The 144,179-nt window shown below is 33.7% G+C and overlaps 9 protein-coding genes and 2 pseudogenes across 10 annotated transcripts in view; 7 read left to right on the top strand and 4 right to left on the bottom strand.

Moving 5' to 3' along the window:
• Positions 1–3,071, top strand: part of LOC109791980 (amino acid permease 3) — a 5,427-nt gene extending 2,356 nt beyond the window's left edge. The window contains exons 2-7 of one of the 2 annotated variants that reach the window (XM_020351352.3): positions 480–617; positions 916–1,149; positions 1,266–1,359; positions 1,469–1,683; positions 1,928–2,085; positions 2,184–3,071. In XM_020351352.3, the coding sequence (XP_020206941.1) occupies positions 503–617; positions 916–1,149; positions 1,266–1,359; positions 1,469–1,683; positions 1,928–2,085; positions 2,184–2,837 (1,470 nt within the window). In that variant the 5' untranslated portion in view covers positions 480–502 and the 3' untranslated portion in view covers positions 2,838–3,071. Of the gene's footprint in view, positions 1–75; positions 618–915; positions 1,150–1,265; positions 1,360–1,468; positions 1,684–1,927; positions 2,086–2,183 lie in introns of those variants that run through there. The other variant, XM_020351351.3, reaches the window with a different exon arrangement.
• Positions 3,072–37,524: 34,453 nt separating this feature from the next.
• On the top strand, positions 37,525–39,658 carry LOC109788170 (putative receptor-like protein kinase At1g11050). Its single transcript, XM_020346835.3, has one exon. The coding sequence runs from the start codon at positions 37,571–37,573 to the stop codon at positions 39,395–39,397; it is 1,827 nt and encodes a 608-aa protein (XP_020202424.2). The 5' UTR covers positions 37,525–37,570; the 3' UTR covers positions 39,398–39,658.
• A 2,296-nt stretch (positions 39,659–41,954) lies between these two features.
• LOC145952157 (uncharacterized) lies at positions 41,955–47,679 on the top strand (annotated as a pseudogene).
• Positions 47,660–49,560, bottom strand: LOC109788162 (putative receptor-like protein kinase At1g11050 pseudogene; annotated as a pseudogene).
• A 6-nt stretch (positions 49,561–49,566) lies between these two features.
• LOC109788169 (putative receptor-like protein kinase At1g11050) lies at positions 49,567–51,804 on the top strand. Its single transcript, XM_020346834.3, has one exon. It carries the CDS (start codon positions 49,759–49,761, stop codon positions 51,556–51,558), a length of 1,800 nt encoding a protein of 599 aa, XP_020202423.1. The 5' UTR covers positions 49,567–49,758; the 3' UTR covers positions 51,559–51,804.
• Positions 51,805–53,559: 1,755 nt separating this feature from the next.
• On the top strand, positions 53,560–55,644 carry LOC109788163 (putative receptor-like protein kinase At1g11050). Its single transcript, XM_020346827.3, has one exon. It carries the CDS (start codon positions 53,589–53,591, stop codon positions 55,398–55,400), a length of 1,812 nt encoding a protein of 603 aa, XP_020202416.1. The 5' UTR covers positions 53,560–53,588; the 3' UTR covers positions 55,401–55,644.
• A 5,545-nt stretch (positions 55,645–61,189) lies between these two features.
• LOC109788171 (putative receptor-like protein kinase At1g11050) lies at positions 61,190–63,422 on the bottom strand. The gene has a single exon (XM_020346836.3). The coding sequence runs from the start codon at positions 63,405–63,407 to the stop codon at positions 61,509–61,511; it is 1,899 nt and encodes a 632-aa protein (XP_020202425.1). The 5' UTR covers positions 63,408–63,422; the 3' UTR covers positions 61,190–61,508.
• A 19,185-nt stretch (positions 63,423–82,607) lies between these two features.
• On the top strand, positions 82,608–84,402 carry LOC109788164 (uncharacterized). The gene is made up of 2 exons (XM_020346828.3): positions 82,608–83,211; positions 83,458–84,402. Exons 1-2 carry the CDS (start codon positions 82,802–82,804, stop codon positions 84,146–84,148), a joined length of 1,101 nt encoding a protein of 366 aa, XP_020202417.1. The 5' UTR covers positions 82,608–82,801; the 3' UTR covers positions 84,149–84,402.
• Positions 84,403–101,919: 17,517 nt separating this feature from the next.
• On the bottom strand, positions 101,920–111,037 carry LOC109788167 (nucleotide/nucleic acid binding protein). Its single transcript, XM_020346831.3, has 15 exons — positions 110,805–111,037; positions 110,621–110,728; positions 110,387–110,501; positions 109,550–110,277; positions 109,196–109,327; positions 107,992–108,078; positions 107,762–107,885; positions 106,686–107,009; positions 106,051–106,115; positions 104,983–105,154; positions 104,319–104,423; positions 104,122–104,223; positions 103,854–104,027; positions 102,438–102,569; positions 101,920–102,309 (listed from the first exon to the last, which is right to left on the bottom strand). Coding segments are annotated over exons 1-15 (2,526 nt in total). The 5' UTR covers positions 110,807–111,037; the 3' UTR covers positions 101,920–102,153.
• A 1,684-nt stretch (positions 111,038–112,721) lies between these two features.
• Positions 112,722–119,293, bottom strand: LOC109788166 (NAD kinase 2, chloroplastic). Its single transcript, XM_020346830.3, has 8 exons — positions 118,839–119,293; positions 115,957–117,927; positions 114,713–114,834; positions 114,441–114,582; positions 114,119–114,343; positions 113,853–113,927; positions 113,404–113,505; positions 112,722–113,185 (listed from the first exon to the last, which is right to left on the bottom strand). Exons 1-8 carry the CDS (start codon positions 119,064–119,066, stop codon positions 112,982–112,984), a joined length of 3,069 nt encoding a protein of 1,022 aa, XP_020202419.1. The 5' UTR covers positions 119,067–119,293; the 3' UTR covers positions 112,722–112,981.
• Positions 119,294–126,296: 7,003 nt separating this feature from the next.
• Positions 126,297–127,052, top strand: LOC145952156 (uncharacterized). Its single transcript, XM_083064382.1, has one exon. The coding sequence runs from the start codon at positions 126,297–126,299 to the stop codon at positions 127,050–127,052; it is 756 nt and encodes a 251-aa protein (XP_082920508.1).
• Positions 127,053–144,179: the final 17,127 nt, after the last annotated feature.

Below are 144,179 nucleotides of genomic sequence, written 5' to 3'. Positions count from 1 at the left end.
CAACATTATCAATCAATCATCTAATGATCTCATCATGACATGTGGTTGTGGGGCTGCAACTGCACTCACTGTTTGAAATGTTTCTTGCAAGTTCTAACACTACCACTCTTCCTCCCAACACTTTCATATATATACACACACCTCTTGTTTGCTGCACATCACACCACCCTAAACCAATTTCTTCAGAACTTGGAAACATTGTCTGAACTCTGAAGATCCTTATGAGCCAGGGGGGTGTGTGTGTGTGAAACTTTCAACTTGTAAACTTAGCAACACATTAAATTTTAGTTATACTCTCAAAAAGTCACCTCCTCCTAACAACCCTTGAATCCATATTTGAGAGAGACCCTTCTTCCCTTTTTTGCTTTTTTATGTTGATTGATTGATCATAATCATATAGAATTCATATTCAAACTCAAATACTGCATATTAGAATTTGAGTCTCGACTCTGAAGCCCCACTTGGGTTTGTGTCTCTAGTTATCTCTCTCTGTGATAGCAAGATGATTGAGAACGGTGGCAACAAGAATCATCAACAAACCTTTGAAGTCTCCACTGACACGCTTCCACAAGTAGGTTCCAAGTGCTTTGATGATGATGGCCGTCTCAAAAGAACTGGTAATCAATTAAACTTCACTGCAAATTCACTTCATGTCAAGGAATTCTTACTTTACATATACATATATATATATATATATATTTCTTTTCAAAGCATAAAAAAAATTATTTGTGTTGATTACTATTACTAATAATTAGTATGCAGATAATTTTAAGTTTAGTATGCAGATAATTTTAAGTTCAGACTTCAAAATCTTGTTGTCATCAATGTAATTTTTTATAAATAATTTTTTTAAGTAGTTACTCATCATTAGTCATTACTCATTTCTAATGCACACACTTGTGTTTCACAAAACAGGAACGGTTTGGACTGCAAGTGCTCACATAATAACAGCTGTTATTGGTTCTGGGGTGTTATCTTTGGCTTGGGCTATTGCTCAACTTGGTTGGGTTGCTGGTCCTGCTGTGATGATTCTATTCTCAATTGTGACATATTACACCTCAAGGCTTCTAGCTGCTTGTTACCGTACTGGTGATGAACTCACTGGCAAAAGAAACTACACTTACACACATGCTGTTAGATCCTACCTTGGTACGCATGCTACTCAACTCAATTAAACAAAAGAAAATTTTTTTCATCAAAAAGGAATTTTGGGTGCTTAATTTTATTTTTATTTTTAACAAAGATTTCAATCTTGGGTTTTACAGGTGGGTCTATGGTCAAGATTTGTGGGTGGGTTCAGTATGTGAACCTTTTTGGAGTGGCAGTTGGGTACACCATAGCAGCTTCCATTAGCATGATGTGAGTTTTTAAATCATGGGTGGTGTTGAAATGTGCAGTTATTGATGTGTGTGTCTGTGAAGTGTGGGGAAAATGTGCTAATTGGGTGTTTTGGTTGTTGATCAAACAGGGCAGTCAAAAGGTCTAATTGTTATCATAGCAGCGGAGGGAAAAATCCATGCAAAATGAACAGCAATATTTACATGATTTCATTTGGTATTGTGGAAATTATCTTCTCCCAAATTCCAGATTTTCATGAGTTATGGTGGCTCTCTATTGTAGCTGCTGTCATGTCCTTCACATACTCATTTATTGGACTTGGCCTTGGTGTTGGTAAAGTTGTAGGTATGATTCTATTCATGTAATTGTAAGCTTATTATTTTTAGTGTTTTACATCATTCCATCACAAATAAGATTGTTGAATTTTATAATAAATAATTAAACAATAATACAAACAATATTACCTGATTAATTGATAATATAAAATTACTTTATAACATCGGTTCATGATTATTGAACTCTTATTTTTATCAGTTGAGGATTATACAACTACAAGGTAGAAACTTGACTTGAATTACACATGTAACAGGAAATGGAGGAATTAAAGGAAGCCTAACTGGGGTAACTGTTGGCAATGTAATTGCTGGCAGCACTGTGACAGAAGCCAAAAAAGTTTGGAGGAGTTTCCAAGCTCTTGGCAACATAGCATTTGCCTACTCCTACTCTATGATCCTTATAGAAATTCAGGTACAACTAATTTTGCTGAATTTTGTGACACTCACATGATCAACCCCTCATTAATTTTATTTGAAATCTCAACTAAAATGGTGGTTGCTATTAAACAGGACACAATAAAATCCCCTCCAGCAGAGTCAAAGACAATGTCAAAGGCTACATTAGTCAGTGTTTTAGTCACGACCGTTTTCTACATGATGTGCGGTTGCTTTGGCTATGCTGCTTTTGGAGATGCAAGCCCTGGAAACCTTCTCACTGGTTTTGGCTTCTACAACCCTTACTGGCTCCTTGACATAGCCAATGTTGCCATTGTGGTTCATCTTGTTGGTGCATACCAAGTTTACTGCCAACCCCTTTTCTCATTTGTTGAAAAAACTGCGTCAGAAAAGTTTCCAAATAGTGATTTTGTGAACAAAGAAATTTCAGTGCCAATCTTTGGTTGCAAACCCTTCAAGTTGAACATGTTCAGAGTGATTTGGAGGACAATTTTTGTGATCATATCTACCCTGTTGTCCATGCTCCTACCATTCTTCAATGACATTGTGGGGCTTATGGGAGCCGTTGGATTTTGGCCCCTCACAGTGTATTTCCCAGTGGAGATGTATATAACTCAAAAGAACATACCAAAGTGGACCACAAAATGGATATGCTTACAGGTGCTTAGTGCTGCATGCCTTGTAATTACTTTAGTTGCTGCAGCAGGTTCAATTGCTGGGGTCATTGATGATCTTAAAGTTTACAAGCCATTCACCAGCAGCTACTAATGGATTAGGATAGCATATTGATCACCATTGTCAAAGATTTCGTTAGCAATAGAAAAAAAAAAATTCTTACATGAAATCTATAGGAAGGTGGTCTTGTTTATTGCTCATGTAGCCCTCTATCTTCTATTTCTTCCCTCTTTTGTTTTTTTTTTTAGTTTGTAACTTGCTCTGTATTCCTAATTTCCAATGAGAAATGGAGTAAATGAAACAAAAGATTTCAAATTTTCAAAGCAACTCACTCAAGCTATGTAGAAAATTCTAACTAGTATTTTTAGGACAACAGTTTTTTGTTTTTTTTTTGTTTTTTTTTTTTTTAAAATTTTATATATATACCATATATATCTTCTAGCTAAATGGATCATAAACTAATCTCGTTTGTTAGAAACTATTTTCATTTGTAATATTGTTTTTAGGATATTAATTAAATTTTTTTTAGCAAAATCCAAATATTATTTATAGCTATCAAGATGAAAGAAATGTTTTTATTATTATTTTATTTACATCATTTTCCCTGCATAATTAGGCTTAACTCTAGGTCCCCTTACATTAAGCTACAAAAGTTTGTCAATTTTTTTTCCAAATTTAGTGCAAAGTTTATCAATGCAGTATTTATCATGTTATTCATTTATATTTTGAACTAAATTAAATTATTCTCAGAATTTTTTAATCCTTTATGTCTTGAGGATTAAAGAATATATGAAATAAGATTTTATCTACGATTTATTTTGTGGAGTTGAAATTATGTAAAAGAAAGGTTAAAATATACATGTTGTAATAAATTTAATAAGTAACAAATCATTCTCTTAGTTTAATGGTTATAAGATCTGTTTTGAGACATAAAAGTTGGTCTAGTATTTTCATGATTAATTATTATGATTTATCAATTTTAAAATACAACATAATCATGTTCACCTAAAAAAAATAATTATAAAAAAATAATAATAAAGATGACAGGTGATAAATAAACTAAACCGATCAACGACAAATGGGTGGAATAGTCAATGACAAACACTATTATCTGAAGATTATGATGTCAAATTGAAAAGGATTTAAGCTATGGGTAGTTGTACATTTTTTTTCTTCTTCAGCTGAAAAACATGGAGAGCAATTCAATCCTCATTTGATGTTTTCTGTCAAAAGTCAAAACATAACTAATTTGTCTCTATTTTAGAAAAAGAGGATTGAATTCAAAGACTACACAATATAAGAACAAAACCGAGTCTTAAAATTATTAATGAACTGAAGTAGTTTCTTGCTTGAAAAAGAAATGTAAAAACACATTTCAGTATATTGCTAATGGGCACCTCAATTTATGGGTTCTATGTGAGTTTTATATATAATTGATAGAGGCAAAAGATCTTCCTGAAAGGAAGTTGTTTGTTGATGTGGAATTGGGGAGCATACTACACACCATTGAAAGTGGAAAATGATTAATGACAAAACGAAAATCGTGTTGATACTAGACCATCTACATCCACTAGTCACTAAACATTGCTGAACCATTTCCAATATATATATGATCATTGAAACTAGAAATTTGAAAGTGATGGATCATTTGAGGAGTGATAGCTATAGGGTTATGATGATGGGTGATAAGCTATCTATAGCTCGAGACATAACAATAATATGTGCATTTTGTTTGATTAGCAACTTTTCTCACGCAGACAGGACCCTACATGCCATAATTTAAGTAATGTGAAGTGCCTATGAGTAGTGTTGTGCGTCAATTTGAGTGCCATGTTTGGAACATTTCTTTATTAAATCAAAATCCTTCGACCACACATGTTCATGTGCTTAAAAGCATGTGAGACGTGGTGTTACTTATATTATGTAAAAGTATCATGATATATAAAAATGTATAATGAATCTCAACAAGTTGTGGATCAAAATAAAAGTATCATGTTATTTCGAATCTTGTAGATAAAAAATATAATTGAAACTATTCCGGTATGTCTAAAAGTCTCACATCGCTTGGGAGTCGAGACTAAGGGTAGTTTATAAACACCATCCTTCCTTAACTCATCAAGACGCCTTTTAAAGGACAAAAATGTGATAGTTCAATGAGCGCCAAAACGGACAATACCTCGGATGCGGTGACCCTAACGATGACAACGGACTTACGATAGGAACATTTGGCGCTAGAAGGAGGGCCTAGGCCACTCTTACCCCTTAGCATCGACTGGGGGCTTGTTCCGGTATGCCTAAAAGTCTCACATCACTTAGGAGTTGAAGCTAAGGGTGGTTTATAAACATCCTCCCTCCTTAACTCACCGATGTACCTTTTAAAGGACAAAACTGTGACAGCCAAATGAACGCCAAAACGGACAATACCTTGGATGTGATAACCTTAATAATGACAGCGGCCTTACGGTAGGAACAGAAAGAAAATATATTAGTAACACAAAGATTTTCTAATTTGGTAATACTAATGGTAGCATCACAAAGAGAGGTAATATTATTGTTGTGAAGCAAAGAGCAGTAAGGATTGACAAGTAAGAGGCAGTCTTTAATTTTATGATAACAATAAGGGTGGTGGAAAGTTGTTAGTGGGGTGTAGTGGCCCTTAATGTCTCCATGAGATTCTATTTTATGTTTTTTTTTTCTTTTCCTGTTTTACTTTTCCCCAATATTTTTGTTAGGGTCTAAATCTAATTAATGATAGTGGGTTAGTGGATGGTAATAGTAGGAAGTTTCTGACTTCCACACCTTTGGGTTTTGACTAAATGGTGGGAACCCTATAAAGTGTTTTTTCATTTATGATGACGAGTAATAAAATGATTAGTTTAATTGTAATGGAGGATTAAAGAAAACTTCCAAAGACCGAGGAAAACAAAGATTCTGGGTTTAATTTATAGTAGAACCCACTTCAAATCAAAGGATGATTTATATTACAAGAAAGAAATGCCTAGAAAATAAAAAATGATTTAGTGCAGTTTTACTGTCTTAATATTGTGTTGCAAATTGTCAATTTGTGGATCCTAATTCTGAATAATTTTGTCGAATCAATTAGTAATTATTGCAAATAGATCCTCCACATTTTTGGCTGTAGAACGTACTGTTACAATAGGTTTCAAACTAATGAGATTTAAACAAGATCCAACAAAGTAGATACTATTTAACCAAGTGGGATGAGATCTCTTTAGCTATAAAAATATATATTATAAAAGTGGGTAGAGATCTAAAGCATAGGACACTAGGTCACTATTTCATTTACAAAATGATATTAAAGAGGTTTTTATAAATTATTTCTCCAATAGAAAACAAATAAATATGTTTGTACATTTGTTGGAGAAAAAGTCTCATTTCAATAAAATAAGAGGGACATGACTTTATAAGTATACATATTTTATTATGATATCTTATTATTGAAGAATATATGTGTTATATAATTTTTTTTATTTTAATAATATGAAATCTTATTTATATTTTAATGTTCAGTTTAATTTTGAAAACATTATTTAATAGACTCCTATAGTTAAAACAAATTATAGTGAGCCGGTTTAAACTTAAAAAAGTATTTATAAACTTAATTTTTTTAAAAAAAAAATAGATAGGAGTTGTATTTTAAAAAATAAAAAATTACTTAGTTTAAAAAATAGATAAATATATCAAAAAGTAAAAAAAAATAATACTTATTTTATCTAAAAAAATTCTTTTATAAGAAAAAAAAAGTTAAAAAGGTATTTCTTTAAAAAAATGTTTAATATATTTTTTAAAAAATTTAAAACGTGTATAATTTAAAATGTTATACTCTATTCTTTATTTCTTGCTTTGTACTTTTTTTATGATATCATTTATTAATTTCATGACTTATATATTATATATATATATATGAGGGTTTAATAATACCAGTGTAACTTTTACTAAGTATTATACCGTTCAATAATTTTATATTAAATGTGAATTTTGTAAACTCAACCGTTAGATTGAAAATTCTTTACTCTTAGATCATATATACAAAATTTTATATTAATCCAAGATGATTTGATACTTCATTCTTATAAAATAAAATTGATATAATATATTCATTTTAAAATATACTAAAATATGAACATTTTGATTATCTCTAAGTTGTTGTTCAATTTTAATAAAATTTGATATACACATATAAATTGATATGAACTTTCAATCTAACGGTTGAATTTATAAAATTCACATTTAATATAAAGTTATTGAGTGGTGTAATACTTAGTAAAAGTTACACTGGTATAATTATAACCCCATCATATATATATATATATATATATATATATATATATATATATATATATGTATAAGTATAAGTATATATATATATATATATATATATATATATATATGTATAGGAGGGTTCAAACGAAAACGGTGTAACTTTTACTAAGTGTTACACCGCTCAATAACTTTAAATTAAATGTGAATTTTGTAAATCCAACCGTTAATTTAAAGTTCTTTACTCTTAGTTCATATATACAAATTTTTATATTAATCTAAGATGATTTGATACTTCATTCTTATAAAACAAAATTGATATAATATATTTATTTCAAAATATACTAAAATATGAACACTTCGATTACCCTCAAGTTGTTGTTCAATTTTAACAAAATTTGTTATACACATATAAAGTGATATTAATTTTCAATCTAATGGTTAGATTTACAAAATTCACATTTAATTTAAAATTATTGAGCGGTGTAACACTTAGTAAAAGTTACACCGGTGACGTTTGAACCCTCCTTATATATATATATATATGAGACAAATTTAACTAAAAACAATTTAATACATACTCATGATTCGATTTCAAAGTTATTAGTTAAACTTCCCATTCTAGTTGAGTTCTCTACTTGTCCGTACTTTGTTTCTTTTTCTTTATTTTTTTTTCTTTCTTTCGTTTCTCTCTCCTTTTTAGAGCTGGAATGAACATATTACATTTTTAAATGGCCATTGCCACACACACGCGCGTCTTTGAAATATAGTTTATATCCTTCCTTATATATAGAAGTTGGAGATTCCAGAATGAAAGTGGAAGTGGAAGTGGAGATTCCGGGTGGTTTATTACAGATGATGGAGATTCCAGAATGGAAGTGAGATAGTTTCATTATGGATTTCATTGTGAGATTACCTAGGTTGGCTAGGAATAGTGATGCTATTTGGGTGATTGTTGACAGATTGACCAAGTGTGCACATTTCTTGCCTGTCAATATCAAGTGGTCCTTGGAGAAGTTGACGCAGTTGTATGTGAGAGAAATAGTACGGTTGCACGGGTGCCTTCCAGTATTATTTTAGACAAAGATCTGAGAGTCACTTCCAGATTTTGGCAGAGTCTACATCAAGCCTTGGGCACGAAGTTGAGGTTGAGTTCTACTTATCATCCACAAACAGATGGTCATTTAGAGAGGACGATTCAGTCCTTGGAGGATTTGCTGATGGCTTGTGTGTTAGACCACTTAGGAAGTTAGGAGGAAGTCCTACCATTGGTAGAGTTCACGTACAACAATAGCTTTCATGCTAGTATCGAGATGACACCGTTTGAAGCCCTGTATGGTAGGAGGTGTAGGACTCCTCTATGTTGGTACCAGAATGGTGAATCAGTGGTTGTGGGGCCAGAGTTAATCCTACTGTAGCAACCTCGGTCGCGACGGGACGGCGAAAAATAAATTGAAAAAGAGGAGTCGCCACCAATGTTATTTTTCACGGAAAAACATTGGAAAAAACCATAAAGTAAAAAAATAGTCTACGAAAACCAAATTTTTGAGTTCGGGAGTCGATTACGTGTGAGGAAGGTATTAACACCTCACAACGTTCGTCCTAAGACGATTACCTTTAATTAATTAAACTAATTATTTATAATTTATAAAAATATTTATCTCACTAAAATAATCAAATATATTTTATTTAACTAATTTAAATTATGCATTGAAAAAAAGGTTAAAATTATTATTGTTATATAAAAAGGAGGATAATATATTTTTTATTTTTTGACTCGACAAGATTTAATTCTTGCTCCTACGTATCTTCATGTGTAATGAAGAATCAGAATCACGTAGTTCTTTGGTAGAAAATCTTTAATAGTTTTTATTTATTTATTTATTTAAATTTCTCATTTTAGTTTAATTTGGAGCCTTTGAGCTGTCTCAACTCATACGACCTAAAATTGACAAAGGTGTACACCAAAGCCAATTTGTTTAATTATTTAACTTTGATTAATCATGGTTATTATAATTTTTGTGGTAAAACAAAAAAAATTAATTGTTTTGTAATAAATTGTTACAATGTTTTTTTTTAAATATTTAGCGAAAATTCTATAATGATATTTTTAATGGTAAGAATTATACGTTTGAATTAATTTAGAAAAGAGTTATAAGATAACAAGTTGTCACAACTTGTATCTTTGCCTTCTAAGATTAGGAGAATGTCACATTCAAATAATCTTTTTGCCAAATATTACTTGAATTATTTTATTGATAAAATATAAAACTTGATTTTTTAAATTGAACTTATAATTTGTAATGTGCTTCATTTTACAAGATCTCGAGATTATAAACTATAACTATATGTTTTTAGGCAATTTAGGAAACAAAAAGACGTCACGTCTATTTGATCATTTTTCACTAGAAAATTCTTATTGTAGTATTGTTTAGATTTTAAATCATAAATACTTAATTTTAATATTTGAAGTATTTTTTCTAATTTTTAGAACAATCAAGTTGTCACAACTTGTGCTCTAAAATTTTGAGAGGTAAAAAATGTTACATTTAACCAAACTGTTTCTCTTATTTTACTATTAAAAGGAATCATTATTGTTACTAATTGTTTTAACCAAGACACAAAAGTTTGGATTTCATTCTATTATTATTAGATGAGAACTTTGATTCCAAATGATTTCATTGATATTTTTTTATCCTTATTTCAATGCGGAATTACGTGGTTATTATTTGATTCATATTCGGTAAGTCTACGATTCCTTCCTATGCTAATCTAACTTTCATTAGTTTTGCACACAAAAATATAATAAAAAAGGCATGAACATATATTCTATTCAAGCTAAAAAACAAAACCGCATGCACCAGGATTACGTGGCCTATGGAAGTGTGATATACCCAAGAAAGAAAGAAAAGGTCATGGTCTTGGTGACAGGTGATACTGAGCTCGACTTTATGCATGGATGGGGCGAATAATATAACAACACATTAAGTGGAAATACTCACAGTACAAATGAAACGCAAGTGTGAGCAATAAAAGATAGAAGTTGCGGGGCTGAGGCAAAGATGGAAGAAATATGCCTTACCAACTCTTTTGCTTACGCAGCGGTTTCGTGTTTGTGGTGTTGATTAAAAGACAAAATCTGGTTTGGGTGATTTGGTGGCAGACACAAGTACTACTAATGATGGAATGAAGATACAATGCTAGGTAGGAGTGGCTGCTAACTCGAGCTCTGGGACCGCGTGAGCCATGATGGATTCAAGGAAGATCAAAGTTTAATGTATGTATCTAGATCTTCCAGTGAGTATTCTTTGTGTGTGAAAAGTGCCTAGTTTAAAGCGTGAGGTGTGAGTATTGTCTGTGAGAAAAAGCCCCTCCCCTACAATGCGTTCAACCTTATATACTGTGAGAGATCAGTTTTTCCCGCCCCTCCTCTGTAATGTGTAGAATGTTCTTCCATTTAATTATTTTTTATTTCTTCATTTTCCCTTTTTTTATTCGTAGGGGGTATGATCCCTTCGACATAGGTCCGCTAGGTAGACTGAGATTGGTGGCTGATTAGACAGAAATGGGTTGAGAAAGATTTTTTGAAGATTTTATGAAGATTTTCTGTTTATTGGTTTTTCAATATTTATTGTTTTTTTTTACGTTTTCATATATACTAAAACTCAGTATTTTTGAAACACCAAATTCATTTATTATTTTTATTTTTATATTTAACTTAACTTTATTCCTGAGAAAAGAAGAAATAGTATAATGTGAATAAAAAATGAAAAATAATAAAAAATGAAAAATAATAAAAGGAATGAAAAATAAATAAATAAAATAAAATAAATAAATAAAAGGGGGACAAAATTGAGTGTTTACAGTTGTCCCTCTTTACTTAAATTTAATAGAAAATATGAAAATACACTTTTCATATTATCGTATTAAAGTATAAGTAAAGATATAAACTTCAATTTTGTCCCAAGAGTAAGTTTAATTTAGAAAAGACTTTTAAGACATCAAATTGTCACAACTTATGTCTCAAGCCTCCATTACTATGATTAAGACGATGTCGCATCCACTTAATCCTTTATTTATTTATAGGATAAGGTTTTTAGAACGTGTACTTTAAACTTTAGCATGAAGAGGAAGATAATTACTACAGAAGTCAAGAAAAAAATTTGTATGAAACACAAAGACCAAAAACAATTGACGTGAGAACCTAATGGAAACATTGAATGCAAAATCCAAATGTAGAAGATCCCTGACATAAAAATCATGTGCATGAAGACACTAATCGTGAACAAGTATTCATAACTCAAAATGAAACACGCAGTGAGTGTCGTCACCCAATATGAATGAGTGTTGGATCCCAAAAATGTGAAATGTGATGAGTGTTGTAACTCATATTGTAAAATGTGATGGGTGTAGTAACCCAGAATGTAAAATGAAATGGGTGTAGTAACCCGGAATGTAAAATGCAATGGGTGTCATAACTCATAATGTAAAATGTGATGGGTGTAAAATGTGATGGGTGTCGTAACCCAAATTGTAAAATGTGATGGGTGTAGTAACCCAAATTGTAAAATGTGATGGGTGTAGTAACCCAAATTGTAAAGTATGATGGGTGTAGTAACCCAAAATGTAAAATGTGATGGATGGGTGTCGTAACCCAAATTGTAAAGTACGATGGGTGTAGTAACCCGAAATGTAAAATGCAATGCTAATAGTTAGAAAGTAATTATTTATATAATGTAAGTGTTACGTGAGATGTTTGTATGAATTCTTTCTTTATATGTTTGTTTTCCGTGTTTCGACACCCTCGTGGCTATCTGCATCTTAAGACTCAAGGAGAAATCAGAGCAAGTCTGTTAAACGGTTCTGCATCTCTTAAAGTATGCTAACAGTGTCATGAATTAGGGCTATATCATTTACGCTTTGATCAATAATTGGATTTTATCCTTGTCAGGGCTTTTTGTAAGGTTGGAACGGCCCGTTCTAGTTTTGGAACGGCCCGTTCTGGGCTTCTAGAAATTACTAAATTACCCCCCATAAAAATATAAGAAATGAGGTGTTACATTTGCCTTCTATATTTTTGTCTTTTTTATTCTTTCTTGTACATACCTTTTTTGCTATTTTTTAAAACAAAAATTGACATTTCTCGGACGAAATTGGGTTACTACAGTTGCCCCTCTTTACTTAATTTTACTAGATAATATAAACAACTCTTGTTTCCATATTAACATAGTAAAATATAAGTAAAGAAAACACCAATTTCGTCCCTGAGCTTGAAACATTAAGAAACATGAGCGCGAGAGACACGAAACATTAAAAAACATGAGTGCGACAGCTCGAAACATTAAAAGATATGAGCGCGGGGACTCAAAACATTAAAAGAGTGAGCACGAGGGCTCGAAACATTGATAGAGTGAGCATAGAGGCTTGAAAATTAAAATAGTGAGCACGGGGGCTCGAAAGATGATAGAGGCTTGGAAATTAAAAGAGTTAGCATGGGGGCTCGAAAGATTGATAGAGGTTTGAAAATTAAAAACGTGGGAGCGGTGACCCGAAAGATTGATAGAGACTTGAAAATTAAAAACATGGGCGCGGGGACCCGAAAGATTGATAGAGGCTTGAAAATTAAATACATGGGCGCGGGGACCCGATAGATTGATAGAGACTTGAAAATTAAAAACATGGGCGCGAGGACCCGAAAGATTGATAGAGGCTTGAAAATTAAAAACGTGGGCGCGGGGACCCGAAAGATTGATAGAGGCTTGAAAATTAAAAACATGGGCGCGGGGACCCGAAAGACTGATAGAGACTTGAAAATTAAAAACATGGGCGCGGGGACCCGAAAGATTGATAGAGACTTGAAAATTAAAAACATGGGCGCGGGGACCCGAAAGATTGATTAAAAACATGGGCGCGGGGACCCGAAAGATTGATAGAGGCTTGAAAATTAAAAGCATGGGCGCGGGGACCCGAAAGATTGATAGAGGCTTGAAAATTAAAAACATGGGCGCGGGGACCCGAAAGATTGATAGACTGAGCGCGAGGGCTTAAAATATTAAAAGACATGGGCGCGGGGACCCGAAACATGAAAGAGTGAGAATTTTGATAGAAACAATGTTGATGCCAAGTAGATAATAAACTTCAATGAATGTGTTATGCAAGTACATTACTTGATTACATGTGGATGATAAGTACCGAACTTTGGTACAAATGCTGTGGATGTTAAGCATGTATTGAACTTGAATGCATGAGTTAGGGATGGACCAAACTTTTGGTGATGCAAATGACAAGTATGCATTGGACTTGAATGAATGTGTTAAACAAAGTATTAGACATTAATGTGAACAATGTGGATGTTGGACAAGTATTGGATTTGAATGGATGTACCAAACTATGATGAATGTCAAACATGTGCCAAACTCAATTGTAAATGATATAGATGTCAGACAAGTGCGAGACTTTATAAGCAAGTGATGAATTTGAATGCATGTATTAGGAAAGTACCAAACTTTGATGCAAATAAAATGGATGTCAAGTGAGCATTGGACATGAACGAATACTTCAAACATATTAATACAAATGATGTAATGCTTGATTCGGTGTTTGGATGCTTATGAGGTGTCATAGACACATTTCAATTTTTTCAAAGAAAATCATAAAAATGATTATTTTCTTTAGAAAAAGCAAATTCATGCAAAACCCTTTTTGGTGTCTCAATTATTTATTTATTTTTATCTTTTTTCAAACCCATGAAATCTTGTTCTTTTCTTCTCTGTCAATCGTTGAAAAACGATCTCACAATTTATCCTTTCAAACTTATCCCACCTAGAATCAAGTGAGACTCATTTGGCCTAACGTATCAATTGAACAATTATTACCATCTTGTCATTCCCTTTGAAACATCATTTAACCAACCTGCATAACAATGACAAATGATTTTTTTTGGGAAGACTATTCAAAATGGATATTTGAACGTGATTTTATTTTGATGTAGAGAAAATAGAGCAAACTACCCCAAGATATGGCAAAGATTGAGAAACTGATGGGAACAAGAGATTGAGTAATTGCCCCAGTTTGATGTCAGATTGATGGAGTGAAACGTGGAATTTAGACTAACTTGGACTTTGAACAAGTGAGGCAAATGATTTGCATCGCTTTAGACTCGAGTGGATAGAATCAAACAGTGACACATATGGGAAAGATAACCCGTATTTAGAATGACGGAATATGATTGACTTGATTAAACTTGAGACACATGGATTATATGGTTGGAATGAAAATGTGATGATGGTTGAGAACTTGTCCCGGTATAAAAGGAGTTCTTTGAGTTGCCCCAGTTTAACAAGAAATAGGGAACAAAGTTGGATTAGACAATTATTCCAATTGAAAGTGAAGGTAATGAAATGGCAATGAATTCCTTTGCCCCAGTGTGAAGTGGTTGTCCCAATTTAGTCTTGAAAGGCAGGGGTAGAGTAGGAGACAATGATGAATGTGATTGCTTTATTTTCTGACTTAAGGAAATAACATTGATGATGAGTTGATAGAGGAGTGAGACATAAAATGAATGCCTCATTTAATTGGGTAAGGGGGAATCAAAGGAAGGCATGACTTGTAATTTGTTCCCAATCTATCCTTTTGAATGATTCTCATAATTATTGAGCATAGTAATCAATGAATATTGATGAATAGAAGATTTTGCACTAGATGTTTGATTCTCTTCATGGTATAATGGATGTGCAAGTCTTATGAGCATTTGTATTCTTTTTTTTTTTTTTTGGAGCAATCATGTTAACAATGATAGACGAGTTCAATTATTTTGTCTTAAGGCTAAACTTTTAAAAAAAGCAACCAATTTTTGATCTGTATGGACTTTATCGGGTTGTAACATTGGTCGGTGAGATGGGTATGAAAGAAAGGATACAAAGGGCTCAAATGTGTGTTTGAAGGTTATTTGAAACAAGGATCTTTGTTATAGTGTTGCTTCAATGCTTTATTCGATTTCTTTTCCTCGCCCTTTTTTCACCCCAGCTTTTGCCTAGGTTTTTCTTTTGGAGTTTGCAGCCTACCAGGTTGCTCTAACTTTTGCCTAGGCCGCCTTTTTGAGGTTTTCAGCCTAGCGAGCTCTTTTTTTTTTTTTTTTATTTGCTTTCATTTTTCTTTTTAGACCTTAACTTTTGCCTAGACTACTCTTTTCGAGTTTTCAGCCTAGCAGGTCGCTCTAAATTTTGCCTAAGCTGCCCTTTCAGGTTTTCAGCCTAGCGAGCCTTTTATTTTTGTTATTATTTTGCATAGTATTTCTTGACTGCATTAGAGTTTATTGGGTTCAATAGATCTTCCCGTCCACTTCCCTCTATGATCTTTTTGAGGTGGTAAAATCTTCTTCAATACCAAATCTCTTTCTTGAAACTCTTGTGGGCGGACCTTTTTGGCAAAAGCTCTCTTGATCCTTTTTGATTCAACTGATCATAGCGAGCCTGAACCCATTATGCTTCCTCAAGTTTGGTTTCAGCCAATACTCTTAGAGAAGGTACCTCAACTTCAATGGGAATGACTGCTTCCATACCATAAACCAGAGAATACGGAGTTTCCCCAGTAGAGGTGCAAACAAAAATGTGATATCCCTGTAGAGCGAAAAAAGTTTTTCGTGTCAATCCTTATAGGTGACCATCATCTTTTGAATAATCTTTTTAATATTCTTGTTTGCTGTTTCTACTGCCCCATTCATCTTAAGACAACATGGTGAAGAATTATGACGTTGAATCTTGAAATATTCACACAACTCTTTCATCATCTTGTTGTTCAGGTTGGTTCCATTATCAGTAATGATGTGAATTGATAGACCATCATAATGATAAATTAAATCTCTTTTGATGAACTTGACCACCACATTGCTTGTCACACTGGTATAGGAAGCTACCTTAACCAATAACATCAAGGATAAAACAATGCCTTTTTTGATGCCTTTGGTTTATTTCTCTTCTTTTCCTTTTCCATTGTTTAGATGGTATCATAAACAAGTTGAATTAAATGTGAACATTATGTTGCCCCTGTTTTGAGAGTGAGCCTTGTTTGAGGTAATTTTTGAGGTAATTGAAGAAAATTTTCACTTTTTGGCTCAAATTTGGGTGGCAAGTGATATATATTTTTGGAGATAGAGAAACATGGTCATACATCATTTCAAATCTCAATTGCTTATTTTTTAAAGGTTAATCCTAAGACAAAACTTAATGAACTCCATGTTACTCCTTTTCTCTTTTTTATTTTTTATTTTTTTTTCTTTTTATTGTCCTAACTTTTGCTTAGACCGCCCTTTTGGGTTTTCAGTCTAACGGACTTTACATTTTTTCATTTTTTTGTTTTTTTTTTGTGCTCATAGGACTTGTCTCCATTAAATGTGGTAGATGGTTGGACAAATACTCATAAAATGATAAATTTGTCCCAATAAGAAATCTTCAAATTTCTATTGTCAAACTTTCTAATCGAGAATCATCCAACAAATTTGACTTTTTATGAGGACAAACTCTTTGTTTTTGGAAGAATAATGAGAAAACTATGAGATGTAATGGGACAAAGACAATTTATGACAATGAAGATAACAACACAACTTGTTATGCAAGTTAATGAAATAAGTACTTCAAAAGGTTAACAATGATTTTAAAACCATGTCAATTGACAAGTTAATTTGTCAAAGAGCTCATCTTCTTGATTGAGAATAAAATATAAGTGAGACCAATAATTTCATGTTATTCCCCATTTTCTTTGTTTCCCTTTTTTTTGAGACGTTGCATAAATTTGTTGCTTGACATCCTCTTTAAAAGAAAATAATCAAATTAGATGGATTTTTTTTTTTAAAATGACATGAATGAGCAATCAATTAGACCTTTATTTTACTATGAAATGCATGTATAAAAGAAAAATGTTGGAATGAAGAATTTGAAATGAAAAAATGTTTTTTTGTTCGTTTTATTTTTTAGAGAAACAAATACATTTGATTCGTGATGATAAAGTGAGAATGAATGCAATTATGGAGAAGGACAAGAAAAGACGATATGTCTAATGAATATACCTAACATGATTATTTAATTTAAATAATGCTTATGCGTGAATGTCATGAAAAATTATGAAAATATTGAATGTTATGAAATACATTTTAGACTAAATGCTCAAATGGAATAATGATCTTACTTTGAATTATGCAAGAGAGAACTGTATTCATTTTCTTTAAGAAACAAGTGTCAATGATGATGACAATTGCAATCTTTTAGAGTTGTATGAATGATTTCATAAAGTATTATTTTTTTTATGTAAAGATGTAAAATGCATATCATGAATGAATTATGAAATGTAGATGAATGCATGCATGCATGAATAAAAATTTTTTCTTGTGATGAGGGTTATATTGAAGGAGCGTGAGATATGATAAAAGTTAAAAGATAAATGTATGATGTGTATTATGAAATGGAATAAAAGTTTTTTTTTTTTTTGCGTCATTCGAACATAGAGGTAGAATTTGCTCGCGTGATACTTAATAAGGGTATCCTTAAGTTGAAAAACTCTATGGACTACTAATATGTGTTCCTCTCAAAAGGGTGGAACTATAGTTCTAACACAGGTTCCTAGAGCCAATAACCCTTCTTAGGATATTAGTCACAATAATAGGTAAACTATTAGAGGTGATAATACCTTTTAAAGGATCAAACTCTAGGTGAGGCCTTCAAAATAACCAAACAAGATGTACATCAAGAAGGTTATCATTACTCAACCTCTTACTATCCTAAGTTGCACTCGTCCGGGCATAGGACTCCACTCATAAACGTGTGTGAAATTGTGTAAGTGAAGCGTGTGGAAGGAGCAACCCAATATACAAAACACAACACATATGATATAAAAAATAAAATTCTAAAAGTGACGTAAACAATAAATAAGACAAACAATAAATTACAAAACACATTTATAATTCATGCAAATAAGATAAACAATAAATAATGGACATAAACAAATAATAATAAAATAAAATAAAAGTGAGATAAGTATTTTAAAAAAATTATAAATTAGTTTAACTAATTATTATAGGCTTGACTCTCAAAAACATCCCCAGTGGAGTCGCCATCTGTAGCAACCTCGGTCGCGACGGGACGGCAAAAAATAAATTGAAAAAGAGGAGTCGCCACCAATGTTATTTTTCACGGAAAAACATTGGAAAAAACCATAAAGTAAAAAAATAGTCTACGAAAACCAAATTTTTGAGTTCGGGAGTCGATTACGTGTGAGGAAGGTATTAACACCTCACAACGTTCGTCCTAAGACGATTACCTTTAATTAATTAAACTAATTATTTATAATTTATAAAAATATTTATCTCACTAAAATAATCAAATATATTTTATTTAACTAATTTAAATTATGCATTGAAAAAAAGGTTAAAATTATTATTGTTATATAAAAAGGAGGATAATATATTTTTTATTTTTTGACTCGACAAGATTTAATTCTTGCTCCTACGTATCTTCATGTGTAATGAAGAATCAGAATCACGTAGTTCTTTGGTAGAAAATCTATAATAGTTTTTATATATTTATTTATTTAAATTTCTCATTTTAGTTTAATTTGGAGCCTTTGAGCTGTCTCAACTCATACAACCTAAAATTGACAAAGGTGTACACCAAAGCCAATTTATTTAATTATTTAACTTTGATTAATCATGGTTATTATAATTTTTGTGGTAAAACAAAAAAAAATTAATTGTTTTGTAATAAATTGTTACAATGTTTTTTTTTAAATATTTAGCGAAAATTCTATAATGATATTTTTAATGGTAAGAATTATACGTTTGAATTAATTTAGAAAAGAGTTATAAGATAACAAGTTGTCACAACTTGTATCTTTGCCTTCTAAGATTAGGAGAATGTCACATTCAAATAATCTTTTTGCCAAATATTACTTGAATTATTTTATTGATAAAATATAAAACTTGATTTTTTAAATTGAACTTATAATTTGTAATGTGCTTCATTTTACAAGATCTCGAGATTATAAACTATAACTATATGTTTTTAGGCAATTTAGGAAACAAAAAGACGTCACGTCTATTTGATCATTTTTCACTAGAAAATTCTTATTGTAGTATTGTTTAGATTTTAAATCATAAATACTTAATTTTAATATTTGAAGTATTTTTTCTAATTTTTAGAACAATCAAGTTGTCACAACTTGTGCTCTAAAATTTTGAGAGGTAAAAAATGTTACATTTAACCAAACTGTTTCTCTTATTTTACTATTAAAAGGAATCATTATTGTTACTAATTGTTTTAACCAAGACACAAAAGTTTGGATTTCATTCTATTATTATTAGATGAGAACTTTGATTCCAAATGATTTCATTGATATTTTTTTATCCTTATTTCAATGCGGAATTACGTGGTTATTATTTGATTCATATTCGGTAAGTCTACGATTCCTTCCTATGCTAATCTAACTTTCATTAGTTTTGCACACAAAAATATAATAAAAAAGGCATGAACATATATTCTATTCAAGCTAAAAAACAAAACCGCATGCACCAGGATTACGTGGCCTATGGAAGTGTGATATACCCAAGAAAGAAAGAAAAGGTCATGGTCTTGGTGACAGGTGATACTGAGCTCGACTTTATGCATGGATGGGGCGAATAATATAACAACACATTAAGTGGAAATACTCACAGTACAAATGAAACGCAAGTGTGAGCAATAAAAGATAGAAGTTGCGGGGCTGAGGCAAAGATGGAAGAAATATGCCTTACCAACTCTTTTGCTTACGCAGCGGTTTCGTGTTTGTGGTGTTGATTAAAAGACAAAATCTGGTTTGGGTGATTTGGTGGCAGACACAAGTACTACTAATGATGGAATGAAGATACAATGCTAGGTAGGAGTGGCTGCTAACTCGAGCTCTGGGACCGCGTGAGCCATGATGGATTCAAGGAAGATCAAAGTTTAATGTATGTATCTAGATCTTCCAGTGAGTATTCTTTGTGTGTGAAAAGTGCCTAGTTTAAAGCGTGAGGTGTGAGTATTGTCTGTGAGAAAAAGCCCCTCCCCTACAATGCGTTCAACCTTATATACTGTGAGAGATCAGTTTTTCCCGCCCCTCCTCTGTAATGTGTAGAATGTTCTTCCATTTAATTATTTTTTATTTCTTCATTTTCCCTTTTTTTATTCGTAGGGGGTATGATCCCTTCGACATAGGTCCGCTAGGTAGACTGAGATTGGTGGCTGATTAGACAGAAATGGGTTGAGAAAGATTTTTTGAAGATTTTATGAAGATTTTCTGTTTATTGGTTTTTCAATATTTATTGTTTTTTTTTACGTTTTCATATATACTAAAACTCAGTATTTTTGAAACACCAAATTCATTTATTATTTTTATTTTTATATTTAACTTAACTTTATTCCTGAGAAAAGAAGAAATAGTATAATGTGAATAAAAAATGAAAAATAATAAAAAATGAAAAATAATAAAAGGAATGAAAAATAAATAAATAAAATAAAATAAATAAATAAAAGGGGGACAAAATTGAGTGTTTACAGTTGTCCCTCTTTACTTAAATTTAATAGAAAATATGAAAATACACTTTTCATATTATCGTATTAAAGTATAAGTAAAGATATAAACTTCAATTTTGTCCCAAGAGTAAGTTTAATTTAGAAAAGACTTTTAAGACATCAAATTGTCACAACTTATGTCTCAAGCCTCCATTACTATGATTAAGACGATGTCGCATCCACTTAATCCTTTATTTATTTATAGGATAAGGTTTTTAGAACGTGTACTTTAAACTTTAGCATGAAGAGGAAGATAATTACTACAGAAGTCAAGAAAAAAATTTGTATGAAACACAAAGACCAAAAACAATTGACGTGAGAACCTAATGGAAACATTGAATGCAAAATCCAAATGTAGAAGATCCCTGACATAAAAATCATGTGCATGAAGACACTAATCGTGAACAAGTATTCATAACTCAAAATGAAACACGCAGTGAGTGTCGTCACCCAATATGAATGAGTGTTGGATCCCAAAAATGTGAAATGTGATGAGTGTTGTAACTCATATTGTAAAATGTGATGGGTGTAGTAACCCAGAATGTAAAATGAAATGGGTGTAGTAACCCGGAATGTAAAATGCAATGGGTGTCATAACTCATAATGTAAAATGTGATGGGTGTAAAATGTGATGGGTGTCGTAACCCAAATTGTAAAATGTGATGGGTGTAGTAACCCAAATTGTAAAATGTGATGGGTGTAGTAACCCAAATTGTAAAGTATGATGGGTGTAGTAACCCAAAATGTAAAATGTGATGGATGGGTGTCGTAACCCAAATTGTAAAGTACGATGGGTGTAGTAACCCGAAATGTAAAATGCAATGCTAATAGTTAGAAAGTAATTATTTATATAATGTAAGTGTTACGTGAGATGTTTGTATGAATTCTTTCTTTATATGTTTGTTTTCCGTGTTTCGACACCCTCGTGGCTATCTGCATCTTAAGACTCAAGGAGAAATCAGAGCAAGTCTGTTAAACGGTTCTGCATCTCTTAAAGTATGCTAACAGTGTCATGAATTAGGGCTATATCATTTACGCTTTGATCAATAATTGGATTTTATCCTTGTCAGGGCTTTTTGTAAGGTTGGAACGGCCCGTTCTAGTTTTGGAACGGCCCGTTCTGGGCTTCTAGAAATTACTAAATTACCCCCCATAAAAATATAAGAAATGAGGTGTTACATTTGCCTTCTATATTTTTGTCTTTTTTATTCTTTCTTGTACATACCTTTTTTGCTATTTTTTAAAACAAAAATTGACATTTCTCGGACGAAATTGGGTTACTACAGTTGCCCCTCTTTACTTAATTTTACTAGATAATATAAACAACTCTTGTTTCCATATTAACATAGTAAAATATAAGTAAAGAAAACACCAATTTCGTCCCTGAGCTTGAAACATTAAGAAACATGAGCGCGAGAGACACGAAACATTAAAAAACATGAGTGCGACAGCTCGAAACATTAAAAGATATGAGCGCGGGGACTCAAAACATTAAAAGAGTGAGCACGAGGGCTCGAAACATTGATAGAGTGAGCATAGAGGCTTGAAAATTAAAATAGTGAGCACGGGGGCTCGAAAGATGATAGAGGCTTGGAAATTAAAAGAGTTAGCATGGGGGCTCGAAAGATTGATAGAGGTTTGAAAATTAAAAACGTGGGAGCGGTGACCCGAAAGATTGATAGAGACTTGAAAATTAAAAACATGGGCGCGGGGACCCGAAAGATTGATAGAGGCTTGAAAATTAAATACATGGGCGCGGGGACCCGATAGATTGATAGAGACTTGAAAATTAAAAACATGGGCGCGAGGACCCGAAAGATTGATAGAGGCTTGAAAATTAAAAACGTGGGCGCGGGGACCCGAAAGATTGATAGAGGCTTGAAAATTAAAAACATGGGCGCGGGGACCCGAAAGACTGATAGAGACTTGAAAATTAAAAACATGGGCGCGAGGACCCGAAAGATTGATAGAGACTTGAAAATTAAAAACATGGGCGCGGGGACCCGAAAGATTGATTAAAAACATGGGCGCGGGGACCCGAAAGATTGATAGAGGCTTGAAAATTAAAAGCATGGGCGCGGGGACCCGAAAGATTGATAGAGGCTTGAAAATTAAAAACATGGGCGCGGGGACCCGAAAGATTGATAGACTGAGCGCGAGGGCTTAAAATATTAAAAGACATGGGCGCGGGGACCCGAAACATGAAAGAGTGAGAATTTTGATAGAAACAATGTTGATGCCAAGTAGATAATAAACTTCAATGAATGTGTTATGCAAGTACATTACTTGATTACATGTGGATGATAAGTACCGAACTTTGGTACAAATGCTGTGGATGTTAAGCATGTATTGAACTTGAATGCATGAGTTAGGGATGGACCAAACTTTTGGTGATGCAAATGACAAGTATGCATTGGACTTGAATGAATGTGTTAAACAAAGTATTAGACATTAATGTGAACAATGTGGATGTTGGACAAGTATTGGATTTGAATGGATGTACCAAACTATGATGAATGTCAAACATGTGCCAAACTCAATTGTAAATGATATAGATGTCAGACAAGTGCGAGACTTTATAAGCAAGTGATGAATTTGAATGCATGTATTAGGAAAGTACCAAACTTTGATGCAAATAAAATGGATGTCAAGTGAGCATTGGACATGAACGAATACTTCAAACATATTAATACAAATGATGTAATGCTTGATTCGGTGTTTGGATGCTTATGAGGTGTCATAGACACATTTCAATTTTTTCAAAGAAAATCATAAAAATGATTATTTTCTTTAGAAAAAGCAAATTCATGCAAAACCCTTTTTGGTGTCTCAATTATTTATTTATTTTTATCTTTTTTCAAACCCATGAAATCTTGTTCTTTTCTTCTCTGTCAATCGTTGAAAAACGATCTCACAATTTATCCTTTCAAACTTATCCCACCTAGAATCAAGTGAGACTCATTTGGCCTAACTTATCAATTGAACAATTATTACCATCTTGTCATTCCCTTTGAAACATCATTTAACCAACCTGCATAACAATGACAAATGATTTTTTTTGGGAAGACTATTCAAAATGGATATTTGAACGTGATTTTATTTTGATGTAGAGAAAATAGAGCAAACTACCCCAAGATATGGCAAAGATTGAGAAACTGATGGGAACAAGAGATTGAGTAATTGCCCCAGTTTGATGTCAGATTGATGGAGTGAAACGTGGAATTTAGACTAACTTGGACTTTGAACAAGTGAGGCAAATGATTTGCATCGCTTTAGACTCGAGTGGATAGAATCAAACAGTGACACATATGGGAAAGATAACCCGTATTTAGAATGACGGAATATGATTGACTTGATTAAACTTGAGACACATGGATTATATGGTTGGAATGAAAATGTGATGATGGTTGAGAACTTGTCCCGGTATAAAAGGAGTTCTTTGAGTTGCCCCAGTTTAACAAGAAATAGGGAACAAAGTTGGATTAGACAATTATTCCAATTGAAAGTGAAGGTAATGAAATGGCAATGAATTCCTTTGCCCCAGTGTGAAGTGGTTGTCCCAATTTAGTCTTGAAAGGCAGGGGTAGAGTAGGAGACAATGATGAATGTGATTGCTTTATTTTCTGACTTAAGGAAATAACATTGATGATGAGTTGATAGAGGAGTGAGACATAAAATGAATGCCTCATTTAATTGGGTAAGGGGGAATCAAAGGAAGGCATGACTTGTAATTTGTTCCCAATCTATCCTTTTGAATGATTCTCATAATTATTGAGCATAGTAATCAATGAATATTGATGAATAGAAGATTTTGCACTAGATGTTTGATTCTCTTCATGGTATAATGGATGTGCAAGTCTTATGAGCATTTGTATTCTTTTTTTTTTTTTTTTGGAGCAATCATGTTAACAATGATAGACGAGTTCAATTATTTTGTCTTAAGGCTAAACTTTTAAAAAAAGCAACCAATTTTTGATCTGTATGGACTTTATCGGGTTGTAACATTGGTCGGTGAGATGGGTATGAAAGAAAGGATACAAAGGGCTCAAATGTGTGTTTGAAGGTTATTTGAAACAAGGATCTTTGTTATAGTGTTGCTTCAATGCTTTATTCGATTTCTTTTCCTCGCCCTTTTTTCACCCCAGCTTTTGCCTAGGTTTTTCTTTTGGAGTTTGCAGCCTACCAGGTTGCTCTAACTTTTGCCTAGGCCGCCTTTTTGAGGTTTTCAGCCTAGCGAGCTCTTTTTTTTTTTTTTATTTGCTTTCATTTTTCTTTTTAGACCTTAACTTTTGCCTAGACTACTCTTTTCGAGTTTTCAGCCTAGCAGGTCGCTCTAAATTTTGCCTAAGCTGCCCTTTCAGGTTTTCAGCCTAGCGAGCCTTTTATTTTTGTTATTATTTTGCATAGTATTTCTTGACTGCATTAGAGTTTATTGGGTTCAATAGATCTTCCCGTCCACTTCCCTCTATGATCTTTTTGAGGTGGTAAAATCTTCTTCAATACCAAATCTCTTTCTTGAAACTCTTGTGGGCGGACCTTTTTGGCAAAAGCTCTCTTGATCCTTTTTGATTCAACTGATCATAGCGAGCCTGAACCCATTATGCTTCCTCAAGTTTGGTTTCAGCCAATACTCTTAGAGAAGGTACCTCAACTTCAATGGGAATGACTGCTTCCATACCATAAACCAGAGAATACGGAGTTTCCCCAGTAGAGGTGCAAACAAAAATGTGATATCCCTGTAGAGCGAAAAAAGTTTTTCGTGTCAATCCTTATAGGTGACCATCATCTTTTGAATAATCTTTTTAATATTCTTGTTTGCTGTTTCTACTGCCCCATTCATCTTAAGACAACATGGTGAAGAATTATGACGTTGAATCTTGAAATATTCACACAACTCTTTCATCATCTTGTTGTTCAGGTTGGTTCCATTATCAGTAATGATGTGAATTGATAGACCATCATAATGATAAATTAAATCTCTTTTGATGAACTTGACCACCACATTGCTTGTCACACTGGTATAGGAAGCTACCTTAACCAATAACATCAAGGATAAAACAATGCCTTTTTTGATGCCTTTGGTTTATTTCTCTTCTTTTCCTTTTCCATTGTTTAGATGGTATCATAAACAAGTTGAATTAAATGTGAACATTATGTTGCCCCTGTTTTGAGAGTGAGCCTTGTTTGAGGTAATTTTTGAGGTAATTGAAGAAAATTTTCACTTTTTGGCTCAAATTTGGGTGGCAAGTGATATATATTTTTGGAGATAGAGAAACATGGTCATACATCATTTCAAATCTCAATTGCTTATTTTTTAAAGGTTAATCCTAAGACAAAACTTAATGAACTCCATGTTACTCCTTTTCTCTTTTTTATTTTTTATTTTTTTTTCTTTTTATTGTCCTAACTTTTGCTTAGACCGCCCTTTTGGGTTTTCAGTCTAACGGACTTTACATTTTTTCATTTTTTTGTTTTTTTTTTGTGCTCATAGGACTTGTCTCCATTAAATGTGGTAGATGGTTGGACAAATACTCATAAAATGATAAATTTGTCCCAATAAGAAATCTTCAAATTTCTATTGTCAAACTTTCTAATCGAGAATCATCCAACAAATTTGACTTTTTATGAGGACAAACTCTTTGTTTTTGGAAGAATAATGAGAAAACTATGAGATGTAATGGGACAAAGACAATTTATGACAATGAAGATAACAATACAACTTGTTATGCAAGTTAATGAAATAAGTACTTCAAAAGGTTAACAATGATTTTAAAACCATGTCAATTGACAAGTTAATTTGTCAAAGAGCTCATCTTCTTGATTGAGAATAAAATATAAGTGAGACCAATAATTTCATGTTATTCCCCATTTTCTTTGTTTCCCTTTTTTTTCAGACGTTGCATAAATTTGTTGCTTGACATCCTCTTTAAAAGAAAATAATCAAATTAGATGGATTTTTTTTTTTAAAATGACATGAATGAGCAATCAATTAGACCTTTATTTTACTATGAAATGCATGTATAAAAGAAAAATGTTGGAATGAAGAATTTGAAATGAAAAAATGTTTTTTTGTTCGTTTTATTTTTTAGAGAAACAAATACATTTGATTCGTGATGATAAAGTGAGAATGAATGCAATTATGGAGAAGGACAAGAAAAGACGATATGTCTAATGAATATACCTAACATGATTATTTAATTTAAATAATGCTTATGCGTGAATGTCATGAAAAATTATGAAAATATTGAATGTTATGAAATACATTTTAGACTAAATGCTCAAATGGAATAATGATCTTACTTTGAATTATGCAAGAGAGAACTGTATTCATTTTCTTTAAGAAACAAGTGTCAATGATGATGACAATTGCAATCTTTTAGAGTTGTATGAATGATTTCATAAAGTATTATTTTTTTTATGTAAAGATGTAAAATGCATATCATGAATGAATTATGAAATGTAGATGAATGCATGCATGCATGAATAAAATTTTTTTCTTGTGATGAGGGTTATATTGAAGGAGCGTGAGATATGATAAAAGTTAAAAGATAAATGTATGATGTGTATTATGAAATGGAATAAAAGTTTTTTTTTTTTTGCGTCATTCGAACATAGAGGTAGAATTTGCTCGCGTGATACTTAATAAGGGTATCCTTAAGTTGAAAAACTCTATGGACTACTAATATGTGTTCCTCTCAAAAGGGTGGAACTATAGTTCTAACACAGGTTCCTAGAGCCAATAACCCTTCTTAGGATATTAGTCACAATAATAGGTAAACTATTAGAGGTGATATGTGATGAGTGTAGGATCCCAAAAATGTGAAATGTGATGAGTGTTGTAACTCATATTGTAAAATGTGATGGGTGTAGTAACCCAGAATGTAAAATGAAATGGGTGTAGTAACCCGGAATGTAAAATGCAATGGGTGTCATAACTCATAATGTAAAATGTGATGGGTGTAAAATGTGATGGGTGTCGTAACCCAAATTGTAAAATGTGATGGGTGTAGTAACAGAAATTGTAAAATGTGATGGGTGTAGTAACCCAAATTGTAAAGTATGATGGGTGTAGTAACCCAAAATGTAAAATGTGATGGATGGGTGTCGTAACCCAAATTGTAAAGTACGATGGGTGTAGTAACCCGAAATGTAAAATGCAATGCTAATAGTTAGAAAGTAATTATTTATATAATGTAAGTGTTACGTGAGATGTTTGTATGAATTCTTTCTCTATATGTTTGTTTTCCGTTTTTCGACACCCTTGTGGCTATCTGCATCTTAAGACTCAAGGAGAAATCAGAGCAAGTCTGTTAAACGGTTCTGCATCTCTTAAAGTATGCTAACAGTGTCATGAATTAGGGCTATATCATTTACGCTTTGATCAATAATTGGATTTTATCCTTGTCAGGGCTTTTTGTAAGGTTGGAACGGCCCGTTCCAGTTTTGGAACGGCCCGTTCTGGGCTTCTAGAAATTACTAAATTACCCCTCATAAAAATATAAGAAATGAGGTGTTACATTTGCCTTCTATATTTTTGTCTTTTTTATTCTTTCTTGTACATACCTTTTTTGCTATTTTTTAAAACAAAAATTGACATTTCTCGGACGAAATTGGGTTACTACACCTACAGACTACTGAGAAAGTGAAGTTGATTCAGGAGAGAATGAAGACTACTCAGAGTAGGCAGAAATCATATGCTGATAAAAGACAAAAGCCTTTGGAGTTTGCTGAAGGGGAACATGTGTTTCTGAAGGTGACCCCAACCTCTGGTGTGGGAAGGGCGTTAAGGGCTAAGAAGTTAACACCTAGGTTTGTCGGCCCCTATCAAATCATCCATCGCATAGGTCCAATCGCATATCAGTTGGCTTTGCCACCATTTCTTTCCAATCTACATGATGTGTTTCATGTTTCCCAATTGAGGAAGTATGTCCATGACCCCAGTCCTGTAGTTGAGTTGGATGAAGTTCGGGTGTAGGAGAACCTAACTTATGAGAAGTCGCCTGTACCTGTGATTGATTACAAGTTGAAGGAATTGAGAGGCAAGTCTATTGGCTTAGTGAAGGTTCTTTGGGATGCAGCTACCGGTGAGGCTACTTGGGAAGTTGAACAACAGTGTAGAGAGCAGTATCCTTCCTTATTCCCAAGTAAGTCTATTTTCGAGGAAGAAAATTTTTGTTGTTGGGGGGGTTGTGAGACCCGTTCCTCTTTCCCCCCTCCCTCTCAACATTCCCATTCCTTCTCACTTTCTTCTTCCTTTGTTTTATCATTCTCAAACTCCTTGGTGGCTGTAGGTGCTGAATAGAGGGACAAAAGCTAGCTGAGGGCACAGATTTCCTTCTTCCTTGTTCCATTCTCTCCTTCTCTTCCTTTTCCCTAGGAGCTCGAATTCTTCTTCTCCGAGGTAAGGGAAGTTAATTTTCGTGCGGATTGGTTGTAAATGAGTGTAGGAACTCAAATATTGCATAATTTTAGAAGATTGATGGCTGGATTGGAGAGTTCTTCATTTTCGGGGTTTCGGGAAAATTGGGGAAAATGGTGATTTTTATGCGTTTGATGGTTGCATGTTGAAATGGAGCTTGTTTTTGAGTTGTATGATGTAGATGTGGTTCATTTCATGGATTGGATGTGTTTGAGCTGGCTGATTTGCAGGTTTTGTTTGAAATTTTTGAAGTTGTAGGGGTTGTTGTTTGTAATTGCCCCAAGTGTAGTTCTTGGCGTCGGGCGTGTGTCCATCAAAGAACTCCATTTTTCAAGCACGTCGGGCACAAGGTTGGTTGCGCCGAGCGAGGTTGGGAATAGAAGTCCTTGGATGGCTCACACCGGGTGTTGGGAGAACTACACTGGGCATCATATCAGGCAGTGGCTCAAAAAGCTAAGTACTGCTATGGTGCCGGACGTGATTCAATCTCGCCGGGCATCGAGACTTCATGGGGGTCTCTGCTTGGGGTGGCGCTGGGCGTGAGACTTTGATGAGGTTTCTGCCTTACTTACGTCAAGCACGAGTTTGGTATGTCGGGCTTGGGAGACTCTTGAGAGTCTCTGCCTCCTATTGTGCCAGGCACAATTGGTATTGCACCGGGCGCGTAAGAGCTTTAGAGCTCTCGAGTTGGGTCCAGGCCGGGCGCAAATTTTATTACGCCAGCCGCGAAGGTGTTTTATTCTATAACTCTGAAAATGTTGTATGATGTTTATGTTGATTAATGATGTTAAGCTGAGCTGTGTTGAGAATGTTGAATATGCTATTTAAATTGTTGAGTTGTGTTGTTGAATGTGAGTTGTTTAAGATATAATGATGAGTTGTTGATCACTAGGACTAGAGGAGATGTTTTTGAAGTTGCTCATCCCATTGTGTGGATTGAGGAAGCTGTGGTGCTCTTAGAGCCCAATTTATTGAAAACCCTCCTTGGGAAGTTGTCCCTTGGAGTGATCATTGTGTTGTTCTCTTCTAAGTACTTAGTTGGTCCCGTGTGTGGGCAAGGTCGAGGCACACGTGTACAAAGTGACCACGGTATAGTGGCCAGGTCAAGCTATACCGATTACAAGTGGTCAATTGAGTAAAGTACGAAGTCGGGAACTTAGTTCTTAACTGAGTATCGGAAGGCTGTAGTATTTGGAGGATAGTCGGCAGGCTAATTCCATAGGTGGCTTAGTTAAGCTAGTTAATTTCGTGGTAGGCCTAAAACCCAGCTCTTCTATCCTGACATAATACTATACTTCCTTGTTTAAGTGGCAAAGTCTGAGAAATCGTGAAGTTGTGGATTGATATCCAAATTTGTTGTTTAGCTAGCAAACCCAAAAAAGGTTCTTTGTTGTCGTTTCGGTAGGACCTAGCCACTTAAACTGCTCACCCATATTGTAGGAGATCTCCTAGTTGAAATGTGTGACGACGCATAAGCTGTTGTGATGTTGATTTGCTAATTGATATGAGTTGTATATGTGTAACTGTGATGTAACTGTATGCTGTTATGTGTTGTATGTTAAATCTATTGAGATTGATGACGTTCTGTTAAGTTGAAAGCTGTTTATAATTTAATTATATGTTGATTCTTTTCACTAGCTTACCCTTGCCTATTTCCATGTGGGTTGGACTGCAATGATCATACTGTATATGAGAGCAGAGTAGGGATAGGCTAGAGTGTAGTAGCATGGCTACAGGTGATAGCAGCAGCTGAATTTTTGTTTATGGGCTACTTGGTGTAGCTATTTTGTAGTTTTGGATACTAACTTGTTGAATCCCAAGCTAGACTTATGTATATATAATTACTCTTTTATATGCATACTCTATTCTGTGTGGTGAGGTTTGTTGTGCGACGGCTAATCGGATCGTTATAATAATAACTTCATCAGAATTTAAACTTAAAATCCTAAATATAGTACAACAATCCCCCCAATATTTGGCTAACTATGATGTGTTCTTCCTCTATTTGGGCCTCTCAAGGCATTAAGCGCATACCCTATGTATCCAAACTAGATGGGCTGGCCACTAAAGTCAAGTATTCAACTTAAAAAAAAAAAAAAAAAAAACACTTTAGTTTTGCCTTATATGCTTATCCTTTCCTAATTAATAAGCATACTTTTCTATTATTAAATATTCTTTTATATAGAAATAATATAAAACTTCACTTTTACTTAAGAAAGAGATACTTTGTTTCTTGCTTTTTTAAAAAGAAAAATAAAAATAAAAATTTATGAAAAATATGTATCGGTATAGTTAATTAAAAGGTGTAGATAATTTGTAAAATAATTTATTAAATAGTTATAAGAGTAAAATTAGAAAGAAAACGTATACACACACAAAAAAAAGTTTATTTTTATTATAGTTATAGATTTTTTGTCTTTATAATTATTTAAACCCTAATTTTGCATTCCCTATTTTCATTAAATTTTAAATCTTATTTTTGTAGCTTATCTATATGTTATTGTTTAAATTTTATTTTTGCACTCCATCATTATTATTTCTTAACTCTGTTAGATCTATTTTCATCCTTTTTCTATCAAGAATAATATATTCTTTTCCATAATTCGTTGACTTCCCAGTATTAATAAAATTATTGTTAAAATATTTCTATATATATATTTTTTTATCTTTTAGTATATATCCATGAATACTTGCAAAAATTGAAGAAAAAAAAATAATACAAGTATCTATTTAACGAGTATCAATACACGTACGAGAGAAATATTTATCTAATAAAAATAATACTGTCGTCTTGTTGACATTCTTAATTACACTGTTTATTTAGTAGTTTTTTTTTCTTTGTTGTTGATTAAATAGAGGCAAAAAGTCCAACTAAAAATCACGAGGGAAACATTACAGATGGCACTATTAGCCACTAGAGAAAAATGAATAAATGATTTTGGGTTGACATTGTGTTAAAAAATAATTGATTTTTTTTTGTAACGAGGACAAAATAGCAACTAATTAATTTTTTTGGTATGATATCATTATGATTTTGAGAATAATATTGTTTCTCAAGTATTATTTGATTACACTTAATATCAAAATTTCTATCTTTGTCTAACATGGTAAGCAAGTAAGACTCTCAGTCACTTGGTTAGACTCACATAACATATGGTTTCATTTGATAACTCCAAGGTTTATGAAAAATGCAAAATTTGATAGATAAGATCATAAGATGTGACACACCCTTTAATTTGGAGAGAAAAAGTATAGTAATATGAGAATATGAATTAGCGTAAGGCTTTGTTTGGTTCAGGAGAAGAGAGAAAAGGAAATAAAAGAAAAGTTAAAAAAAATAGAAGATGAGATGATTTTTAGATTATTTAATATGAGAGAAAATAAAATAAGATAAAAGTGTATAGAAGATAAAAAGAAAGAACAAATATTTTTAGGGTGTGTTTCAGAAAGGAGAACTAGAGGAAGAAAGGAGAACTAGAGGAAAAGAATGGGAAAGAGAAGAGAAGTGTATAGAAATTAAAAGTGACTGCTTTTTTTTTATATATATAAAGGAGAATTGAGAAAAAGTATGGAGAGATTGATATGAATTTTACACCAAAAAATACTTCCCCTTTAAAATGAGAGAAAGTATGAGAAAATTAGTGATATAAATATGTATTATCTTAAATTATATCTGAGACGAGCTTATTGAGAGGAGTAGGCTTAGAAGGTATGACCAAGTACCCTCAATGAATAACCAACCTAAGAATTGACATACTTAATGGTTTTAGAAATGGATATATGGTAATTTCATCTAGCCTCTTCGTCATATAAGTTTGAGATTGGTAGACTGTAACGAGCATAAGGCTAAGGAGGGGAACCATCCCTCAAAAGCCGGCCCAAGAGGTTGGAGAACCTCCCGCCTTATAAGGACTCCTTGGTGAGGAGACCTCCCCGATGTGGGACTTGTTACATTATCACCCCCTTCGAAAGCCAGCGTCCTCGATGGCTGCACTCCACGGTACTTCACTCACCGGCACTTCACTCGGCCTTCTTGCCGGTCAGAACCCTCCGATGGTCAGAACCCTCCGTGGGTAGCCCTTCTCGATTTGGCTGGCTCTCAACGAAAGCACCATTGTAACGAGCATAAGGCTAAGGAGGGGAACCATCCCTCAAAAGCCGGCCCAAGAGGTTGGAGAACCTCCCGCCTTATAAGGACTCCTTGGTGAGGAGACCTCCCCGATGTGGGACTTGTTACATAGACAAGTATACCATCCTAAATATAATCTGGTATGGGTTTGTCGAGAAGGGTAGGCTGAGAGGATATAATTGAGTACCCTGAACGTTAAGTCAAGTAGGGATAATCGAGATATGGTGACCAATCACCTCACTAGACATATCTCCAATATAATGAATAACTTGACCTCTAAACAAAGTCAAATAAATTCGATTGAGAATTTTATATATGAAATAAATTTTTATCTTTATTAATCAAGATCTCGCTAATGAATAACTATCTTATCAAATCCCGAAAATCTCGACTCATAAGCCCATTGCAATCAAACATAAAAACCTTAATCCTAGAGCAAAGAAAGGTGATTACATTTTTGAATGCTCTAATTTTAATACATTGCCTAGACAAAAACATTCTTTAGACAAAAAAAAAAATAATATATTTATTTATTTATTTTTAAACAATTTTTATAAAAATAATTAATTTTTACTCTATTGCATAATATTATTATTTTTATTTCTTATGTTTGGTTGTAAAGAAGATAAGAGAGAGAAAAAATAAGAATGAAATGACATAAATATCTTTAGTAAAAAATATATTTTTGTAAAAATATGAATAATTTAATAATTTTATTTATAAAGTATGATTTTTATGTTTTGTTTCCTATTTGAGACGAATTTGAAAATTGTGGGCTTCCATTTATGTTCATAGTTTTCTTTCTTTCCTTTTAAATTATGAAACGGTGGAAATAATAGTTTTCGGTTTTATTTGGTTGGGTTCCGTTTTCTTCTTCTCAGTTTCTCCTTCCCATACCAAACTGACGCTAAATAAGTAAATACATTGGAAAGTCTCTGTAACGACAAATAACATTTAAAAAACGTGTTACGAATTACGATCATGACAGCGCCAGCGCGTCTAACTTTTCAGTAAACGTCAACCCTCAACAACTTCAATATTAAACATTCTTTTTTTATAAACTAATTTCTTTCTTATTAAGTTATATAATTGTAAAACAATATTTGAGTCACCGACTCTTTGATACTTGAAAAGTAAGAAGTTTCAAATAAATCTTTAAAATTTCAATTATTTCATTTTTAAAATTAATTAGTCATTATCATTATAATTTTTAAACATATATTTATCATTAAGTTATATAATTTAAAAAAAAAATAGATTAAACTAAGTAATGGTTTGAGAAAAATTACTTCATATTAGTGGAGACCAAAGTGACATCATACACGTCACTTCAATTTAATTTGTTAAAAATTATGATATTATCTAAAAAAATATAAATATAATTCTTCTGTATTTAATTTATAAAAATAATTATAAAAAAAGATACATAAGATAAAAAAAAGGACATGACAAACCATTTTTTTTACTCAATAAATTATGGTATAATTTTTTGTTTCACGTGACAAAAAAAATATTAATTAATTATTATCATTATTGTCATTTAATATTACCGTTATCCCCTATTATAAGACCCGCACGTGCATTCTTCACCTTTTTCTTTTTCTCATCATTTTCATTTTCTCTTCACTCTTTATTCTCTTGTGCCAAAATGCTAAGCTCCCTTGTTGTGTTGTTGTGTTGTTGCTGAAAGTGTTGAGTAGAGGTGTGGGTTGCTAGCTGAAAGCACGGATATTCCTCTTCTTCATCTTTCTTTTCCCCAAGCTCAGACCCAGATTCATCGTTCTCCGAGGTAAGGGAAGCTAGTGAGTTTGCTGAATTCGTGTTGAGTGTAGCATGAGACGAGGATTTGGTGCTGTGTTTGGAGAAATATGGATGAATGGTGTAGTGAGAGTTGAAAAGTTGAGTTTTGTGGAAGAGTTGAAAATGGGATGAAATGGTGTTGTTTGATGTTTACATGTGGTACTTCTGATGATTTATGAGTTTCATGTTGTGTTGTGTGCTGAAAATGTATGATTTTGTGTGTTGGATCTTTTGCATTGATGTGCTTACATGAATTGGGTAAGCTTGCATTTCTAGTTTTGGTGAAAATGGTGAAGAACATGGGTATCCTCTGTCTTAAACAGTTTGAAAGGTTTGAGCCCTTTGGGGGTTGCATGACAGGAGAGCATTCCTGGAGGCAAAGGGTTGGTCCATTGGGAACGGCTGAGCGCTTCTTGAAATGGCTGAGCCTTATGGGGGCCATGTGATAGGAAGGATCCCTGGAGGCAAAGCGCTAAGCGCTTTGGGAGGCGTTGAGAGGTTTGGTGCTTTCTGAATTAGACTTTGTTGTCTTCATAAAAGTTGTAGCCTTGGATGTTAACTTTTCAATGATGCTGGAATCACCCAAAAAAGAGGTCTAGAACTCTAGTTATGATCTTTTTAATGAGAAAAGGTCAAGCTGTCAGGATTTAGGCTATTTGTTGCGGTTTTTACATTTTTTAACAAGGTAGACGATGGAATTAGGACTTGATATCTTCATGTGAGTTGTAGGAAATCTTGTTGTCTTTCATATAAGATACGTATGAGCATGACATGAGTAGTATAACTTCATATATGTTATTTTATGTGAAGGATGTCATTTCACAATAAGTGATTTGGTCAAGTTGAAAGATATTTTAGGTGCTTAGGTTGATTTATGTTATTTATTTGTGTAAGTTGGCATGATAGATGAATTTTAAATATATGGGTTGAGTTGTATTATGTGTTGAATATGTAGTATATTGTTGAAGTTGTTTATGAGTTGTGTGTTGATCTATTATATGTCAAAAATATGATATTGTTGAAACATGTTGAAATTAAGTTGTTAAAGTTGTTATATGTTGTGTGTTGACTATTTATTAAGTGTTACACCGCTTAATAACTTTATATTAAATGTGAATTTTAAAAATCCAACCGTTAGATTGAAAATTCATATCTCTTAGATCATATATGTTAAATTTTGTTAAAATTGAACAATAACTTGAAGGTAATCAAAATGTTTATATTTTAGTATATTTTGAAATGTATATATTACGTCAATTTTGTTTTATGAGAATGAAGTATCAAATCATCTTAGATTAATATAAAATTTGATATATATGATCTAAGAGATATAAACTTTCAATCTAATGGTTGAATTTTTAAAATTCATATTTAATATAAAGTTATTAAGCGGTGTAACACTTAGTAAAAGTTACACTGGTGTTGTTTGAACCTCTTCTATATATATATATATATATTCCAGTAGTGTATTGTGTTATTTCGCAGTATAACGACCATAGGGGATCGTTACACCTATCACTATTTTAATTGACAACTATCGTTGTAAGCGATGGATTTATAATTTTTTTTTATAGTAGAAGTAAGGAAATAGTATTTAATATTATCACAAAAGAAAAAATATTGTTTTTTATTTATTTTACAAAATACACAATTTCAAATTTATGTAACTGTGTCATCGACTTGATTTTAATGTGTTTAATAATGAAAATGAGAATAATTAGTAGAATAAACTCTAAGGTGATAAGCTAGTACCATTTTTCTCCTTTCCTAATTCTTATAATTGTTTTACCTTCATTTAAAAAAATGTTACAAGGTAATACACTTTCATGGGGACAATTTATCCTTTTATTAAACATGATTAAATAAAATATAAAATTCTGTGAATGTTAAACATGCATCTGTCACTGTACAAACAACACCTTACTTCTATCAGCATTGTGATTGCTTAATTACCACTCTCATTTCCATTAAAATAATAAAAGTTAATTATGATAATCAATATTAAAAAGTATTCAAATAAATATTCCATATATATTCTTTCTTAGTCTTCCACTATTCCCCTAATGCATGTAGGAAATAAGAAGTTGATGTAGTAATTGAGTATGTTACGAAGAACAACTAACAGACACAAACGATTAAATTAAATGTCAAAATATATAAAAAAAAAATTTAAAATTACATGAAAGAATATAGTGGTTGGGTGGCAAAAATTCAAAAATGGTGGTGCTCCATGTACCTTAGTCAAACACATTATTTACGAACTCGAACAGTGTTCTACACTATAAACAGCGACAGGTGAATTCTAAGTCAAGCATGTGTTTTCTTTCTCTGTGCATTGAATGCAAAACGCGCCTTTGGACTAATGAAAGTCGAGACTGACTTGTAAAGTTCCAGTATTATTCTTATAATTATACAAATAAGTGAAGTCGAGACACATTTGTCTTTATATTTAATAAAATTATTATTTTATAATTAAAAAATTTAAATTTAAATATTAATTTTTATTATTTAAAAATTCAAAGATAAAATTGTAAAAATATTGTGTACACATTCCTATGTTATATATTACAATGGCTTCAATGGGTACAAGATAAGAAAAGTGTTTTTGTGTCCACCACAAATGCATAACCAAGTAATGCTATTGCTCCTTCTACTTCTTCTTCTTCTTCTTCTTCCTTCACTCATGTCTCTCTTCACCAATGCTTCATCTTCCTCATGCCCCATGGATCTCGCCTACGTTGAAACCATTCCCTGGAACTCTTCACTCTGCAGAAACCCAGTAATTAACAACGACTCATGTTGCTCAACACTGCTCAGCGTCTTCGCCATTGCCCTCGCACAGCGCCTCAAAGAAACCTCCATTTTTTACCTTCCAGACGAAGACACTTCCTCCGCTTGCTTATTTGACTTCAAACTCAGGCTTCAAGCCTTGTCAATACCACAAACCATGGTTAGTCTTTGTTTCCCTGACCCAACACGTTTTGTTTACAACTCTTCAGCTTGTGCTGCTATCAAAACCACGCTAGATTGGAGGCAAAAGGTGGGCACGGTTACCTCATTGGACACATCTTGCAATGGTGATCTCAAAAGCAAAACTCGTTGCAGCGTGTGCTCTCATGCTGCCCACAACGTTACTTCCATGCTCAAGAGTATTGACCCAAAGGCTAATGGCAGAAAGTGTTTCTACTACGTAGTGTTGTATGCTGCTGGTGTTGTTAACCCGTTTGGCACAACGGATGTAAGCACCATGTGTTGCATATTAAGCCTGCCTCAACCGTCTAGTGGAGTGGCAAAAGGGTCATCAAGTAAGAGAGGAAAGGTGATGAAGCTTGTTTTTTTGTTTTTGGGTGTTGGTGTTGGTGTTGTGCTTGCTTTTGTAATGATAGTTGTTTATAGGAAGTGGGGTAAGAGGAGGAGGGAGAGTGTTTATCATAGGGAAGTTGAGAACAAGGTTAGGGCTAGTGTTTTGCCTAACACTGGTGCTAGATGGTTTCATGTGTCGGAGCTAGAGCGTGCTACTAGCAAATTCTCGCGGAGGAATGTGATTGGTCAAGGTGGTGATGGGGTTGTGTACAAAGGGACTCTTTTGGATGGCACTGTGGTTGCAGTTAAGGAGATTTTTGATTTGGAAACTAAAGGGGATGAAGATTTCTGCTATGAGGTGGAGATCATAAGCAAAATAAAGCACAGGAATCTTCTTTCTCTTAGGGGTTGTTGTGTTACAAGTGGTAATTTGAAAGGTAAGAGGAGGTTTCTGGTTTATGATTTCATGCCTAATGGAAGCATCAGTGATCAATTGTCACTTGTTGGGGTTAATAGGTTAACATGGCCACAAAGGAAGAATATAATCCTTGATGTGGCTAAGGGGCTTGCTTATTTGCACTATGAAATCAAACCTCCAATTTATCATCGTGATATCAAAGCTACCAACATACTTTTGGATTCCAAAATGAAAGCTAAATTGGCTGATTTTGGGTTGGCCAAACAAGGTAGTGAGGACCAATCTCATCTCACTACAAGGGTTGCTGGCACGTATGGTTATGTTGCACCCGAGTATGCTCTTTATGGTCAACTAACTGAGAAAAGTGATGTGTACAGTTTCGGCATTGTGATTCTTGAAATCATGAGTGGAAGAAAAGTGATTGATGCTTTGAATTCATCGACGGATTCAATCACGGATTGGGTATGGACACTTGTGGAATGTGGAAGGGTGGGGGAGATTTTTGATGAATCAATAAGAGAAGGGCCAGAAAAAGTTATGGAAAGGTTTGTTCATGTTGGAATGCTTTGTGCTCATGCTGTGGTGGCGTTAAGGCCAACTATTGCTGAGGCACTTAAGATGTTAGAGGGTGGCATTGACATTTCCGAATTACCTGAGAGGCCAGTGCCACTTGGTCATGCGTCCTTTCAATCTTCTCTGTTGCATGGTTTGCAGATAAATGGTTGAAGATCAAAGCCATTTGTTTCATCTTATTTAAGTGTGGCCAAAATATGAATACAAGTTTCGTTTGTTTTAGGTAAACTTATACTAGTAAAGTTCAAAAGAAAATGTTATATTCAAAAAATGTTTGTGTATTAAAAGTAGGAAAACTAATTTTAACAGAGGAAACAAATAGACTGTGAATAGAATAATTATCTTCTGAATATGAGATTCTTCATTAAATTTCCCCCGAAGATGATTAAGTACTGGGCTTAAGTATGCTAGAAAGTTCACAGTGTCTCTTTCTTGTTCTTCTTTTACTTGATGTTGAACCTAAGCCCCCTGTGAAAAATAAAAAATAAAATCACGATAGATAAACTGCAATTCCCACTGCTTCAAAAACTGTTAATGTGTTTGCTTCCGCGTCAATAACTTGATTTTTCACGTCAAATCGGAAACAAATAGTTTTTACTTCTGCGTGTCATAATTTGGTACATAAGAGCATTGATAGCCGAGTAGTTTTTTTCAAATTGTCCATTTGCTGATAATCTTCATATTATGCAAAAGCTGAAGCACCTAATAGTCTAATACTCATTTTTACAATCAAATGAAGGAAAGTGATATGAAGATTATTACTATGTTTTCTTTTTCTTTGGATGAGGTTAGAATTCAGACATAGACAGTATGCAGGGTGGTTATATTTGGGTGGAGATTGTACCCTTCTGAAGAATGGGAAATCAAGTCTAACTGCTCAACTTTAGTACAACCTTCAATATTGTTGCTGTTGCTTGGGCGTGAAAATGCTTACCAGTTACCACTAATGCTATGTTCAATTATGAGGGGAAATGATCAATATAGTGGAAGAATGGAAGATAGATGATTAAGTCAAAGTTTAGGTACCAATCACATTATACAAATAAAATACTGGTTTGAATATATGATTAACGGATATAAAATTTTAATAGCCTCGGGTGAATTTTAAGTAAATAATTGTACTTTAATGCTAAAAACACTGATAAAATTTGAGAAAATGTAATGCATCATTTTCAAAGGCTTAAAAAGTTAATATTAGAGATAAAGAACTGACAAATTTCTAACCTGTAAAAATAAAAAAAGAAGTAAGAATACGCACAAAATTATGATAATTAAATATTATTTTAATGTTATTAAAAATTAATCAAAAAAATACTAAGTTAATCTCTCGTATCTCAAAACAAATATTGCGGTTAACTTGGGGAATATTTTAAAGAGTTGTCAATGTGGCCTAATCAACTTTTTCACTTTTTATGTCACTCACAAGCTCTTATATAAATGAAATCACTCTCAGATATGTTCACACTCTGTTTATCTTGTTACGTACTCTGCAAAACACGTAATGACTTGCTAATTCATTCAATGTTGACAGTTGATCAACACTCGTGCTATTGCACGTGTCGCATTGATTTTTACAAATATTTTAAAATTACTTGTGTATATAATTAAGAACATATATCTCACTTTTTCATCTCTTAAGAGAAATATTATACTTTTTAAACATTTTTTTTTAAGATTTACGAAACAACTTTTAGCTTAAAAAAGCTTTTGGACTAAAAAAAATCCATCAAACTTTTATTTATTGTTTTAAGTTCTTATTTTCAATTTAATGGTAACTTTTAAATACCATCATGTAGTTGATTCAGTAGAACCATTAAGTAAAGTCTTCAAATTCAGTACTATGGATGAAAAAAATAAAATTAAGTGAAAAGATTCTTATTAAAAGTATGTAGATACACTGTTATTAGAATTATACCAATCATTGACTCGATCAAGGTACTATATCACTAGGTTATTGGTTGAATTAGTAAGTCTTTAGTTGAATCACACGAATTGATATATTATTAAATATATAATTTATATTGATAATATAGTATAATTTTTTTTTTGTCATTTAATATTTATAAAGACATATTGGTTTAGTGGTTAAGTTTTGTGCTCTTAACTCAAAAGACATGAGTTATACTCAAAAAACATGTTGATTAGGTGATAAGTTTCTAGGTCAATTAATCAAATCGACTAGTCTGCACTGGGTTTGATAGTGTCAAGTTATAAACATACCTAATATGATAGGAGACTTAAATCTTCTCAGATCAATCAGTTGAACCAATTGGTTTGAATTAATTATGATAATATTGTTTGGACAAACCTTCTGACGAAAATTAGTTATTAACAAAATTAATAAATATTTTACAACTTAAATGAGAAATTGTAACCACCGATAAAAGTTCTTTGAATTATTTTTTTATTGTAATTAGAATTATAATTTTATAAATATTTATAACTACAACAATAAATATTATTCAAAATATTAAGAAGCGCTACAATACATAATTTATTTATTTATTGATTGTGATAAGAAAATATAGAGACAGAAAAAACAGACTTGTAATTTGGTATTGTCTCAAGATTCCATACAATTACAAGTAAAAATTGATTAATTTAGTTAGCATCTCATTAGAACTCCATATCATATATCTCTGTTTTTTTATCTTCCATAACAAAGACACCATTACAGTATCATTTCTGCATACTAACACAAACTAAGAAACTAAACCCATATCTATATTGTATATACTTGAATAAGATGAAATAAGTGGCATAGATTATTGTCCACTTCTTTTGTTAGACTTTGAGAATTTTCTTGACTTTTTTGAATATAAAATCTGATGTAATGTACTTGTCTGACAACAATCTGTTTTTAGGTGAAAAGTAGGTGATTTGGAGTATGTTTTTGGTAAATATGCAGTAGGTAAAAGTGGGTAGTATAACTAAGCCAACAATGTATGCATTTTTTGAACAGTAAGCTTGTAATATCAGAAATGGTTGTATTTGTAACTTGCTGATATGAAAAAAAATGTGAGTGAAAAACTGATTGCCCACTAAGAACTTGTCTTGCTCTGTTTTGCTCTCCACTCCTCCTATCATTCTGTTTTCGTTTTTCATTATGGTATCAAGAGCTTCATTGATCTTTTAGGGTCTGTGAGGGAGAAAGAAAAAGAAAATCTGAAAAACAGAGTTTCTGTGTGTGAGAGAAAACCAACAAGAAACCCACTCAAAAAACCTTCAACCAATGGCTTCTAGTAGCAATTCTTTACCACCACCTCCAGTATTTGCTAGAGAAAATTATGATTTGTGGGCTGCAAAGATGAGAACTTATCTTAGAGCTCAAAGTTTGTGGGAAGTCGTGGAAAATGGAAGCAACCCAGCTCCTTTACTAGAAAACCCAACAATGGCTCATGTAAGATTTCACAGTGATGAAGTGGCTAAAGAAGGCAGAGCACTTGCCATCATACAAGCGATTGTTCATGACGATGTTTTTATCAAGATTTTGAATCTTGATACAACAAAAGAGGCTTGGGAAAAACTCAAGGAGGAGTTCCACGGCAGTGAAAGAACAAGGAGGATGAATGTGCTAAATTTGAGAAGAGAATTTGAAGCCATCAAAATGAAGGAAGTTGAAATAGTGAAGGAGTTTGTTGACAGGCTTTCTAAAGTGGTTACATAAATCAAATTATTCGGTGAAGAACTTAGTGATCAAAGAGTTGTGGAGAAAATATTGGTATGTCTTTCGGAGAGATTTGAGTCAAAAATCTCCTCTCTCGAAGAAAATAAGGATTTTTCTCATATATCAATTTCAAAACTTGTAAATGCTTTACAAGCCACTGAACAGAGAAAATATTTAAGGATGGAAGAAAATGTTGAAGGTGCTTTTGTGGTTAATACCAAAGGCAAATTTCAAGGCAGCAGTAGTTGTGGGAAAAAGCCATTTAGTGGGAAGAAAGGAAAAGAAAAAAAAAAAACAAGAAGAAAGCAATAGAGGAGGAGGTTGGAAAGACAAGTATCCACCTTTCTCTTACTATAAGAAAAAGAATCATACAGAAAATTTCTGTTGGTTTAGAGGAGTCAAATGTAGGGCATGCAACCAACTTGGTCATGTGGAGAAAGTGTGCAAAAGCAAAGTAAAGCAACATGGACAACAAGCCCAAGTTGTTGAGCATGAAGAACAAAATAAAGAGCATTTATTTGTTGCTTCTTGTTATTTAGAAAATAGGAGCAAGGAGGTGTGGCTTATAGATAGTGGATGCACAAATCACATGACAAATGATGCAAGTATTTTTCAAGGAATTGGATCAATCTCACTTCTCAAAAGTCACTGTTGGCAATGGAGAAAGTGTTGAAGTTAAAGGCAAATGAGTTATTGCTATAGAAAGGTCTCCAGGTACTAAATATATTTCAGATGTTTTATATGTACCTAAGATAAATCAAAATCTTCTAAGTGTGGGACAAATGCTTGAAAAGAATTATACTTTGCATTTTGAAGACATGAAATGCACCATATTTGATCCTTATGGGTGTGAGCTAATGTCTATCAAAATGAGAGATAAGAGTTTTCCAATAGAATGGAAGCAACTTGCTATGCATGCTTTTCCAAGTTCAGTAGATGATTCTGTTTTATGGCACAAAAGACTTGGTCATTTTAGTTACTCCACCTTGAAGCAAATAAGCTCAAATGGCTTAATTCAAAACTTACCTTCCATAGAAGATGATGTTGATGTTTGTGATGTATGTCAATTTGGAAAGCAATGTAGATTTCCATTCCCTGCAGTAGCAAGCTGGAGAGCTATGGAAAAATTACAGCTTATCCATACTGATGTGTGTGGTCCAATGAGCATAGCATTTTTAAATGGCAGCAAATATTTTTTGCTATTTATAGATGATTTTACAAGAAAGAGTTGGGTGTTTTTTCTAAAACAAAAATTAGATGTGTTTGCTGCATTTCAGAAGTTTAAATTTTTGGTTGAGAATGAAGCTGGTTGTCAAATTAAAAAACTCAGATCTAACAATGGAACTAAGTATACAACAAGGGAATTTAAAAAGTTTTGTGATCAAGCTAGAATACAACATCAGTTCATCGTTCCTTACACTTCTCAACAAAATGGAGTGAGTGAAAGAAAGAACAGAATAGTGATGGAGATGGCTCGGTGTTTGCTCTTTGAGAAAGGTCTTCCAAAGACTTTTTGGACTGAGACGGTAAATACCTCAGTTTACTTGCTGAATTTATTGCCTACCAAAGCATTGAAGGGTAAAACACCTTATGAAGCATGGTGTGGAAGTAAGCCTTTAGTGGAGCATTTAAAAAATATTTGGTTGTGTGTGTTACACTCATGTTCCAAATGTGAAAAGAGATAAACTTGATTATAAGTGTGAAGTTGGTATTTTTTTGGGATACAATATCAATTCCAAAGGATACCGAGTATACAACTTGGAGACAAAAAAAATTATTGTTAGCAGAGATATAATATTTGATGAGTTTTCAAAATGGAATTGGAAGAAACATCAAGTAGAAGGCTCAAGTAAAGGGCTGTTTGATGAAGACACTTTGCAAGAGCAAGATTTTGAAGATGATGAAGAGAACTATGATAGTGACACTGAATTTCCAGTGAGAGGTACAAGAACCTTGGAGGATATTTATGCAAGATGTAATGTTGCTGCATTAGAGCCTACAAGGTATGAATGAAGAAGCTGCTGAGTTTGAAAGCTGGAGAGCTGCCATGAAGGAGGAGATAAAGATGATTGGGAAAAATAAAACTTGGCAACTTGTTGATAGGCCAAGTAATAAAAAAGTGATTGGTGTTAAGTGGGTTTACAGAACTAAACTCAATCCTGATGGTTCTGTAAACAAACTTAAGGCTAGATTGGTGGTAAAAGGTTACTTCCAACAATATGGAGTTGATTTTTCTTATACGTTTGCACCTGTTGCAAGACATGATACAATCAGATTATTGATCTCTTTGGCAGCAAAGCTTGGCTGGAAAATTTATCATTTTAATGTAAAATTAGCTTTTTGTTATCTCCCTTGACAAGTGTACCAAATTGTATAAGTAGTTCAATGAAAGTATGAGTATTGTCTCTCAAGGGACTTGCGCAACACTTTGCAATTTCACTTGTTATACTAACTAAGCTACCGGAAAGCAATAAGAGTTTGATTTGCTATAGTAAATAATGTAAACAAGTAATAATAATTCTTTTTGGTATTTTGGTAAACACTTAGAGTGCAAAACTTGATTCTAATGCAATATTAATAAATTGTTGGGGTTTGACTTCACTAAACCTTCCTCTCATGTTTATCACTAAGTTCACAATAGTTATTATTCAGAATTTATCAATCACTCTCAAAAAGTAACCAACCCTAATCTCTTACAAGTTGGCATCTAAGTTGCTAACTTAAACTATCAATCTCTTGCATAGTTTAACCAAGAAACCAGCTTTAAAAACAAGATCTTAAGAAAGATCAATGGCATTTACTCTATCTCTAGCAATAAGCACCATTAGCTGCTCTATTTCATTTCAAAGGTTTAAAATCATTTCTCAATCTCTTAAAAACCTCAAGTTCAAGTTAAGGGTGATCAAGCTATAACAAGCATTATGCACAGAAAAAGAGCAATAAAACTGAATAACAACTTAGATTGAAAGCTTAGAGTTTACACATGAGAATGGGTTTAGTTACATCAAACCCCAACAAGGGTGAGTTTAGCTACACATAGACATGTAGAAGTCTACAAATGATGAAGAAAGGAAGAAACTTGATCTTGAAGGTTCCAGAGCTCTCCAGCCGCCACACAAACTCCAAGAATGATCCTCCTTGCTTCTCTTCTCGAAAATCTCACTTTTAAGTCATAAAAGCTTTTGTCTTATGTGAATAATGACATGTCAGCACAATCCACGCTAAGTGTGAGAAGCCACGCTAAGCTTGAGGATAGGTCTGGAGTGAAATGAGGTTCTAGGACTCCCACGCTAGCCTCAGTTCCACGCTCAGCGTGAGGATTGAATTTTTGTTCCAGGGACTCTCTGCCAAGCTGAGGCTAAGCCTGGATCTGGGGCTTAGCCTGGGGACTTAACCAAAAATTCCTTCAACTTCAAATTCACCACTTTGTGCTTGAATTCCTTCCTTCTTTCCTAGCTTTCTCCTAAACTACAAAACAACAACCAAATACTTGTAAGTTACCTAAAAACATGATTCAAAGACAAAATGTGTTCACCTAATAATTTAGATATGTTTTGAGTTAAAAACAAGGTCTAAAGCAAGGAAAATTGATATAAGTGCTTCAAACTAGGCCATAAACTTAATGAAATCATAGCACTTATCACTTTTTTAAATGGATTGCTTGATGAAGACATATATGTTGATCAACCTGAAGGTTTTCAGGTTCCAGGAAAGTGAAGATAAAGTTTATAAGCTTCATAAAGTTCTTTATGGCTTAAAACAGGCACCAAGAGCCTGGTATAACAGAATTAATGGTTATCTTCTGCAAAAAGAATTCAAAAGAAGTGAAAATGAAGCCACCTTGTATGTGAAGAAGTCAAACAATGAAGTGCAACTCATTGTGTCTTTGTATGTTGATGATTTATTGGTTATAGGAAATGAATCAAATTCCTTAAACCAATTTAAGAAGGACATGGAGAAAGAATTTGAAATGACTAACTTAGGTAAAATGAAATACTTTCTTGGAATGGAGATTTCTCAGCAAAATGATGGAATATTCATTTCACAAAGAAAATATGCTTTAGAGATATTGAAGAAGTTTTACATGGATAAATGCAACCCTGTTGCTACTCCATTGGTTGCAAATGAAAATTTTTCAAAGAATGATGGTGAAAATAGTGCAGATGTTTCTATTTATAGAAGTATAATTGGAAGTTTGTTGTATCTTTCAGCAACCAGACCAAATTTAATGTTTGTTGCAAGTTTGCTTTCCAGATTCATGCATTCTCCAAGTCAAGTTCACTTTGATGCAGCAAAAAGAGTTTTGAGATATATAAAAAGTACAACTGATTATGGTTTGTATTTCTTAAAAAATGAAAGTGGAGAACTTCAAGGATATGCAGATAGTGATTGGGCAGGAAGTATTGATGATTCTAAAAGCACCTCTGAATATGTGTTTTCATTTGACAGTGCTATTTTTTCTTGGAATTCAAAGAAACAGGATGTTGTGGCTCAATCTTCGACTGAAGCTGAGTATATTTCAGCTGCAGCTGCTGCAAATCAGGCTATTTGGCTGAGAAAGATTTTATTAGATGTGGGGCAAATTCAAGATGAAGCTACTGTCATTTGGGTGGATAACAAATATGCTATTTCTATTGCTAAAAATCCTATCCAACATGGAAGAACAAAGCACATTAATGTGAAGTTTCATCCATTAGAGAAGCAGAGAAATCAAAAGAAATCAGGTTGGAGCATTGCAGCTCTGAGGAATAGATTGCAAATATCATGACCAAAGCCCTCTCCAAGGGTCAATTTGAAATACTAAGATCAAGACAAGAAAAATCTCAAGGAGAAGTGTTAGACTTTGAAAATTTTCTTGATTTTTTGAATACAAAATCTGATGTAATGTACTTGTCTGACAACAATCTGTTTTAGGTGAAAAATAGGTAATTTGGAGTATGTTTTTTGTAAATATGCAGTAGGTTAAAGTGGGTAGTACAACTAAGTTAACAATGTATGCATTTTTTGAATAGTAAGCTTGTAATATTATAAATGGTTGTATTTGTAACTTGCTGATGTGAAAAAAAACGTGAATGAAGAACTGATTGCCCACTAAGAACTTGTCTTGCTCTGTTTTGCTCTCCGCTCTGCCTATCATTTTGTTTTCATTTTTCATCATCTTTGCATACCATGCAACAGAGAATATTGAAAGGAAGAACGAGTCAGTGGTACTGGCCTATAAGGTAATTTGGGAATGTCAATGTCACCCTCTAACATCTTAAGAGCCACAGTTATAGTTGGCCTTAACGCCACCACTGCATGAGCACATAGCATTCCAACATGAACAAACCTTTCCATCATTTTCTCTGGCCCTTCTCTTATTGACTCGTCAAATATTTCCTTCATCTTTCCAGATTCCATAAGCGTCCATACCCAATCCATAATTGCATCCTCAGATGAATTCAAAGTGTCAAGCACTTTTCTTCCACTCATGATTTCAAGAATCACAATACCAAAACTGTACACATCATTTTTTCTCGGTTAGTTGCCAATATAAAGCATACTCTGATGGCAAATAACCATAAGTGCCAGCAACCCTTGTGGTGAGATGAGACTGGCCTTCATAACCTTGCTTGGCCAAGCTAAAATCTGCCAATTTAGCATTCATTTTGGAATCCAAAAGTATGTTGGTAGTCTTAATGTCACTGTGATAAATTGGTTTGATTTCATAGTGCAAATAAGCAAGCCCCTTAGCCACATCAAGGATTATGTTCTTCCCTTGTGGCCATGTTAGACTATTAGCCCCACCAAGTGACATTTGGTAACAAAGGCTTCCATTAGGCATGAAATCATAAATCAGAAACCTCCTCTTACCTTTCAAATTATCACTTGTAACACAACAACCCCAATCTGATTTCAATAATTGGATATATTGTTATATATTATCGATTCCTTTAGTTATATAAAAAAATCAATTTATTTTCTGTGATTGTCACCCATAATTGCTGAATCTGTGTCCAACTTTGCATAGAAATAAAAATGTATGAAGTTCATAAAACTTTTACTTCTCTCCTCTTTTTTTTACTTCTCATCTATGTTTTTCTTCCTTTTAAACATGTTAAATGTTTCATCTCTATTTCTCAACCTTGTTCCTTCTATTTCTTTGACACCAACCAGAAAAGGGGTGGGTGATGTTGATTGTTGACTTCTCAATCTAAATTCCTCCTCCTAATCATATTACTATACAAATGCTCACGTGAACAACCTTGCTTAACAAGGCCATTGATAGAGGTCCAAATAACCCAGCCCCAAGTCAAATTAATCAAGTGGGCCACCCAAGACTCCAACCCATCAGAGCATATCCGGTTGGCTAAGAGATTATTATTTAGGATCCTCTTTTGCTATAGAGGCGTTAGCTTTCCATTAGAATGGTTGATTCTGAATAGCTTGGAATTCTTGGACCTTTATTTCCCTTACTATTCTTTTTAATAGTATTCTGAGTTGACATCAGCCAACTACCACCAAAAATCACATTCAATTACAAACACGCAAACATACATTTTTTCCGTGCATTTTCTGCAAAACGTGTGAAACTTGAGTTCTTTGTAAAGATGATAAGCAATTTCAAAGTTAAACTTTTTTTATACTATTTATTTTGTTAACTCTATTTTTATGTTATAACTAGCATAATTACTTAAAAAATATATTTTTAAATAAAACAAATTTATAATAAATTAGTTAAAAGTAACCATATTAACTTTTTTTTTGTTTTTTAATTTGAATGATTTGTCAAATATGTAATAAGGGTCCATGAGTCAGGGAAAAAGAGAAAGGTGTTTTGTGTCTCCAATTCATTACAAACTCAGAGATGATCCTTCCCTTACTCATGTCACTCTTGACTATTTGCATAGCTGGTGCTGCACCTTTCTCATGCCCCATGGATCTCAGCTACGTTGAGACCATTCCATGGAACACTTCAATCTGCAGAGACGCAATAGACAGCCAACCTTGCTGCCAAACTCTGTTCAGCATCTTCGGCATAGCCCTTGCTCAACGCCTCAAAGAAACTTCCTTTTTCTACCTTCCTAATCAAAACACTTCCTCCACTTGCTTACATGATTTCAAACTCAAGCTTGAAGCCTTGTCAATTCCACCAAAGATGCTCCTATTTTGCTTCCCTGACCCAACACTCTTCGTTACTAACTCTTCATTTTGTGCTGGCATTAGAACCACGCAAGATTGGAGGCAAAGGGTGGGCATGGTTACCCCATTAGACACATCTTGCAATGGTGACCTCAAGGACCAAACTCGCTGCAGTAATTGCTCTAACGCTGCCATCAAGTTGATTTCCAAGCTCAAGAGTATTGACCCAAATGCTAATGCCACAAAATGCTTCTACTTCGTGGTGTTGTATGCTGCAGGTGTTGCTAATCCGTTTGGCACAACAGATTTAAGCACTACAAGTTGCATACTAGGCCTGCCGCAACCTTCTAGTGGAATCACAAAAGGGTCATCAAATAAGAGAGCAAAAGTGATGAAGCTCGTTTTTTCTTTATTGGGTGCTGTTGTTGGGGTTGTGATTGCTTTTGTGCTGATGGTCATGTACAGGAAGTGGGATAAGAGAAAGAAGGAAAAAGTTCATCATCATAGACAAGTTGAAAACGAGGCCAGGGCCAGTGTTTTGCTTTTGTCTAACACAGATGCTAAATGGTTTGACATATCAGAGCTTCAACGTGCCACGGATAAATTTTCACAGGACAATATGGTTGGTCGAGGTGGTGATGGAGTTGTGTACAAAGGGACTCTTTCAGATGGCACTGTGGTTGCAATTAAGGAGATTTTTGATTTGGAAACTAAAGGGGATGAAGAGTTCTGCTATGAAGTGGAGATCATAAGCAAAATAAAGCACAGGAATCTTCTTTCTCTTAGGGGTTGTTGTGTTACAAGTGATAATTTGAAAGGTAAGAGGAGGTTTCTGGTTCATGATTTCATGCCTAATGGAAGCCTTTGTTACCAATTGTCACTTGGTGGGGCTAATAGGCTAACATGGCTACAAAGGAAGAACATAATCCTTGATGTGGCTAAGGGGCTTGCTTATTTGCACTATGAAATCAAACCTCCAATTTATCACCGTGACATTAAGGCTACCAACATACTTTTGGATTCCAAAATGAATGCTAAATTGGCTGATTTTAGCTTGGCCAAGCAAGGTTATGAAGGCCAGTCTCATCTCACCACAAGGGTTGCTGGCACATATGGTTATTTGGCACCAGAGTATGCTTTATATGGGCAACTAACTGAGAAAAGTGATGTATACAGTTTTGGTATTGTGATTCTTGAGACAATGAGTGGAAGAAAAGTGGTTGACACTTTAAATTCATCTGAGGATTCAATTACGGATTGGGTATGGACGCTTATGGAATCTGGAAAGATGAAGGAAATATTTGACGAGTCAATAAGAGAAGGGCCAGAGAAAATGATGGAAAGGTTTGTTCATGTTGGAATGTTATGTGCTCATGCGGTGGTGGCCTTAAGGCCAACTATTACTGAGGCTCTTAAGATGTTAGAGGGTGACATTGACATTCCCAAATTACCTGATAGGCCAGTACCACTTACTCATTCATCCTTTCAATATTCTCTGTTGCATGGTATGCAAAGAAGTGGTTAATGATCTATGCCACTCATTTCATCTTATTCAAGTATATACAATATAGATACGGGTTTAGTTTCTTAGTTTGTGTTAGTATGCAGAACTGCTTCTATAATGGTCTCTGTTTTGGAAGATAGAAAACAAAGACATATATGATATGGAATTCTAGTTAGATGCTAACTAAATTAATCAATTTTTCTTTGTAATTGTATGGAATCTTGAGACGGTACCAAATTACAAGTGCATCATCTGTTTTTTCTGTCTCTTTCTATTTTCTTATTGCAGTCAATAAATAAATAGCAAAAGATAAATATATGAGATTTTTAATTTATTATATACTTTTAAAACTCAGTATGATTAAAATATGTCCTAACGTACAGTGGTGGCGTGACAGCACTTTTAGTGGTTGATGGAGAGGTCTTAAAGTCATTTTGTGATTTCTAATAAATAACAGATTATGTATAAAAAAAAATTAAATTGGTTAAATCTTCTATTTGTACTTGGTTAAAAATTTATCTTGTGACCATATATGTGTAGGTAGTGCACAAGAGAAGTCGTCATAATAATACTGTAAAAACACTTTACATTTTTAAGTAAAGATTAAATTGTGTACTCTTTCATTATTACTTTAAGAAACACATTATTCCTAACGGTAAAAAGGAAGACGTGTATGAATTTAAAGACCAATTTGTTATACTTGACAGAAAGGTTTAATAATGTAATATTCATGTAATTATATTATAGGTATATATTATCAACTAGTTTTTATGAATAGTTAATCTCTGTTAAAAAACTTATCTAATTATATTTAGTAAAATCTCTCGTTATAATTATACAAGATTTGAAATCAAAATAACGTTTAAGAGATCCAAACTCAATTTTATTTAGTTTAATAACATATTGGTTAATATTGTAACATTTGATAAGACATAATAAAATTTATAATATAAAAAATAGAATACCAAACTTGCAAAAATTTATGTTGTGCTAAAATTATTAACTTTTTTTTTAATCTAAATATATTGACTTACAAAACATTGGCTTCAATGGTCCATTATTTTGTCTATCCTGTAAAGAGACTCGAGTGCTATAGTGTTTTTCTTAGGAAAAGTTTGGTCAGATTCCAACGTTGATTAATTTATTTCGCTTAATTTTTATTATTTTACATCAGGAATAATTAAATATTGACACATTTTTCTTAACAGGGACATCATCTAAATTTTAGATAAGTTATCTCCCCGATTATTATATTATTTTACCTGGTAACTAAAACTTGAGTGGTAGACCATTTTAAGTGTCATTTTTCTTTCAATCTTTTTTTTTTATTCACAATATGGTTCAAACTCGGTTTCATTTAGATTTTTTAAAAATATTTTTTTGGAAATACTAGTAACCCATTCTTTTCAATACACTTATATTTTTATTAGTTAGAATATATTGAAAAATAAAAAATTAAGTGAAAGAATCATTAAATAAAGTGTAAGACATACAAATCAATTTTCTTATTTTTTTACTAAATTTGAAGCAATTAGTTAGAATGTATTTATAAGAGTGTGACGCAAAATGTAATACTAACATTTTTCATATTTTTGTTTTGTTTTGTCACAAGTCAAAGACTAATCTTTCTTAAGCTATTTTGATTATTGTTGACACATAAATTTTCCCACACATTAAAAATTGAACATAAATTATTTGTTAAATAAGTTGTCTCTATAACTTGCGAATAATCAACATCGTGCATGAATCCATAGATTTCTTTATTTATTTTTAAAAGGCAGCAAATATTATCTGAGAATTATTGTAAAAGAAACCGACCAATGAAAAGAAAGTATTGCTATCTGCTTCTACCAACCTCACCTCAAACAAGCAAAATGGTCAAACGCAGTGACTAAAAAGCAAGTCAATTAATGAACCGCCACATTCGACTTCAACATAGGAACCCTCACATTTCCCAAGCTGTCATTTGACCAAAGCAAGTTCACTTTGACTGCTACAACATCATTCCATAAAACCCTCCAAACCCAACGTTTCCAAAACCATCACCACAAATGGAAAAAACCCATGTCACGTTCTTCTTCCTTCCCCTTCTCATCACATCCCTCTTCACCATTGCATCTTCTTCCTCATGCCCCATAAACTTCTCCTACGTCCAAACCCTCCCTTGGGACACTTCAACATGCAGAAACCCTATCCACGATCAACAACACTGTTGCCAAACCCTTACCACCCTCTTCCACGTAGGCCTCGCCCAACACCTCAAACAAACCTCCTTCTTTCAACTCCCCAATCAAAGCACTTCCTCCACTTGCTTGTCCAATTTCCAAGCCAACCTCACACCCTTGTCGATAAACTCATCTTTGGTCCCTTCTTGCTTCCCCAACCCTTCCATGTTTGTCACCAACATGTCCACGTGTGCAGGCATTGTAACTACCCAAGATTGGGAACAAAAGGTGGGTTCGGTTAGGGTTGGCCCATTACGGAGTTTTTGTAGTGGGGAACTTAGTGATCAAACTCGCTGTCACAATTGCGTTGCAGCGGGGTTAAAAGTGGCTTTTCAGCTTACTAGTGTTGACCCTAATGCTAGTGATGTAAATCAATGTTTTTCCTTTGCATCGCTATATGCTGCAGCGGTTGTTAATCCTCAAGGTACAACTGATGACACCACGATGGGATGCATATTAAACATACCATTGACAAAAGGGTCATCGAAGAATAGAGGGAAGGTTGTGAAGGTGGTTTTTACGGTGTTGGGGTGTGTGATCATTGCTTTTGTGGTGATGGTGATCATATACAGGAAGTGGGATAAGAGAAGGAAGGAGAATGTTTATCACAGGGAAATTGAAAACGGCGTCAGGAATAGTGTTTTGTCTAACACTGGTGCAAAATGGTTTCATGTATCTGAGCTTGAACGTGCCACTGATAGGTTTTCGCGGAGGAGTGTGGTTGGTCAAGGTGGTGACGGGGTTGTGTACAAAGGGAAACTCTCGGATGGTACTTTGGTTGCTATCAAGGAGAATTTTGATTTGGAGAATAAAGGGGATGAGGAGTTTTGCTATGAGGTGGAGATCATAAGCAAGATAAGGCACAGGAATCTTCTTGCTCTTCGTGGTTGTTGCATTTCAAGTGATAATATGAAAGGTAAGAGGAGGTTTCTGGTTTATGATTTCATGCCTAATGGAAGCCTTTGTTACCAACTGTCACTAGGTGGGGCTAATAGGCTAACATGGCCACAAAGGAAGAACATAATCCTTGATGTGGCTAAGGGGCTTGCTTATTTGCACTATGAGATCAAACCGCCAATTTATCATCGTGATATTAAGGCCACCAACATACTTTTGGATTCCAAAATGAGTGCTAAATTGGCTGATTTTGGGTTGGCAAGGGAAGGTAGTGAGGACCAGTCTCATTTCACCACAAGGGTTGCTGGCACATATGGTTATGTTGCACCCGAGTATGCTTTATATGGTCAACTAACAGATAAAAGTGATGTGTATAGTTTTGGTATTGTGATTCTTGAAATCATGAGTGGGAGAAAAGTGCTTGACAGTTTGAATTCATCTGCGGATGCAATCACGGATTGGGTGTGGACGCTTGTGGAATCAGGAAAGGTGGAAGATGTTTTTGATGAATCAATAAGAGAAGGGCCAGAGAAAATGATGGAAAGGTTTGTTCATGTTGGAATGCTATGTGCTCATGCGGTAATGGCTTTAAGGCCAAGTATTGCTGAGGCACTTAAGATGTTAGAGGGTGACACTGAGATTCCCAAATTACCAGATAGGCCAGTGCCTTTGGGTCATGCGTCCTTTCAATCTTCTCTGTTGCATGGTTTGCAAAGAAGTGGAAGATCTATGGCATGTTGAATAAGAAGACTATGAGTATGATATTGATTCAACCTCTTCGGCGGCTACGCTAATTTGTATAGGCAGTCTTTGGTTTATGATCACAACTTTTCTTAGCTATAGGACCAATTTTTTTTAGTGAGATTTTTTTTTTTTATATACAACATTTAAATTTCAGATGTGAAGAGTTAAATATGTATTACTCGAGTTAACATATAACATGTTAGACTGTTAGTATAACATTTCTTATATTTTTTTTTCAAAATTTTTCTATTCTTAAAACTTATGTAAATCGTTAAAATTTCATTTTCTATTCAGAATTAAATTAGTTAAATTATTTTAAATGATTGCCTATTTAAAATTTACATATCAAAACATTGAATTTTGCTAAAATATTAAAAATATCATTTTTTTTTTCCTTTTCAAACCTATACTGCAATCTATAAAATCATTTAAACTATTATAATTTTTCTAACTTTAAACTTATAAAACTATTTTGTATCTTAAATCTATCATAAAGCACATGGGTGGACAATACCGGTATTGGTGATGGTGGTGGGAATGTCATTGTCAAATATAGCGAGTGTGTTATTTTAAAACTAAAATCCAAATTTACAATTTTTTTTATTAGTTTTAAAAGCAAGTTTAAAAGTATTTTAAATTTAAGTTTAAAATCATTTTAACTTCATTTTACCGTGATGAGTATTGCTTTAAAAATTATATTTAAAAATTAAAAATCCAAAATTTAATTACAATGGCTCATCATGATCCTTACACTTAACGGATCAATAACTAGTAACGAAAAACTTACACAATTATCTAAGATTAACATATAAACAGTTCTTGGAAGGTATCTGTAATAATATAAATATATGCATAAGGACAAACTAACCAAAAGAGTAAATGTTCCTCAATGGAACAACCACAAATTTTGTGTGCATATATGTATATATATATAGTAATCCAAAACAATTGTAATGTAAACCTAAGTTGTCGGTCAAACAACTCTACAAAATTATATAGAAGTAACATCAAGCTACACCACCATTTAGCATGGCCCTCAACTACCAAACTCCACCAATCTAACCATATCCTACTTTCATGTAAATATAATCATCGCAATTCAATAATAAGGAAAATATACAAGGATAAGCTACTATACAAAGAATCAACAAAGTATATAGAAAAATTAACTAACTATACTATAACTTAACTACATAACATGTTCTCAACTTACAATATAATCATACATTCACCACACCATCTCATTATGGAACATAAGCAAAACCACAAAATCTCCAACTTTTCTGCAAGGTAACATAGTATATGCCCAACATGATGCCTAACTTGATACATGTTACATAATACAACTAAAACAACACAACCATAACACCTAAGCTTGACATTCCACAACTTTCAAAAGATAAACAATTTAATAATACCACAATTCCCCACACAACTAAATTTATAGCATCTCAACTTATACAATATTGCATCATAGCAATATATATCAACATACCAAATATAGAAGAAAATACAACTATACTACCAATACCAGTATGTAGACCACACAACAACCACTTCATGGTCTACAACACATATCAACACAACAAACACCTTAACATGACATTCAACACCTCACAAGAGTAATCAACTCAACAATATATGATAATTCATATTTTATCACATCAATGTCATTCAACAATCAATCCACATAGCATATGGACACACTGAAAACAAATACATCATATACATCACACCTCAACTACATGTGTCATCGTGCATTTACCTACGAAGATCTCCTATAACAAATATGAGTAGTTTAAGTGACTTGACCCTACTGAACCAACCAATAACTTTCACGCCTTACATGTTTGCTAAATTTGGATACCAACCTCTACCACACATGATTTTTCGAACATCGTCACTTAAACTAGAAAAGTCTAGTACAACCGTCAGGTATAACATAGCTTGAGTGTGAGCTTACCATGACATTGACATGTATTAATCAGCTCTACTATGGATTACAACCTAACTAACTATTCTCGTGATACTGCACACCTTTATAATAATTAGTTAAGGGTTGTAGCTCTCGACTTCATACCTTACTCCAATATTAATTAAGGATTTAGAGGAGACTCAACACCCTATTTCACAAGATAACACATACTCAATGAGGATTTTTCAACAATTTAAAGCACTATAGCATCATATCCTCATAATGAGATATTTATCTTTCAAAAACACCCGCTCCTAGTCCTAAGTCAATCAATACCATATGCCTAAATGCCTTAAGCAATTTCAACATCTTCACCTCAACATTCAATAATAGAATCATCTATACACATCATTCCAAATCAATGTATATAGAACCAACAACATTCAACTATCAACAATTTAGTCATCGATATACATTATCCTAAATCAATGTATAAAGAACTAGCACCATACATCCTCATACCATATGTGAGATTCAACTATCATACAAATATTTAACACAATTTATACAACACTTGGAATATTATCCAATTCAACTTAAAACAACTCAACATGCTTCATTTCAACATCTTACAACATGATTCATCAATCATAAGCAACATAATATAACACCATTCCACAATTATTCAAGTTGTTGCAACAATATGATAAATAATATCATAGATATCTTGAATGTCCCAAAAATTGCCCAACCAATTTGACTTGAAATATCATTCAAGTGAATCTATCCAAATTTAGTTTAGCCAAGGAAATTTGGTCCATCTATTTCACCCATCAAATGAATCTATCCAAATTTCCCTTGAACAAGGAAATTTGGCCTAACTATTTTAACTCATCAAGTGAATTTGTCCAAATTTTGCCTAACCAAGAAAATTTGGCCTAGTCAAATTAATTTCAGAATGGTCTCACCCCCAATTTTACTTGGTTAAAAAAAAAATTGGTCCAACAAAATTGTGTCAAATCTATATGCAAAATCACTATTTATTTTTTTTTACCTTTTTCTCATTAACTCACCTACAAGTTTAAAAATGGAAATCCAAACCATGGAAAATGATTCTAAGCAACTTATATAACACAAATCTAACCTTGGATTAAACATGCAACAATCACAAGATCAAAACACTAATTTTCATCATCATGCTCAAAACTAGCCAAACTCACTACCTAATCTTCATTTCAATCACAACAAAAGCATGGATTCAATGAAGTTTAAACATCATACAACATTTTAGAACAAGAAACTACCAATTAGGGGAAGAAAAAGGATCTTCTAACGAAATCGGATTTAAGATTGGACTCCATTGGTCCCGTAATACCTCTCTTTAACTTCTCTCTAAAATCCTAAAGTTATGAATTATGAAGTTCATTTCTCATAATCTACCATCCATAAACTATCTCTCATGCATATATAAGTTATATCTTCTATAACTTAAGTTTCGAGTTATTCACAATCTAACTTCCATAAAAATTAAAAACTATGAACAATAAAATAAAACAAAATATATTACTTAATTACATTTATCACAATAAACATAATTAAGAAAACATTACATCAACCACCAAACATGTCCCAAGTCTATAAACATATACTCTTAACATTATTATTTTTAAATTATTTTTTTTATTAGTTTAGATGATAAGGTTTGTAACTTGAAATATAAATGTAATCATTTAACATTAAGAAAATTACGGAACACATGGATTAATTGATGTATCATTATTTTAACTTAAAAAAATATCTTCCATTTGAGTACTCTAACTCGTATAAGATTGTTTTTGTGGTTTGTTGCCTGTATACCAAATCGGCCAATATTACGAAAAGCGCTTCCATTCTTTATAACTTACTTCAAAAAGTTCGAGTTTCAAATTCTTTGGGTTTATCCAAAGATACTTCTAAACAATATTAGTTAGTCTTGAGAAAAATATACGAAAAAGCTTTTGATATTTTAATTAAACTTTTTTTTAATTACTACTTAACTCTCCCCACCTAGAACAATTTTCATAACATTTATATCTTTTACAAATAGTTATTCTCTAGTTAAAAAAAAAAAAAAAAAAAAAAAAAAAAAAAGTAGTAAAATGAGTTACTCAAACCGTTGCTTTTAGACTCAACCGATGCAGGTCATAAGTTATAATGGGTTAGGTTCAAAAGAACTATATTTTATTTAGTTTTCTAATTTAAGCCTAAGTTCAATCTGACATGGGTTGCAGACTTTTTATCTAGCCCATCATTTTTACTCTTTTTTTAAAAATAATTTTTCAAAATTTAATATTCAGATATACTTTGATGATCATTTCTGTTTGACATATTTATTTTTATGCAATAAATAAAATATACATAATTATTTTATTATATCATTTCATTTAAAAACGATTAAAATGTTATGTTATGATAATTACTATAATTAATTTTAATTCAAAAAATACTTATATATTATAAGAAAATCAATCTTATTTATTAACGTATAAAAGTTATAGTAAAAGTAGTTGTATATTTAATGATTTATGCATGAGTATGTAAACGTTACAAATGTCTAATACCATTTATATGTATCTCTAAAAGTGTACAAAATCTACTAAGTAGTCTATATAAAAAATAATAATATTTCAAAGTTTCATAACATCTTAAATATATGTAATTTATGGTAGATAATATAACTTAGATCCATGTACTATAACTTTACAAGTATTTGTTTTTTCAAAATCAAACATCAAAACCTATGTTAAACTATAATGAAAGTTGCAGAAAAGTTTGATTAAGGACAAATATCACCTCATTTAATGTGATCAAAAATTAAAGTTTATGAAAAAGGTTTATTAAAACTAAACGTAAAATTCTTGGATTTCTAACAAATATATATAAATATTTCTAAAAAAAAATTATAACCAAGCAAATAAATTTTAGGTATTCTTAAAAATCATGATTTTTATGATTCATGATTTTTAGGAATTTTGATTATTAGACATAAATTTTTTTTTTTTTTCATTTCTTCTACTAAACGCGCCTTATAGTTTGATTGGAAAAGTTTTTTCATATTTGAAAATAGCAATTTCTGGACATCACCAAATTTAGGTATTATGATTCTTAAAAATAATTAAAATTGGTTAGGTTTCCATAAATTTTCTATAAAATGTTTGCATGTGTTTCCTTGTTTTTTTTTGAAACAACAAAGGATATTTTATTTATCTAATAGCACCAGAAGTGCAACAAAGCATGTGTTTCCTTGTATTTGTTATGTCTTTATTTCTTTCCTTTAATCATATGATATCGATCATATATAATCATAGATGCCCTTGTTCAATTCATCAAATAATGAATGCTGAGTAATCTAATGGCCCCAACTTTCATATCGAATTCAAGTTAAAGGTTCTGGAGTGTGCCCTGGCTAAGTGGAATAAACACTTGAATGATCCACATGTCTATCAATATTCAATAGTACACCTTAAAAAAAAAAAAAAACTTGTCTATCATTAACGTTAATGATTTAGAATCTGAATCTTAGCTGTACATAATTGATAAACTTGTGCCAGTTGACCTACTACATGATAAAATTAAAATATACAGTTGTTGAATTTGGCCAACCACAAGAATGGAGAATAAGAAAGCAAGTGGATGGTTGGGGCCAGAAAGTATAAAAAAACTTATGTGTCTAAAATGACCAAACACAAAAGCCTAATAAGGATAACAAAAATAAAAGGAGGGTCGAGAAGCAAGAAGAAAACCCAAGTTGTTGACTAGTTTTATAAAATAAAAGAGAGAGAGAGAGATGAAATTCTAGTATTTGAATGTAAAAGGTAAGAGGCTAGGTTCCTTGCATTCAAAGCATTGAAGTATATAGTCACTCAAAAAAAAAAAGTATTAAAGTATATTATGATCTCTATATGCCTTTTGTATGACGCTATACAAATGCAACAAATGAAACTTTATCACAACTATTTCTTCTGTAATCGTATGTGATAAAATTACAATGTATACAAAATGAAGAAGAATTCCATATATTTACGACACCTTCTCAAAGGTCAATTTCAACCTTCAAATGCCAAGTGGTGGCCGTGAATTTCTGACTCATACCTAAGTCTTATCCTAATACTATTGGCTGCGGCACAAAGAAACTAGTCTAGAGTTTCAATTTACATTGTGCTCATACTTGTGCTGATAGTGGTTGAATAAGATGAAAGAAAAGGCGTTGATCTTCCACTTCTTTGCAAACCATGCAAAAAAGAAGATTGAAAGGACTCATGACCAAGTGGTACTGGCCTATCAGGTAATTGGGGAATGTCAATGTCACCCTCTAACATCTTAAGTGCCTCAGCAATAGTAGGCCTTAACGTCACCATTGCATGAGCACAAAGTATCCCCACAAGAACAAACCTTTCCATGATCTTTTCTGGCCCTTCTTTTATTGACTCGTCAAAAATATCCTCAATGTTCCCTGATTTTGCAAGTGTCCATGCCCAATCCGTGATTAAAACCACTGATGAATTCATTGCATCAAGCACTTTTCTCCCACTCATGATCTCAAGAATCACAATGCCAAAACTGTACACATCACTCTTCTCTGTTAGTTGTCCATACAGAGCATACTCTGGTGCCAAATAACCGTATGTGCCAGCCACCCTTGTGGTGAGATGAGACTGGCCCTCATTGCCTTGCTTGGCCAACCCAAAATCTGACACTTTGGCCTTCATTTTGGAATCCAAAAGTATGTTGGTGGCCTTAATGTCACGGTGATAAATTGGGGGTTTGATTTCATAGTGCAAATAAGCAAGCCCCTTAGCCACATCAAGGATTATGTTCTTCCTTTGTGGCCACGTTAGCCTATTAGCCCCAGTGATGGACAATTGGTAACTGAGACTACCATTAGGCATGAAATCATAAACCAGAAACCTCCTTTTACCTTTCAAATTATCACTTGAAATGCAACAACCCCGAAGTGCAAGAAGATTCCTGTGCTTTATTTTGCTTATGATCTCCACCTCATAGCAGAAATCCTCATCCCCTTTAGTTTCCAAATCAAAAATCTCCTTAACTGCAACCACAGTGCCATCCGCAAGAGTCCCTTTGTACACAACACCATCACCGCCTTGGCCAACCATATTCTTCTGATTAAATTTGTTAGTGGCACGTTCAAGCTCCGATATGTGAAACCACTTTGCCCCAGTATTAGGCAAAACACTGTTCCTCACACCGTTTTCAACTGACCTATGATACCTACTCTCCTTCCTTCTCTTATCCCACTTCCTGTACATGACAAACAGCACAAAAGCAAGCACAATACCAACAACAGCACCCAACAACCCAAAGACAATTTTCAGCACTTTATTTGATGACCCTTTAACAGACAGTGGCATGCCTAGTATGCAACTAGCCGTGCCTAAATCTGTTGGACCACGCTCGTTAACAATAGCCGTAGCATACAAAACCGTGAAGTAAAAACAATTTGTGGCATTTGAGTCCATACCATTGAGCTGTGAAGTCACCTTGAGGCCAGCATCAGAACAAATGCTGCACCTAGTTTGATCACTTAGGTCCCCATTGCAAGAAGTGTCAACAGGGCTAATCAAACCCACTTTTTGCTTCCAATCTTCAAGTGTCACAATACCTGCACATACGGAAGAGTTGGTAACAAACTGTGATGGGTTAGGGAAACAAGAAGGGACCAAAGATGGGTCAATTCCCAAAGCTTCGAGTTTCTCCTGGAAATTTGACAAACAGGTGGAGGAAGTGTTTACATTGGGAAGTTGAAACAAGGATGTTTCTTTAAGGTGTTGGGCTAGCCCTATGCCTATAACACTAAGCAAAGCTTGGCAACAATGACCCTTATCAATTGGGTTTCTACATGTTGAAGTGTCCCATGGAAAGGTCTCAACATAGCTGAGATCCATGGGGCATGATGAGGATTCAGCACCATGCACGGTTATGAGGAAAAACATGATCATGGGGAGGGGAAGGAGCATTAGCATCACTTGCTTAGCCATTTGTGAGTTTTGGTGGAGACACACACAAACATTGCTCTTCAAACCAACCATTGGATTCTTATAACACATAACAGTTCAGATAAGTGTTAGTTTTACTAGTCAACCTTGGGTTGCGGTGGTCAAAATCACGTTTAGTAAAATTATAATACAAAGTTTGGATTAAAAAATACATCATTGATATTAACGAGCAAACGAGGTTTAGTTTTTTTTATTTATTATTTTTTATGCTGACCGTGGTCAAATCGTAACCACCATGTTTCTCTAACAGGTGTTTTTTAATTGTGGACAAGGACATTTGCATTTTCTCACGGCTTTCTTTGGTCCCAAGTCTAAATAAGCAAGCTTTATAAAACACCGCCGGTTTATGATTACGTATCATGGTTAAACAAATGATATACCTCAATCATTTTCTCAAAATTAAAATGATAACGAAATCATATTGTTTTAATTTTAAATATAATATAACAAACTATATTAAATAATATAATATAACATTAAAAATTAAACTTTATTTATAAATTTCTTAACTCGTGACAATACCCAATTTTGTACTCTCTTTTACTTTATTTTTTATTTCATTTATTTTAAAATAAATATCAATTATGTTTTCTTAAATTATATGTTTGAGGAATTGTCATGAATTTATTCGCTTTTTTTTTTTTTTGCAAAATTATTTTGTTAAAGAAGATTTATGTTTGATTCTCCTTGTCTCTCTTCGTTAGTCCATTTACGTATGGGGCTATCTCAGCCCAAAGTGTTTCCTTGATGTGGGTCATCTCCAAGTTCACTTATTTATTTATTTAGTACCTTTTTATATTTTGGGCCATTTAAGCCCATTCTGGAAGGGAATAAAAAATAAAAATAGTTAAAATATTGAGTAGTAAATATACGAGAATGTTGTGGAGAAGAAGAAATGTCACCATTCTGAGTCATGATTTATGGTGACTAGAGGAGGTGAAAAAGAAAGATGAACAAAGCCTGGTTGCACAATTATTATTGATAAAAGAGGGTGCAATAGTCTAAGCAAGGGGAAAATGCATTGAATGTTGATGGCTTAAAGTTAGCTTGTGCAAGATTAAAGTATACTATTACTCAGTCTTAATATATATTCTTATTAACTTTTTGTTAGATCATATATTCTCTTTGATAAGTATGAAATTGATCGATCAATTTCTTAAAGAATGATCAAATAATGTCAAATTAGAGGTCTCTTCTAATTATATACTTTTCTTTTTCTTTGTTTCCCATACATACAAATCACATGCTTAATTAAAAGACCTGGGTCCCTTCCATACCATGATTTTACTTTAAATGTTATAAATATTTTATATACCTTATCTATTATATCTACGTCTTATTTACCATAATTAATAAGAGATAGTTAAGTAATAATTGAATTCCCTCGTCAAAAAAGTGATGATATTAAATAATTAAAATTTGAAAATTCTTTCTAATAATTCTAGCTAGGTGAATGCACTTGTTAAGAAATGTCATGTTAGAGCAATCCTTTTCTGATAATAGGCGAATGTACTTTTTTAATTAGTAGTAAATATTTTATTCTATAAAAACAACCAATATCATTTTCTAACTGCAATACATGGATCAAAGAATAAATATTCAGTTACATTATTGAATATAACTCCCATATATATATATATATATATATATATATATATATATATATATATATATATATATATATATATATATATATATTTTTTTTTTTTTTTTAATTTGTCAATTTCATCACAAGTCTCCTGGTATAATACCTAACCATTTTTTTTTAAATGTGATGTTTTAGTGAAAAAAAAATTATTTTGATTGTTATTTTATAATATCAATGAAATATATATATATATATATATATATATATATATATATATTATCCTTTTACGTTTATTGTGGAGGGGAAAAATAGTATAAATAAGAGAGAATATCGATAATATGAAGAAAAAGGAAATATATTAAGAAGTTTCATAATAATTTCACCGAAAATATTAATTATATTTCGTAATTTTTATCCGAAATTAAAAAAAAAATGGCATGAAGGAAGTTTTATTTAGTTAACATTAAATTTGTCTTTTTCTTAAATTACTGCTAATATTGATGGGACTTACTTTTTTCTTTTTGAAATATTTTTACTTATTTTAATTCTTTTAATTTCTCTAATTAGTAACATATTTATTGATTTAATTTTAATGAATATGCATGTGAAGAAATAAAGTAAGATTCCAAAATACTTTGCATAAAAAACAAAATTAGACTCTCAATATATAAATGAATGTATATATGAGTAAAGAGAAACAAATTGTAGTATTTTTTTTAAATAATAAATTTATTTTATTGTTAATTAAATTAAAATAAATCTTATTATTGACCACAATCAAGTAAGGAAAATATGAATAACTGAATTTCTTTCATAAGAGATGCATAATTTGGATATATCTAATGTGTTTGGTGCCAACTTATTCGTAATTATGTTCATATATAATTATTTATTTATTTTTTTTAACTCTTCCAAATACTATTTAAAAGTGCCTCCAAATTAATATAGACGTATACAGGGTGCCTAAATGGCTAAACATTATACGTTAATTTTTGAAAATACCTATTCAATGCTATGAGAATGAAAGAAACAGAATGAATAAATAAATAAATAAATAAATAATGAGCGCATACTGGAGGAGCAACCATCCAAAAGCTCCAATTTTTAAGGAGCACAAAATAAAATTATCTAATTTATATAATATAAAAATAAGTGTACATAATTAAATTATATAAAAAGTTATTAATGAAAATAAATAAATTATAAAGAATTAATTAATTGATAGGTGATATTTTTAATTCTCAACGAAAATCCAGAATTTTGAAAAATAATTTATCAATAATTTTAGAAAAATAATAATTTGGTGAGGTTAAATATAAAGAGAAAAAAATGATATATTATTGATTTATTTCATTATATTTCTCTCGACATGAACTTTTATGAATGTTAATATAAAATTATAAATAAAGGTTATCTTAAATTTTATTTTTGTTTCTTTGTCTCTAATTTCTCTTATTACATCTCTATTTTTTTTTCCCATATTCTATTAAAACTTTAAAATCAAACTGTGAACTTTCACTTGTTAATTGTTGCATAGTAATAACTGCAAATTTTGGATGCGAGTGCTCGAAAAATTATAACAAGTTCGGGGCGAAGCTTTCATTTGGTCATTTTAGAGAGGTAGAAAAATGCACTGCATGAATTACGTATACATTGTAGAGAAGGACGAGTTAGGTATACTATATAAGGCACAGAATTAGCAGTGTTCATATATAAGCTAATATTTACTACTAAGAGGTTAGGAAATTTGGTTAGTTTATAATTTATATTTTAATAAATTCAAAGAGGAGGAATCATTTTACTCCATAAGTAAATTTATCTAAACTTACTTCATTCAATAATTTATGTTTTACATTAAATTTTAATAATCTAACCGTTCAATTTAAAGTTCTTGATGCATAGATCAAATCTGCAAAATTTTAGAAAAATTTGAAAATCATTTGATACTTCATTTTATTAATTCAAATTGACGGATAATCATAAAATCATTTTATACATTGATTCGAATTAATGAAATGAAGTATCAAATGATTTTCAAATTTTCTAAAAATTTGCAATTTGATCTATATATTAAAAACTTTAAATTGAATGGTTGGATCATTGAAATTTGATGTAGAACATGAGTTATTGAACGGAGTAAGTCTATGTAGACTTCCTCCTGGAGTAAAAGGATCCCTCCACAAATTCAAATCTATTTATATATAAAAGCATGAGTTACACTCTATTACGTTGATATGTCATTATAAAATTAATTTTACATGTTGTTATGTCAGCATATTTGTCTATATGGCAGTGTTTTAAAAATCAGATCGGACTGGTTAGTTGGATCAGTTGAATCGGGAACCAGTGGTCTAGTCGGTTCGAATCTTGAGTTAAATTAATAATATATTTGACCTGTTTCAAACTAGAGTGAACCGGTCAGCTTTTCGGTTCAACCAATGAACCGGTGGGTCAAACCAGTTCAATAAAAAAAATTAAATATTTTTTTATTATGTATTTCTTTATACAAAATAAAAATAAATATAATTTTAAATAAGATGAATATTGAAATTTAAGATGAGATATGAATTTATTGAAATTTATAAGTGTAAAATATATTTAACATGAATATTTTTTTTAAAAAAATAATAAAAATCAGGTCATGCAATTCAATTAGTGACCCACCAGTTCAATCTTTAACACTAACGCAATACCCTAGCCGGTTTAATGACTAGTCCGATTGTTAAAACCAGTGTTTTAAAACCCGGATCGACCCGGCCGGTCGGACCGGTTGGACCGGGAACCGGTGGTCCAGCCGGTCCAAATCTGAAGTTAGATCGGTTATGCAGTCGACCCGTTTCAAACCGGATTGAACCGGTTAATTTTCCGGTTCAACCGGTGAACCGGTGGGTCAAACTTGTTCAACCACTTTTTTTTTTTATAATTTTTTTAAGGGACCATAAATCACAAAAATAATAATGAAAATTGAATCTCTTAATGAAAAAGCAATGAGTCTTATTAAATATAACAATGACTACTTGTTCTAATATATTTGTTTGCAATATATACAACTTAAATAACTTTTATAGTATATTATTAATTTTAAATTATATATTTAATAATGCAATATCTATGTAAATACTACATATATTATTTTCTGATATTAATTGCAAGCATATTATATATGTATATATTATTTATATTTTTAATTTGTATTAATATACTGTTTAACATGTAATTTTTTTATGTATTTTTTTACAAAATAAAAATAAAAATAATTTTAAATAAAATAGAAAATTTGAAATTTAAAATAAGATATGAATTTATTAAAATTTATAAGTATAAAATATATTTAATATGAATAATTTTTAATAAAAATAAAAAAAAATCGAGTCATGCGGTTCAACTAGTGACCCACCGGTTCAACCTTTGACCCACTGACCCAGTACCTTAACCGGTTCGATGACCGGTCCAGTTTTTAAAACTATGGTTAAAACTATGCTATATGGCAAATTCTCTAAACTTTTATCTTCTGTCATATTTTTCCTTTATTTTTTATATATTACATTTTTCCGCAATTTATTTAATTTAACTTTCATTTCTCTATTGTCTAATTTTTATTTTATCATAAAAAATGTACTACTATTTTTGTATCTTCCTTTTTTTTCTCCTCTCATTTCTCTGCTGTCTAATTTTTATTTCAACATGGTACTACTTTTTTTTCTCTTCCTTTTTTTTAAAAAATAATCTGTCATCCTCTTTATTTATTTCATTTAACATGACAGTCTTTAGCAAAAATGAAACATACTAATTTTTTCTTCTCTCATTTTTGTTAAATTTTCAGTTACAAACAAATTAATTTTAATTGTAAATAAAAATGAATTAATATTAATTATAGATTAAAATATTTCATCATTAATTTAATATTTAAGAAATTTAATTTGACTAAATTTTTCATTTCAAAAAAATAATAAATATTATAGTAATTAATATTGATCGATATTAATATTAATTATAAATCATTATTAAAAAAATTATTTTTGCAAAAACTTAATAATTATTATTAATTGACATTTATGCTCATTAATAAAAATAATAATAAACTTTTTATTAATATTAATTTTAAACAACAATAAATTTTTTTATAGAAAACCTATAATTAGATTGTATAAGAGTTACATATTTAAAAATAATGAATATATGTATATTCTTTATTATCAATTTATTAATTTGATAAAATATTGAAATAGACTATTTTATAATTTAGTTATAAAAGATATTTATCTGAATATATTACCTTTAGTTATGAATTTTTTTAAAAGATTATTTATTTGAATAATTTGAATCTAAAAAAAATAAAGGATGAAATATTATATAAATATAAATATCAAAGATATTTATAATAATATTTTTTATTTACAAAGAAAAATAAATTTATTTGTTGTAAAAAAATCAATAACAAACTTATATTACATTATAAAAAAAAATTATATATAAAATTTATATATTAATTAACAAAATAATATATATATATATATATATATAATTTATTCTTTTTGCAAAAATCAATAACAAACTTATATTACATTATTAAAAAAAATTATATATAAAATATATATATTAACTAACAAAATAATATTTTTTAATTTAAATATACTTATTTCATATTTTTATATTCTAAAATAATAGTTATTATATTACAAAATTTTAATTTACATATATTAAAATATTATATAAAAAATAAGAAATATCAATAAGCCACGCAACACGCGTGTCTATGTCTAATTATAACTAACTAGGAATTATGTAGCAAAATAATTACTTTGATCAATCCTCGTATTTTTTTAATATTTTTTTCATAAAAAAAACTTGTTAATTATTAAAAACTTCTTTAATACGTCATTATTATCAAGTTTTCTTCACGATATATATAATAATTTCTAAAAATAATTAATAATCTCATATGAATATATAATTGCTTACTATTTTTTTTTAGTGCATGTGCATTAAGTTGTCTATTTTTATACACTTGAGTTTCATAATTAAGATGGTAGATAATATTTAAATAATTATGATACATTACTTTTCAGTTCGTCCAAGAAAAAACAAAACTAAAGGCTTGAATAATAATGCAATAAGTGATATGCTTTTAAAAGTAGAAAAGAAAAAGAAAATGTGAGATATATGAAATGAATGTTTATACTGTTATGATATAAATCCATTAATAATTTTTTATTATCAACATCCAATGATCAGCACGATAAACGAGGACCACTTTATATATATATTATTTTTGCGATGTAAAACGTGTCTCTTACTTAGTATAATAACTTTGCCATGTTGTCATTATCAACATATGTGCTTCGTTGTTAAGAAACTCTGAGTTGATAAATATGTCTCAGACAATGATATACCAATTTTGTCGACAGAGTTAATTCAATGAGATAACATGAACAGTTAGTTCCCGACAAATAAAACCAAAAACAGTTACTGGAAAACAAAAACTTCTATAAAGTTTAATTTAATATACTCACTATCATCGTTTAACATATTTAAAATAGATTGTAATCATGTTCGACAACTTTTTGTTTTTATAATAATATTTTTTACAATTAAAATAACTTTTGATATGTTAATCATCATAAAATAAATTATATATACGATCACATAAAAAAAATATCATTATATATATATATATAAATCTATTTAACATTTACTTTACATACAATTTTAATATTAATTTTAAATAAAATTTAACTATATACACATTTTAACATTATATATATTATATAGGATAAAAAAATTATTAACAAATATTATATTATTATAAAATATATATCATTATATAATAATTTTTTTAAAGCATGTATATATACATTTCTTACGTTTTGTATATTTCCTTTAATATATATATTTTTAAATATCAAGGTAGGCAATACATCAGGGAAGATAAAGTAATTAAGAAAAAAAAATTCATAAGAATAAATTATACTCTTTAATATTAAAAATTACAATTTATTTCTTCAACAAATTCTAATATATGATACTTTATACATTTATTAAATTATTTGTCAACTTTCATTAAAAAAAATATTATTAAAATATTCTTTATATGATATCTCCCAAAATGAAAATATTACATTATTATCTCTTATTGTGTTACTTTCACCCTTAATAAATACAAATATTATAATAATAATAAGAAAAAAATTTATCTCTTGATTTATATATTTAATTATTATTTTTAAAATAAACATTTTAATTATTTAAATATTTTAAATTTATCAAAATAAAAATAATATGTAACATAATAAAATCAAACACATATAATAGTATTTAATGTACTATTTTTATAAATATTTGAAAAATATATATTTTATTATGTTGTATTAATTATATATTAAATTATGGTGGTATATAAGTTTTAAGATATTATTTAATTGATGTTATTAATAAAATATTTTAAAAAATATCTTAAAAAACCTGATACTTTTTTGATAAAATATTATTTTATATTTAATAAATATAATGCTATAATATACATATGAAACATACAATTTTTATGAATATATTTATATTATAATTTATTACTAAATAAAATATAATTATTACAAAATTTAATATATATATATATATATATATATATTAACATGTATATATAAAAGTGTTCATATATAATTTTTTTTATAAATTTTGTTTTATTTATTATTATAATATATTACTTTAAATTTAATTATATATTTATAATTTTTTATCAAGTGAATAAATGATAATAAACTAAGACTATTTTAACATATGTTTTAACAAAAATATATTTTAAAATCTTATAATGAATATTTGTTTTAAGATGTTAAGATAAATATTTTAAATTATATATTTTAATATAATGGAAAAATGATAACACAATACTTATATCTATAAGGGATAAATATATAGTTTATTCTATATTTTAGTAAATAAAGAAGAAATAATGTAATATTTATATCTATGACAAGAAAATTAAAGAATGAAATTTACTTTAATAATATTTGTTGAAGATTGAAGAATCTACATCTGGAAGATGTTCCCTAGAAGTTTTAGTTTTGATGTTTTGTTCATGTTGCTTTTTATTTTAAGCCTATGTCAAAAGGATAATGTATTGATTGTTTAAAAGATTAGGCTTGTATGTGTTTGTTTGTTATGTGTTAAAAATTAGTAATTAACATGAAGGTGAAAATATCATAATACTCATTTTTCTTATTTCATTCATTGTTGAGAACATGAAGTATTAATTTACTGAGTGTTTGAGACTTTAAATGAAAACTTGAAAACATCAGAAATTTTCTGAGTTAAGGAATAGATTACCTGAACTGGTAATAGATTACCTGACTCATGTTGAAAAACTGATTGATACTGGAATAATCGATTACCATGTGTGGTAATAGATTACCAAACTGATTCTGATGATTTCAAGAGGAAAAAGGATCGTGTTAATCGATTACCTCTTTAAAGTAATCGATTACCTCTGTTCCAAATGTGAGTTTTGTGTTATTTTGGCATCGTGTTAATCGATTACCATGTTAGGTAATAGATTAAAACAGGAGCTGAAACAATTAGTTCAGTTATTCTAACTCGTGGTAATAGATTACCATCACAGGTAATAGATTATCTCCGTTATGAATATAACTGAAATAACTGTTTCCTTGCACATGAAAATTGTCTTTAAATAAGATTAAAACTGAAGTTTTTTTGACAAGAAAAAAGAAGAGAAAAAAGAGAATTTTCACACACGGAAAGAAGTTTTTTTTGAATACACATTACTGCAAAAGAGAAAAAGATTTTCTGAAAAAGAAAGAAAGATCATATCTGCTGAAAATCAACTTTTGGAAAAAGAAGTGTGCAAGATCAATTCAAGAAGATGAAGTTCATATAGAAAATTCATTCTAAACTGGTTTACGTTGTTGAAGATCATATCTACACGAACAGGTGTACTCGTTTCTGATCTTTTATTGTTTGGATGGTTTTAACTCTTGAGATTAGAGAATCTCTGGAAGAGTTGTGTAAAGAGAAATCTTGAGATAGGTTTTTCTCAAGTAGGATATTGTGGGATCAATATTCTTGGGTTATATGTTTCTTGTGGAGTCAAGAAATGGTTTGTTAATCTTGTGGGTGTCAAGATTTGCTTGTTAAATTCATTGATTGGATATTGCTTGTGCAGGGTGCTTGTAAAGAATATCAATAGTGGATTTGACTGGATTTAGAGGTGTATCTAAATCTGAAACTGGATGTAGGCCTTTGGATGGCTGAACCAGTATATATCTTGGTGCATGATTTTCTTAACCCTTACACTCTTTACATTCTGTATAAGTTTCTTGATTAATGTTGATGAAGAAAAACATTATCTGCAGAAACTGAACTTTAAAGATTCTTGGTAATTGATAAATTCAATCTTTACATATCTTGTTATTCAAATCTTGTTGGATAAGCTGTGCATTTATAACTCTGAATTACCTTTTATGTTTAAAGGTTTGTTTTAAATCAAGATTTGTTTGGTAAAGATTTAGAAAGCAAAGAAGAAAAGGAAAAATAACATAGAATCTATTCAACCCCCCCTTCTAGATTCTAACCGTAGGGACCAACAATTGGTACCAGAGCTGTATCTTGTAAAACATTCAAGACTAGATCTTTAGAAAGGTTAGATGGCTGGTAATCAATTACCGTTTGCTGAAGGTGCTTCTATAAACAGACCCCCATTGTTTTGTGGAGATAACTATCCCTTTTGGAAAGTTAGAATGAAAATTTTCATGGAATCTGTTCATAGAAATATTTGGCAGGCTGTAATCACAGATTACAAAATACCCACTAAGATAGAGGGAGGAAAAGAAATTGAGAAACCATATGATAGCTGGGATCAAAGTGAAATTAGAAGAGCAGAGAATGATGCAAAAGCTTTAAATATCATACATTCTGCACTAAATTCTGATGAATTTTTTAGAATTTCAGCTTGTTCTACAGCAAAGGAAGCTTGGGATTTAATCCAAGTAACACATGAAGGAACTCCAGAAGTGAGAAGAGCTAGAAAGAACACACTCATTCAGGAATATGAAACCTTCAGAATGAATCAAGGTGAAACTGTCATGGATATGCAAAAGAGGTTCATTCACATAATAAATCACCTAAAAGGATTAGGGAAAGACTTCGTGGAAGAAGAAGTAAATGTCAAAATCCTGAAGTCACTAAACAGAAGATGGCAACCAACTGTCACAGCAATTACAGAGTCAAAGAACTTAGCTCAGATGACAAGTGCTGAGTTATTTGGAAAGCTAAGAGAATATGAGATGGATCTGTCAAGGATTGCTGATGAAGAACAAAAAGATAAAAAGGCAAAAGGTCTGGCCTTAAAGGTAAAAGAATCCTCAAGTGATGAAGAGGATAGCAGCAATGAAAGTTCTGAACAAGAAGAATTAAATCTAATGGTGAAGAATTTCAGAAAATTCATGAGAAGGAAGAACAACAATAAGAGATTCTCCAGTCAGAAGAAATCCTTCAAGAAGAATGAAAACTCATCTCCAAAGTTCAAATGTTTTGAATGTGGAAAAGCTGGACACATGAGAGCTGACTGTCCAAGCCTGAAAAAGAATGAGGAGACGAAACAAAAGTTCAGATCAAAGAAAAAGAAAGCATACATAGCATGGGAAGAGAATGCCTCAACAACTTCAAGTGATAGTGATGAGGATCAGGAAGCAAATCTCTGTCTCATGACCAAACATAATTCAGATTATGAGGTATATGATTCTGACTCATCTATTGACTCGTATGATGAATTGCAAAATGCATTTGCTGAACTGTATGCTGAAGCAAAGAAATTAGAAAAATCAAATAATGTTTACAAAAAGAAAATGACACACATGAGAGATAAAATTTCTGATTTAGAGAATGATAACAGGAAACTACTTTCAGATATCTCTAAACTAAAGTCACCATGTGAGAACTGTGAAACATTGTATGCTGCATTAAAAGCAAAGGATAAAGAAAAACAGAATATTAATGTTATGAAATCCATTAATTCCCACTCATGTAACTATTGTATGAAATCTGGTCATAACTACTACAGATGCATGATAAGGAAATTTGGCATTCCTAGTGGAAAATATAAATGGATTAAGAAATTAGATTATGTACTCACTGATTCTCCAGGACCCAAGATCCATTGGGTACCAAAATCAAATTGAATAACTTGTGTTGCAGGTGTGCTTGAGAGCAAAGCAATCAATGTGGTACTTAGACAGCGGCTGCTCAAGACACATGACAGGAGATAAAAGCAAATTTATCTCATTACAGGAAAAAGAAGGAGGATCTGTAACATATGGAGATAACAACAAAGGCAGAATACTAGGCTCAGGCAGTGTTGGTAATAATTCCAATACTCTCATTGAAAATGTCCTGTATGTAGAAGGTCTCAAATATAACCTGCTTAGTATTAGCCAGCTTTGTGACAAAAATTACAATATCTCTTTTAATAATCAATGCTGTATGGTTTGTGATAAGGAATCAAATGAAGTCCTGCTTATAGGAAAAAGAGTCAATAACATATACATCTTAGACTTAGAGCATTCATCATCCAATTCTTGTCTCACATCACATGATAATGTAACATGGTTATGGCATAGACGCATTGCACATATAAATGCAGATCAGTTAAATAGACTTGCATCTAAAGATCTTGTTAGTGGTCTTCCAAAGATCAAGTTCTCTAAACAAGGACTTTGTGATGCATGTCAAAAGGGAAAGCAGACTAGAGCTTCTTTTAAATCAAAGAAAGTTATGTCAACCTCTAGACCGCTGGAACTTTTGCACATGGATCTCTTTGGACCATCAAGAACCAAAAGTCTAGGTGGAAACACTTATGCTTTAGTTCTCATTGATGACTACTCCAGATTCACATGGGTTGCATTTATATCCCATAAAGACAATGCTTTTAAAGCCTTTAGAATCATTTCAAAAAGAATTCAGAATGAAAAGGACTTGAAAATTAAATCTTTGCGAAGTGATCATGGTGGTGAATTTCAAAATGAATCTTTTCAAACTTTTTGTGAAGAAAATGGTATTAATCACAATTTTTCTGTCCCTAGAACTCCTCAACAAAATGGAGTTGTAGAGAGGAAAAATAGATCTCTAATAGAGCTAGCAAGAGCCATGTTAAATGAAAATGGTTTACCAAAATACTTTTGGGCTGATGCAGTAAACACTGCATGCTATGTTCTAAATAGAATCTTGATTAGACCTATTTTAAAGAAAACACCATATGAGCTTTACAAAGGAAGAAAGCCTGACATTTCACATTTTAAAGTGTTTGGCTGTAAGTGTTTTGTTCTGAATAATGGAAAAGACACTCTTGGAAAATTTGATGCTAAGGCTGATGAAGGAGTTTTTATTGGATATTCTGCAATTAGCAAAGCATATAGAGTCTTTAACAAAAGTACCTTATCTGTTGAAGAATCTATACATGTTACCTTTGATGAAACTAACATCCTTGAAAAAGGAAAATCTCTTAATGATGAAGATGAGACAGGTGACAGTATTACACAAGAAGAAGAAAAACTGGAACTACAGCAGAAAACACCATCTGAAGACACATCACTACCCAAAGAATGGAGGAAACCCAAAGATCTATCTCTGGATAACATTCTTGGAGATATAAATAAGGGAGTTTCTACTAGACACTCTTTCAATCTTCTAAGTGATGATATGGCATTTGTTTCTCAAATTGAACCATTATGTGTGGAACATGCATTAAAAGATGAATTCTGGATAATGGCCATGCATGATGAACTGAATCAATTCAAAAGAAATGATGTTTGGATTTTAGTTCCTTTCAATAAGAATATGAATGTCATTGGTACAAAATGGGTTTTCAGAAACAAACTAAATGAAGAAGGTGTTATAGTTAAAAATAAAGCTAGATTAGTAGCCAAAGGATACAATCAACAGGAAGGTATAGACTTTGGTGAAACATATGCTCCAGTTGCTAGATTAGAAGCTGTTAGGCTTTTACTTGCATTTGCTTGTGTGTTTGATTTCAAACTATATCAAATGGATGTGAAAAGTGCATTTTTAAATGGTTTAATTGATGAAGAAGTTTATGTAGATCAACCACCTGGTTTTGTTGACTGCAAATTACCTAAGCATGTTTACAAGCTCAAGAAAGCTTTGTATGGACTGAAACAAGCTCCAAGGAAATGGTATGAAAGGCTAAGTAAGTTTCTACTAACTCATGACTTTCAAAGAGGTAATGTTGATAAAACTCTTTTCATAAAGAGAAAATCAAAAGATATTCTGCTGATTCAGATTTATGTTGATGATATAATATTTGGATCAACTAACCAATCTCTTTGTGAAGAATTTGTTTCCAATATGCAGAAGGAGTTTGATATGTCTATGATGGGAGAATTAAGCTTCTTCCTAGGACTACAAGTCAAACAAATGGAAAATGAAATTTTTCTACATCAAACTAAATATAGCAAAGAACTGTTAAAGAAATTTGATATGGAGAATTGTAAGATATCAAATACTCCTATGTCTACTAATTGTTATCTAGATAGTGATATTGCAGGAAAAGATGTTGAAAAATCAATGTATAGAGGGATCATTGGATCTCTTCTGTATCTAACAGCTAGCAGACCTGACATCATGTACAGTGTATGTGTATGTGCTAGATTCCAATCAAAACCAAAGGAATCACATCTGAAGGCTGTAAAGAAAATACTGAAGTATTTGAAAGGCACAATCAATGTTGGATTGTGGTATCCTAAAGGTACTTCTCCATCTTTAACTGGTTACTCTGACTCCGATTTTGCTGGTTGTAAATTGGATAGGAAAAGTACAAGTGGAACGTGCCACACGTTTGGAGAATGTCTCATATCGTGGCAGAGCAAGAAACAAGCTTGTGTAGCACTCTCAACTGCTGAAGCTGAGTATATAGCTGCTGGAAGCTGCTGTGCTCAGTCAATTTGGTTTAAACATCAACTTCAAGACTTTGGTTTGAAGATTGATCACATACCACTGAAGTGTGACAACACAAGTGCAATTAACATTTCAAGGAATCCTATTCTACACTCAAGAACTAAGCACATTGAAGTTAGACATCACTTTATCAGAGATCATGTAGAGAAAGGAGACTGTGACATCAAATTCATAATGTCAGAAGATCAACTTGCTGACATCTTTACAAAGCCTCTACCAAAGGAAAGATTTTTCAAGCTAAGAACCAATCTTGGTATCATTAGTGAGTCCAATCTATCCTAAATCTCATAATTAAAGTATGATTGTGTGAATATGCATGAAATTGCTAAGCACTTATAGGTTTAAACTTGATGTATGTGCACTCATAATAGGAAATCACACAAAACACAGTATGCCCTGTATCTGCACACATTTCTCTGTGATAATCGATTACCTATCGGGTTAATCGATTACCATTGGAAGAAATGAAGAAATTGCTGAAAAATCAACAGCAGTAATCGATTATCAATTTTCAGTAATCGACTACCTCTGCTACTTTGATGCAATTTCTGATGCATACCCACTGTGATAATCGATTACCATGCGGGTTAATCGATTACCACTCACTCACTTGCATAATTACCCTGTTTCAGTTGCGAGATAATCGATTACCAACTGGGTTAATCGATTACCTGACGCGAACCCCTGTTTTTTTTTTTACTCAAAAACTCTCTTTAAATCTGTTTCGAATTCAAATTAATTCAAAACTCTCTCCATTTTTACTTCAAACTAAAACGAACGAAACCCCTGGTTCCCTTTTCTATCTCAAAATCTATTTCAAAACCTAACCCTAAGCCCCATTCATGGAAAGTCTTGGCAAAGGAAAGCGTGTAAAGCACATAGCCAACAGAGATTACCCTCGTCCTACTACTCAAGGTCAAGGTACATCTAAAAAGAAGAAACAAGAGTCCTCTCGTCCAGAACCTGAAGAAGAATATTCTCATTCGTGGTTCACAAGGAAGTCTCAAGAGGAAACTTTCAATGAGTCTTTTGCTTGCAAAGACATTGTGGCTCCAAAGGTACTCTACTCGTCTTGGCTTATAGAGCAAGGTTTTACATTTCCTACTCTGTTATCTAGTCAAGGAGTTAGCAAATTTGTTGGGTTAAGTGGACTGTACTACCCTGATCTTGTTAGGGTCTTTTACTCAAATTTGGGAAAAGATGAAAATGGTGCTTTGGTTTCAGAAGTTAAAGGAATAAAAGTTACTCTATCTGCTGATGTATTTTTGAAGATTGGTGGATTAACCAGAAATGGTATTAAACCTACCTTCAATGAATTAAAGATGAAAAATTTCTTAATAGATAAAGATACGTTTTTTATGAGTATGCTGAGGGATGTTTCAGCCTGGGAGGCTAATAAAGAATACAAAAGAAAAGAAAAGAGGAAAATTACATATAATGCTGGAGGTCTACGAATGGAAGATAGACTCCTACATTATGTAATTGTCTGGATTCTGGCAGCAAGGGGGAGCAATCACGCACAAATCAGTGAAGAAGATATGGCACTGCTCGCAGCTTTTAAGAACAACATTCAAGTTGATTGGGTATATGTGGTAGAAGACATAATGCTAAAGACAAGGAGGTTAATGGACTGCAAGTGTCCATATGCTGTGTTCATAAGCAAGGTATTGGTGTTCTATAAAGTTCCCTTAACTGGTGAAGCAAAAGAGGTCACCAGAGATGTTCATGATATCAAGGATAGAGCTCTGAAAATGATGAAGCTAGTGAAAACAGATGCTGGTTGGATAGCAAAGGAAGATGTTCCTACTGCTGAGACTACAGAGCCGTCTCAACCTGAAGTTCAAATTGAAGAAGAGGAAGGTGCTGAAGAGCCCAAGCCTCTTTCTACTTTTGAGCTATCTGTTCTGGCAAAGCTAGATGACATCAGAGAAACTCAGAGAAGAGATTATCAAGAGCTGAAGGCTTGTTTTGAATCTATATCTGAACGACTGGATGCGATGAACATACCCTACCCTGAAGAACTTTAGTTATGCATTACATTTTAGGCACTGCATTTTAATTTGTTCTGCATAAATACTTTGATTTATATTTCAGACTTAAAGTTTGTAATAGTTGTAGTATTTGTATGCTTCTGAACATTTTTAATGCTTATATGATGAAAGTCTTATTAAGTGCTTGTTGTTGCATAAGTATCATGTTATTTCTCTGTTTACTCTGTTTTTTTTGGTTTGGTTAAGCCAAACAGGGGGAGAAATTCATGAGAAACTGATTAAATGTTTATATGGTTGTTTATGTATTGTATAAGAAAGAAATGGAAATAGAACTGCATAATGCTTTGTATGGAAGTTTTTGTTCTAGACATATGCAGGTTCAAATTCAAGTTCAAATTTCAAACAAACAAGTGAAACAAAACAACATGATGATTGTGAAAGTCAACATGAAGAGTTTGGCTCATCAAAACCAAAAAGGGGGAGATTGTTGAAGATTGAAGAATCTACATCTGGAAGATGTTCCCTAGAAGTTTTAGTTTTGATGTTTTGTTCATGTTGCTTTTTATTTTAAGCCTATGTCAAAAGGATAATGTATTGATTGTTTAAAAGATTAGGCTTGTATGTGTTTGTTTGTTATGTGTTAAAAATTAGTAATTAACATGAAGGTGAAAATATCATAATACTCATTTTTCTTATTTCATTCATTGTTGAGAACATGAAGTATTAATTTACTGAGTGTTTGAGACTTTAAATGAAAACTTGAAAACATCAGAAATTTTCTGAGTTAAGGAATAGATTACCTGAACTGGTAATAGATTACCTGACTCATGTTGAAAAACTGATTGATACTGGAATAATCGATTACCATGTGTGGTAATAGATTACCAAACTGATTCTGATGATTTCAAGAGGAAAAAGGATCGTGTTAATCGATTACCTCTTTAAAGTAATCGATTACCTCTGTTCCAAATGTGAGTTTTGTGTTATTTTGGCATCGTGTTAATCGATTACCATGTTAGGTAATAGATTAAAACAGGAGCTGAAACAATTAGTTCAGTTATTCTAACTCGTGGTAATAGATTACCATCACAGGTAATAGATTATCTCCGTTATGAATATAACTGAAATAACTGTTTCCTTGCACATGAAAATTGTCTTTAAATAAGATTAAAACTGAAGTTTTTTTGACAAGAAAAAAGAAGAGAAAAAAGAGAATTTTCACACACGGAAAGAAGTTTTTTTTGAATACACATTACTGCAAAAGAGAAAAAGATTTTCTGAAAAAGAAAGAAAGATCATATCTGCTGAAAATCAACTTTTGGAAAAAGAAGTGTGCAAGATCAATTCAAGAAGATGAAGTTCATATAGAAAATTCATTCTAAACTGGTTTACGTTGTTGAAGATCATATCTACACGAACAGGTGTACTCGTTTCTGATCTTTTATTGTTTGGATGGTTTTAACTCTTGAGATTAGAGAATCTCTGGAAGAGTTGTGTAAAGAGAAATCTTGAGATAGGTTTTTCTCAAGTAGGATATTGTGGGATCAATATTCTTGGGTTATATGTTTCTTGTGGAGTCAAGAAATGGTTTGTTAATCTTGTGGGTGTCAAGATTTGCTTGTTAAATTCATTGATTGGATATTGCTTGTGCAGGGTGCTTGTAAAGAATATCAATAGTGGATTTGACTGGATTTAGAGGTGTATCTAAATCTGAAACTGGATGTAGGCCTTTGGATGGCTGAACCAGTATATATCTTGGTGCATGATTTTCTTAACCCTTACACTCTTTACATTCTGTATAAGTTTCTTGATTAATGTTGATGAAGAAAAACATTATCTGCAGAAACTGAACTTTAAAGATTCTTGGTAATTGATAAATTCAATCTTTACATATCTTGTTATTCAAATCTTGTTGGATAAGCTGTGCATTTATAACTCTGAATTACCTTTTATGTTTAAAGGTTTGTTTTAAATCAAGATTTGTTTGGTAAAGATTTAGAAAGCAAAGAAGAAAAGGAAAAATAACATAGAATCTATTCAACCCCCCCTTCTAGATTCTAACCGTAGGGACCAACAATATTAAATTATATTATATATTTTAAATAAATAATAATAATGTATTACCCATATTTTTCTTGATTTACCCATTTTCTTTTTTACACCACGTAATTTACTTGATTAATAATCATAAAATTGGATATTAAAAGCAATGCGAAATAATTAGAGCTCTATACCTATTAAGATCTGCCTAATAATAAATAATGCTTACTATTTTGTAAAAGTTGTAATGTCTTGTAATTGTACTCCAAAAGACTATTGAAAACGCATAGTGATAATTAAACGTACTGACGCCTTACTTAGTGACATGTTTTATATAACTGAAAAGCAGTTAATTTTGTACATTTATTTTTTTTGTTCGTTCCTGGAGTATCCACTCCCGACAGCAGTGACTAATATCCTCGCTACGTTGGAGGCACCCCAAGATTTAACGCGGTTGCATATACAAAACATGATTCGAACCCCTAACCTTGCTTAAGCGTGGATCAACCCCTACCGCTGAACCACACGCTTGGAGTAGTTAATTTTGTACATTTGTACCGCAGAGATTTAAATACTATTTTATTTAGAAAAAGCGAGACAGAAAAACAGAATAATTAAAGGCAACAGTAAAAGACAAAAAGGTTTAGTTGTCATGGCAATATCCAGACGTGGATCTCAGTGGCGCACCACAGCGCGTGTCGTCTGCAAAGAAAAAAAAAAAAAAGAAGATTTAGCAATTTGCGACAATCGCAATTTACACAATCCAAAGTCCAAACCAACGCACTATATATATTCATTCCACTTCCATTCCCCAAACTGAGAACAAGATGAGGCACCCATCATCGTCATCATCGACAACCACGAAGAACAAGAGGAGCAACACTAGTAGCACCACCTGCGACAATAGTAACAACAACATTGGTGGCAGCGCAAACACGAACACAAACGCCAACACCAACACCAACACCAACACCAACACGACCACTCCCTGCTGCAACAAGGTAGGGTTGAAGCGGGGGCCATGGACGCCGGAGGAAGACGAGGTGTTGGCGAATTACATCAAGAAAGAAGGTGAGGGTCGCTGGAGAACGCTCCCCAAGCGCGCCGGCCTCCTCCGCTGCGGCAAGAGCTGCCGCCTCCGCTGGATGAACTACCTCCGCCCCTCCGTCAAACGCGGCCACATCGCCCCTGACGAGGAAGATCTCATCCTCCGCCTCCACCGTCTCCTCGGTAACCGGTAAGCTTCTTCTTCTGTTTAGGATTCAGGGTTTAGGGTTAGCTCTGATCTTCAGAATTCTGGGTTTAGGGTTATTTCTACCCTCATCACTAGAATTAGGGTTTTTCTATGCATAACACATGTGGTTGGTTGTTTCTGGTTTAGGATTTAGAGTTTAGAGTTTTTTGTAGTGGATTATTAGAATTAGGGTTTGTTGTTTTCATATTTTTAGGGTTTAATTTTGTATCTCTATGTTGAATGTAACAGGTGGTCTTTGATAGCTGGGAGGATTCCTGGAAGAACAGACAATGAAATAAAGAATTATTGGAACACGCATCTAAGTAAGAAGCTTATTAGCCAAGGGATTGATCCTAGAACTCACAAGCCTCTAAACCCACCTTCTATAAATATTCCTTCTTCTTCTAATAAACCTCCTTCAATGATCATCTCCAACCACAATCCTCGTCATGATATCACTAATATTGTTAACCAAGGAGTTCAAGTTCATGTTCATCATTTGGGTCAACATCAACATCAACAAACCCAGGCTTGTAATCCCTATGATCACAATCAAAATGTTAGTAACCCGGTTGTACCTGCGACTGTAACCACCGATGATGTTTCTGCGATGGGTTTCATGGACAATGAGGACTGCAATGATGATATCAACATCAACTATTACTCGGACGATGTTTTTTCTTCCTTCCTCAACTCTTTGATCAACGATGAAGCCTTCGCGGCGCAACAGCACCAGGTGCAAACAGAGATCCCGAGTGAGCGTAGCATTCCACTACCATGTGATGATCCTCTGGTTTCAATCACCACTGCTCCTCATGCACCGCAAGGTTACGATGATGACCTTGGGGTGTTATGGGAATCGCCACTTGTACCTGCTACAACTTTCAGCCAAAACAACGTTAACGACCCCAACATCACCAAGAGGGTTCTTGATCAATAGTATTAGTATATGTATCTAGTACTAAACAAGGGTCATGAATAGTGGGGTTTTTGGGATGTCTATTTGTGTTGTTCTCATGATTCTCATCAAGTTGTTGTATTTATTGTGCTTTTAGTTGAGTTTTTGGGGTGTTCCATTTGTATCATGCATGTATGTCTCTAGCTAGCTTGATGTACTTGGTGGTGTATGCAAAACAAAACAATTATATTAATGTACTATGAGTGGAATTGAGTTGTTTTAATATTGTATCTCTTCATTTAAACTTCACTACATTTAAATGATAATTTTCTTAAAGTTTAATTTTGATATTATTGGTGTGAAAGAAGTTTTGCTTTGTGAAGACATATATTAAGATATCAAACTCTATTATAAACAAAGTAATAATACATTATGAAACTATATGTAGTGTAAGATTTAGGCTTTACTGTGTATATATGATAAACCAACTATTTTCTTGAAGACAGGGAATCTAAATGTTGGAGAATAAATCAGTATATAATGGAAAAAATGAAATATGAAAATGTAAAGATGTATATCATTAATTTAAATGTATATAGACTTAATTGATAATCATGTGTAATATAACTATTGTGATGTAATGTTATAGGAGAAAAAAATCATAAACAAAGATGACCATTATATTTCTTCACACACTTGAAACAAAGCTAAGTCTCTTATTTATACAAAAACTAAGGATTATGCCTCTATATATACGTACAATAGATAATTAAACCAATAGATTCACGTCAAAAGTTTTTACCATGGATAGATAATATATAAGGATATCAATGCATGCTCATGTTCTATTTAGTAGAATAATGACTACACCATAGCCTCAATTAGATAAGAGAAATTCTATTGAGAAATTAAATCTCCCTCTCTCTTCTACCCTCTTTTTCTTTCATATGTATTTCAAAATTCGTTCAATAATCAACCAAAAAATAATTGTACCAAAATTCTTAAATTTCTCTAAATTAATACTATAGCTACTATCATTACATGATTCTTTGAATTAAGTACAAGTGAACACAAGCATAAGTATCCACAGAATTCTTCATTATTCAATTTCTAATTATTACTACTAATAATCCTCTTGACGGGATGTATGACTTTACCTTCAACATCATATATATATTTGATAGCACACACATGCATTATTCTTTCTCCATGGAAACATAAACACACTAGGATGCGGACTTTGACATCTCTGTAGTTTCTGAAGTTTGGATTCCTTTATATTACCAAATGAAGAGGTCAGATCAGTGGGTACAGCTGCACAAAGTTGAAGAATCACAAAGCATTCCTTACATTGTGATGCGTAAGTACAAAGTAGAATTTACATCAACCTCAAGTAAATTGAGTATATTTGGATAAACAGTTAATTAACTGCTTGTTCGATAAGTTTATTATATTAGATCGTTTCGTTTTTATTGACAAAATATTTATTGAAAATGAGTTCAAGCCAGTAACTAATGAATTATTATTATCATATACTCACTTTCTCTCCTATCTCACATTTATCCTACTTTCTTATCCTTCTCTTTATATTTTATCACATCATTGTCATATTATTTTTCTTCTTTATCAATTTTTTTCCTTTCACCCATACTCTAAGAAATGAGAAAAATATATTTGGATACTCCAAATGCTATCCAACACGGGAAAAAATATAAGTATGTAAGACGATGTTATATAATATGATAGAAAGAGAGATATATAGACAAATTAGATGTGTTGATGAGATAATGTTTAATGTTAAAAAATTATTGCTCCAAGTGTATTCATCTTTTTCCAACTAATATACATAAAAATCATCTATATGTACATAATTCTAACAAAGCTGTTGCATACAATGAAAAGGATACAAAAACAAATCATAGATAGATATTTTTTTTACCAATAAGTGTAAAATCATCTAACTTTGATAAGGTCCAATAAGCGAATCATATTGAAATTCTCATGCCTAATGAAAATCCGAATATTTTGCATAATCCAAATAAACCAATTAAACTACCGAAAGCCATGCAACCATATCCAAATTAATTTGTTTAGAGTTTAGACCTCTTCCTTCAAACCAAATCTCTATGCTGGATAAAACGAGACTTAGTGTCCAAAGATAAGACAATATGAAATGTCAGCCACGCATACACTTCTATCCATGCCCGGTCTGAAAAAGGTGAAAAACAAATGAGCAATATTGCACTCTTCATAAGCTACATAAATCTTTATCGACAGAGGAATTTAAAGTACATTTCTTTTGACAATTTTTGTTTAGTTGGAACTCTTTGAAGGATGACCTTCCATGCAAAAACAAAACCAGCTTTGAAGGGGAAACATGACCAAAAAATCTTGAAAAGAGAACACCAAAATTACATTAGATCAGCTTATATTATAAGTTATCCATAAAGTTTATTTGAATAAGTAAAATAAAAAAAAAATGTTTTGATAAGTTTCTCTGTTTGAAACTTACTAAAATATATTAAAAAATCACTTAAAAATCATAAATTATCTTTAAAGTTTAAATAAATTTCATATAAATCATTAGAATTAACTTAATAGTAAAATTTGAGATAATATACACAAAGTTCTAAATTTAAATACTGTTGTTTGTCATAATCTTTTTTCTGATAAAAAAAAAATTGCACAAGTTCATCTACACTCATATACTATCATCTAGACTCATATACTATCTGTATTACAGGTAGCAAATTGGTTTTAAGGTTCACAAGTTTAAGTGAAATCTTACATAAATATCATGGCATCGACAATCTGGGGTTTCTAAAGAGTGAATAAGGATTAATTATACTTGGCTTGGACATATCCGACTGCTTTCTTTTTTAGCTAGGGAATTCTAAATTATCTCTGGTCAGTATGTTTATTTCTTATATAGGACTGTTGCGTGTAAATAATAAATATATAACATGTGCTCAACATGTATATGTCACATTTCACAAGAAATGAGGAGAGCATGTGAAATTCCACAATATATACGAGAACTTAATGCATGATGCTCACACCCAAATCAATTGTCAACATTTATACTTATTATAAAGATATACGTTTTCAGTAACTATTTTTTTTTCCTTTTTTTTATCAGACGTTCTTTCCTTAAAATCACATTACATATTTTATAACTTTTAAAATTATTCATTTGCAACTATAAAAAATAAAAAATCACTTACTACGCAATTACTTTCAAATCTTAATAATTTTATTTACAATTATCTTTTTCTTAAATTCTTTAAAAATAAATATATACATGCACGAAGTAACTCTTTTCCTTATTCATAGTAATATATAAGGAGAATCTGGCTTAACCACCATGCCATGAAAGCTATGGGCATAAGCTCTTAGATTAACTAAAAAGCTCAAAGTCTGGAAGCGTCAAGATGGTACATACAATAATGAGTCAAAATGAGGAAAGGAAATATAAAAGTAGTAAACTCTAAAAACTAAATTGAATGGCTGAATATAGATTAATTAATGGTGTGTTAAGAGAAGAATATAGAGAACCAAATAAAAAATATATATAGAAATGATAGGTTCAGTAAGATTATCTATAATAAATAGGGTGCTATTTATCGATCAAGCGATGACGAACACTACTAGAATTTAAAAAAAAAATGACACTTCTCTAATCGGAAAAAGAACTCAATGTCTTCCATTTATTTGTTACAAGAATTTATAAAGCAAGCCTTAAAAAGTTTGACTAGAAATCGGTTTCATTAGTAAGTATAAGAAAAAGACATCCATTCAGGAATCTTCAACAAAACCAACAAAAAGATCGCAAATACCGAGGATATGTCAAAAATAGTAAGGTAGTAAAGCAGTGTTTTTGAATTTAGCAACAACGCCAACTATAAACACGAGGGTCTAATTTCGTAAGCGTAAAGGAAGAATATAATGGAAAACGATGCATATTTAATAATAAAAATGAAGTTTTCATGTTAAAAAGCCTTCACAGGATATATAATGTATCAAAGTGAAAATAATGTGAGATTTTCAAGAATTAATTACTTGAGTGACTCAAAATGAAGAAAAATAAGAGGAGTCAATAAATTTGAGATTGATTAATAACAAAAGTATTAATTACAACAAGCTATACTTGACATATATATATCCGATGTGAGAGGAGTGACTAATCTTCTAACCAAATTTGTAACTGATGAGTAACTAACATCTAACTAGAATATTGTCAACTAACTAATTGTTAACTAAGATGGTTTAAGGTTAAGATATTCTTGATAATCAGAGTTCCATTGAGATGGTTCTATCTGGTGCCATTTCCTAAACCAAGGGACAATAAGAATCAAGAAGTGGTTGATTCTTTAAGAAGGAATTCTCCGATGCAATCGTAGCTTTTTACGTATTAATTGACAAGTGCTGTTTAAAAAAAGTTTGGGGTAGACCCTTTACTTTTGAGAAACCTTAATTCGTTGAGTTAACCATTATGAAAGAATGATGAGATTTTCTCACTTAAAAATGTTAATGTCCAATGATGAACTTAAAGGAAGCTTTCAATACGGGTAAGAATCAAATGACAGTTGAAATGCCAATTGAAAATGGTGGAAGACAATGAATCATGTCAAAATTGAGTAACGGTAGTGACAACTTTACCAAATTTCAACATTTAAATCAATATGTGTACTAGAGAAAGAATGTGCTTTTGTTAAAATGTGGTACAAACTTCTAGAATAAGCTAGATCATTATAGAAAATACATAGATATATGCTAGTAACTACTAGATGATACAAACTCTATAATTATGTAGATAATTACATATAGATAGAAAATTCTAGAATAGATATTTCTAGAGTTTTCTACATAAAACATGAATGATGTGTTGAGGCCTATAAATAGGCCATGTACCCAACATTTGTATACCAAGCAACTAGTAAGTCATTTTCACTACTCAAATCAATTCCAACTATTCCTCTAAACTAGTTTTCATCTCAACTAAACCTATCATTATAAATTTGCCTCCCCATTCCTTCTACCAATAAAATAAGTCTTTACTATTTGATAATTCATAAACTAACAGTGGTACCAGAGCTACATTTGGTCATCTACTGGGCGTAGAAATATTACTCCACTACTTCTAAAAAAAAATTTCCCAATATTCTACCCACTTTAAAAAAAAATTCTAATCCATGGCTAACACCATTCAACCATCATCTATCCCTATTCTCATTTTTAATGGTGAAAATTATGATTTTTGGAGTACAAAAATGAAGACATATTTCACCTTCCAAGATTTATGGGACACGATAGAAGAAGGATTTTCTACTCCAGAAGACACATCATCTCTTACTGCGGCTCAAAAAAAGGAGTTAAAAGAGAACAAACAAAAGAATTTCAAAGGCGTTATTCATTTTGCAACAAGCTGTGACCAACACAATTTTTTCGAGAATAATGGGTGCAACAACAGTCAAAGAAGCATGGACTACGCTGCAGGAGGAGTTCGAAGGAAGTGAAAAGGTACGTGCCATAATTTTGCAAACTCTACGGCATAACTTTGAATTGTTAAATATGAAGGAATCTGAGACTGTAAAGGACTACTATTCTAAGATAAAAGAAATAGTTAACCAAATGAGAGCGTACGGTTAAAATATTCTTGACAAGAAAATTGTGGAGAAAATTCTAATTAGTGTTCCCTGTAAATATGATCCAATCATGACAACAATTGAGCAAACCAAAGATCTATCTACCTTATCAGTAACAGAGTTGATGGGGTCACTTGAAGCTTATGAGCAAAGGTTGAATAGGCACGATGAAGACTCAACTGAAAATGTCTTTCAATCAAAGCTCAAATTACGGTCTCAAAATAAAGATAAAAGGAATAATGGAGAAACTTCTAGAAATAAAGAGAATTCTAGAAATTTCTCTAGAAATTATCAAAATGAATATCCTCCATGCGGCATTTGCAAGAGGACAAATCATGCCGAGAAAGACTGTCGATATCGTGGAAAGCCACAATGCCGCCACTATAACAAAGTTAGACATGTGGAGAAGTATTGTCGCAATAAAAATAAGCATCATGCAAACTTTGCTGAAGAGAAAAATGGTGAGCAACATCTTTTCTATGCTACCCAAGATTCCAATAGTGAAACAAGTGGAAATTGGTACTTGGATAGCGGTTGCAGCAATCACATGGCCAAAGATGCAAGCATCTTCAAGGATATTGATGAATCCGTCAAGGTGAAAGTTCGAATGGGGAACGAAACTGTCGTTGAATCAAAAGGCAAAGGCAATTATGGTGGAGACGAAAAAAGGTACGAGACTATTACTGATGTTCTACTAGTTCCCAATCTTAAAGAAAATCTCTTGAGCATTGGCCAAATGATGGAGAAAGGTTATACTCTCCATTTCGAAGGAGACACATGTAAAATATATGACAATAAAAAACTAGAGATTGGCCGAGTAAAAATGGAGAAGAGGAATAGAAGTTTCCCTATAAGCTTGAGACAAGGCCCTAACATTGCCATGAAAGCAGAAGCAGACGACTCATGGCTTTGGCATCGAAGATTTGGTCACTTTAATACGCATGCCTTAAAGTTATTATATCAAAAAAAATATGATGAGAGATCTCCCATGCCTAAAGGAGAATAGTGAAGCTTGTGAAGGATGTCTCCTTGGCAAGAAACACCGACTACCGTTTTCAACAGGCAAAGCATGGAGAGCAAATGACTTATTGGAGATGATCCATACAGATATATGTGGACCAATGCGAACGTCATCACTCCATAATAACAGGTATTTCATTCTCTTCATAGATGATTTTTCTAGAATGACTTGGGTCTACTTCATAAAAGCAAAATCAGAAGTCTTTGGTATTTTCAAGAAGTTTAAGACCCTTGTCGAAAAGCAAAGTGGCAAATAAATAAAAGTACTTAGAAGTGATCGTGGCAAAGAATACACTTCCCATGAGTTTGATAAATTTTGCGAAGATGAAGGCATTGAGCGACAACTTACAGTTGCATATTCTCCACAACAAAATGGAGTATCTGAAAGGAAAAACCGCACAATATTGGAGATGGCCAGATCAATGCTCAAGGAGAAAGGATTACCAAACACGTTTTGGGCTGAAGTAGTTTATATTGTTGTCTACATACTTAATAGATGCCCAACTAAGGCAATCAAAGATAAGACTCCGATTGAAGCCTGGAGTGGGAAAAAACCATCAGCAAAGCACCTAAGGGTATTTGGATCTATTTGCTACATACACATTCCATAAGAGAAAAGACACAAGCTAGAAGACAAGACAGTACGAGGTATCTTCCTTGGATATAGCACAAAGTCAAAAGGCTACCGAGTCTACAACTTGCAAACCAAGAAGCTAATTATTAGTCGAGATGTTGAAGTTGATGAAAAAGCGGCTTAGAATTGGAATGATGAGAAAGTAGAGAAAAACATTCCTATCTCAATTCAACAACCAGAAGAAGAAATTATAGAAGTCTCAGGTGAGCCTCATTCTCCTCCACAACAACAAATTCCATCACCAGAGTCTACTCCAAGACGAGTTAGATCCTTGGAGGATATATATGAAACCTGCAACTTGACTATACTTGAACTTGAAAGCTTTGAAGCAACATCAAAGCAACAAGTATGGGTCAAGGCTATGGAAGAAGAGATAAAAATGATTGAAAAAAATAACACATGGGATCTAGTAGACTATCCAAAAGACAAAGATATCATCGGGGTAAAATGGGTTTACAAGACAAAGCTCAATCTGGATGGTACCATACAAAAGCACAAGGTAAGGTTGGTAGCTAAGGGCTATTCACAATAACCTGGAGTTGACTACAACGAGACATTTGCCCCAGTAGCACGCCTAGATACAATTAGAGCTCTAATAGCTCTTGTGGTAGAAAAAGGATGGAATATCTTCCAGTTAGATGTCAAGTCTACTTTTCTCAATGAAGTACTACAAGAAGAGATCTATATAAAGTAACCACAAGGTTTCATAAGCAAGGGCAATGAAGACAAAGTACTAAGGCTCAGAAAAGCTTTATATGGTTTGAAGCAAGCTCCTCGAGCATGGTATAGCAGAATAGATCAATACTTCACCGATCATGGATTCAGGAGGAGTAAGAGTGAGCCAACACTATACATCAAGACCCAAGGTCAATATGACACTCTCATTGTCTCCTTATATGTAGATGATCTTATCTACACAGGGAACAATATGAAGATGATGACAAAATTCAAAGAAAACATGATGAAGACATTTGAAATGACGGACCTTGGCTTGATGAACTACTTCCTTGGTATTGAGGTAAGTCAAAAGAAGAATGGGATATTCATTTGTCAAAAGAAATACACTGAAGCTCTCTTGAAGAAGTTTAAGATGAGTGGTTGCAAGACTGTCACTACTCTGCTTGTTACAAAGGAGAAGCTACAGAAAGATGATGGAGCACCAGATGCTGATGCATCTCGCTACAGAAGTTTGATTGGAAGCTTACTATATTTAACAGTCACACGACCAGACATAATGTATGTTGTAAGCCTTTTATCAAGGTTTATGCAAAAACCAAGCCAGATTCACTTTGGAGCAGCTAAAAGAATTCTAAGATACCTACAAGGCACGAAGGAGTTTGGTATTTGGTACAAAACATTGACCAACTCAAGTTTGCTCGGATACACCGACAGTGATTGGGCAGGATCGGTAGATGACATGAAGAGCACCTCTGGTTATGCCTTCTCACTTGGATCAGGAATATTTTCTTGGGCATCAAAAAAGCAAGCAACAGTTGCACAATCAACTACAGAGGCAGAATATGTTGCAGCAGCTGAAGCTACAAGTCAAGAAATTTGGCTACGAAGAATACTTGCAGAAATGGGAAAACAACAAGATGGGCCTACTACAATCTACTGCGACAATAAATCAACAATCGCAATGACAAAAAATCCAGTTCATCACAGCAGGACAAAACACATTGCAATTAAATATCATTTCATCAGAGAAGCAGAAACAACTAAAGAAATCAAGATGGAATATATTGTAAGACTGAAGAGAAAGTTGCTGACATATTCACAAAGGCACTACCAAGAACAAGATTCGAACAGTTTCGCACTATGATAGGAGTTAAAGAAATTTGTATCAAGGAGGAGTGTTAAAATGTGATACAAACTTCTAGAATGAGCTAGATCATTATAGAAAATACATAGATGTATGCTAGTAACTACTAGATGATACAAACTCTAGAATTATGTAGATAATTACATATAGATAGAAAACTCTATAATAGATATTTCTAGAGTTTTCTACATAAAACATGAATGATGTGTTAAGGCCTATAAATAGGCCATGTACCCAACATTTGTATACCAAGCAACTAGTAAGTCATTTCCACTACTCAAATCTATTCCAACTATTCCTCTAAACTAGTTTTCCTCTCAACTAAGCCTATCATTATAAATTTGCCTCCCCATTCCTTCTACCAATAAAATAAGTCTTTACTATTTGATATTCATAAACTAACAATTTTGAAATGAGTATGTAACTTACAATGATGTGCACTATATGTACAGTCTTAATATTTCATGAATTTAGATGAAATGATAAATATAAATCTTTATATGTAAATATTTTAAAGTATAAATATTTATAATATATATATAAATAAGGATGGTAAAGTTGAGATTAAGATAAGTAGACCAAAATCAGAGAGAGAACTCAAGAAAGAAAATATTGTAATATTCAATACAACTCTTCTTGCAAAATGGAGATGAAATTTATTTCACCAAATAGATTTGTTGTGGGTAAGAGTGATAAAATCAAAGTATGTTGGTTGACCTAATCTATGCTATGACACTGCAAATAATAAAGCCTTTATTTGGTAGCGAGTGTTACTAAAGGTGTGCAATGGTAATGAAGAAAGGTGCGTGGTTTGACAAATTGTTGGGATGGAGAATAGGGGAGGGGAGGCAAACTAAGTTTTGGTTAGATAATTGTGTTGGTGATGAATGCCTTATAGTAACATACTCGAGGTTGTTCCTAAATTTTGAACAAAAACAAGATACTATATTGATATTGTTCATTGGATTAATGGCAGGTGGGTTTGGTTGCTTAGATGGCATAGGACTTGGTTTGAAAGGGGGATTAGCCAAGTCAATTCCTTGCAACATATTCTTTCTAATTCAACTTTACACAAAAATGAGACTGACTCATGGAGATAGAAGTCTAAATAATTAGAATTTCACTGTAAAATCGACATCAGAACAATCCATTCAGATAGGCTAAAGAGTAAAGTGAGAAAAAATTTGATGCAAATTTGGAACTTACCAATCCCTCCTAAGGTTTTAGTTTTCTTATGGAGAATGTTCAATAATTGACTAGCAACAACTGATAACCTTTTAAGGAGGAATTTGGTGTTAGAACCTCATCAGATCTTATGTTCTTTTTGTAAATTTATTCCTAAAACCCCTTCACACATTTTCTGCACTTGTAATATAGTGGATGAGGTGTGCAAGCAATTGCTATCATGGTTAAATTGTCCCTCACTCCTTCCCCAATCTACAAAGCAACACTTCTACTTTATTCCTTGTTTGTTGGAGACAAATGCGGAATGAGAAAGTTGGTTGGTTGTGTGGACTGTGGAGTGTTGCAACCTAGTGCATTTGGAGACAAAGGAATTTATGTGTTTTAAAGGGAATGTTGTTACATAAAGAAAATATGTTGAAAGACATTCTATTTTCTTCATGGTCATGGCTACATAAATTGTAGAAACATTTCAACTACACATTTTCCAAAGGTGTTCTAACTCGGGACTTTTGTCTCATCAAAAGAAAATAATGCAAGACCAGGTGGAGGCCAATAAATAGTTGGTTTCATTCCACATTGCTACTAGTAAGCTACTTGTAGGATGTTATTGATGTATCGGACAAGAACTAACACAGCAAACAGAGGGACTACTGGCATGTCTACGGAGCATATTACATTGGTCTTTTAATAAAGAACTTTTGACTTGATCTCAAGGTGATGATTATGGAGCATACTAGTTCTATGTTACAAGCATGTGTAATAATTATTTTACATTCATTCCAACTGTCATGAATTGGGGATAAAACTATATCAACTATTTGTTATTAAGGTTAGAATGGATGGTTGGTGTTTGGTATGATCAGTTGGTTATTTTTTATTTATCTATCAATGTATAAATAGATAGTAACTAACTAGATATTTTTTGGTATCCCATGTACCAACTTAATATAACTATTTTTTTTTGTTGTAAAAAAAAATGAAATGATGTATTTATTTTAAAAGTAAGTTTTGATAGATTTAATTCACTTAATAATTTATATTTTAGATCAAATTTAAAAAATTTAACTGTTAAATTAAAAAAAAATTAATATATAAATCAAATTTATAAATTCTTAAAAATAATTTAAAAATCATATGATACTTTTAAATCAACGTATAAAATATTTTTACAATTATCCTTCATTTTGAATTAATGAAATGATGTATTAAATAGTTTTAAATTTTTTTAAAATTTTATAAACTTGATTAATGCATTAAGAATTTTTAATCTAACGGTTATATCATTGAAATTTAATGTGAAATATGAGTTATTGAATAGAGTAAGTCTACTAGAATAAGTTAATCTCTCTCTCCATCCTTATAATATACATATATACATACATACATACATACATACATATATATATGAAGAGAGATCCGTTTACTTCAGGAATAAGTCTACCTAGACTTACTCCGTTCAATAATTCATGTTCTACATCAAATTTCAATGATCCAACCGTTCAATTTAAAGTTCTTAATTAATAGATTAAATCTACAAATTTTTAGAAAATTTGAAAATCATTTGATACTTCGTTTTATTAATTCAAATCAATATATAAAATGATTTTATGATTATCCGTCAATTTGAATTAATAAAATGAAATATCAAATGATTTTTAAATTTTCTAAAAATTTACAGATTTGATTTATACATTAAGAACTTTAAATTGAACGGTTGGATCGTTAAAATTTGATGTAAAACATGAGTTATTAAACGGAGTAAATCTATATAAACTTACTCCTAGAGTAAACGGATCCCTCCTATATATATATATATATATATATATATATAACTAAAGAGAGAAAGAGAAAAAGAGAAAGAGAAAGGATTCACTTCTTTTAAGAGTAAGTCTTGATAGATTTATCTCATTCAATATATGATTTAATTAAAGTTTAATATAGCATTTGATTTTTGAACTTCTTTGAAAAATTTTAATTAGTTCTCTAAAATAAAAATAAAAATTGTAATCAAGTCTTTTATTTTATTTTTTAATAATTTTATAATTTAGTCTTTGAGAAGTTTGTTTATTATTCGTGAAGTTTGACAGAAAATTTTTTTATATCTTTATACTCGAGCAACTATATAATATTACTGTCATGTCATCATTCATGTTTATTAGGTTTTAATATATATTTAAATTTTTTACTATTCTAGAAAATAATTATAAATAAGGAAATTATAATAAATTTTACAAAATACATTAAAACATGACACATATGAATGATGATACATAGAATAGTGTTCTAATATGACTATGTATGTATGATATAAAACATATTATGTTCTAATATGACTATGTATGTATGATATAAAACATATTATGTCATATTTCATGATTTACAAACAAAATTCTAACCCTATAGATTAAATTACAAAAACATAAAAAGTTAAAAGACACAATTATAATTTTTTTTAATTTAAGTGCCTAATTAAATATTTCCTAAAAGTTTAGAGTTCAAATAGTGTATTAAACCTTTAATTAAAAATGACATATTTTATTACATCAAAAAATGTTAACAAATCTTGACAATCTATACTATATTTTTCATTCAATTTACTTATATATTATTGTTTATTATAAAGTGTTATATGAATAATTTTAAATATAGGTGTTCAAAATTAAATCAATCCTAATGAGAAATCAGAAACCCATCCAAAAAAAAAAAAAAACAGTTGAAAAATCGCAAATTAGCAGTCTGGATCAATTTTAAAATTTCTAAAATTGTATAATTTAATTCGTTGTCATTAAAATGTGAAATCGTAAAAAAAAAAAAACGCACTTTATAAATGGGGCATTTTTTAAATTAAAAAAACCAAAATAAGACAATACTTTTTAGATGCTAAAACCAAACTTTGAAAAATTTTATGGGAAACAAAAGTATATTTTACCATTTTATAAATTTAATATAAGAAAAAAATTTTAAAAATAACAAAATTTTATAATCATATCACATTTTTATATTTAAATATAAAAAATAATTATTTTAATTTTTTTCAACACAATTATTTAAAAAAAAAAAACATCTTTTATACATAAACAAACAATTCTTAAAACCGGCCTTCATGGTGTAATTACCCCCTTATATTTGTATTAGTATCACCTAGCATCAAAGATCTTGGACAATGATTGTTATGTGACTTATGTTATGTCCTTACATAAGTTATCAATCATAACCACATAAAATTTTTATTTCTTATCACATTATTATATTAATCATTAAATTGAAAGCATTTGGGATCAAAGAATACATTTGAGCTAAGTATTCAAGTAATTGTCGATCCAAAATAATATCAAACAATCATGTCCTAAATTAGTAATTAGCTATAGTCAAATAGATTTTAAGATTAAACTAAACTAACTAGTCTAACTAGTTGAAAAATCACGAACCAATTCACGAATTTATTTGATTCATCCTTAATCTAAATTAATCATTCAATCGACTACAAACTAGTCTAAACTACACGAATGAAACTGGTCTAAACTTGTGTATAGATTCAAACTTTGTCTCACCACACATATGAAATTTCTTATAGAGTTTTAACTCTAACTTTGATATTGACTAGGATATATGAACCAAGTTTTCGACCATTGGTTATGCTTATTTTTTGTTTAGCAAATACAGTACTTTATATTTTAAATAAATTGTTTTTTAATACTATTTAATTAATTTATATTTTTATTGATTCAACTCTTTTTATTTTTCAATATATAATATGATTCTTATAAGTTAATTTAAAACTTTAATTGATTTCTTATAAATTCATGCTTGTTTATTTACTTAGTAATATATGTATATATAAATAAATAAAGATATAGTTAATTATCATTATTTAGTAGTTGAATCTAAACATAGAATCGCACTTTATTCTAATCCAAATTTTTTGATAAAAAAAAAAACCAACAATAAAAACAAATTCTCTCCCAAAATCGACAATCAACCATGGGCGTACCAAAATTTCCCTCATTTGTCTGGCAGGGTTGGGCCACACAAGTATTATCAGTTACATTAGGGCTTTCTGTTTCTTTTTTGGTCAAGAGTGCCATCATTCTTTATTGGGCCATAACTAACTAGGGCTATTGTAAGAAGATCTAACAGAGTTCCAAAGGAGATTACTTTTTCACCTCTCTTTTCTTTTTGCACATTTTATTTTCATATTTTAGAAATTAGCTTTCAAAATGTAAAAAATAATGATAACAATAATAATAATAATTTAAAAATAGTTTTTAGAATATAAAAAACCAAGAGTTGCAGAAAAAAAAACGTGTCAAGTCTCAAGTAATAGTTATTTTAGAAGTTTTCATGAATCGTGTTAAGACGAGGGTATAATTATTTTAATTGTTTTAGGTTAAAATTTTTATTTGGTCCCTTATAATATTTTTTTTGTTTCAATTTAGTCTCATTTTAATTTTTTGTTTCAATTTGGTCCCCAATAATTTAAATTATTGCAATTTAGGACTTCCGTTCAAATGATTTAAACAGAGTTAACTATTGGCCACGTGGATGTCACGTGGATGCCACGTAGATGCGTAGACGGATGCCAAATTTCTTGAATACACCTAGAACCAGAACGACCCGTTCTAGTTCTAAAATAGTCGATAATTATAGTTCACGGTTGTGAATCGTGCACGAAAAAAGACCCAAGGTACAAAACATTTCAAACACTAGATTTGGTAATATTGTCAATGGGGATTGATAACTTCAATTGCTAAACATTTGGGCTATACAGTGTATCATTAAGGACGATGCAGTGTATCACTAAGGACAATAGTAGCAGGTTTTATTTCATTGTTAGTCAAACTGGAGTGAACCACTTACTACCAAATTGACACTATACAGTCAAGGATGAAACGAAACGGTGTTTCTCCTTGAAGTCATTGACGAGGTACCCCAAAAATAACAACCTGTTCTTGAGGAGGTACAACCTGAATTTTTGTGGTTTAGGGTTTCCATTCAGCGTTACCCAGATGATTTCCTTTCTCAGTAATTTCTTTGAGCTTTTTTAGTATATGTTATGTTCTGAATTTTTGTTTTCAGTTTCTGAACCATCTTTGTGTCTTTGAATTTATGATATGTTATGGATTTTTATTTTCAATTTTTGAATCACATTCCGACATTTTGGTCAATGAAATTGGCGTTCTGGAACCGGCCGTTCTAAATCTAGAACGGGTCGTTCTAAAACCAGAACGACCCTTTCTAGTTTCAGAATGGCTCGTTCTGTTGCATTCATGGTGTGTTAAATTTGCATTTGGAACGGCCCGTTCCAGTTGCAAAATTAACACATAACATGTGCAAGTAGAACGGGTCGTTCTGGTTCCAGGTGTATTCATGAAATTTGGCATTGCATCTATGTGGCATCCACGTGGCCAACAGTTAACTCCGTTTAAATTATTTGGACGGAAATCCCAAATTACAATAATTTAAATTATTGGGGACCAAATTGAAACAAAAAATTAATGTGGGACTAAATTGAAACAAAAAAATATTATAAAAGACCAAATAAGGGTTTTAACCATTGTTTTATCATATCAAGTATTTAACTTTAAATCCAATCTTAAATCTAAATAAATTTGACGTGTTTAATTATTGTATGAAGTGAGTTAAAGAAAATAATAGAGTAATTTAAACTACTTAACTTATCTAACTAAATAGTTGTATTTAATTTGAATGATTCCTTCAAAAGTAACTTTAATATATTGGATTGTGATGAATGTCTTATTTTACGACCAACCCGTTCATTATACAATCAACTAATTGCATTTCTATTCACTCGTCTCCATGAATTTGTATGGATCATTTATAGAAATGATTAAAAAGAAAATAGTTACATGTATGTTTTTAATATTATTTATGAAAAAAAATTACCAATTATACTTCCCTTGGAGCAATTATAAAGTCCGACCAAAGATGGAAGGCGACATATAATCTAACAGAACAGTGATCTTCAACTCAACTCAAAGTCTCAAACTACCAGTCATTGCAGCTCTAATATTGACTTCAACTTTGCAAACTGTTGACTGCTTGGTGAATTTGTTTTCAACTTTACATGATTTCCGCATCAAAGACGACTCGTCTATATATAGAAAATGTACTATGACTTGGATTTTGCTGCTCAGCAATTTGACTTTTGGTTGTTTATCCATCAGAAACTGGTATCTTAACTCGTTTGTAAAATTATAAATGCTTATGTATATTAAACCATTAAACCATAAATGGGATATCCAAATGAAGGTTCAGTATTACTTTTCCAAAAGTAAGACTTGTTTTTTGGTGGATCCCAAGGACAAGACTTGATTAACTTGAGGTATTGTTTGAAGTGTAATAAATTTGAAATTAAGTTTTGGATTTAGAATTGGGCTTTTTAATGTTTGCTATATTATTTAGTATGTAAACTACAATTAAAATTCTAATTCGGAATTTAACTTCATAAAATTGAAAAATAGCCAATCGATGTGAATTAATTTATTCACCTTGCATATTTCTGTTATATTCAAGCAGGAGAAGATAAACAGTACTAATTTATATTTTTTAAAAAATAATTAACCCAAACTAACAGATAGAAATAGCACATCTACACGTACAGATGGAAATTAAAATGCACAAACACATGTAAACAGAATTAGACATTCAGTTCATCATGCATGATATAACAGACATCAAGTTAAACTATTCATTCGGTCCTATAATTCTCCTCATTTTAAGTTTTTCCCTATAGGGAAAAAAACAGTAAGTTTTAGTCCTGAGCAACTTTTTGTCACAGAAAGTTATGACAGTAATTTTACACCATCAAAAAAGTTTTATCTGGTGTTAACAACGAATATTAAAACTTACATTTTCTTTTGTAGAGACCAAACCTTAAAATAAGGGCAACTGGAGGTACTAAATGAATAGTTTAACTTAAACATAATACAGTGGGATGGCAAGGACTCACCGGGAAACCTGCGACGTGCAGAACTGCATGCTCTGAAAGGCACAAGTTGAACAACATGCATGTCAAGCTTGAAATTGAGGCACGCACATTTGCGAGTATCTTCATTACTCTCTTCAACTTGGATTGTCCTTTTAAAATCCATGGATCAACCAGTCACCAGGTGAAGAAGGGAAAGTTGAAATAATGGTGAGATCCTATTATGTATATTTGTTTCGGAAGATGCTGTTAGGTCAGAGCAGGTGAAGTAGCAGAAAATCTATGGCTATGGCTAGTTAGCTGCTTGGATTGGGATTTGACTGTTAGATTTGAGAGTCCAGAACTAGGAATGAAGGATTCATTGACCAAGTCCAACGTTCACTAACCAAACGTTCTTCGGGTCATCCAAACCAACTTTCCTTCCAGCTTTCAAAGTCCAACACCGCTTCCTCTTTCAACCAGTGCCAGGGATAATGTCTTTTAGTTCCAAAGCATAAAATTAACTAAGTATCATGAAATTTGATTAAATCAATGTTCTAGTCCACCAACTTACGAGAAAAATAAATGTGAAAATGGAATAATATATTGGAATATAGAAGTTTAATAAATGTGTACAAAATATCAAGGGAGATGGAATTAAGGTTAAAGAATAGAAACATAAACTTAAAAGCTGTTTAACACTCGAGATCATAAGGGGCACCATGGCATGTTACATAACTAAGAACCTATGACAAAATTATGGTCCCTGAATTTTCGGGACATATGCACAAAACTGTTCAGATCTTTGGAGGCGTACTAGTCAGCAATCCTTCCAAACTTCATCTTTCCTTCGTCTAAGATGTCAACGTGCTTCCTTTTCTTGGATAATCCATTGTGTTCCTCACTAAATTGGGCAGCTGTTCTGGCCCGCAGTTCTTCCAAACTCTCACCTTCTTTCGCTCTCTCTATCACCTGAAAATAAAAAGGACTATAAGTTCTCAAATACTTGAAATCTTAACGACCTTCTCCATACCCAATAAGAACAAGGGAATAGAGAGATTCACTAAATTTCTCAAAGGTCAAATTTTAGTTTCCCTTACCAGATGCCTCCCATAGAGATGGGTGCTTGAAAGTGCTTTGAGGGCATTCTGTGCCTCCTGCTGAGTAACATACTCTACAAAAGCAAAGCCTCTATGGTTTCCAAACTTCATTGGCAACCTTAAGCTTTTAATCTGCATGGTATACAGCTATCAAACATGAGTGAAAAGAAAGCAATAAAATGCACCAGGAAACTAAATCTACATGTTTTGGCTGAAATAAACAGACTTAGACAAAATCCATGTTGTGAGAGTCTCATGCACTAGCCTTCTCTTCAAGAAGTCAGCTAAAATTTAGCTAGAACAGGATGAAAATTAAGATGAAACAGTTCAAGTCATAAACTCCCTATAAACAATAGTTAAACCAATAAACAGTCAGATTGTTGGGATATCAGGTCCGTCATTTTAACTTGCAATAAGTAATGTACAAAAATCAAGTGCAAGTCCAGGCTCATTATTCCGGAACCACTATTAACGTAATTGCACATTATCATTTTAACCAGCAGTATGGAACTCAAATATTCAAAACAAAAACAAGTCTTAAAACTTTGTAGCAGGTTACTGGTTACAAACACCTTAATATGTTTTCAAATTTTGATCCACTCAACTCAACACTCGACTAAAATCTAAAACATTTTCATTGGATGCATCAACCGCAGATTCAAGAAAACTAGGAGGTTGGTATACCTTCTCAGGATGTGACTGGTAATAGTTGCATTCAAAATAATTTGGAGAGGAGGAAGAATGAATATTTACTAGCAATTGGTGCAAGTTAGGGATGCAACAGATAGGGGTTTAGGTAGGGTAAGATGAAAACCATCCCCATAACCACATTTAAAAATGCATTCCCGTACCCATATCCATATTCACATTAGCAACTTCAATACCCGCGTCATTACCCAATACTCAATAGGTACATATAGATATACTCACTCATATCCAAACCCCATCACCTGCATTCTGGTTGACTTCAATACCTCTCATTATGCATTCGCTTAAAAAATTAATAAAACATGAATGCTATCATAATACAAACATTAATGATGAAAAATCAAAAAAAAAAAAAAAAAAGGAGCATTGATCAAAAGCAAAATATGCAACTTAATTGAAAAAAAATTCAAAGATAATCCAATTTTCTAATTTAAAGCATTACAAAATGAGTTGATTAAGTTAATTTAAAAATTTTAAAAAATTTTAAATCCTAATTATAAAATACAACAAATATTTTATGTGGGTATAAGCCTCGGGTAGTATAGTATACATACTTGCATCCATACCAGCAAAATTTTGTGGGTAATTAATTACACATACCCACAAACTTATTCGATGGATAAATAACAAACCACAATTACAGTTAATTTTTAAGGGTCCAAGTGTCATTGCTAGCGAAGATTAACTCTTTGAATTGTAATTAATCACCTGGCCAAATGGGCTAAACAATTGTCTCAGATCCTTCTCTGTTGCTTCAAAAGCAACATTTTTTATGAGCAATTTTGTTGAACTCTTATCCTTCTCAACTGTCTTTGGTTTTTGCCCATCATTCTTGACATGACAAAGTTGTAAAATAAGAGCATGGCTGTCCAGAACTGTCCCCTAGATCCCAAAAAAGAAAAGAAGATAATTATAAAAAAAAAAATTAAAAAAAAAAGTATAATTAGAATCTCAACCAAAAAAAACCGTGAAATACCTGTAAATCTCTGCAAACATTTGTAGCAGTTTCAGGGGAGTCAAACTCAACAAATCCAAATCCCATAGAAACATTTTTCCCATTTTTTAAATGTTTCTTCACCTATTTGCAAAAGCAACAAAACAAAAATATGAAAAGTGATAAAAACAAAAATATGAAATACAGATAAGTCATACAATTAACAATTAAACCAATACCTTGACACTCAAAATTCTTCCCTCTTTCATGAGTTCACTAAAATGTTTCTTCAGACTTTCATCTGTTGTCTTGAAATTTAGGTTCTTGACAAACAGTGACCGAGCCTAAAGCATGACAAATTAGTTAATAATAAATAATGAATAATAAGCGTAATGGATTAGTTAGAAGCAAGTAAGTTCAACAATTTCAAAAATACTGAATATTTCTCCATGGTGGCATCATGATGCAATAATATAGATAGATGACAGACAAAATAACTTCATTATTGACAAGGACAGAGACTCAATAGCCTGAATTCCAAATCACTACATCATTTTATAAAAATGACTGCATTAGTTTTTGAAATATAAAATGCTCAGTGACATTGATTTGACAGTCCAACTAAAGGATAATTTTAATCATCTGATACATGCTGAGGGCAGACCTGGAAAGTCAGCGACTATGAGAGCATGTAATTGAGTAGAACCCTAGAACATGTACAAGGCAAGCACATACCACTCTTTCCAGGGAAGACAATGTTTATCTCATTATATGCAATAGTGTTTATCCTTGCACCTTATATTTCTTTCTCTTATCCCCAAAAGACTAATGCATCAGATCAGATAATACCACACAAAATTAGAGGAAAAGAATATTGAAAGAAAAGGATTTTATAGGTCAAACCTCTACTCTGTCAGGATCAATATCTACATCTGATATTCTTTCCACGTGTTGCTCCAATATCTGCCTCTTGGCATCATTTTCACCAATTGCACCATTCATTTCATTATTTTTAGATGTTGAACTTTGACTAAGAATATTGGAAGGAGCCCACTCCAAGTATAATGGAGCATCCCTACATTGAATTGGATATGAAACAAGTAAATAACCTTCAATGAATCAAGATAGAATGGGCAGCAGCATATTTATTTATAGATGAACTTTTTTTAAAGGACGGGATGCTTTAACAAAGATTACTCATCAATCCAAGAGAGGAAAACCAAAAATTGTGGTTGTATTTACACTCCCAACCAACAGATTCCAAGTTTTAGTTCAGTTACTACAGTAATACAAGCGAAAAGCAAAAAGTTATAGCCTTAAGTTTGGATTATTCTTACACAATAGGACCCCCCAACTAGGGAGTATGTTTGAAAGAGTAAATAGGGGGCTGATGTAGGAAATCATATAGCCAACAGAGGATGAAACATCATCTAATGAGCTAGCAAGAAATGGTAGAGTGAGAAATCTGTTAATTATTTTGGTCGTTTGGGGCAGGAGTAATATGACACAATAGTGGAAGAGGTAGCCCTGTATCATCTTGATACAGGCCTGGGATTTGCAATGACACAGTATACACATCTGTTATTTCTTTGATACCTATCATTCCACTTCTTTTTCTCTATGCTCTATACCACCCACACTCCTCCCTTTGTGCATAAGAGAGAGAGTTCTGACAAAACAATTTTCACTTAAAGCTTCCCAATTTCCAAATAACACAGAAAACAGAGCAGTTGTGCCACAGCTGTATACTTCTTCAGACCTGCCTAAAACTTATTGCTGGCCCAATAGCAATAAGTTTATTTTATTTTTTTTATGAAAACCAACTTGCATGTTCAAAAGCAAAGGAAACAATAAATTCATTCATGGAGGACAGCTAAAGGGTAGATTGTCCAATGATAGAAGTTAAGAAAAAAAAATATATTACTGAACACTACAGGATGAAATGTGACTAGAAGAAGAATAAATTATTACTTGTAACGCTTGTAAGCTAAACCTCTAAAAGCTGCTCGAGCTTCTGCTGGTTCAAGGAAAACAACCTGAAATATCATTAAATAATTCAAAGCTTGACATATATATCATTAAAACAATGAATAGGCACAGCAATAGTTTTTCCAATATCTCACTGCTGAAGACAAAGTTCACCATTCAACTAAACAAGAAAGCAAGCAACAAAATGCCAACAGTATATTCAAGTTCCCATACTACAGAAAAATTAAAGTCATCTACAGCACATGGCAAAAGGCAGAAGAATATGCAGTCTCCAAAGGTCCATAAAATGAAGAATTATTAAACCTTTTTCCCCATAGATAAAAAATAACAGTAAAACTATTGTATTTAAAATGTAAAAGTAAAAGGTGTGTAAATTACAAGCACGAAATTGTTATTTGTTTTTTCTTTTGGATATTTTAGAATATAAGACTGTTTCATGCCCCCGGATACTCTAAAGGAAGAAATACTATTAAAACTAGAATAAATTAATGAAAAATGTACTATAAATAATGACAGAAACTAGGCAATAATACAGGATAATGAGCTATCAAATATCCAAAATAAATAGGAAAGGCACATCACAAACAAAAAATTATGAGAAACAAGAAAAATTGTACCAGTGCCAATGTCTTCGTAGGAGGGAGAATTATTTTATCCAAACTACCAAATTTCCCAAACAACTTTCCAAGTTCATTTTCTGTAGAACCGTATGGCAAGTTCTTCACTAATAGCACATGATTACTTCTTTTTAAGCCATCTATTTTATTATTAGCAAGTGCCTCCAAAGCATCCACATTCACTCCAGCATTTTTAAATGCCTTTTTTGTCTCTGAAATCACTTGAGTCTCCCCCAGAGCAATACGTACAGCAAGATCATCAGCTTCTCGGTCAAGTAAATCACTTTTATTAACCCCAAATTTCCGAGCTATATTTTCCACAACCTATATAACATCAACAATTTTAGGAAGCAAAATCAACAACAGTAATTAGAAATGATATGGGAATAAAGATTTTATTGTCATGAAAACATATGAATCATTGGAGAATGAAAAGCATCAGCTTCCAGTTTCTCCAGCTACCCATGCCTCCATAATAAGAAATGATACTTATATAACCATGAATGATGTTTTTATAGAAAAGAAATTATTACAAAGAGAAAATTTACAACTATAAGGAGGGTTAATAATTTTTCTAAACAAAGTACACCAGTTGACAAAAAGTTAATTAAAAAACCCCAACTCTATTGATACTAGAAATAGAAACTCCGTTGAAATGACCATTAGCTGACACTATTGTGAGGCCAGGACATGATAACAACACAATCTAGTTAAGGGGTAGAGATGGAATTCTTAAAATGAGAAATCCTCTCCGGTCAGTGAATTGGTAAGATTGCATGTTGCCACAATGTTATTTCCTCCTTTACGTTAAATCCCCAAAGCCTAATAAGCAGAAACTGTTCCAGAGTATGAGGAGAAACAAGAGGCTCACCAAGAACTCTCCAAAAAAATATACAAAGAGAAGGTGACCACTGGTTTCTGAACTAGAGCAGCACAGACATACAAGGGACAGCACAAAAATGATGAAAAACTAAAAACTAATCGGGAAAAGGTTTTATTTTCTTTGAATAATAGGGATAATGAGAAGAATCTTTCAGGTTTTTTTTGCCTCCCCAGCTATTCAACAAGAAGCATACTGTATCAGGGCGCATGAACAGACTATTCCATGCTCTAGTATCTCCACTAGCTTCAGCTGCTTTCCTTTTTTCCTCTCTCTGTTGTTTAAGGGTTTTAGATTTTTGGTCCTTCAAATCATTGTTCCTACAAGAAAAATGCACACCATAAACTATTGTGATAATGCAAAAAGAATGATATTGACATCAGAATTTTAACACGGTTCATATTGCAAAATTAATGTTATACTTACTCTTGATTATCTGAATGTCTTTGTAAGGCTGGCATTATATGCAATAATCTTCCTTGAAAGATTGAATTGTCTAACTCTTCTAAAGCCCTGAAAAGAAATTATTATGATGTCATGTTAATTATCAGCAAAACAAATCTACTAATACATTGAAGTCTATAGTTGTTGTTGCTACATTTCAGATGGCAGGGGATTACAATACTACCAACCTACATTTCATTTATAGCAGAAAACCTCTAATTCAAATTCCAAGTGATTATGAAAACCTCTAATTCTGTCTGTGCACTCCCTGTTTCTTAGCCTCTATTTCAGTCTTTTTTAGCCAAGCTTCCCTCCAATATACCTTAGATTAATGATTATTTTGCCTTTAAGATAGGGCTGTGATATTTGAGTATTTTTGTTAAACATTTCTAAGGTTTTGAGCATGTTTAAGTTTTGAACATCTTTTCAGTGTGTACTAGATTGTTTTTGCATTGTATCTAGCCTGGATCTTTGTTGTAGCTGTTTCTTTGTGATCTGATTCTGCTATACTGCTGCAGCATTTTTGGTTTATCTAGGATTAATTGCTTTAACAAATATTCATTTTTAAATTTTTTGGACAAGATATCACATTTCATTGGTTTGAACTCGACATTTCCCTTTCCGGTTTATTTTATATGTTTCTTGTTTGAACTCCTTACTTAAGTTGTTACCTATGCCTTATTGTATTTAGACCAATATTACTTATAATAAATTGCCACTATGTTGCTTTCAGTGAACTTGGCTGTAAAAAAGTTTTGGGGTGAATGGTGGGGATTTGGGAAAGATATATTTAAATTTAAGTATTGAACCGGGGAATATGCTTTTTTTGTTGGCTTTTAACTCTATCACATGCATATTTGGTCTGCATACCGTGCTTTTTCTCTTCAGTGAAGTACATTATAAGTATGTAAATTGTGTATTCTTGTTGACACAAAATCTTTTGTAGGTTTTATGACGGTGTTGTCGGTTATTATTATCCATCCCCCCATAAGAGGCACAAGTTTTGCAAGCTATACTATAATCTCTCTATCCTCCCATCCTTTCATATGTATGACAGTAAAACCTATTGACTTGTTATATTGATTTACCCATCCTAGTGGCATATTTACTTCAATTTAGCTAGTACACAGAGCTAGACACCTAGCCCATAAAAAGATAAAAGGCATTCTAGTCATGCAGTTGTTACCTGGCTGCAAATTCTGGAGCTGTGTAAAGAATATATGCTATTCCTTTGGATCGTTTTGTATCTTTGTCAACAACCAGATGAACCTGTGAGATGCTACCAAAGCGATTGAAATGTTCTTCCAGTTCCTCCTCACTGAAACAAAATAACAATGCATTGATTAAAACCAGCTAGAAATAAAAACAGTATTAAGTTCAAGTGGAACCACAAAAAACACTGATAGATATTAGTAATACAGATTAATTCAACTTGCTTAACACATTCTTTCTACAGAAAACAATGTAACTGGAAATCTTGCCAAAATAATACCACAAATGACATCCATGAGAGAATTAAAGAAAAAGAGAAGATAAGTACGTAGTTGTATATGGCAGATTACGGACAAACAACCGACAGGACTCAATGACTCCTTTCCTGTCTTCTGGTTTTGATAACTGCCCCCCTTGCTCAGTAGCCTTCTCTTGAGTCTTTTCATGGGTAACATCCTCTCTGCAAGTATCTTCTTGGCCCTCTAGGTCAACCTCTTGAGCACCATTTTTTGAATCACAATTTTCTTCATCTTCACTAGCATCACTACGATCATCTTTGTCGTCATTTTCATTATCATCATCATCTTCATCACCATCTTCATCATCACTACTTTCAGAATCAGACCACTCTGTCCTCACCCTACTCTTAAAATAATCCATATCAGAAACAACTTCCTCACGTTCAAGCTCACGTGACTTGCTGGGTTCAGAATCATCAGGTAACCCATCTTCAGACGAGTCAATCTGATCAATTGCAACCGATGCACCTTCTTTATCCTCATTCGACACTGCTTTGTTGTTGCCAACATTGTTGACAACCGCCGTATCATTCGCCCACATTTTGGACTTAACCCGAGGCTGCATGACCTGAAGAAAATCCTGAAGCTCCGGGTCATCAACATGAACACCCTCATCCTTCAAAATTTTCCCTTGTCCCTTAGCTCTAGCATGCTTATCCACATCCGGGGCAGTCACTTCATTGCCTTTGTCGCCTTTCTTTTTCGAATGCCGACTCCACGGACGGGGAAGATTTTCATCCCCATGTTTCCGAGCCACCTGCTTGGTTAAAAAGAACATTGCAAACCAAGTTCCTCAGCCTTGAGTTTCAATAACACAAATTTGAATTTTTTTTTTAAAAAAAAAAAGCTACACAATAACAACAGACCTCACAAGTAATTCTAGATGTTTGAAGATACGATCTATTGAAATATCGAATGGCTTCTTGAGCTTCATCGTCAGTACGAAATCCAATAAAAGCAAATTGACGACTCTTACCATCTCTGAAAATTAACAAGCAACCCAACACAAAACAGAAGAGTCATGTCAAAACTCGTTTGTTTACTGTTTTCAATAACAATAACAACAACAATTATCTGTGTGAGCACATTCGGTAAAGTACTTGGTACGCATGAGCTTGACGTCAGTGATTTCTCCTTTCTGTGAGAAGAATTCCCGCAGTCGATCCTCTGCGACATTTTTGGGGAGATTCTTGACGCATATCCTTGACCTGCACAACCATATATCGCATTCATTCAGTAATTGAGAAAGAGAGTGTGATGAATGAGTGGCGAGTGTGGACTTACATGGCACTTGGATGCAGAAATCAAACAAGTAGGGTTCTTCTCCTCTTATTCTTATTCTTATAAACCCTAAAATGTTATGTTATGTTATGTTATGAGTGCTTCTTCTCTCTAAGAAGCGTTGCGGAGATTTTAGGGCTCGGTGGCAGTGAGAAAGCAAACAGAACCGCCGTCACTTGATTTTCTCTTTTCTTCCTGCTGCGGTGCTGCCAACTTATCGTTAATTTTATTTTCTTTTTACTTTCCAGGACAGAATCAACGTATCAATTTTTAACCACTGCAAAATATAATGCTTATACTTAAAACATATTTTTATCTTTATAAATTATGTAAAAAATTATTTTTAGTCACTTAATTTTAAAAATATAAAAAATAAACTTTTACATATTTATGGAAAAATATTGTATAATCCGACAAACAAATATATAGAATTTAACATGTAAGATGATTGACATAAAATTTAAATATTAAACAGTTAAAATATTGAAATCATATATATATATATATATATATATATGAAATGAAGTAATTTTATTAAAAAATATTCTTAAAATAATTTATTGTATATATAATTATTAAAAAAATATTTATATAATTGTATTTTTTTTAAGTACAATATGTACTTTTGGAAGAGATAAAAAAAAATATTTGAATTTAGATTTAATATGCGATTATTTCTTTTAAAAAAAATGTTGAATCAATTACAGACTAATTTTTAAATAAAATGTCAAAGTGAGTTGGAATTATACGATCTCATTTAGGAATTGGATTTTCATTATAGTAAAGTTGCTTTCTTTTTTTAAAAGATAAATAAAAATAAAAACATGAAATTAAGTAAATATATATATATATAGGAGAAAAGTTATGTATATGTTTTAAAAATTACTTTTCAATAAATAATCATTTTACTTTAAAATTCCTAAAATAATTATTTTTGAAAAAGAAAATTAAACCAAATATGTGTTAAATAAAATTTAAAGTAAAAGTTCTTTTAAATTTTTTTTTATATATATAAAAAGTTCTTTAAAGTTAAAAGTGAATAATGCTCACAATCTTGGAGACTAAGGTAAAATCTATTCACTTTAGAATATTTTCTTTTTGAATTGTACGGTGGGTGCTAAGACTAAGATGAATCTGTTGGAGCTTGCATTATACAGCAACATTACATAACTTATACTCTAAATCTGTCTGCTATAAATTCTTGTTCTATTTATTTACCTTTGCCCTGCCCAAGAACAAGGTTTCTGTTTTGTTGAATAAAAATAAAGATTCCTTTTAACTTAGTTTCAGGACAATAAATCAAATGTTGTATTGAGTGCCATTTCTTTTTAACATGATTATTAGAAACTCAGACAAGGAAAAATGTTTATTGAAAAAATACGAACCTCACATCCTATTTAATAAACGCCTCACATATTTCTGTAATTTAAATTAAATTCTAACCAATTAAAAATGATGTGTTGATAGCAAAAACGTTACCCCTTACACTCAGCAACTATAAAGTTCTCCTACATCTATATATCTGTTATAAGGTGATGAAAATAAAAAATTACAGCATTTTTCTTTCTTTTTCTAGTTTTCTACTTTTGAGGAGCACATAGTTTTGCTTTTTCTTTTGGTGAAGCATCATAGTCACTTTTGTCTGCTTAAAATTGGTCCAAATTATACTCTCATGCATTTTAAGTAGACTAATACATATCTTACAAACTCACCAAATAGCCAAATTCTAATAAATCTAAAAATCCTGGCAAGGAAATGGCAATTACTTAGCTAGGTTTTGTAATTCAGTCAGCTGACAAATAAGTGAAAGAATTGCAGTTTCTGCTTTCCATATTGTTGCATGAAAATATACTTGTACTTTGTAGGTCAAAAAGAATTCATATTCTTCCAAGGAGATAAAGAAGTCTAGCAAAACAGTGGTGAATTTTCAGATGCAACAAAGAGCTGCATCTAAGGAAAAAAAAATTTACTACTTTCTATAAATGTATATACAACAGCATCATGCCATTATAACATGTTGAAAATCCATTGGCAAACTCTATCTTCACAATGGTAGCCAATGTGATAAAGTGGGAAGTATCTACTATATCTAAGTTATGTAATCTCAATGTACAAGCTGTACAGTAGTTATACAGGACATGTCCTCACATTAGGGTAATGACTAATGCATTTCACAAGCATCACAGAGCCTTTTGATCAAGCCTCTCATTCCAGTTTAGGCAGCGAATCAAGCTACGGAACCAATCACCAGTTTGGTCAAACTTGTTAACAGTTGGAAGGGGATGTTGACTCATAGATATTCGGACCGAATCGCCTCTTGAGAGTTGCTGCCTTCTCTTCCCGTCGAATGAAACCCAGGCATTACTTCTAGCATCTTCTGGAATCTGTTAATAATAAACCCATTGTAACTAACATCCTTTTACTAAACCTTAAAATTGTTGATCACAAAGAACGGCCATGTCTCAGATCATATTTCATCATGAATCCTTTTTCTAACATAGCTTAAGGGAAAACATTTAGGAGACATGTCACAAGCCATGAAATAATAACATCTAATTCGAGAAACAAGAACATCCAATGTAGAGAGAATGATTAAGTTTACCTTTAATTCTAGTTGGGCAGAATCTGGAAGTATAACTGGTCTAAATGAGAGTGAATGTGGACAGATTGGGGTGAACAATATGCCAGGAACGTTTGGATGGACCTGCAGTATTTTGACATTAGATAAAAACATCCAGGAAAGCAATGATGAATTCCGGTATAAACTATGAAGCAAACATTGGTCCATATATTGTACTGAAACCATGCCATTATAAGATGTCAATATTGGAATTTAAGATTTAAGATATATACAGAATCCCACCCGGCCATCATTAATGTTTTCCATATATGGTGCAATGCTGTAAATACTAAAATATGGAAGACACGTAACCACTATTCAATTCCTACCTCTTGTGTAGAGAAAGTATGAGAGAAGCTTAGGTCAAAGGCAGGAATATCAGGTCAAAATACATCTAATAATTCCATGAGTAAACTATAACACAAGCTTACCATGGAACCTCCGGCAGCTGTAGAATAGGCAGTACTTCCTGTAGGGGTGGCCACGATGACTCCATCACCTTGTACCTGAAAGACATGATACTCGTCATACAGAAGGTATGCCTCTGATTCACTAAGGTGTTTTGAGATATGAAACTTCAAATATTGACTGTTCTCATCATGGAATATAAAATATGCATATATATATATATATATATATATATATATAGAGAGAGAGAGAGAGAGAGGAGATATAATAAAGACACAATAAAACTTACTTTAGTTATAAGCCGATCATGTTCATAGCATTCAATCTTTGAAAGGTATGGATTAGAACCCCGATCGACAACAACCTCATTGAGAATATCAAATACTTTCCCCGGCATTGCTTTACCTTTACGAAAAATTTCACATCGGAGACGCATTCTAAGTGTAATGTAAACACCATCTCGTGTATTATTTCCATGGATGACTTGTCGTAAGTCTTGCTTGTAATCTTCAAACTGCAAACAGAAAGCAGAACAGAAGTCAAACAAATGAAAAAAAATAGTTACCTGTGCTATTTTGTAGTAAAATAAATTATGAATTTAGAAAGCTTACATCATGAGAAGTCAAAAAACCAAGGGAGCCAAGGTTAAATGACACAATAGGGGGAACAGCACCTCTGAATAGATTTGATGCATGCAGTATAACACCATCTCCACCCAAGCATGCTACAAAATCTACTTTCTCATGTAGATCACTGAATCAAAGACACTTGATATGTTAAACAAACATTGGAAAAAGCAAGGCTGTTTTTTAGAAGCCAAAAAAAAAAAAAAAAAACTGCCCTGAAGCTATTCATATTCATAAAAATTTACAAACTTGAGTACCTGGTATCTTGACTATAGAAGGTGTGAACAAATCCAAACCCTGGAATTCTAGCAAATATATCATGCACATCGGGTTCCACAAGAACATTCATTTTCTCTTGGTGATAAAGAAAAGAAGCAACCTGCATATAGAAACTGTATTAAGAATGGATGCAGTGAAATTATTTACAGAAGTTCATAATAAATACTCATAATTACCATATGAATTAAAGACAGACCAAATGCTCTTGAATATCATTCATGCTCAAAACTACTCCAGTCTCATGTTTCCTAACAGATTTGATTCCTAGGTTCCTCCATGCCTTTATTACACAAAAAAGTAGATATAATCACTTTTCTTGTCCATTCTTATTGTTGAAACTCTAGATACACTCATCCCCAAAACATTGCTCATAGAAATATTTCAGCAGCCTATTCTCTATAGTTTACATCTAACTGTTGTGAATGCAACACTTTTACTTGACCAATATTTTTCACCTCTCCAATTTTCCGTATTTGAAAAATTCTTAGAAACTAAACTCAACAAAGGGACATACAAAATGTTATAGCATTGGGTTTTAAAATTATCTTCAATCAATTTTTAATCAAGAAAGTCAAAATATTTGAAGCTAGTGAGATTTTAATAAATAATAAAATCCATTAATCATAACTAATGGGTTATCATAATGAGCACAGACAGCTTTATTTACGAGTCCAAATCTTAAATGAAAACTCATAATACAACCTTTTAATGAGAATCGATACAAAAATTCCATACATATCTGTTACATTATTATATAATTGTAAATAATATGTAAAGTATTTATATAATGGCAAAAATATATATATAAAATAATAACACAATATAACATATAATTAAAAAATATTTTTATAATATTTATTATATGAACTATTAAATAGTCAATCCAAGGAGTAATTCCCAAGCTAGACTCGTTTATTAAGTAGGTTTCATCCCTATTTCAAGCTTAATTTATTTACTACACGAGACAGACCAAACTCAAGCCTCTTACTAAAAACTCAGCTCAACTACAATCCAACAACTATGGTTCTTTAGATTAATGGAGGATGAGAGTATACATAAGGTTGATTCAAGATACAACTACAAGCATGGAAGATGGAAATCAATGCCAATGCATGTCATGTTCAATGCTAAAACTTTTTTGCAAATAAATATATTGTTCTTGAAATGAACACTGATATCTTTGAACCACTTCATGCTTCTAGGAGTCTAAGAAAATCATTACCATTTTTGCTTCTTCCATTAGTTCTTCTCCCAGCTTTTTCAACAATAACACATTCTTTGGCATAGACTTCCACATAAGCATCTGCTGCTGGGTGCTAGGATGAGTGAAAGCCAAAGAAGATTCAGTCACTTTTTCTCTGGTACAAGAAAATCCATCTGTTCGAACTAGGAACATCTCAGCTTTCTTTCTAGATTGCACCCTTACAACTCCTGTTGTAGAAGCACACATATCTCCTTCAATGGATCCCAAGTCATCATCATTTAAGGCCAACCCATCCTTAACCGTTTGATCTTCAACCCTTTGAAAATTAGTTGTGACATTAATATCATCCTTCACAGTGTTGGAAACATTGGCATTAGTTATGTAATTCATTTCCCCTTCACTAAATCCATTCACTGTTGTCTTAACAGAACCAGAAGTACTCCCGTTTACTAACTTCCAATTGCCACCAACTGTAACCTGGGGCTCTCTTGATAGATGATCCACATCGGCAGATCCATTCGAACTTTCTGGAACTACAGTGTTAGGTATGGGATTATCGCTACTTCTGACAACCACACCTCCCTGTGGTTTCGTGATATTCATGTTCCTTGGTTGCAGAGAGCATTCCAACCTTCTGCTCTGATAATTGACAAAAGAGGGTGGTGAGATATTCCGTCTTCCAAAAAAATTTGACATCTCTCTTTTGGAAAAAATATCACAAGGAGGAACTTGAGCTTTTAAAGGGTTAATGTTTTTGGAGTCACTTGGAAAATATCCTTCCTCATTAGCAGCAGTGGCTTCTGATAATTCCCCATTATCAATAGAAACTTCAGTTGAGGTTGTAGTACTTTGTGCTTCATCATTATACTTCTTTTGAGAGGTGCTTCTGTCAAATGTTCCAACAGAACCATGTGTTGAGCCCAAACTCTCTTGCAATGAACTGATATCATTTTCCAGGGAGGATCTCTCTGCAGTCGTTGAAGAGTTCTGGAGTTTTGCAGATCCATTTGTATAACGGGATAACATGTCATAGGGTGTAATTGATGGATTAGAAACAATTTGTGATGTAGATCGAGTCATGTACTGCCTCCATCGGGAGACCATGGCAGATGTTCTCCAAACTCCTTCCTTACTGTGAACATAGATAGGCCTTTTGCTGCTATCAGAAACATAAGATGCAAACCTCACAACCTGTTCCATTGTAGGTGCAGTCTTAACTTCAACTGGGATTTTTACCAATTCAATTCTTCCAAATGAAATAGCATCACGAAGAGCCTCTTGATAGAAGTTATCTTTTACATTCTCTGCTCTGATATCTATAATGGTCTTATATCCTTTATCCAGTAACCACTTAAGACCTTCTTCTGTTACCTGACCACCAGTCCAAAAGGCTGCCTCTCTGTCCTTGGATTCTGTGTCCTCTTTAGAAGCGGATAAATATACAGGACTCCAATTTGCAAATAATGTGTGACAAGGACAACCCTCCCGACGAGGAAAACCAGAATCATAGCAGACATTCTTCAGTCTTTGAAGTTTTCGCCATACATTTAAGCTTCGATCATCATCGGGTATCAAATAGTTCTCAAGAGCAACATGCAAGCTCTCAGAGCACCTTTTCATCTCACTCCTAAAAAGGGCAAGTGGGGGGAGCTTATCCTCTGTTGTGCTAACCTCTGCAGCACGAAAGGCATTCATAATTGAGGATCTTCCAGAAAGAACATCCTCCCTGCCTTTGTTCACAAGAGATATCATGCATCCAAGGACAGAAACTATTTTATCTTCTAATTGAGGTTTCTCATCAGATGGAACCTCATATGAGACACTACATTCACCAGTCAACGGATTACATAGTGCATCCATTAATGCAGAATGAAGCCTTTCTGAATTCCTAAAGATCCTACAATATGCCTCGACTTCAGCAATATCGCCCGGAACTGGACCCATCCACGACAATTGTGATGGATCATTGGATTGGAAGGAATTCAAGTTCTACAAAGAAAAATATCAAAAAACAAATTTGAAATATGGCTGTCAGTCCATGACATGAATTACAGGAGTTAAATCATTGATGCATACCAACTGAAATATTAAGCCAAAGAATATGGTAAAGCACACAAGATTAACTAAAACAAATTCACCTAAGTTGAATTTGATATTCCAGGCTTTAGATGTACTCAGCAACACCCATTGTTCATACAGCAAAGTAACTAAGAAAATAAATCAAATGGTTTCACCAGCAGCATGCAATAGGATAGGCCAAGTGCACATTCAAGAAAATAAAAGAATGACAAAAGCAACCAAATTGCACAGAGATGAAACATATTAGGCATGTGCAAACATGTTAAGCAACCAAACTTCCTTGTGTGCTTTCTTACTTCACACCACAACGAATGAAGAGTTCACCGGCAGATGAACAGGAAACCACATTGCAATAACACGATAAAATGAGCAAAAATAATTTCCCCTCATTTTGATGTAAAACAGTTCAACATGCACAAAAAAAATTTCAGTAACTGATTATAATGTGTTGGGATAAAATGGAGTTACATAGTATTAGTAATAGTAAATGCCTATTTGGATACTTGGAGAATTTCTCTATTGAAAATAAAGAATTTTTTTAGAAACCCTCAAAAATTCTTTTAAATTTGTATTCCCACATTCCCCAAACAGGCAATATTGTTTATAATATAAACTTGTCCTGACAAAGCATTGTGACAACCAAACACAACTAATAAAAAATTATAAAATAAAAAAAAAGCAACATTAAAATAATTTCAAAATCAACCTAGATACTCTCATCGTTAATTCAAGTGAGTCCCAATAACAGTGAAAGAAACTTTAAAAAAATTGCAACTTGAAACTAACAAATGAAAAAGTAGCATAAAAAAAGAGATGGGAACCTGAGAGTCGAGTCCGAAACTCAACGAAAAGGAGTTGGAAAGTTGGGCACTGATGACCAAGTTGACGTGTCTACGTAGCCTTCTTCCCTTCCTCTGAAACTCAAAGCCCAAGCCCAGGCCCAGGCCCAGGCCCAAGAATGAGGGAGGGGGCTTGAAGAAGCACTGATACGAGGGTGACAGAGCTGCGGCCATGTCCGCCGAGAATGGCATGTCGACGCATGCTACCATCGGAGTTCAACGATCTTCGAGAATCAAATCATAAAATAAAAATGAGATTTTTTTTTTATATAGATTAAATTAAAATTAGATTTTAAAAAAAAAAATTGGAGAGTTAATAGAAATAATAATATTATTATTGTGGATGGAGGATAATAATAATATTGGTGGTGGAGGCAACATGTCCGGTGTAGGGACATTTGCCGATTATGCTAAGTTGTTGAATCTGGATTCTCGATGTGATTTGATGCTTCTTTATCTGTGGCTTTTAGTTATTTTTCTTTCTCGTTATCCATTTTTCATGTTCTCATTTCATTGGGCCAGGTCACCCGGCAACATCTTACTTATCTCACACTTGTTTTATATATAAAATAAAGGTTAAAATCCTTATTTAATTTTTTATAATATTTTTTTTTCAATTTCATTCTACTTTAATTTTTTATTTTAATTTAGTCCCTAATAATTTAAATTATTATAATTTGGGACTTCCGTCCAAATGATTTAAATGAAGTTAATTGTTGGTCACGTGAATGTTAGGTGGATGTCACGTAGATGCATGTGGACGCCAAATTTCATGAATACACCTAGAATCAGAACGGTCCGTTCTGAAACCATAACAGTCCGTTCTGCTTGCACATATTATGTGTTAATTTTGTAACTGGAACAGGCCGTTTCAAATGCAAATTTAACACACAATGAGTGCATCAGAACAGGCCGTTCTGAAACCAGAACGGGTCGTTCTGGTTTTAGAACGGATCGTTCTGGATTCAGAACGGGCCTTTCCAGAACGCCAAATTCATGCATTTGTTGACCAAAATGCAGCAATGTGATTCAAAAATTGAAAATAAAAATTCATAACATATCATAAATTCAAAGACAGAAACATGGTTTAGAAACTGAAAACAAAAATTCATAACATAACATATACTAAAATAGTTCAAAGAAATTACTGAGAAAGGAAATCATCTGGGTAACGCTGAAGGGAAACCCTAAACCACAAAAATTCAGGTTGTACCTTCTCAAGAACAGGTTGTTATTGTTGGGGTACATCATCAATGACTTCAAGGGGAAACATCATTTCATTTCATCCTTGACTGTATAGTGTCATAAGTTGTTCACTCCAGTTTGACTAACAATGAAATAAAACTTGCTACCATTGTCCTTAGTGATATACTGTATCGTCCTTAATAATACACTGTATAGCCTAAATGTGTAGCAATTGAAGTTATCAATCCCCATTGACAATATTACCAAATCTAGTGTTTGAAATGTTTTGTACCTTGGGTCTTTTTCATTGCACGATTCTGATTTTCATTTTTTGATCCCATTTTTAAAGAACTAAAAAAAATGAAACAATTTCAATTTTCAATTTTTCTAGTTCTAGAAATTTAAGGGAAAAATTGAAAATGTTTCTAAATAGTTTAAAAGAAAAAGCAAAATGGAACCAGAACGGCCCGTTCTGGTTTTAGAACGGCCCGTTCTGGTTTTAGAACGGCCCGTTCTGGTTTTAGAACGGGTCATTCTGGTTCTAGGTGTATTCAAGAAATCTGGCATCCATCTACGTGGCATCCACCTGGCATTCACGTGGCCAACAGTTAACTCCATTTAAATCATTTGGACGGAAGTACCAAATTGCAATAATTTAAATTATTGGGGACCAAATTGAAACAAAAAATAAAGTGGGACTAAATTGAAACAAAAAAATATTATAAGAGTTTTAACCTAAAATAAAATATATATTTATTATAATAAAAACAATTATTATTAAAACTGTTTGTACTGGAAAATACCCCCCTCGGCCAAACCTTACGTCGACTACCCCCCTCGGCTTAGGAAGAGGCCGAAACATACCACCCAAACCGAACACCCCTTTGGCTAGGTCAACAGCAAAAGGGTAACTAGTCCCCTTCGGCCTTATAGAGAGTCGAGTACTCATGCAACGAAATATGAGGGACTACCCCGACCCGGGCAAGAAAACATCAGAGTAAAGCGTCCAAACTACTTCTTCGGCATTGAGCATGGCCAAATACCCCTTCGGTCCTAAGAAAGACTGAACATCCCTTCGGCCACGATGACAACCGAGCACCCACCTTGGTCAGGAAAACGATCGAACACCTCTTCGACCGAAAGCTCGGCCAAAGAGCAAGAATGTATGAACCCGCATCGAACAGAGGCAAGTTAGCAATACTTGTCACACATAATTAATTAAAGATCAAGGTTAACTAAGAGCAGTAAATCTTTAATTACCCATCTCCCAAGACGGAAGGCCCACCAGGCCCAAATACGTCACTATAAATACACAGGTGATGGGACAGAAAGGCAGGTATGATTGTCTGATATAAAACCCTTTATTGCTCTGTACCGAATACTTACTTGAGCGTTGGAGTACCTTTGCAGGTACCCTCCCCACCTTGAGGATAGTGTTCGGTCGGCACCGAAGACTTCGAAGATCACGAAGAAAGGATAGCAAAGGAAGTGTTTCTAAGTAGGAACATTTTGGCACCCACCGTGGGGCTGAAACCAAAATGGTTCTCGACCCTAAAGCAAGATAAGCAACTAGGAGTCAGCAAGAAAACGCAGCAATTCACAACCTCGGGATGTCCCGAGAACCGAGACAGCAGACGAATCAAAACGAGGAGGGAATGGAGGAGTCATACGTGGATCGCTCCCAACCCCCCAACCCATCATCGGCCATAGAACAACTGAAAGCCGAAATGTTGGAGTTAAAGAGACTTCGGGAGAAGGACACCCACGAATTGTCAGCCTTGAGAAAGGAAAACGCAGAACTTAGGAGCGATAACCGATCCTGGCATCCATCCCACGGCACCCTCAACACTCAGTCAACGCGTGATCAGGGGGAATCATCGGGGTGGTACAAAGAGACAAGAATCCCCCGACCGCCTGGCAAAGCAACGACAAAAACTCTGGATCAGCAACGACAACAAGGGAAAACATCGTTTACTCTCGACATCGCCGGAGCCCGGTTACCAAACAATTGGAAAAACTTGGCCCTGGAAAGGTATGACGGAACCACCGACCCCGAGGAACACCTTGATGCCTTCGTCACTCAAGTCGGCTTATATACCGACGAAGACGCTGTCATGTGTAAGGTTTTTCCTACATCACTGAAAGGACCAACATTGAGCTGGTTTACAAGACTCCCCCCAGGATCGGTGGACTCATTCACAGCCTTGTCCTCTTGATTTGTGATACAATTTGCCACAAGCCGACCTCATCAGCTTACCTCCATCGCATTGGTCAATATTCGCCAGGAAAAGAAAGAACCTCTTAGAACCTTCATGGAACGGTTCGGGAAGATGACCCTATCTATCCGAGACCTAGACCCAACGGTGGCAATGCACCACCTCACCATGGCATTGAGGCTGGGGCCCTTCGTAAACATCCTGTGTAAGAAGTCACCCCGAGACCTGGATGATCTAAGGTAGAGAGCCACCAAGTACATGCAGATGGAAGAGTTGGCCGAGTTTAGGAATTAGAACGGGCCCGACCTCTTCCTCAAAAAGAAAGAAGTTGAAAAGGAACACCCTCCAAGGTCTCGCCCTCGAGATGCACCCGATCGGGAGAGGAACAATAGGGGACCCAAATATGCATAGTACACGCGACTTAACACCAGCAGGGCCAAGGTGTTGGAGCAGGCCCTGGCCACAGAGATCCTCACGGTGCCCCGCCGTGCTATGACTCTGCCCCATGCAGACAAGACCAAAACATGCCAATTTCACAAAAACAGGGGACACACCACCGAGGAATGCACAGCCCTCCGAGATCGTATTGAAGACCTCATTAAATTAGGACATCTTCAAAGCTTCACCCAACTCTCGGGCAAAAAAAGATACAATAGTTACCATGACAGGACGAAGTCCGAAAGGGGGAACCGCGAAAGGGCACCTCCGAGGTATAGATCCCGGGAATGCAGCAAGTCTTAAGAGAGAAATGATCAGCAGCGAGATCGGAATCAGCCCAGAAGGGTAATAAACACGATTACTAGAGGATTCCCAGGAGGGGGGCACATCCTTGGCTTGTAGGAGACACTTGAGAGCGATCAGATCGATCAATGCGGTAACACGAGCAGAGTCGGTCCACATGCTGCCCATCACCTTCACCAACAAGGACTTTCAAGGGTTCGACCCAGTGCAAGACGATTCGATGGTCATCAGTATAGAGATTAACAACTGCATCGTGAGGAAGACATTGGTGGATCAAGGAAGCTCAGCCGATATCTTATATTGGAAAACTTTTGAATAGTTGGGTATTCCCGAACACGAATTGACACCTTACAACGAGCCCTTAGTCGGATTTTCGTGCGAACGAGTGGACACCCGAGGAACGATAGACCTATACACCTACTTCGGGGACGAACAACAAGGACGAAGGATTAAAGTACGATATGTGGTGGTGTACGCCAATACCTCGTACAACATCCTATTGGGCCGACCCTCCTTGAACAAGCTTAGGGCTATTGTATCCACCCCTCACTTGGCTATGAAGTTCCCCTCCGAAGCCAGAACGGTAATCACCCTACACGCCGACCAGAAGATGGGTCGCGAATGTTACTTCGCCAGCTTAAAGGTACAGCCAACCCCTAAGCCTAGGCGAGATGTCAAAGTCATCGGCGATGTCCGCGAAGAAAGGCCGATTGTAGACTTAGAGCTCGATCCGAGAATTGAAGACAAACACCGAGTTGAACCAATAGAGATAACAGTCTCATTTCAGCTGGGGAGAAACGAAGAACAGGTCACTTACTTGAGTTCCCAATTGTCAGAGGTCGAGGCAAGAGACATCAAGCAAATCCTCGTGAAGTACACGAACCTATTTGCCTGGACGGCCGCCGACATGCCAGGCATCGATCCAAGCTTTCACTGTCACCAGCTCTCAATGTGCCGAGACACCAAGCCCATCGCCCAAAAGAAAAAAAAATGGGAGGAGAAAGGGCCCAGGCGGTGAAAGAAGAGACAACCAAGCAACTTCAAGCGGGGTTCATCAGGGAAGTTAAGTACTCTACCTGGTTGGCCAATGTGGTAATGGTCAAGAAGGCAAATGGCAAATGGCGGATGTGTACCAACTTCACAGATTTGAACAAGGCATGCCCGAAAGATGTTTATCCCCTTCCACACATAGACACGTTGGTCGATGGAGCAGCAGGTCATCAGAGGTTAAGTTTCCTAGACACTTACTCAAGGTATAATCAAATACCCATGTACCCACCCGATGAAGAAAAAATTGCATTCATCACCGATTCGACCAATTTCTGCTACAAAGTGATGCCATTCGGTTTGAGAAACGCGGGGGCAACCTACCAACGACTCATGGATAAGATCTTTCGTCAGCTGATAGACCATGGGCCAAGGGTCCAGTGACCAGAGCTATGGCTAGGAGGATACAGGAAGAGCTGGATCTTGAGAAGACTAGTGGGCTTGTTAGGCCCAAGGTAATCTTCACTTGGAATGCTCTATCATGAAGAGAAGGCCTTAGTTCTACTTGTTTATATTGTACAGTTCATGCATAGTCTTTTGTATAGGTTATTTTTGCCTTTGTATTGTGAGACACTTTATTTGCTTTTTCCTAGTGATTGTATATTGTTTTTAAGGTAGGTTACTTGGAGAGTTTAACTCCATTTAACCTCCCTAGATGATACATTCATTTTACATTTTTTCAGTAGGAAAAAGGGGGTGACATTTAGCAATGCTTGAGGTGTAACTAGAAATTGGGCCTGAGTTGGGCCTAGGCTAAATTTTGCATATTGGACTCATTTTGCTCCTAATTTTTCATAGATTTGATTTAGCTAGGTCTCATCATCATATGATGAACCTAACTAAACCAAATCAAAGTTTTTCAAATTAATTCAAGGAGCAAAATGTGTTCAAGGCCGCCTAGCTCTCTTAAGTCTCCTTGGCCGAAATTTCTAGTTGTTCTTCTTGAGTTTTGAAGCTTGCCTTGCAAGCTTCTAAACTCAAGTAAGGTAAGCTTACCTTACCATGGTTCTTAAGTGAACCATGGTCAAGGTTAGCTTCCCTTGCAAGCTTGCTAAACCGTAGGGAGTTAAGTAAACCTTACCATGGTTCCTAGTGAACCATGGTTAAGGTTAGCTTCTCCTAGAAGCTACCTTTTCTCTATATATTTGTAAATACCTCCTTTGTAGTCACTTTTGACATATATGAGAAATAATATTCAGATTTCTCTCTCAAGAGTCTTCCTCAAAACCGTGGAGAACTTTCTCTCCTAAGTTCTCTCCAAAGTTCCTCAAACCTTAGCCTAGGTTCCTTAAGCTTCTTCATCCAAAGGAAGTAACCGAACCTCCTTCTAAGGCATCACTTCCATTGAATATTTCTTCAAGGAGATTTCAAGTTTCAATCCAAGGTCTACCTCAAGAGATTCGGTCCTAAGCATGGAACAAAGTGGAGGAACATCAATCTCCTCACCTAGTTCCATCATCGGCAGATAGGGAAATGCATGGAAGTGTATGTAGATGACATGGTGATTAAGTCTACCTCCGCCGACGACCACATAAGAGATCTCGGGACAATATTCGACGAGGTAAGGTGGCATCACATGCAGCTGAATCCGGCGAAATGCACCTTTAGAGTCGCCGACGGAAAGTTCTTGGGTTTCATGCTATCGAAAAGAGGCATAGAAGCTAATCCCGACAAATGTCAAGCCATCGTCAATCTAAGAAGCCCACGTAATGTGATGGAAGTCCAACGACTAGCCGGGCGCATAGCTTCATCAGCTAGATTCCTGCCCTGCATGGCGAACAAGTCAAGGCCCATAATGTCCCTGTTAAAAAAGGCCAGCAAGTTCTAGTGAACCGAAGAATGTGAATCCTCATTTCAAGACTTTAAGACAATGCTCACAGCCCAGCCGTTGCTAGCTAAGCCAAATCCCCAACTAGATATGATCGTTTACATCTCGGTGTTTGACAAAGCCATCAATACGGCTTTGGTGCAAGAGCAAACGAAGTAAATGCCTGTATATTTCATTAACCGAGTCTTACAGGACACCGAGACCTGATACCAACATCTCGAGAAAACAGTCCTAGCTCTCGTACACACAGCCCGACGCCTCTGGCACTATTTCCAGAGCCACAGAATCGTGGTCAAGACAGATAGCCCGATGGTCAAGGTCTTGTAGAAGCCCGAACTAGCTGGACGAATGGTCGCTTGGTCTATAGAGATGTCACAATTCGACATTCGCTTCAAACCAAGGGGACCCATCAAAGCATAAAGCATGGCCGACTTCAAAAATGACTTCCCCCCGGAATTGCCACCCGAGCCGCACATATGGGCTTTGCACGTAGATGGGTCGTCAAACCAACAAGGTAGCGGAGCCGGTATTATACTTGAAGGTCCTGGTAGCATAGTGGTCGAACAATCACTACGATTTGGTTTCGAAGCTTTCAACAACCAAGCCGAGTATGAGGCTCTGTTAGCCGGCTTGCGACTGGCGAGTGACTTAGGCATCACTAGAGTCAAGTGTTGGAGTGATTCGCAAGTGGTGACGGGGCAGGTCAACGACACATTCCAAATTAAAGAACCAACACTACTATTGTACTTCCATGCTTTTCAAAAATTGAAGAACAATTTTGAGGATGTCCGCGTTGAGTACACGCCTCGGGAACTCAATGCAAGAGCCAACCAGTTGGCCAAGCTAGCCAGCAGCAAGAGAACTAGCCACTTACGCAGCATGATACAAAAAGAACTACCAAGCCCAAGCATCGTGGAAGCCGAATGTTTACAAGTCCAACAAGGAAGCGCTAACTGGATGATCGGTATCGTTAATCATCTCTCAATTGGGGAACTACCCACTAACCCTCTAGAAGCAAAGAAGATGAGAACCAAGGCCACACAGTATACCCTAATAGCTGGAGAATTATATAAGCGGGGCGTCTCGTTACCCCTTCTAAAATGCCTAGCTCCTGAACAAGCAAATTATGTCCTCCGAGAGATCCACGAAGGCATATGTGGAACTCACTCGGGAGGCTGAACCCTCGTAGCTAAGGTTATCCGGGCCGGTTACTATTGGCCAACTCTAATGGCTGATAGTACTAAGTTCGCGCAGCAATGCAAACGGTGTCAACAGCATGGACCCTTGACGAACCAGCTAGCCGAGGATCTACACTTTATCACGACCTCGTGGCCCTTCTCAGTCTAGGGAATGGATATTTTGGGACCCTACCCGCCGGCATAAGGACAGGTGAAATTCTTGATAGTGGCCATCGACCACTTCACAAAGTGGATCGAAGCAGAAGCAGTGGCGATCATCTTAGCGAACAACATGCAGAAGTTCTTCTGGAAAATCATTGTCACATGATTCGGGGTGCCTCACGCTCTCATCACGGACAATGGCCTCCAATTCATGGACCGTCGTTTCAATGAGTTTCTTGATGGACTTCAAATCAGACACCGGACAACATCGGTAGAACACCCCCAGTCCAATGGTCAAGCCGAAGCAACAAACAAGGTCATCCTAAGAGAGCTATAGAGACGATTAGGGCAAGCCAAGGGGCAATGGCCCGATCATCTTCCAGAAATCTTATGGGCATATAGGTGCACTCCACAAAGCTCTACCAAAGAAACTCCCTTCTAACTTACGTATGGAACGGACGCCATGATACCGGTCGAGATAGGGGAACCATCTCTAAGACAGCAACGATTTGAGGAGGAGACCAACACCGAAGCACTCAACGTGGAACTTGACTTGATTAAAGAGACAAGGGATCGAGCGCTCATCAACATGGAAGCATGCAGATTAAGGGTATCTCGCAAACACCAAACCAAAATCAGACCAAGAGTATTCCACCAGGGCGACCTTGTGTGGAGAGTTACCGGAAAAGCAAGGAAAAACAGGGCCCAAGGCAAGTTGGCCGCCAATTGGGACGGCCCCTTCTGAATACAACACAATCTCAATAATGGGGCTTACAAACTTGAAGAACTCAGCGGAAAAATCGTCCTACGCACTTGGATAGTTACACATTTAAAGCATTATTTTAGTTAGCAAGCCACATGTAATTATTTCGGTGTACTCTTTTCCTTTCTCAGGTTTTTTCCTCTTGTAAGAAAATTATGAAAGAGGTTTTACTGAGAAAGGTTTTTAAATAGGCACCTCATCAATGAAACAAATCTTGTTGACATGTTATATTAACTCTGGAACCCCCGATTGGATACATCACGAACTTAGAGCCCTCCCGAGCACCTACGCTCGGCCAAGGATGATCACTTAAAACCCTCCCGAGTACCTACGCTCGGCCAAGAATGATCACTTAAGACCCTCCCGAGCACCTACGCTCGGCCAAGGATGATCAGTTAAAACCCTCCCGAGCACCTACGCTCGGCCAAGGATGATCAGTTAAAACCCTCCCGAGCACCTATGCTCGACCAAGGATGATCACTTAAAACCCTCCCGAGCACCTATGCTCGGCCAAGGAAGAACACTTAAAGCCCTCCCGAGCACCTACGCTCGGCCAAGGAGAAACACTTAAAACCCTCCCGAGCACCTACGTTCGGCCAAGGATGAACAGTTAAATCCCTCCTGGGCACCTACGCTCGGCCAAGGAGGAACCAATTTGAACCCTCCCGAGTATCCCCACTCGGCCGAGAACGTATAATCGAATCCTCTCAGAACACACCCACTCGGCCAAGGATGTGTAATCACAAACCCGCCGAGTACCCCCACTCGGTCAACAACGAACAACTTGAATTATCTCAAGTACCTTCACTTGGCCAAGGGGGGGCCAACCTATAACCTACCACTTACCCCCAATCGATCAGAAATGATAACAGTAGACAGCCCTCGTTCGGCCGAAAGAAATACTTGTTAAATATCCTCTCTTCTTATTGATCAGTACAGATCTGGGGTGGTTTGGTTACTTAAGAAGTTAATTGATAGAAGATTCAAGTAAGACCAAATACAAAGGAGCGTAACAGGAAACAAAATTAAAGTCCGAATATGTCAAGAAAATACATCATTAAAAGGCTCCAATGGCCAAAATGGCACTAATGGCCGAAGGGTACAATCAAGTCTCGGCTCTAACGGCCCAAAAAATACAAGCAAAAAGAAGTATACCCTATACCTATACATCTTTCTCAAAACAGATGTACAATCAAAAAATAAAACACGATGCTGAAGGGTTCACTCGGCACTTGTGGTCCGATCATCCCCGCCTTGGGTCTCGTCGTCGTCGTTCACAGTAGCCATGGGATCTTCAGGGGCGGTCGAACGGGGTGGAGCCGTTTCATCTGGCTCAGCATCTTCGGGCGCGTCGGCAAAATCCATAAACACCCCCTGAAAAAAGTCCTTGCTCAACTCGAAGGTGAAGTTGGCAGGAAAACGCAGAAATGGGCTGCTTGCCGGACAGCAAGCATAAAGTCGGCCTCGTGCTCCTTTATTATTTTACTTTCACAATCGACCCTGAAACTAGCCAGGGTAGCTTCAGCATCGGCCTTGGCCTGCTCGTCCTGAGCTGTGACTTCTTGCACTTCCTGAACCCTCATGCGCTCGGCATCCTCAGCCGCAAGTGCTCGACCCTCCATGTCACCCAAGGCCTCCTTTAGTCGAGCCACTTCCCCTTCCAACGCTAACTTTTCGTTTGACGTTGTTTCGTGCGCCTCAACCGATTGTTAGAAGGTGTAGACACCCAATTTCATCCGGGGGCACACAAACAAGGAAATGGACCTCCGTTATGAAGGGAAGGAGCTTCCGAAGCAGGCAAACAACAAGACAGGTCATCAGAAGGCCTAAAGGCCAAATAAGGTGGTTTTAGTAGCCTAGAACGGGTTGTTCCAAAATTGGAACGGGCCGTTCCAAACCCCGGAACAGGTCGTTCCAATATCAAAACGGGTCGTTCCAACGTGACTAAAACACCTAAAAGTCCTAGGCTGGAACGGGTCGTTCTAATACCAGAACAGGCCGTTCCAAACAAGTCAAATTTGGAACGGGCCGTTCTGGAAAAGGCAACGCTGTGTTAATTTTCACTCTGGAACGAGCCGTTCCTTTTTTAGAACGGGCCATTCCAGGGTGCAAAATTTGCACATAATGATAGGCCCAGAACAGACCGTTCTGAATCTGAAACAGGTCGTTCTGGCCCCTTCTGATTCCTATAAATAGAGGTCTCGAGCACAGTTCTCCTGGCAGCCAGAGAAATTTCAAATAAGACTCCTTTGAGCACGAAAGTTCTCTATCTCTCTCCCTTCTATTATATTTCTTGAGATTTGTGTCGCATCTCTATATTCTCTCTCCCTCCTATTGTATTTCTTGAGATTTGTGAGACATATTGTAGTGTGAAAAGTCGCCACAAAGCACCTTCTCCATATTTGAAGATTCAATCCCGTTCAAGAGGTATTTCAATCAATCTTCTTCTCTTCCTTTTATTTCTCATCTTTATCTCTTTTTTTGTTATAATAAACGTCATAATGTAGATATTTTAAGATTAATCGCTTAATTTATATTTTAAGCATGTAAATAAATATTAATAAAGGGGATTCAATATTTAATTTATTAATTCTTATCGTGTTAATTTCATCATAGGGTACCGATTTAGGGCGTTGTAGGGGTGCTTAATACCTTCTCTACACGTAATCGACCCCCGAATCCAATTCTGGTTATCAAGGAAATTATTGGGCCTTAAAAAAAACCTTTTCTTTTTCCAATGTTTTGAGTAAAACATTGGTGGCGACTCCATGAACCTATTTTCAAAACCATTGATTAAGGATTAGTCTGGTGTCCGGGCATTCTTTAATTGATGAGATCTTTAAAAAGGATGTCTAAACCATATGTCGCGAGATCGGAAATTTTTGGGTTGCGACAGATGGCGACTCTGCTGGGAAGTTTTAAGAGGGTCAGGCCCATATAAATGATGAAATTAGCATTATAAAAAATAATAATTTAAATATTTTTCCCCTTTACCTTGTTTGTTTTCTTTGTTTGGCTTTGATATTTATTTGCTTGTTTAAATTATGCACATGCTTGAATTAACAAGTGTACACAAACCATAGCACACAATATTCCTCCTACACCTGGGGGCATGAGGGTATTAAACATAGGGAGTGGTTGACGTACGACCGGCCCAAGTTTGGCCTTGGAGCCTGCGAGCCTTGTCGAAAATCACACTCAAGGTGATAACCGGTTACTCTAGCCCGAAATACTGCCACAGACCTAAGAGTTTGCCAGGTGACGGCGACAGAGGTACTGGGTCCCTATGATGGGGGCACCTTGGGGGCCTTAAGACCAGTGAGATTAGAACTATCCTATACAATGCACTTTTCTTAACAGGGACCACAAACCAAGGATTTGAATGTGACTGTTCGTGGGTTACTTTGTATGAGCATATGTTTGTTGCATTTTGTTTATTCAAAACATTCATTTTTTTTTAATTCCCCTAAGGTAAAGAAAAACATATAAATAAAAATGCATTATCATGAGGTAAAACCTAGTGTGAAAATAAGATTTGCGAGAAGCATACATCCCTTCTTTAAAAAGGGGGGCATCATGCATTTACAACAAAAAAAAACTCAAAAAAGAATAAAAATAAAAAAAGAAAGAAAAAAGGAGGGACATGCATACCACATACATTCCTAGGATCACTAGGACGCTTCTCACAAAGACTGATGAACTCCAATTAGTGTGACCTTTGTTACATCGTAAAAAATTACGAAAAGGGACACTTTGATTTCGTTTAAAGGAGTGGCTACCAAGTCTTTATTGAGAGACCTCCTTCATGCATTATCATTTAAATAAGCTTAATAGGAAATTATCTTATCCCTTAAAGGTGGCTTTTCAACATCCCGTACTCACACGAGCTCAAAAGATAAAAGCTATGGAAGGCCCAGAGGAAAGAAATCGTATCCTCAATGAGGAGCTTGAACAACTCAAGGAACAAATGGCTAGAATGCTTGAGGCCATGAACAAGTTGCAGCACGACAATAGTACTAGCAATGTCGGTGACGTTTCCACAGGTCATTTCAACGCTTGGAAGAAAGACTAAGAGCTGTGGAAGGCCACAATTTTGACGTTCAAGAGGCTGCAGATATGTGCTTGGTGCAGGACATCCAATTCCCTGTCAAGTTCAAAACCCCTGACTTCCAAAAGTACACCAGAGCTAGTTGTCCAAAAGGACATCTAACAATGTACTGTAGGAAGATGGCAGCCTACGTGAGCAATGAAAAGCTCCTAATACACTATTTTCAGGAAAGCCTTTCAGATGCTGCACTCAACTGGTACATACAGCTAGATGGGGGGAAGATCTAGACATGGAAACAGTTATCTGACGCTTTTCTCCGTCGATACAAGTATAACATCGACCTAATTCCTGATAGGTCTGATTTACAAAGCTTGAGCAAGAAGGGCGATGAATCCTTCAAAACCTATGCACAGAGATGGAGGGAATTGGCTGCGCAAATAGAGCCTTCATTATCTGACAAGGAGATGGTGACAATGTTCACCAACTCTTTAAATGGACCCTATTATGACAAGATGATAGGGAACACGCCGACCTTTTTTGCCGACATAGTCACCATAGGTGAAAGGGTTGAGCAAGGCTTAAAAAACGGGAAGATAGGGAAGGCTCCGGCAAGTTATGACTCTAGGAAAATCTATGAAAAGAAGAGGGAAGAAGGGGTCCATTCTGTCATCTTTACTCCAAAAAGTCAAGCCACACCACAGGCAAAGCCTAGAGACGACAAGGTAGTAGACAAAATCCCTACCACATACGCAGAACTACTACCTCAACTCCTAGAGGCTTCGATGATAGTTCGACTTCCTCCAACGAAGAAGATGGACCCTCCTTACCCGCCGTGGTACAAACCCGAGGAAAGGTGTGACTATCACTCTAACTCTCCGGGGCACTCTGTGGAACGATGCAAGGCCCTACAATTCCGTGTGTAAGGACTTATAGACGTTGGGTGGTTGAAATTTGACACCAACACATCTAGCATCGACAAGCACCCACTGCACAAGCATGACGAGGAGTGACCTTGGAGTATAAAATTGAGAGATTATTAGAGTAGGGGGCTCTCTTTTTCAAAAAAAAAATTAAATTAAATTCATGCTCAAACTCATGACCTTCGCCCACGGTCACGAGTTCAAAATAAGGGCTTGCATAAGTTTTTACATTCATCAATAAGATTTGTCATTTTTACAAATCTCTGTTTCTTTCCCTTCTCCCTCTTATCACTAAAATCTAAAACCAATCATAGTGCCCAAAAACCAAAACAAAACAAAAAAAGAAAACAAAAAAATAGACATGACTGAAGATAATAAAATTAATCAAAGCTTCGAACATCTATGACCCATTATCTGAGTCTAAGGAGATCACTTCCTCGAAACATAAAAGAATAAGAAAGTGATCAAATGCAAAATCATAAAATTCTCATTGCACAAGAAGAATCTTACAAAAACATCGACTCAATTTGGTTGACAAAGGAAGCACAAATCTCGGTCCATGAAAGAACTCTCAACACCCGTAGGCCAGGGCAGCATCTTTCTCCTTCGTGTACGGACGGGGGCAGTGTTAATCACCAAAGACACTAGTCCTCCCAAACACAGATGGCAGGAGGTTTTTTCAAAGCAAAGAAGTCACTTGCAAAATACCGCTAGGATAAAAAATCGAAAATGGCGTCCTAGGAAAAAAAAAAGAAAGACCAAAAGTTCCCGCTAGGATATGTCCTAGGCAAAACATAGGGATCTAAAAAGATTAAAAATAGCAAGTGACGACTTTTCAAGTTGAAAACCAAAAAGGCGGCTTGAATACTCCTGCTAAAGGACAAAACTTTTTAAAGACTCTGCCCCAGACTCAGATATGTAGTCCAAGACAATTAGAAGAATGATTATAATAATTATCCAAAGAAATGTTTGTTTAAAAAAACTTAAACACTGACCTACCTCAACCACATATTCATTCTAAATCATCCTTTTTTTCCTTTCTGTCTTGTCCCATCCTAATGACATATATTGTTGATGGTTGTCAAAATTTGAACATGTCCAAAAAAAAATAAAAATAACCCGCTGGGATGAAAACCCACAAAGGGCTTCCTAGGCAAAAATTAGGGCAAAAAAAAAAGGAGCAAAAATACCCGCTAGGATACATCCTAGGAAAAAGTTAGGGTATCTAAACAAAAAAGAAGAAAAAAGAGAGCCCCAAAACGGTTCAATACATCAAACGGCCAATACAACTATATGTTGTGCATCAAGCAAAGTAATTTATTTGTGAGAAGGAGAAAAGGGAAGCCATCTTCTAAAAACTAAAATCAACATGCATTGCATGCATCCGAAAGAATTTCACACACTTAGAAATCTTTCTTTATCCAAGGGGGATTATTCAAAAATAAATAAATAAATCTTCCATAAATAAGCATTCAACATTTCTGCATGCCAACAAGAAAAGCCAAAAAAGGGAAACACAAATTCTAATTAACAACATTTGAACAAAAGACAAAAGCAGCCCAAATTAGGGGCATCACGACACACCTCCTGTCCAACATCCTTGGGGCAATATCTACCACAAGTCAAGCAAACCAATGAGGGCACCGACAGTTTCCTCAAAATACAACAAAGGTTTGGAGAGACTGTACTCACATCCCAATCCGGTATACGACAAAGCCATGAGGGAAAAGTCTGGAGAGACTGTACTCACCTCCTAATTCGGTATACGACAAAGCCGTGAAGGAAAGGTCTGGAGAGACTGTACTCACCTCCTAATTCGGTATACGACAAAGTCGTGAAGGAAAGGTCTGGAGAGACTGTACTCGCATCCCAACCCGGTATACGACAAAGCCGTGAGAGAAAGGTCTGGAGAGACTGTACTCACATCCCAATTCGGTATACGACAAAGCTGTGAGGGAAAGTTCTGGAGCATCTACTTGAAGATCGAAGATCAGGTGTACAGTTTGTCAGCCTTGTTACCCAATAGAGTATGCAACCAACACTCAACTGCTCTAAAGGGCGAGGACACGAGCAAATACACTTATCCAAGAGAAGGAACGTAGAAGCGCCAACACCAAAGAGACGAGGAGGAGACCCGGAAGAAATGTCTACGTCTTTACTTATCTTTGGAAAAGCAACACATAGCTACTCCAAAGGACAAGTAAAGAGGGGCAGCTGTAGACACCTAATTTCGTCCGAGGGCACACAAACAAGGAAATGGACCTCCGTTATGAAGGGAAGGAGCTTCCGAAGCAGGCAAACAACAAGACAGGTCATCAGAAGGCCTAAAGGCCAAATAAGGTGGTTTTAGTAGCTCGGAATGGGTTGTTCCAAAACTGGAACGGGCCATTCCAAACCCCGGAACAGGTCGTTCCAATATCAAAACGGGCCGTTCCAACGTGACTAAAACACCTAAAAGTCCTAGGCTGGAAAGGGTTGTTCCAATACCAAAACGGGTCGTTCCAAACAAGTCAAATTTGGAACGGGCCATTCTGGAAAAGGCAACCCTGTGTTAATTTTCACTCTGAAACGGGTCGTTCCATTTTCAGAATGGGTCGTTCCAGGGTGCAAAATTTTCACATAATGATTGGCCCAGAACGGGCCGTTCCGAATCCGGAACAGGCCGTTCTGGCCCCTTCTAATTCCTATAAATAGAGGCCTCGGGCATTGTTCTCCTGGCGGCCAGAGAAATTTCGAATAAGACTCCTTTGAGCACGAAAATTCTCTATCTCTCTCCCTTCTATTGTATTTCTTGAGATTTGTGTCGCATCTCTATATTCTCTCTCCCTTCTATTGTATTTATTGAGATCTGTGAGACATATTGTAGTGTGAAAGGTCGCCACAAAGCACCTTCTCCATATTTGAAGATTCAATAAAGCTCGTTCAAGTGGTATTTCAATCAATCTTCTTCTCTTCCTTTTATTTCTCATCTTTATCTCTTTTTATGTTATAATAAACGTCATATTGTAGATATTTTAGGGTTAATCCTTAATTTATATTTTAAGCATGTAAATAAATATTAATAAAAGGGATTCAATATTTAATTTATTAATTCTTATCGTGTTAATTTTATCATAGGGTACCGATTTAGGGCGTTGTAGGGGTGCTTAATACCTTCTCTACACGTAATAGACCCCCGAATCCAATTATGGTTATCAAGGCAATTATTGGGCCTTAAAAAAAACTTTTTTTCCCAATGTTTTGAGTAAAACATTGGTGGCGACTCCATGAACCTATTTTCAAAACCATTGATTAAGGATTAGTCTAGTGTCCGGGCATTCTTTAATTGATAAGATCCTTCAAAAGGATGTCTAAACCGTAGGTCGCGAGATCAGAAATTTTTGGGTTGCGACAGAAGGTCGTCTTCGTCTCCTCCAAACTTCTTCGGAGATTGTGGACGTCGGCCATAGGCTCCAAGGCCAGTTTCCTAAGTATCACCGTGGCCCTGATTTGCAATTTGCAAGCCATGGCCCACTAAGCCGAGGGGGCAGCAGAATCAAACATCCGATGACCCTGCTCGGAAAGCAAATTCGAAGACATCATCCGGGCTGGCCGAACCTCTTCGGACAAGAAATCCTTGGAAACATTGGCCAAAGGTATGGCCAAGTCTGTTGAAGGGCTCTCCGACCGGCGGTGCTTGGACCGATTGGTGTCCGCGCCAATTGCATCGGCCTTCCTCTTTCCCTTGTCCCTTTTCTTCTTGGCACTAGAGTCAGGGAGGACTATGTCTCGAGGTGCAGGACGAGGGGCAGCTGCGGCGCCTGGCACCGAATCAATGTCCATGCTACGGTGGTCCTCGACCGAAGTCCCCGCTGAGGCTCAGTTCCGCAAAGCTTGACGATATGATAGACCGAGTCCTTGCTGAGCCATCCAACCTGCAAAAATCAAACAGTCTCACATCAACTTAACAAGAACGCCGGTCGGGAAAATCAATACATACCATCTAATCCAAAACGAGGCCGAGGAGATTTGGGCAATAGCATCCAGCAGCCAAGCCGGGATCCACCGGGGTAGGCCTTTCAAGTAATTCAAGGTCGAAACCTCGGCCTCGGTCATCATCTTCACCGGAAAGTCATCGTACTTCCGAGGTGTCTGGGTCCAGTAGAAAGGAAATAAGAGTTTTTGCTCAGCATCATAGAAATAATTTCGGCTGGCAACGGGGTCTATTATGACCTTCACAAACCCCGCTTTAAAGCCTTTGAAAGACGAGGTAAAAGGTTTCAGTAGCGGCCGGTCGGCATGCCTAACTAAGGAAAGTCATTTGACCATTTTATTTGACGGACATGTGCAGAAAAAAATGCAAAAACAAACCTACACTAGGATCTATATAATGGTATTTACAAAGTACTCAGAACGCTTGCATATTCGCCCACCCATTTGGATGCAATTGGGTCGGTGCAACATTCAACACCCGAAGTACCCCCAATTGGAAATCGTCCAAAGGAAGGGACATGTCGAGCTCTCGAAAGAAACACTCATACATGTAAAAAAAGTCCCCCTGACCCTCCTGCTTCGCTGCTACCTCCCCATCAACCCATTTGTACCCCGGGATCTCACATGGAGGAAATTTTTGCCTAAAATCCCAGGGACTCATCTCGACATCCGGAATGTTCGAGCCGGACGAAGAACTCGCTGATTCCCTGCTAATGCCTAACCCCAACCTTCTAGAGGAACCCTCAGACACCTCGACCTCGGCATCATGAACCGAGATCCTTGCGCCAGACGAAGACCCTGACGATAACGTCACCCCTTCGGCTGCCATTATCCCAAGAAAACCGACCGAAATCAAAAGCCAACCTACCTTCATAACTGTTCGGACTAAAGTAACGAGGGCATCGGGGCAGAATATTTTATGTATTAATGAAAGCACGGGATGAGTCGTGACCCTACCACCATATATATAGGCAAACCACGACATCCCAAGAGTTCCTCATAAATGCTCTTGAAGATGAAAAAATTCCACACTAAGGCACGAAACCCAAGGGCGGCCACACATGCAACGGTCATAATCATACACCAAACGACACAACTCCCGAGGTGCACGTGATTGGACGACCCTTCAGAAAGCAAACCTTACGACACTCAACCCCTTCGTCTTTCATCCTAGGGCTTGAGGGGGGCAGTGTACTGGGAAATACCCCCCTCGGCCAAACCTTACGTCAACTACCCCCATCGGCTTAAGAAGAGGCCGAAACATACCACCCAAACCGAAAACCCCTTTGGCTAGGTCAACAGTTGAAGGGTAACTAGTCCTTTTTGGCCTTATAGAGAGCCGAGTACTCATGCAACAAAATGTGAGGGACTACCCCGACCCAGGCAAGAAAGCATTAGAGTAAAGCGTCCAAACTACTCCTTCGACATTGAGCATGATCGAATACCCCTTCGATCCTAAGAAAGATCGAACACCCCTTCGGCCACAATGACAACCGAGCACCCACCTCGGTCAGGAAAACAACCGAACACCTCTTTGGTCGAAAGCTCGGCCGAAGAGCAGGAATGTACGAACCTGCATCGAACAAAGGCAGGTTAGCAATACTTGTCAGACATAATTAATTAAAGATCAAGGTTAACCAAGAGCAGTAAATCTATAATTACCCATCTCCCAAGACGGAAGGCCCACCAGGCCCAAATACGTCACTATAAATACACAGGTGATGGGACAGAAAGGCAGGTATGATTGTGTGATATAAAACCCTTTATTGCTCTGTACCGAATACTTACTTGAGCGTTGGAGTGCCTTTGCAGGTACCCTCTCCACCCTGAAGATAGTGTTCGGTCGACACCGAAGACTTCGAAGATCATGAAGAAGGGATAGCAAAGGAAATGTTTCTAAGCAGGAACACTATTTTTTTTTGTTTTCATTATTTTATGCAACGACTGTGTTTCATTATTTGATAAATAAAAGGGGGGAAAAGTGTAGAATGGGATTTGGGACTAGAGTAGTCGGATGATGGGGTGAGTTAATACAATGGGAATTTATCAAAATTTATTGGAGTCATTGAAAATCTTTAAATTAGTAGATTTTGTAGGTATTTTTTATCTAATTATTTTCATTGAGGAAGAAATAATGTTGGTGTTCTTGAGAGTGATGAGTTTGCACTTAACGAGACACTTATGTTTAGCAAAATGTCATGAGTTTTATTAATATTGATTAAGGAAATCAATCTTCATTAAATCAAGTTCATGCATGATTTTGGAGACCTTATTGATTTGCTCGGTGAATACATTTGTCTAAACAAGTTTTTAACTTTGTGAGTATGTTTTAGGAACTTGCTCAATGAGTTTTTACCTCTATGGTATGCTCTTTTAATTCACTTGATAAAGAATTTTCACTCAACGAATTTTTGTCTATGGTAAGAAGGATTTTAGGGTTTTCTTAGCAAATTTTCATCTCGATTGGTGAAATTCGCTTAATGAAAGAGACTTGCTTAACAAATTAATGGGTAGCGAAGATGTAACTTAGTTGATGAATGGTGAATGTGTGGTGAGTGTTCTTGTGTCATATAGATATAGGAGCTCTATGATATGTTTTATAATATTGTTATGGTTGTTGAATGGATGTGTACGATGTTGATAGAGAAAAACCTTCACGTTGATTGTTGAGTTATTATTATTGATGTTGCAATGTTTAAATGCACATTTTCTTAGAAAAGTTTAAAGGAGAAAATTGGCCTCAAATGAAAACTTTTTTAGTTGTGAAATTTCAGTGTAATGGATCTATATTGAGGAGCTTAGAGTCTGTCGTTACCCATTGGAGGGGATGTTCTTTTTCAAAACAAAAGTTGTATCTTTTAAATGTTTTGTTGAAAATAATATGGAGTAGGTCAATCTATACTTGACATATGGGTTTGTGAGTTTGCACATAAGTTGTGGGTTGGCTAGAGTATACCTTGACCTAGTGTTGGAATGATGTGCTAGGTTTAGAGGATAAAAAAGAAAACTAATTCTAATGGGGAGTTAGTTAATGCATATCAATATTGTAGTAGACTCATGCCCAAGCTTTACTATGCCTTTTTGTAATCTAGAACCTTCCTAGTTTATGTTGCTAAAGCCCTTGTGACCAAGGTTGTTAAAGGTCCATTAGGGTGACATTAAATAAATTGTTCATTGTAGGAGATCTCTAACTTATTACATATGTTGATGAAACTAGTGAGAAGATGGTTGAGGTTTCTTCTCAACAAGCTCGGTTGATGCTCCAATCTTTATTAGTGGACTTCAAGCTTCATTTAACCAAACGAAAGTGATGGAAGGAGAAGGAGGATGATGCTCCACTTTTGAGGGAAGATAAGCAAAAGGTGAAGAACTTGTCACAAGAAGAAATTTCTTGATAAAAATTCCTAAGGAGAAAGGTTCTTCAAGGAAAGAACTATGCTTTTGAAAAGAGAATTTTGAACAATTCAATTCTCATTAATTTCAAAAATGACATCTAAATGAAGGGAAACATGAATAAGTTTGTGAATGGATTAATTTGTTGACTATGTTAGTTGTTGCTTATCTCTTATTGATAATGAGATGTCTTCTATCTATGTTGAAGATGTAAGATCTTTTCATATTGAGCTTACCATTGTTTTCTTGTCTTTAATTACAAAAATCATATTTGATACACAAGCAAACAATGAGTAGGTTGCTATAGTTGTAATTGGTGGTAGCAAAAGGCCATCAATGGATGATTTTCAACCCAAAGATGAACATTTGATTTTGTATAGTTAAATCAACCTAGGAGATATTTTGTTAGTCATTCTTGTATATATATGTATATATTTGTGAAGATGTAACCCGTTGTTGTGAGATATACTTGGGACTAGATTTTTTTTTTTTTGGAACGATGTTATATGTTTACAAATCCCTCAAATTCTTATTTTATATATATATATATATCATCTTTGTCGTATGTCAATATTGTTATGTATGGAAATCATAGGATAGATGACTTCTATGTTTTCTACAATATATATGCTCATGTAATGATTTGTCAAGTCGTTATATTAGGTAATGAGTTTAGTCAAACTGACCCATGAATACTCTTACTAGCAATTATCCAAATCCATAACATTTAGAGTTTTACCGACTTGTCCTAAGTCTAAAAATCTCTTTATATGCCTATGCTTAATCTTGTGTGTATATCTTACACCTTTTGGCGACAATCCTGCAAACTAAATATTTATTACTGAGAATGACCTCACAAATCATAACACTGAAGTATTTACTTAAGTCTTATCATAGTCTAAAGTGGTCCCTCACTGATCGACCCAATCAGGCGAGCAAGAGTAAGGTGGTCGACAACCAACCAAAAAAATACAAACTTATATTAGGATTCAGAACAATAAAATAATAATAATAATATTAACAACAATAATAATAATAATAAATTATAGTAAATTACGTATTTCTCATAAGCATTTTTCCAATTTCATCTATGGTCAAAAGCATGTATACACATATAAATTATAAATTATTAGTGCGACGTGCATGACATATTATGATTTGAAGAGTAACATTTTTATAATTTTAAAGTAAATTAAATTTAAAAATTGAGAAGAATAATCATAAAAAATATACAAAAGTTAATATGAGATGAGAACAAATTTTTGATTTAGTTTGCCATGATTAATTAACATTTAAGTAAATGAATTATTAGATTTAAGTAAATGAATTATTAGGTTATATTAGTTACTATAAAAAAATGATTCCCAATAAATTAAGTATACACCAACTTTGGATAGACTCAAATATTGTAAAATAGATGAAACATTAATCAAAACATACATATAACATAAGTGATTTAACATTTGTGTTTCTTAACTAATTACCAGAATTTAATTCTTGATTTGAACATAAAATCACAAATAAAAGCATTACTTCTACAAGACCGACCCAATGAGAAAGAATTACATCTGAAAAGAACAAAAAAACACCTACCTTAATGGCAAATATTTGATTAAAAAAACTATATTAAAGAATTGATACCATGCGAATAATATAATAATATATAGAAAAATATTCAAGCATATGCCCCAAAACAAAAAATAGAAATACATGACTGTAATACCCCATTCTTAACAATTTAAAAAAAATAAGAAATTGTTATGAATAATAATTAGTGGCTTAATTAGTGGATGTCAATATTCATTATCAATCATTATCATTTATATTTCTGTTATGTATTATTTTCTTTATTGTGTAATTGTTCAATTACCACGTATACTTATAAATATGTTACTCCTCTCCCAAAGATAATACACAAGTCAAATTCTATTCTCAATCTCATATTGTCTTCTTTGTTCTCTCTATTTTACTTTCTTTTATAACACGTTATCAGCACGATAGTCTTTTATCTATTGGTGTTACAACTACAAGAGAAAGCTATGAAGAATTTTCTTCAAGAAGGTCATATTTTTCAAGACAAATATTTTAAGGTTAGTTATTCATCTTTCATAATAAGAACTTTATCAAATATTTATATTATTTACATTATTATGAATCAAAGTAGTCCTGAAGACATTATAGTAGTCCTGAAGACACTATGAAATAAAAAAAATTCCTTAAAATGTGTCTAGAAGATACTATCAAAAGAGAATATTCAATCTCTTTTAATTTATTATTTTTTCTCACTAGAAGTGAGAAATATCAATATTTCATTGATGTAATATATTTTGTCATTATTATGCAATCATGTTTTTCATATTATAAATTTGATAGAATATTTGTATTTTTATGATTATAAGATTTATTTAAATACAATTGATTTTAAAGACAAAATAAAAAATATATATAAAAATATTTTTATAATGGTCTAGAAGACATTGTCAAATAAAGACATTTTAATATCTTTTTTCTCACCAGAAGTGAGAAAATGATGAAAAAAATGAAAATGAAAGAATAAATTTTTCACTAGAAGTGAGAAAATAATATGAAAAGTGAAAAATAAAACAAATTTCAGCAGAAGTGAAAAAAAATAATTTGATATAGATATATTACATTGTGTTTGATCCTTTGATATAAATGAGGTCTCCACCGGAAGTGGAATAATTTTGTCAGTGTCATTTTTATAATGATTTCTCAATTTGAAAAGTATATTATATTTTTCATACATCTATTTTGCTCGAGAAGTAGCAATATTTTTTTTATATAAAAAAAGGATTAAGAAATATCCTTAGTTGGTTTATTGTCTCTTGAAGACTAAAACAAAATATTGAGATTTTTTTATGCAAGAGACCATTTTAACTAGCATTATTTCATTCCCTGAAGTGAATGTTCTAATGTATTAATTTTTGTCTTCTCATATTCAATAATGCGAAAAAATTAATGTTATATGATATTACAAATATAATTGAAGGCTCCAGAAGAGCTAATATATTATTACTGAAAGAAACGAAGTTGCATATTAAAAATGCATTATATTTTTCTGTCTTACAGAAACTTATTGAGTTTCAAGGATATTCGTTTAAATGAGTTTCATATTGAAACAAACAATGAAGGAAATGTAGAATATATTTATATCACGAAACTCCACTTGAATAAAAAAGAAGTATTGAAAAAAATTATTTGTTTTTTCCTATGGATTGTATTGCATGTATATTAATACAGTTGAAACATATACTATTGTAAACCAGAAGTTTACAAATCAAAAATAAATTTGAGGTTTGGCATGACCGATTGGCTCACCCTAAGACTATCATGATGCGAAAAATAATTGAAAATTCATGTGGACATTTATTGAAGGACCAGGAGATTCTTCAATCAAATATTTTCTCATGTACTGTTTGTTCCCAAGGGAAGTTAATAATCAGATCATTACCAGCAAAATTTGGGGATGAATCTATCTTATTTTTAGAACGGATACAAGGTGATATTTGTGTACCAATACACTCCCGTGTGGACCATTTAGATATTTTATGATTTTAATTTATGCATCAACAAGATGGTCACATGTTTGTTTATTATCAATTCGCAACCAGGCGTTTGCGAGATTATTAGCTCAACTAATTAGAATAAGAGCTCATTTTCCTAACTATCCAATTAAGAAAATTCGTTTGGATAATGCTGGTGAATTCACATCTCATTCTTTTAATGAGTTGATTTTTCCAACATTAGGGGGAGAACACAAATAGCTAGAAAAAGATATTAGTTGGAATGAATTATCATTGTCTCATTTTGATCCTCGTACAAAATAATGTGAACTAGAAGTTCAAAAGA

The sequence above is a fragment of the Cajanus cajan genome, chromosome 9 (assembly GCF_000230855.2).
Source record: "Cajanus cajan strain Asha chromosome 9, NIPB_CcT2T_4, whole genome shotgun sequence".
NCBI classification, from domain to species: domain Eukaryota; kingdom Viridiplantae; phylum Streptophyta; class Magnoliopsida; order Fabales; family Fabaceae; genus Cajanus; species Cajanus cajan.
Note: the sequence above shows the minus strand (reverse complement) of the source record. Positions and strands in the feature narration are given on the sequence as shown.

Coding starts and splice junctions, on each gene's coding strand:
- LOC109788171 (XM_020346836.3), bottom strand. CDS start 63,407: ATGGTTGGTTTGAAGAGCAATGTTTGTGTGTGTCTCCACCAAAACTCA.
- LOC145952156 (XM_083064382.1), top strand. CDS start 126,297: ATGGCCGACTTCAAAAATGACTTCCCCCCGGAATTGCCACCCGAGCCG.
- LOC109788166 (XM_020346830.3), bottom strand. CDS start 119,066: ATGGTAGCATGCGTCGACATGCCATTCTCGGCGGACATGGCCGCAGCT. Junction 114,583..114,712: donor TTCTATAGTCAAGATACCAG/GTACTCAAGTTT, acceptor TCTTTGATTCAG/TGATCTACATGAGAAAGTAG. Junction 113,186..113,403: donor CTGCCCAACTAGAATTAAAG/GTAAACTTAATC, acceptor TATTATTAACAG/ATTCCAGAAGATGCTAGAAG.
- LOC109788170 (XM_020346835.3), top strand. CDS start 37,571: ATGCATAACCAAGTAATGCTATTGCTCCTTCTACTTCTTCTTCTTCTT.
- LOC109788164 (XM_020346828.3), top strand. CDS start 82,802: ATGAGGCACCCATCATCGTCATCATCGACAACCACGAAGAACAAGAGG. Junction 83,212..83,457: donor CACCGTCTCCTCGGTAACCG/GTAAGCTTCTTC, acceptor TGAATGTAACAG/GTGGTCTTTGATAGCTGGGA.
- LOC109788167 (XM_020346831.3), bottom strand. Junction 105,155..106,050: donor TTAGCTTACAAGCGTTACAA/GTAATAATTTAT, acceptor AATTCAATGTAG/GGATGCTCCATTATACTTGG. Junction 104,224..104,318: donor GAAGAATTTTGAGTGTCAAG/GTATTGGTTTAA, acceptor TTTTGCAAATAG/GTGAAGAAACATTTAAAAAA.
- LOC109788169 (XM_020346834.3), top strand. CDS start 49,759: ATGATCCTTCCCTTACTCATGTCACTCTTGACTATTTGCATAGCTGGT.
- LOC109788163 (XM_020346827.3), top strand. CDS start 53,589: ATGGAAAAAACCCATGTCACGTTCTTCTTCCTTCCCCTTCTCATCACA.